The sequence below is a fragment of the Ceratotherium simum genome, chromosome 8, assembly GCF_057802395.1.
Source record: "Ceratotherium simum simum isolate JZ-2026a chromosome 8, ASM5780239v1, whole genome shotgun sequence".
Classification (NCBI taxonomy): Eukaryota; Metazoa; Chordata; class Mammalia; order Perissodactyla; family Rhinocerotidae; genus Ceratotherium; species Ceratotherium simum.
This window is the reverse complement of record NC_141907.1, coordinates 82475605-82619783: the sequence shown is the minus strand read 5'-3', so window position 1 is coordinate 82619783 and position 144179 is coordinate 82475605. Positions and strand designations below refer to the sequence as shown.

Below are 144179 nucleotides of genomic sequence, written 5' to 3'. Positions count from 1 at the left end.
TGTTTACAATTCATGATGCATATGAAATATATGAAGAAGTAAACGAGCATGTGTAATTGTCCTTCAATTTACACAGTTTATATATTTCTGAGAAGTTGTGGGTATACTACAAACAAATCAAATTTCAACAGGAATTGGAAATCTCTAAGAGACAAAAATTGCAAACTAAGTGTCACATGCTGTGTAGATCATAATATCGGTGCTTAACAGTGCATGGCACATAGTAGATGCTCCATAAAGGTTCACTGAATTCACAAATAATGGATTATGTTAACCAAGCACTTTTACACAAATTATCTCATTTGATCCCGACAAATCTGTGAAGTAGGTGTTGTTATCTTTGTTTTATAGAAGAGAAAACAGAAGTTCAAAAAGGTTAACTGACTTAAGTGCTCAAGGTCACACAGCCAATAAATGGTGTACCTGGGACATGAATTGAGATCTTTTTATTCTTTCCACCACTCGACAGCTGTTTGTAAAAGCTTTGGTCTGCATACTTCTGATTTAAAGGAACCTACTGAGGAATCCTCTTGTAAAGAAGAAAACCATGCCTAATATATATTTTGTAAGTCATTTTGGGGGTATTATTTTGGATTTTCCTAGAGTGGGGCTCTCATCTTGTAGATGCATAATTCCCCGGTTTACACTCATTTTGAGGATGGAGTAACTGAAGCACATAAAGGATACACAAATGGCTGGTAGCCACAAAATAGGAAAAGCAAAAAAGCAGAATTCAAAAAAAGAAAAAGGATTAGACTTCTTAGCTTCCCCTCTTTTTCCTGTCTATTAGAATCTACTTCTCTCATATTTAGCTAGCATTATATAATCTTTTATTTCTTTTTTTTGACTGATTCAAGACTAAAAGATTTGTTTTCCAAAATTGGGACCCTAATTTGTTGGGTTTACTTGATAAACTAATGAAGTAGAAATTGGTCTGTAAAGGAATGTAAAACCTCCCCCCAAAGTCATAGGTGTTGACAACCATAGATGGAGGGAGTCATGAGTCACAGGGGCGCCAAGATTTCTTCTATGTAAAAACTGAAGTAGTTGAGCCCAGTGGTGAAGGCAGCTGGTCTCGGGAAGTGTCCCCTCTTAGACGTACCACAGAGAGTGGGTTCTGCCCATGTGTGGGTGTTCAGATTTCCATGTCTCTCCCACCTGCACGGGGGCCTCGTGGGCCATGTCAGCTTGAAACTTCACATCCTCCCGTGGTGATCCCCTGGCTCCCACTGGAGATCATGTTCTTGGCTCCTGTCCCAAACCATTGTTGAGCTTCGCATACTTGGTGTGCTTTCTCTCTTCATCTGTTTTAGGTGAGGGTGAAAAGCAGCCCGGAGGATCAGGTGCTGGCTACAGAACAGAGATGTGGAGCTTTCAACAGCGTTAAAGGCGAACATCAACCAAAACTGAGGACAGCACCTTCACCATCAAGGGCTTTCAGACAGTACAACACAATGTGTTTTTGTAGTTGTATCAGCAGACACTGCTCAGAAGGGTTTGTCTAGAGCAGTGCATTGTCTTAACTTGATTGACTCTGTCCTTGTTTGCCTGGTGGAAGTGCCACGTCATGGACACAGGGCAGTAGACCTCAGTAGCCTGGCCTACAGTGGTATTTTCAAGAATTTCAGAGCCCTCACCCTTGTCTATGGTTAAACTTCATTCAGTCAACATTCCCTGACGCAGAACCCTTTTCCTCGAGTTAACTTATCTAAAGCACTGAGCAGAAACTGATTGAATGTCAAATTTTCAAATAAAAAGGGAATTTGCTTACTTATTTTAGTTGATAAAAGAGGGTCTAATAAGATCTAAATACATATATGCATGCATAAAATTTAGATGGAGGTGGCAATGCATTGCCCAGCAAGCAGACTGCAGATTCACAGTGGTGTTTACTGAAGTGCACTATATTTAGAACAGGCAAGTCTGATGGAGCTTGGCATCAAGAGAGCCGTTTGATCCTCTGAGTCATCGCTACGTGGTGGAGAGGACCTTGGCGAGCTGGGGTTGGGAGAAATCACCCCCAGGGCTTCCACCGAAGGAACCCTGGCTCTTGTGACCAAACACAGCGCTGCTGCTTCAGGAAAGTTTGCATAAAAGGGATGGATTTTGATTTGATTCCACAAATGGATTCACTGAGCAAGCCTGGCAGAAAGGAAGAGAATAAGAAGGAGAAAGATTCTTAAGCAGTTCTGGCCAGCTTCCAAATGCTTCAAGCTGACAGCACAACTGCTTTAATCTGCTTCTTTAGAGCTGAAGACATGCTTAACTTTCAAGGCCAGAAACTTGGGACCTAATAAGTCATCTCTTGAAATTCTGATTTTTTTTCTCAAAAAAACAAAACCAAAAATAACCAAGCTATTATAATAGCTTTACTTAAAAAATCATAAAGATGCATGACTTCTGTAAGAAACAATTATTTTGCATCTGTTTAAGACAAAAAGATATTTCTCTTTAAAATGAAATTAATTGAGCTGGATCTAAAATAATTGTTATTTATCTATTTGCTGACCATTTACCATGGGCAGGCATTAATCTTGGTTTAGTTACAAAGATAAAGACCAGTAAAACATGTTCAGTGTTCTCAGGGGGCTCACAATCTAGCAGTGGAAGTACAAATTCATGACTATATGAAGATATGTACTCTAATTTTCAAACAGTGTGATGAGTATTATATAAAAGGTCTGGGCAAGATGTTGTGGAAACAAGGAGAAGGAGCAATGAATTCGGCCTGGGGTGGGGCAGGAGTTTGTAGGGCTTCACAAGGATATTAACTCGCTAACAGGGAGGCCAGCTCTGTTCAGACGAGGTGACTTGGCCAGAACCAGGATAACTCAGCTCCTACCACCTAGTGCAAACCCCATCAGCTCTCACCTCAACGGCAACGCTAGGCTCCTAACTGGTCTTCCTGCTTCCCCTCTCACCCTTCTGTAGAAGTCTTCTCTCCACAGAGCATCAAGACCTATTCCTTCAATGTGTAAATCATTAATTTCTTTAACATATATTATAGAGCACCTGCTTCATGTCAAGCTCTCTGCTAGACACTCAGAATATGTGGGTAAACAAACCCCTGCCCTTGTTGAGCTTGTTTCTAGCAGTGGAAACAGTCACACAATGAAAAACATAATAGATAGTATACTTAAGTAAATTTTATCATATATTAGAAAGTAGTAAGTCCTATTTAAAAATTTGACCACTACATCAGGAGTGTGGAGTTGGGAGCAGGTTGACATTTTCAATAGGGTGGCCAGGGGAGACATCACTGAGAAATTGACATTTGAGCAAAAATTTAAAGAAGGGGAGGGAATTAGTCATGTGGGTAACTGAGGAAGAGTGTCACAGGCAGAAACATACATAGCAAACGTGGAACAGTACCGCGTGTTTTCAAAAACAGTGAAGAGGCCATTGAGGCTAGAGCAGAGAGCAAGAGGGAGAACAGTAAGGATGAGTCAGAGAAGTAATGAGGGGTCATCTCATGAAGGCTGTGTTGGGTATTATAAGGAATCTGGCTTTTCTCTGTGGGAAATGGGTTTTGAGCAGAGGAATGACATGCTCTGACTTATACTTGAAAAAGACACAATCTGCCTTCTGTGTTGGGAATAGGCTGTAGGGGAAAATGTTGAGACAGGACAAATGCTTGGGAGACTGCTTCAGTAACCCCAGAGGGAGAAGACAGAGGCTGACAGCAGGGAAATGAGTGGAGGCAGTGGTGAGAAGAGATGGAGGTCTGCATATATTCTGAGGGCAGAGCCAATAGGATTTGCTGATGGATCAGCCGTGAGGTGAGAGAATGAGAGGATTCAAAGATGACACCAAAGATTTTGGCCTGAGCACCTGGGAGGATGGAGTTCCCATCTGCTGAAATGGGAAAGGCTGCAAATAAAACAGATTTGGGCATAGGATAACAAGTTCAGTTTTGGACATAAGAAGTCTGAAATGTCTGTTAGACACCCCAGCAGAGACATGAATCTGCTATTCATGACAGAGGTTAGGATGGAGATATTAATTTGGAAATCATTGATGTATAAATTGTACTGACAGTACTAAATTGTACTGGGTGAAATCTCAAAGTGAGTATGTAGATATGGAGAAGAAAAGAAGACCACATACTGAGGAAAAAAAGGAACAAGCACCAAAGACTAAGGAAGAGCCATCAATGAGGTAGAAGAATCACCAGGCAACATAGTATTTGGAAGCCAGATAAAGAAAGTTATAATAAAGGAAGAAAGAATGGTCAACTGTGTCCAATGCTGCTGGAAAAAAGTAGAGAACTGACTTTTATATTCAACAATGTGAAGCTTATTGTTAAATCCAAGGACTCACTGGTAACTCTTACAAGAGCAGTTTTGATGGAGCGGTGAGGCAAAGCTTGATTGGAGTGAATCATTTCCAGTCTCTGTTTCAGAACCGTGTTCCCTACGCTATTCCTCTTTCTGCCCTCTCTCTTATCCTCCTGGTTATTTGCCTTGCTGTTTTCTTATCTCTGTCTTCATATCTGGTTTGGATTTGGTGTTTGACCCCATTTCCATGATTATAACTTTGATTCCTTTAAAAAATGACTATGTGTCCCAGCCACCGTGCCTCCAGATGCCTCATATACAAATCTCTCCCAGCTCTCTCTGACCCTGACCCATTCTACTTTGATATTAACCTCATGGTTTATTGCTACTGGATTTGTCCTGGCTTTATAGGGGACCAGATATAAGTGTCAAAGAGCTTACCACAGATTGGGTTGTTGGCAAAGCTTTCCTGGTGCACAGATCGCACCAAATTTCTTTCTTCTCTTCAACTTATTCTGGTTCATTTTTCCTGAGGCAGACCCACCCACCTGGAGGGAACAGTGGGCTCAACCCTTCCATGAGGTTGGGACCCTCCATGTCTTCAGCTGGTCACAAGGCCTAGTTTCTCTTAGTGGCCTTGTGGCTTCCAGGGAGAGTTCTATATCCCTAGTAGCCTGTCTTCCTCTGAATTCCTTTAAAGCTACTTTTGGAACTTTATCTTTCAAAGATCATCCTGTATAGGAACTTCTACTAAATTCTTGTCACCAAGAACAGCTCTAATATTCATCTTATTTGCATCACTAATACCAGACCCTGCTGAATGCTAGGGACACACAGATGAAGAGAAGGTCAGAAGGATTCCTAACAGATATTTGTCATCCAAAGAAATATGATAAGAGGGACTTATGTTGGTCCTTATGTTTGATACGGCTCCATTGGCCTATGATTAGGCCAATATGATGATGGTAGATCCCAGGATCTAAATTTCCTTGAAAAATAAAGGAATGATGGGGTAAGAATGGAAAGTTGTCGAATAATAACTGCTAAAAGATACTATCCAGAGAAAATTTGAATTAATTGTCTTTGTCCATGTTCTTTAGTCCAAACATTTTATGAACATTTCCTGAAAACAAACACAATAATACCTTGGAATGGCCATGGTGATTAGGTTAGGCATCCTAACGGAAACTCTGTGTAAAATTCACCATTTACTTAAATTAACAATGATGGAAAATTTTGGAAGGTGTCTGTGGCAGCCACTCTCCAAGATGGCCCCCATTGATCTGTCCCTTCTAGTATTCACACTCTTGTGTCATCCCCTCCCAATTGTGATCATTGGAATGAGGCAGAAGTGATGGTATGTGACTTCCAAAGCTAGGTTGTAAAAGGCATCCTGGTTTCTGTCTTATTCTCTCTCTCTTGGATCACTCGCTCTGGGAAGCCATATGCCACGTTAGGAGGACACTCAAGCAGCCCTGTGGAGAGGTCCACATCATCAGAAACTGAGGCCTCCTACCAACTGCCAGTAAGGAACTGAATTCTCTTGCCAGTGTCTGAGGAAGCCACTTTGGAAGTGGATTCTCCAGCACTAGCCAAGCCTTCATATATCTTCAGCCCTCTCCAACATCTTCACTGCAACCTCATGAGAGATCTGGAGCCAGAACTCTTCAGCTAAGCAGCTTCTAAATTTCTGACCCACAGAAATTGTGTGAGGCAATAATCATTTGTTGTTTTAAGCCACCACATTGTGGCATAATTTGTTATGTAGCAATTGATAACAAATATGGTGTCATGTGGAACTTTTTGAAGATACTACCTCCCTCAAATCCTAAAGTGCTAATAAAATCATCAACTTTATTTATCTGGTCTATGTACAATTTCATTTCCATTTTAAAATGTTTTCAGAGTTCTGGACATTACCCTTTTTCTTGATATTTACCAAATTTTAGCAATATACCTTAGTGATTCAGAAGTTGAGCTTTGGGGTTAACAGGCTTTAGTTATAGATATATATTATAATCATTGTTTAATTTAATTTTGAAACATGTCTATTTTTCTAGCTTCTTTACTCCCTTTTCAATAGCCCACAACACAGCAAGCATGTTGCACGTACTCCCGTGATACAAGTACATACTGGTTAATTAAGGCACAATTTTAGCAACAAATCTAATTTTTATGATTACTTATATGCCTATTGATTACTTTTTTTTGCAAGTTGGTGACCTATTATTAAATAGATAATGAAATGCATTAATTGTTCAACTATTCCACTCTTTTTGGAGATGTATAACTATAGCTTTAGCCAAGTATCTGAAAACTTTGTGGGGGTAGTTAAATCTCCATAGTAGGATTAATTTTAAAAGTTACATGAAGTTCCTTTTCTTTAAAGAAGATTGGGCTGAGTTTTAATTTTAAGGTTAAACTTGATTTTGGTCTTCTTTTCTACATGGAATTTGACAAATGAGGAGAAAAGACCTACTTGTAGTACAGACCTACTGACAGTAACAAGTATCTGTTACATTGGTGCCTCTTTTGTTCTCAATTTTATTGGTTTACAGTAAGTAGGTTGAACTAAATGACCTATAGAGTCATTCTTCTTCCAGATTTATACTCATTCTCCAACAGGGAAATCACAAGCCCACTTCTTTTCCCCCAAAGGCTATAAAAGATGAAAGGCTTGGCTGAATCTTTGTTTCTAAATGAATATCCAGTATTAATGGTGAACTCTACCTGCCTTTTATATATCTTTGGGGAGCATCTTGGGTCAGTAAGTTATGAAAATTTCATGAGATGGTTCCAAAAAGATCTAAATTCATTCCCAGAATGCCTGTTGTCATGAGACCAGCAATAGAAACAATAACAACAACAATGGAGGACTCCCTGTATGCTGGGCAGCATTTTAAGCACTTCATGTGTTTTACCTCCTTTAATTCTCACCCTGACCCTATTAGCTATTGTTATCCCCAGTTGACAGAGTTGCCTGGTGTCTCATTAAGAGTGTTATAGCTTCTCCACTCACCAGACACAGGGAAGAACATTCTTCCTCTCTCCATGGTCATCAGCACGGTTTTCTTCATGCCAGTAACAGTGCGAGCTGGACTTTAAAAAGAGCAGCTTTGCAAAGTGAGTACTGAGTAAGACAAGTCCATTTATAGCAAAAGGGTGAATATATGGTACAGAAGTCCATTCTGAGACTGTGACACTTTGCTTAGAAGTTGTAAAATCCTGTCCTCCCCAACCCCCCACTCCCACCACACATGCAAATACACACAAACATGAAACACTCACTTCAGCCACTTCAAATAATTTAAATTTGGTTGCATACAACATTAGAAATCAAACATATTTTACATTTAATGGCTTTTTAAAAAATTCAAGTACTACACCAAAAGTCAATCAGATCAATGAATCATTTTATAGAAGAATGGCAGCAAATAACAGATAGGAATTTGGAAAGATCAGTGCTCTGGCTGAGAAAGAGAAACCTGCCTGCCTTTCTACATAATGAGATGGAGCAGTGCTGCCCAGATATGGGTTTCTTGTGACTATTTGATTTGTCCAATTAAGGTCTTTGATATTTATTAAAGTTTTTCCATGGAATAAACTCTAAGGTACACAACTGGTTCCAAATGGCTTGTTTCAAGTATAGAACGGAAGCAAGGCTTCAAGACAGAACTCAGCGGCCAAAAGGCATCTCTATCCTCTGAAGTAGAGAAGCTTTCTGAATTCAAGTGCATTTGATTTATGCAAATTCAACCACTCTGTTTGTAGGGGTGGAAGGCTGGGACATAAAATGTTATAAAATGTTATTTTGTGTGTATATCCTTTATTATATACTGAATAAATATGTGTGCTTATACATTATATATTGTACATAGTTTTGCACATTCCCATACTATATTATGCAGGGTTGTGCACTCAAAGCCCTGAAGTCAGACTTTATGGACAATTTAAGGGATATCCATGGGTAATTTTTACCTTACTTGCCTTTTACCTTGAGAACGGTCTTAGAAGCCCAACCAGCCTATGACTCTGGTGTAAATGAAAATGACCCTTCAGTGAGCAAGAAGGCCCATGGGGTGGATGCCCCCTGGTCCCAAGTACTAATCCAGATCTGACTGTTTTTAAGGTGGGTCTCTCTCTGTGTCTGGAATTCACCAGGAATAGAGAAGGAAATGAAGTCAGAGTGACTAAAGAATGTTTCTGACCAGTCTGTTAGGTCTTATCCAGAGTTGTACAGAGGTTTCTTTAGTCACACTATGACAATTGGTAGAAAACTCAGGTAAGAAGACCTTTCAAAACCAGGTCAGTGAGAGGGTGTTTTATGAGCTGTCATATTAAAAGTGTGTTGTGTTGAGCTGGAAATGGTTTTCTTGCCCATGAATTTGCTTCTCTAGCTGGCTAAGGACACACAGGGAGGACAGTTCACCAGAGTTTGCCAGAAAAATCCTCTGCACTATTATCTATTCTTGGAGGCTGTGTGCATAGTAACTACACAGAGACCAGCTCGAGTCTTATGGAAGAGAGTATATGTTTACAGGGACGAAAATAGTAGCACATTAAAGTCAAGCAGGTGCTTGACTGGGGAATGCAAAACCATCTTTTCAAAAGGGGCCCTGGAAGTTTTTATTCAAATGTTTTCAGCAAAATAAACTGTTACTAGGAAAACATGTTGTTATAAATATAAGAAGGGTCTGCAGGCCTGAAATGCATCTGGCTGATTCCTCCTTTCTCTGTAATCCCGCTAAGCCTAGATGCTCAGCAGTGAAAGTTGGATCTCCTTGCACCCTTCATCACCCTGTGGCTGTTGGGAGAATATGGTCAGCTTTCTGAGCTTAAAGTAAACACTCTTTCTTGATTAATGACCCCTGACCTTTTAAAGACTATGTATTCAGAAATCTCTTTTGACCCAGGAGGCTCTTGCATGATCTAATGGGCCAATCTACAGACAGCAAGTTTTGTTTGAGGCAGTGACTGGTTTAACGAGGAGTGATGGTGTGCTCCAAAGAGGCCTGTTCTGAATCATCTCATCGACTGCTGTGTTGAATTATAAACAAAAGTCATTATTTCAGGATTTATTCATTCTGAATTTGTGTTATTTGATAACAATGTATTTGGAAGTTTATCTTTCCTTTATTTCAAAATTTTTTTTACTGAGCGAATTTACAAGGTAAACAAGATAACAATGGAATTTTTTGCTAAGATTTGAGTATTAAGTGTTTCTAAGGACTTTGGATGCAACCATTTATAAACAATGTATTAGTAATACCCTTAGGGGGTTGGTGTCAAGATGGGGGCATAGGCGAACTCTGAACTCAACTTTTCCCACAAACACAACAAATTCAAAGCTACTTTTGGAAAAATTACCCCTGAGAGAAAACTGAAAACTAGATAAAAAGAACCCCCGCAACAACAGACAGTCCTGACTGAGGTGGGAGAGGCAGAAACTCCTTTTTGGAGAGAAAAAAAGCCACCTTCACAAGCTTCAGCACTTCATGGCCGCCTGGGAGCAGTCCAAGGGTACGCAGCCCTCCCTGGAAGAGTGGGGACCTGAGCCAGGGAGTGCTTCTGCTATAAGCATCTTTTGGTCCCAGCATAACTGAGACAAATGCCATGATATCTGGCTTTGCTGGCTACTAACAACAACGGGAAATACCCCCAGAAAAGCTATGGGACATAAGGAAACGAAAGCCAGCTCTTAAAGGGCCCATGCATAAATTCACCCACTTCAGAAAGCAACCTAAAATCACCAGAAAGAAAGGTGTACAGTCCTTTGGTGAAAAGAGACTCACCTGATAGGCTCTGGATGCATCTTGGTGAGATGTGAGACCTCTCCAGGGACTGAGACATTGGCGGCAGCCATTACTGTGACCTAGTACAGGCATACTGACACAGACGCTGGCAGAGGCCATTGGAAATCTTCCCCTGGCCTCTTAGCCCAGGGTCTGCCTCACCCACTAAAGCACCAATTTAATCCAGCTCAGCCAGGGCAGGCAGCCCACCATAGGGACTGGCCCTACCCAACAGCAGGCCCTCAGGCTACTTGTCAGCCTGCATAGGATGGGTGCCTGGATGCCCCACAGCCGGGCGAGTGGGTCCACCTCTCAGGGGCAGGGCATGCATGAGGAGCAGGTGGCGTGTGGGGGGCCTCTGCAGTGGGGCAACTGGGTCCACTTCAGGGGGTTGGGGCTCGCACACAGAGCAGGACAGTGTTGACGGGGTGTGTGGCCCTGTGGGCGGTGGGGCTTGGCAGCTGCAGAAGACTTGTGCTTCTCAAACAGTCACATAGGGGATCGGTCCCACCTTCCAAAGTCTGAAACAATTGGGTGCTCCCATGCTGTGGGTCAGCCCCACCCAGTTGCAATCCTGAGATAGCTGACAACAGCCTTGTAGACTGGAGGCCTACAGCAATTGTAAGCCCCTGAGCCTAACAATGAGCCACACTGAGGGCCTACTCACTTAACAGAAAAACCACAACAGGAATGTGCTATTAGACCTTGCAGCCAATTGTACTAGGGACCCCACACCCAATAAAGTGACTGAAGGGTCCATAGCAGCCACGTGCAGTTGAGCATTACAACCAGCTGGCCAGGGGGACAGCCCAGCCTCCCTGGGCACCTGCAGCAAGAGTAACCCTGCCACAACAGAAGGACACACGTAGCCCACACAGGGGTCACTCCTGGAACATTTGTAACTGGTAATGAGAGGGAACCACAGTGCCAGGCCTCATAAGGCATTTCTTAAATAAGGCCACCTCTTCAAGATCAGGAGACATAGCTGACCCACCTAATACATAGATATAAGCACAGAGAAAGAGGCAAAATGAGGAAGCAAAGGGACATGTTCCAAGTAAGGGACTAGGACAAAACCCCAGAAAAAGAACTAAACAAAACAGAAATGAACACTCTATCTGACAAAGAATTCAAACAAAAAGTCATAAGGATGCTCACTGATCTTGGGAGAAGAATGGATGAACTCAGTGAGAACATCAACAAAGAATTGGAAAATATAAAAAAGAACCAATCAGAAATGAAGAATACAATACTGGAAATGAAAAATTCACTAGAGGGACTCAAAACCAGAGTAGATGATACAGAACAGATCAGGGAGCTGGACAAAAGACTAGAGGAAATCACCCAAGCTGAACAGATAAAAGAATTAAAAAGAATGAGGACAGTCTAAGGGATCTCTAGGACAATATCAAGTGCACTAACATCTGTGTCATAGGTATCCCAGAAGAAGAAGAGAGAGACAAACGGGCAGAGAACATATTTGAAGAAATAATAGCTGAAAACTTTCCTAACCTAAGGAAGGAAACAGACACCCAGGTAAGGGAAGCACAGAGAGCACCAAAAAAGATAAACCCAAAGAGACCCACACCAAGACACATCATAATTAAAATGTCCAAAATTAAAGATAAAGAGAGAATCCTAAAAGCTGCAAGAAAAAGGCAACAAATTACATAAAGGAAACCCCAAAAGGCTATCAGTTGACTTCTCAGCAGAAACCTTACAGTCTAGAAGAGAGCGGCACAATATACTTAAAGTAGTAAAAGGAAAAACCTACAGCCAAGAATACTCTGCCCAGCAATGTTATCATTCAGAATGGAAGGAGAGAGAAAGATGTTCCTAGACAAGCAAAAATTAAAGGAGTTTATCACCAAGAAACCAATCCTCCAAGAAATGCTAGAGGGACTTATTTAAGGGGGAAAGAGAAGACCACAAGTAGGAAAAAATTATCTATTTCCATCATGAGAGGGTAAAGGATACAAACGCACAAAGAAGAGGTTAGATATGATATCAAAAATATAAAATGTGGGAGGAGGGGAGTAAAAGAGTAGAGCTTTTAGAAAGAGGTCAAACTAAAAAGACCATCAACTTAATATAGATTGCTCTATACATAGGTTATTATATATGAACCTCGTGGTAATCACAAACCAGAAACCTATAATAAATACACAAAAAATTAAGAGAAAGGAACCCAAACATAAACTAAAGAAAGTCATCAAACCACCAGGGAAGAGAGCAAGAGAAGAAGAAAGGAACAGAGAAGAACTACTAAAATACCCAGAAAAAAGTAACAAAATGGTAATAAGTACATACTTATCAATAGCTACTTTAAACGTCAATGGACTAAATGCTCCAATCAAAAGGCACGGAATGGCTGACTGGATTAAAAAAACAAAACCCATATATATGCTGGATACAAGAGAGACACTTCAGACCTAAAGACACTCACAAACTGAAAGTGAAGGAATGAAAAAAGATACTCCACGCAAATGGCAATGAAAACAAATTTGGGGTAGCAATACTTATATCAGATAAAATAGACTTTAAAACAAAAACTGGGGGCCAGCCTGGTGGAGTAGCGGTTAAGTTCATGCACTCTGCTTTGGTGGCCTGGGGTACAAAGGTTTGGATTCCCGGCGCGGACATATGCACCACTTATCAAGTCATTCTGTGGCAGCATTTCCCAAATAAAAGTAGAGGGAGATGGGCATGGATGTTAGCCCAGGGCCAATCTTTCTCAGTCAAAAAAAAAAAAAAGAGGAGATTGGCAATAGATGTTAGCTCAGGGCTAATCGTCCTCAAAAAAATTAAAAAACTGTAACAGAGACAAAGAAGGGCACTACATAATTATCAAGGGAACAATCCAACAAGAGGGTATAACACTTGTAAATATCTAAGCACCCAACATAGAATCACCTAAATAAATAAATCAAATATTAACAGATATAAAAGGAGAAATAGGGGCTGGCCCAGTGGCATAGTGGTTGGGTTTGTGCACTCCACTTTGGCAGCCCAGGGTTTGTGAGTGCGGATCCCAGGTGCGGACCTGCACACTGCTCATTGGGCCATGCTGTGGTGGCATTCCATATGCAAAGTGGAGGAATATTGACACAGATGTTAGCTCAGCGACAATCTTCCTCACCAAAAAGCAAAAAAAAAAGGAGAAATAGACTGTAACACAATAACAGTAGGGGACTTTAACACTCAAATTATACCAATGGATAGATCACCCAAACAGAAGATCAATAAGGAAACCTTGGCCTTAAATGACACACTAGAACAGACAGACTTAGTAGATATGTACAGAACATTCCATCCAAAAATCAAAGAATACACATTCTTTTCAAATGCACATGGAACCTTCTCCAGGATAAATCACATATTAGGCCACAAAACAAGTGTCAATAAATTTAAGAAGATTGAAATAATACCAAGCATCTTTTTGGACCACAATGGTATGAAACTAGAGATCAACTGCAGGAAGAAAATCAGAAAAGCCACAAATATGTGATTAAACAAAATGCTACTGAACAACGATTGGGTCAATGAAGAAATCAAAGGAGAAATCAAAAATACCTGGAGACAAATGAAAATGAAAATACAGCATGCCAGAATTTATGGGATACAGCAAAAGTGATTCTAAGAGGGAAGTTTATAGCAATACAGGCCTACCTCAACAAACAAGAAAAATCTCAAATAAACAATCTAACAGTGCACCTAAAGGAACTGGAGAAAGAAGAAAAAACAAAGCCCAAAATCAGTAGAAGGAGGGAAATAATAAAAATCAGAGCAGAATTAAATGAAATAGAGACTAAAAAAAAAATAGAAAAAATCAATGAAACCGAGAGCTGGTTCTTCAAAAAGGTAAACAAAATTGACAAACCTTTAGCTAGACTAACCAAGAAAAAGAGAAAAGACTCAAATACATAAAATCAGAAATGAAAGAGGAGAAATTATAATGGATACCTCAGAAATGCAAAAGATTATAAGAGAATACTAAGAAAAGCTATATGCCAACAAATTGGGTAATCTAGAAGTGGATAAATTCTTAGACTCATACAACCTTCCAAAATTGAATCAAGAAGAAACAGAGGGGGGGCGGAGTCAAGATGGCGGCATAGGTAGACTCTGAACTCATCTCCTCCCGTGGACACAGCCAATTTACAACTACTCGTGGAAAAATTACCCCTGAGACAGAACTGAAAACTGGATGAGAGGAACTCCTGCAACAACGGACAATCCTAACTGGGGTAGAAGAGGCAGAGACTCCCTTCTGGAGAGGAAAAACGCCGCCTGCACAAGCGGCCAGCTTCACGGCTGCCGGGAGCAGCGCACAGGTACGCACCCTCCCTGGAGGCACGGGGCCCTGAGCCGGGGAGCGCCCCCGCTGTGGGCATTTTGTGGACCCAGCACAATCGAGACCAGCGGCATAATATCTGACTGTGCCTGCTACTAAAGCATTGGGGAGCACCCCCAGAAAACCCGGTTCACAAAGAAACTAAAACTGGCTCTTAAAGGGCCCACGCACAAACTCACTCATTCCAGAAAGCATCCTAAAATCACCAGAAAGAAAGGTGCAGAGTGCTTTGGTGACAAGAGACTCACCTAATAGGCCCTGAGTGCATCTCGGTGAGGGGTGAGACCTCTCCAGGGACTGGGACATTGGCGGCGGCCATTGTTGTGGCCTGGTGTGAGCGTGCTGACACAGACGCCATTGGAGTTCTCCCTGAGGCCTGCTAGCCCAGGGTCTGCTCCACCCGCTAGAGCACCGATTTAATCCAGCTCAGCCAGGGCAGGCAGCCCACCCTAGAGACTGGCCCCACCCAACAACAAGCCCTCAGGCAACTTGTGGGCCTGCATAGATTGGTGACTGGATTCTCTGCAGCCTGGCAACTGAGCCGACTTGAGCGGGGCAGGGTGTGCACAAGGAGCGGGTGGAGAGTGTGGGGCGGTGGCGGAGTGTGTGGGGCTCCCGCCGTGGAGAGACTGGGTCCACTTGGGGAGGTCGGGGTGCTCACATGGGGCAGGACTGTGTTGACTGTGTGTGTGGACCTGTGGGCAACAGGGCTTGTCAGCTGCAGAAGACTTGTGCTTCTCAAAGACCCACATAGGAGGTTTGCCCCACCTTCCAAACCCTGAAACAATTGGGTGCTCCTGTGCCTGAGGCCAGCCCCACCCAGCTGCAATCCTCAGAGAGCTGACAAGAGACCTAATAGGCTAGAGGCTTACAGCAATTGTAAGGCCCTGAGCCTAACAACCTGCCACACTGGGTGCCTACTCAGTTAAAAGAAATACTGCAACATAAATGTGGTATTAGAACTTGCAGCCAACTGTGCTGGGGCTCCCCACACCTGATAAAGAGACTGAAGGGCCCAGAAAAACTACAAGCAGCTGAGCATTACAACAGCTGGCCAGGAGCATAACTCAGCCTCCCTGGGTGCCTACAGGGAGAGCAAACAGGCCACAATAGAAGGACACACGTAGCCCACATAGGGGCCACCCCTGGAACATTGAGAACTGAGGGAAGCACACTGGAAGCCTCCTAAGGCATCACTTACATAAGGTCACCTATCCAAGAGCAGGAGACACAGCTGACCTACCTAATACATAGACACAAGCACAGGGAAAGAGGCAAAATGAGGAGGCAAAAGAATACATTCCAAGTAAGGGAACAGGACAAAACCCCAGAAAAGGAACTAAGTGAAACAGAAATGAGCAACCTAGCCGACAGAGAGTTCAAACTAAGAGTGTTAAGGATGCTCACTGATCTGGGGAGAAGAATAGATGAACTCAGTGAGAATGTCAACAAAGAAATGGAAGATATAAAAAAGAACCAATCAGAAATGACGAATACAATACTGGAAATGAAAAATTCATTAGAGGGACTCAAAAGCAGAGTAGAGGATACAGAAGAATGGATCTGTGAGCTGGAAGAAAGACTAGAAGAAATTACCCGAGGTGAACAGGTAAAAGAGAAAAGAATTAAAAAGAGTGAGGACAGTCTAAGGGACCTCTGGGACAACATCAAGCGCACTAACATCCATGTTATAGGTGTCCTGGAAGGAGAAGAGCGAGACAAGGGGGCAGAGAATCTATTTCAAGAAATAATAGATGAAAACTTCCCTAACCTAAGGAAGGAAACAGACATCCAGGTACAGGAGGCACAGAGAGCCCCAAACAAGATAAACCCAAAGAGGCCCACACCAAGACACATCATAATCAAAATGTCCAGAATTAAAGATAAAGAGAGAATCCTAAAAGCCGCAAGAGAATGTCAAGTTACATACAAAGGAAACCCCATAAGGCTATCAGCTGACTTCTCAGCAGAAACCTTACAGGCTAGAAGAGAATTGCACGATATATTTAAAGTGCTAAAAGGAAAAAACTTACAGCCAAGAATACTCTACCCAGCAAAGTTATCATTCAAAATGGAAGGAGAGATCAAAAGTTTCCCAGACAAGCAAAAATTAAAGGAGTTTGTCACCAAGAAACCAGTGCTACAAGAAATGTTAAAGGGACTGATTTAAGGGGAAAAGAGAAGACCACAAATAGGAAAAATTATCTATTTCCATGATAAGAGGGAAATGAATACAAATGCACAAAAAAAGAGGTTAGATATGATATCAAAAACATAAAAGGAGGGAGGAGGGGAGTTAAAGAGTACAGCTTTCAGACAGAGGTCAAACTAAAGTGACCATCAATTCTGTATAGAAGAAGAAAGGAACAGAGAAGGACTACTAAAACACCGAGAAAAAAAAAAAAAGTTAAAAAATGGCAGTAAGTACATACTTATCAATAGTTACTTTAAACGTCAATGGACTAAATGCTCCAATTAAAAGGCATAGGGTGGCTGACTGGATAAAAAAACAAGACCCATATATATGCTGCATACAAGAGACACACTTCAGACCTAAAGACACTCACAAACTGAAAGTGAAGGGATGGAAAAAGATACTCCACGCAAATGGCAATGAAAAGAAAGCTGGGGTAGCAGTACTCATATCAGACAAAATAGACTTTTAAACAAAAACTGTAAAAAGAGACAAAGAAGGGCATTACATAATGATCAAGGGAACAATCCAACAAGAGGATATAACACTTGTAAATATCTACGCACCCAATGTAGGTACACCTAAATATATAAAGCAATTATTAACAGACATAAAAAGAGAAATAGACAGTAACACAATAATAGTAGGGGACTTTAACACTCCCCTTACACCAACGGATAGATCATCCAAACAGAAGATCAATAAGGAAACATTGGCCTTAAACGACACACTAGAACAGATGGACCTAGTAGATATATACAGAGCATTCCATCCAAAAACCGAAGAATACACATTCTTTTCAAATGCACATGGAACATTCTCCAGGATTGATCACATATTAGGCCACAAAACAAGACTCCATAAATTTAAGAAGATTGAAATAATACCAAGCATCTTTTCTGACCACAACGGTATGAAACTAGAAATCAACTATAGGAAGAAAATCAGAAAAGCCACAAATACATGGAGATTAAACAAAATGCTACTGAACAACGACTGGGTTAACGAAGAAATCAAAGAAGAAATCAAAAAATACCTGGAGACAAATGAAAATGAAAATACGACATGCCAGAATTTATGGGATACAGCAAAAACGGTTCTAAGAGGGAAGTTTATAGCGATACAGGCCTATCTCAACAAACAAGAAAAATCTCAAATAAACAATCTAACAATGCACCTAAAGGAACTAGAAAAAGAAGAACAAACCAAGCCCCAAATCAGTAGAAGAAGGGAAATAATAAAAATCAGAGCAGAAATAAATGAAATAGAGACCAAAAAATCAATAGAAAAAATTAATAAAACCAAGAGCTGGTTCTTTGAAAAGATCAACAAAATAGACAAACCTTTAGCTAGACTCACCAAGAAAAAAAGAGAGAAGGCACAAATAAGTAAAATGAGAAATGAAAGAGAAGAGGTTACAACAGACACCTCAGAAATACAAAAGATTATAAGAGAATACTATGAAAAGCTATACGCCAACCAATTCGACAATCTGGAAGAAATGAATAAATTCTTAGAATCATACAACGTTCCAAAACTGGATCAAGAAGAAGTAGAGAATTTGAATAGACCAATCACCAGTAAGGAGATCGAAACAGTAATCACAAACCTCCCCAAAAATAAAAGTCCAGGACCAGACGGCTTCCCTGGTGAATTCTACGAAACATTCAAAGAAGACTTAATACCTATCCTTCTCAAACTCTTCCAAAAAATTGAGGAGGGGGGGAAGCTCCCTAACTCATTCTACGAAGCTGACATTACCCTGATACCAAAACCAGACAAGGACAACACAAAAAAAGAAAATTACAGGCCAATATCACTGATGAACATCGATGCGAAAATCCTCAACAAAATACTAGCAAATCTCATACAACAATACGTTAAAAAGATTATACACCATGATCAAGTGGGATTTATTCCAGGTATGCAGGGATGGTTTAACATTCGCAAATCAATCAACGTAATACACCACATTAATAAAATGAAGAACAAAAATCACATGATCATCTCAATAGATGCAGAGAAAGCATTTGACAAGATACAGCATCCATTTATGATAAAAACTTCGAATAAAATGGGTATAGAAGGAAAGTACCTCAACATAATAAAGACCATATATGACAAACCCACAGCTAATATCATCCTCAATGGTGAAAAACTGAAAGCTATCCCTCTAAGAACAGGAACCAGACAAGGATGCCCACTGTCACCACTCCTATTTAACATAGTATTGGAAGTCCTAGCCAGAGCAATCAGGCAAGAGAAAGAAATAAAAGGGATCCAAATTGGAAAGGAAGAAGTGAAACTGTCACTATTTGCAGATGACATGATTTTATATATAGAAAACCCTAAAGAATCCACCAGAAAACTTTTAGAAGTAATAAACGAATATGGTAAAGTTGCAGGATACAAAATCAACATACAAAAATCAGTTGCATTTCTGTACACTAACAACGAAGTAGCAGAAAGAGAAATTCAGAATACCATCCCATTTACAATTGCAACAAAAAGAATAAAATACCTAGGAATAAACTTAACCAAAGAGGTGAAAGATCTGTACACCGAAAACTATAAAACATTTCTGAAAGAAATTGAAGAAGACACAAAGAAATGGAAAGATATTCCGTGCTCTTGGATTGGAAGAATTAACATAGTTAAGATGTCCATACTTCCTAAAGCCATCTATAGATTCAATGCAATCCCTATCAAAGTTCCAACAACATTTTTCACAGAAATAGAACAAAGAATCCTAAAATTTGTATGGAACAACAAAAGACCCTGAATAGCTAAAGGAATCCTGAGAAAAAAGAACAAAGCTGGAGGTATCACACTCCCTGATTTCAAAATATACTACAAAGCTATAGTAACCAAAACAGCATGGTACTGGCACAAAAACAGACACACAGATCAGTGGAATAGAATCGAAAGCCCAGAAATAAACCCACACATCTATGGACAGCTAATCTTTGACAAAGGAGCCAAGAACATACAACGGGGAAAAGAAAGTCTCTTCAACAAATGGTGTTGGGAAAACTGGATAGCCACATGCAAAAAAATGAAAGTAGACCCTTACCTTACACCATGCACAAAAATTAACTCCAAATGGATTAAAGACTTGAATGTAAGACCTGAAACTATGAAACTTCTAGAAGAAAACATAGGCAGTTCGCTCTTCCACATTGGTCTTAGCAACATCTTTTCAAACACCACATCTGACCAGGCAAGAGAAACAATAGAAAAAATAAACAAATGGAACTACATCAAACTAAAAAGCTTCTGCACAGCAAAGGAAACCATCAACAAAACGAAAAGACAACCTAACAATTGGGAGAAGATATTTGCAAACCATACATCTGATAAGGGCTTAATCTCCAAAATATATAAAGAACTCATGCATCTCAACAACAAAAAAACTAACAACCCAATTAAAAAATGGGCAAAAGACCTGAACAGACATTTCTCCAAAGAAGATATACAGATGGCCAACAGACACATGAAAAGATGTTCAAAATCACTAACTATCAGAGAAATGCAAATCAAAACTACAATGAGATATCACCTCACGCCCATCAGAATGGCTATAATTAACAAGACAGGAAACAATATGTGTTGGAGAGGATGTGGAGAAAAGGGAACTCTCATACACTGCTGGTGGGAGTGCAAACTGTTGCAGCCATTATGGAAAACAGTATGGAGATTCCTCAAAAAATCAAGGATAGAACTACCATATGATCCAGCTATTCCACTGCTGGGTATTTATCCAAAGAACTTGAAAACACCAATTTGCAAAGGTACATGCACCCCTGTGTTCATTGCGGCGTTATTCACAATAGCCAAAACTTGGAAGCAACCTAAGTGCCCATCAAGGGATGAATGGATAAAGAAGCTGTGGTATATATACACAATGGAATACTACTCAGCCATAAGAAATGATGAAATCCAGCCATTTGTGACAACATGGATGGACATTGAGGGTATAATGCAAAGTGAAATAAGTCAGAGGTAGAAGGTCAAATACCGTATGATTTCCTTCATTAAGTAGTAGATAATAACAACAATAAACAAACACATAGGGACAGAGAGTGGATTGGTGGTTACCAGAGGGGAAGGGGGCAGGGAGGAGGGTGAAAGGGATAATTTGGCACATGTGTGTGGTGATGAGTTGTAATTAATATTTTGGTGGTGAACATGATGTAGTCCATGCAGAAATAGAAGTACAATGATGTACACCTGAAATTTTTACAATGTTATAAACCAATGTTACTGCAATAAACAAAAAATTAAAAAAAAAAAAAAAAGAAGAAACAGAGAATTTGAATAGACCAATCACCAGTAAGGATATCGAAACAGTAATCAAAAACCTCCCCCAAAATAAAAGCCCAGGACCAGATGGCTTCCCTGGTGAATTCTACCAAACATTCAAAGAAGACTTAATACCTATCCTTCTCAAACTCTTCCAAAAAATTGAAGAGGAGGAGAAGCTTCCTAATTCATCCATGAAGCCAGCATTACCCTGATACCAAAACCAGACAAGGACAACACAAAAAAAGAAAATTATAGGCGAATATCACTGATGAACATCAATGCAAAAATCCTCAAGAAATACTAACAAATGGAATACAACAAGACATTCAAAAGATCATATACCATGATCAAGTGGGATTTATTTCAGGGATGTAGGGATGGTTCAACATCTGCAAATCAATCAACATGATACACCACATTGACAAAATGAGGAATAAAAAAATCACATGATCATCTCAATAGATGCAGAGAAAGCATTTGACAAGATACAGCATCCATTTATGATAAAAACTCTGAATAAAATGAGTATAGAACAAAAGTACCTCAATATAATAAAGGCCATATATGACAAACCCACAGCTAATATCATCCTCATTGGAGAAAAGCTCAAAGCTATCCCTCTAAGAACAGGAACCAGACAAGGGTGCCCACTTTCACTGCTCCTATTTAACATAGTATTGGAAGTCCTAGCCAGAGCAATTAGGCAAGAAAAAGAAAAAAAATTGATCCAAATTGGAAAGGAAGAAGTGAAACTGTCACTATTTGCAGATGACATGATTTTATATACAGAAAATCCTAAAAAATCCACCAGAAAACTATTAGAAATAATCAACAACTACAGCAAAGTTGCAGCATACAAAATCAACACACAAAAATCAGTTGTGTTTCTATACACTAACAACAAAGTAGCAGAAAGAGAAATTAAGAACACAATCCCATTTACGATTGCAACAAAAAGAATAAAATACCTAGGAATAAACTTAACCAAAGAGGTGAACATTCTGTACACTGAAAACTATAAAACATTGTTGAAAGAAATTGAAGAAGACACAAAGAAATGGGAAGATATTCCGTGCTCTTGGATTGGAAGAATTAACATAGTTAAAATGTCCATACTTCCTAAAGCAATCTATAGATTCAATGCAATCCCTATCAAAGTCCCAACAACATTTTTCACAGAAAAAGAACAAAGAATCCTAAAATTTGTCTGCAACAACAAAAGACTCCAAATAGCCAAAGGAATCCTGAGAAAAAAGAACAAAGTTGGAGGTATGAAACTTCCTGATTTCAAAATATACTATAAAGCTATAATAACCAAAACAGCATGGTACTGGCACAAAAGCAGACACGCAGATCAGTGGAACAGAATAGAGAGGCCAGAAATAAACCCACACATCTATGGACAGCTAATTTTTGACAAGAATATACAATGGAGAAAGGATAGTTTCTTCAGTAAATGGTGTTAGTGAAACTGGACAGCCACATGCAAAAGAATGAAAGTAGAACATTATCTTACACCCCACACACAAAATTAACTCAAAATGGATTAAAGACTTGAATGTAAGACCACAAACCATGAAACTTCTAGAAGAAAACATAGGCAGAACACTCTTTGATGTTGGTCTTAGCAACATATTTTTAAGTACCATGTCTGAGCAGGCAAGGGAAACAATAAAAAAATAAACAAATGGGACTATATCAAACTTAAAAGCTTCTGCACAGCAAAGGAAACCATCAACAAACCAAAAAGACAACCTAACAATTGGGAGAAGATATTTACAAACCATATATCTGATAAGGGGTTAATCTCCAAAATATATAAAGAACTCATACATCTCAACAACAAAAAAACTAACAACCCAATTAAAAAATGAGCAAAAGATCTGATCAGTCATTTCTCCAAAGAAGATATACAGATGGCCAACAGGCACATGAAAAGATGTTCAACATCATTAACTATCAGGGAAATGCAAATCAAAACTACAATGAGATATCACCTCACGCCCGTCAGAATGGCTATAATTAACAAGACAGGAAACAACAAGTGTCAGAGAGGATGTGGAGAGAAGGGAATTCTCATACACCACTGGTGGGAGTGCAAACTGGTGCAGCCACTATGGAAAACAGTATGGAGATTCCTCAAAAAATCAAGGATAGAACTACCGTACAATCCAGCTATTCCACTGCTGGGTATTTATCCAAAGAACTTGAAAACACCAATGCGTAAAGATACATGCACCCCTGTGTTCATTGCAGCGTTCTTCACAATAGCCAAGACTTGGAAGCAACCTAGGTGCCCATCAAAGGACGAATGGATAAAGAAGATATGGCATACATACATAATGGAATACTACTCAGCCATAAGAAACAATGAAATCCAGCCATTTGTGACAACACAGATGGACCTTGAGGGTATTATGCTAAGCACAATAAGTCAGAGGGAGAAAGTAAAATACTATATGATCTCACTCATAAGTAGAAGAAAAAAACAACAAACACATAGAGATAGAGATTCGTTTGGTGGTTACCAGAGGGGAAGAGGGGAGGACAGGAGGGTGAAAGGGATGATTAGGCACATGTGTGTGGTGATGGATTGTAATTAGTCTTTGGGTGGTGAAGATGATGTAATCTACACAGAAATCGAAATATAATGATGTACACCTGAAATTTATATAATGTTATAAATCAATGTTACCGCAATAAATAAATAAACAAATAAAGTAGTTATCAACATCCAAAAAAAATAATACCCATAGATCATAACACTTTGATGTGTTAGTTATAAATCGTTTTTAGCTATTCATTTAAGGAGGATTCTCCCTAAATAATTTTGCTGGCTTCTTTCCAGTTATCCAAAAGTAATAACTAAGTTACTTATTGATTGATTCAAGAATGCAGACAAAATAGCATTTACCGAGGCCCTACACTTCACTAAAAAGTCAACAAAGATGTGTGCCTATTATGTGGCAGGCTCTTTTTTAAGTACCAGGGACAATATCAGAGAACAAAAGTAGAAAAAAAGGAAAGAAAATCTCTGTCCTGGTAGAGCTTATATTTTCCTAGATGTTGGGATTAAAGCAATAAACAAGTCAGACATGACCTGCTTTCAGAGAGTTTATGTTCTGGTGGGAAAGATGGGCAATAGATCAGGAGAACAATTTTCTAGAGGTAATTGGGTTGGCATGGAATGGAATATCCAGAGTGATGGTCATTCTGAGGCTCACTTTAGAGCTAGTGGTCAAGGAAGATCTCCTGAGGATATGAAGATTAAGCTAAAACAGAAAGGATAGGAAGAAGCCAGGTATTTAAGAGCCAGGGAAAGCGAGGAAGAGTATCTCAGACAGATTGAGAGCCCAAAACACAGAGGAGTCTGCTGCTGGAGCAACACAGAGAGAGCTGCTGAGTCGGGAGCTGACTGTGAATAGCCCTGGAAACACGGGTGGGAGCTAGGTCATGAGTGGTTTGGACTTCATCCTAAGTGCCAAGGAAAGGATTTTAACAGAGGGAGTGGCAGCACTGATTTATATTTGTAAAAAATCATCCTGACAACTGGAGAACGGATTGCAGAGGGGCAAAGAGGGAGCAGGGCAGAGAGAGCAGTCTGGAGGCCATGTAAGAATGATGAGAGCTCGGGCCATGGTGGTGACTCTGGAGATGGAGAGTAGGGAATGGTTTTGGGATACATTTTGGAGGTTGATTTGAGAGGACTTATTAAAGAATGGGATGGGGATGAGCAGAGTAAAAGGGAGGCACCACGTCTCGATTGATGGAAGTGCCACAGATTGAGATGGAAAAGACTGGGATAGAAATAAGGTTGGTTAGGGAAAGGGAAGTGTGGCGTGAACAACCATGAATTCTCTTCTTGACATGTTACATCTGTGACGCCTACTGGACGCCTACATGAAAACACCAAGTAGCCTGTGGGATGTGCGAGTCTGGAATTGAGGGGCAATGCCCAGGCCGAAGGCGTAAGGTTGGCAGCCGTCAGCAAATGTTTACAATGATGGGCCAGGATGAGATCACCTGAGGAAAGAATATAGATGATAAGGGTACAGCTAGTCCACACATTTTCATGGTGGACTCATTTTGTACAAGGCATATGCCTAGTCATTGTGGGCAAACAAATGTATAAAGACAAAGCCTTTATCCTCAAGAAACTTACATTCTGGGTGTGAGAAAAAAACACATGAAAGTGAAAGTAAACGTCAAAAGAACGGACAATTTATTAGTCCAGAAAGGAATCACTATGGGCTTTGAGAATAAGAGTTACTTTGTGATGGTGATGGCAGTCTAAGGACCACAGATGGGGGCGGGGGCTGGATGGGGATTTGGGGATTGTAAAACCTCCCAACTGGGTGGTTTGTAAATATGTACATATTTTTTTCTGAGACAGAATTGTCAAATAATCAAAGGGTTTTGTGAATCAAAAAAGATTAGAAGCATTGCCGTGAGATCAATTTACTCTTGGTCTTAAAAGATTGGTTAAATTATAGAAGGTACAGAGAAGGAGGAAGGATATTTCAGGAAGAGGAGAGAGTGCAAGACATAAGCAAAGAAGCAGTCTACAAGAGAAAAAATGCAAGGCAGCTGTGGAAATGGTTTTAGACTGTGCAATTGGGATTTATGTAGAGCAGAGGAGAAACGGAAGCTGGAAAATAGGTGAGGACTGAAATGGGGACAACCTTCAATGAAAACTAACGAGATTGGATTTTCTCCTATAGACTGTGGCGAATCATTGGATTCAGTTCAATTTAAAAAAATGAGCATGTGATACGTATAAAGCAATGTGTGGTGTCCTGACTGGGGGTGTTGGTGGTGGGGATGAAAGATACTCATGTAGGGTGAGAAGGGTTAAAATTTCTGCACAACATAGCAGAGTTAGCGATAATTAACATTTATTCAGTGCTTACTAAGGGCCAGGCCCTGTGCTAAGTGCTTAAAATGGATTATCTAATTTAATCCTCACAACCCTATGGAGGTATACCCTAGTGGGGTAAGGGGCAGTTAAATTACTTGTGCTCAGTTACATGGCAGGAAAGGTAGAGTGAAACCCAGGCAGTGTAACTCCAGCGCCCAAGCTCTGGAACACGAAGGTGACTGGCCCGGACTATCCCAACTCACTGCAGCAGCCAGAGATGACCCCACACTTCTCCTCAATACCTGGGTACGGACCCCTCTGGAGACACCCTGGAGTCACCAAGTGGTAGGTGAAGTGACAAAATAATTATTGCATATATTTTTAGAAACTATGAACTTTATTTCAAGATTTGAAAAAATATATATGAAAATAGATATGGGTATTTTATGATTGTAAAAACCATAGGAGTTTTTTAATGAACGTTACATAACATATGTATAGTGCAGTGAACAATCACAAGCATGCAGCTCAATATTCTCTCACAGAGTTAATGTGTCCACGTGACCACTCCCAGATGGAGAGGCACGCCAGAGCGCCCTTCGCCACTTCTCTGACACCATCACCAAAGTAACCACTATCCTGACTTCCAGCACCAGTGATGACTTTGTCCTGTTTTAGATTTTTATATAAATAGAATCTTCAGTATGTTCTCTTTGCAGCTGGCTTCTTTTTCCTAACATTACATTTGTAAGATTCATCCATATTTTTGCATGTGGTGATAGTCTGTTTATTTAATTCACCTTAGTTTTTAAATAAAACATAATGCCACAATGAAATTATTTGCTTTTTTAGGGAACATATCCCAATTTTTTGAGAATGCAATTTAGTCTCTTGTTCCCTTTTGTCACTTTGATGACAAAGTTTGAGCAACACAGGAACAATCACTGAGTTTGGGGTCAGAAGAAACAGATTCTGGTCCTCCTCCTCTACTCATAGCTGTGTGACCTTGGGCAAGTCACTTAACTTCTCTGAACTTCATTTCCTACATTGATAAAATGAAGGAGTAAAGCTAAAAGGTCTCTTTGGTCTGGTATAAATTGTCTTTGCCTCAATTCTAAGCTGAATGGGCTTAATTTAAGGAAAGTTTATAAAGGAAACTAAATTTTTTCAATATAAAAATAGTTTTTCTATTATAGAAGAAACATATGTTTGTTGTAACAATTCAAACAACACTAAGCTGCATAAGGGAAAATTTAATAATAATTGTTCAATCTTACCTTCCCACATATACAAAAACAATGTTAGTTTGGTGTTTATACTTCTATATATTTTCTATGTTGATACAACTAAATGTTCACTTAATGAGTTTTACTCTTGTTATTGTTGAAATGGTATCATACTAATACATTTCATTCTGTAATCTTCTTTTCATGGAAATCCTTTCAATATTACAACATATGTTCCTGTTCATTTAATGTCTGCAGAATTAATGTCCTCACAATGTCACAGCGTGCATGTGCTGTAATCAATCAACCATTTCTCTGTTGATTGACATTGAGGGGGTTTCCAATTTTTTGCTATCACAACACGCTGCAATAAACATCCCTCTAAGTATATTGTTAAACCCTAATGTTCTTTTTCTGTATGATAGATAGAAACTGTCAGATTGTTTTCTAGACAGTTGCTCTAATTTGCATCAGAGTACTTTAGCCCCCAAAATGCAACATCAAGAATTAAAAAGCAAAAAAATAATTCCTTTCTAAAATCACAGAAATAAGTCATTACACGATTCTGTAGACAGGCTGCTGAGTTGACTGGTTATTTAAATTCTGTTTCAACACCAACCTGGAAAAACTTACAGTAACTCGTTAAAGCCTACCGAGGCATCTTCCCTGACCTGACATCTCTGACCGGGGAGGCACCCTTGGCAACTCCCCTCTCAGGCCCCTGCCTCCTACAGGCTAGGCTAACCGATAGCCGGCTCCGGTGAGACAGAGGAACGTTTAGAGTTAGGCTATTCAAAGTGATCAGGATTACACAGAGGAAGAGTTACTTGTTCTGTCAATGTTTCACTTTGAGGCTGTTCTGAAAAGGATAATATTCTTTTATCCGCTAAGACCTAAAACACGAAAACCTCCACAACTCCCTCAAGACAAAACCAGATGGAAACTATTGTCTGTTGTCCAGGATAACAAGTCGAGGGCCAAAAGGAAGAAGGGGAATGGTGGAGGGGACAGGGAGGGCAAAATGTCTATGAGGAGTGCAGGAGGGAGGGAGACAGAGACGAGAGTGATTCCTGGCTACACATCCTGACCCAAGGGGAAAAGTGAAGAACCTTTTGCACCACCCCTGCCCTCTGTGAGTTAAACTTGTATTTCTGGTGGTGAACTGTTCCTTCCTGTCCTTCCAGGTTTTAAGGGCATAGCTAAAGGTCCCAAGTGCAATGGGCATGGCACAACTCTACAATAACGTGCTCTTCTTTGCACAAGAAGACAGTGATACTTATTCATCCTCACGGTACATGCTATTTTCTATCCACAGGGATAGTTTTACACTAATCCTGTACTGGGTTTCCTTGGACTCCATGGTGACCAGCTGGTCCCTTGTGCAGGCAGCTGATTGAAGCTGTGGAACAGCTAATTGGCCAGAAGTGAGAATGAGCCTGTGACCTCCACCTCCTGGACTGAATGCTCCATCATCGACTGAGCGTGGACTTGGGTCCCTCAGAGCTGGGCAATCAGGGCTCCAGCACTTACTGGTTGTGAAAAGTCATGCAGGCTACATGGCTCCACTCAACCTCAATTTTTCATCCATAAAATGGGAATAATAATTGCTGTGTCATGGTGATTTTGAGAGGAACATACGAACTAAAGTAGGTAAAGCATATGCCTCAGTAACTAAATAGCCACTTTTTGGCACCCCCAGCAAATAAAAATAATATGGTGCCTTTCCTTCAGATGTAATTCTCATGTACCCTGGCCTGGGCCCGGAAGAGGAATAGCTGGCCACACTCTGGGATTTGAGCAGCAGCCGCAGAAAAGCCTCCTTCACATCAGTGTGTGCAAATGTGTGTGCAGGTGTTTATGGAAAGCCTTATACAAAATTTAAAGTAATCTTCTATGGCACCCAGAGAATCCTGAGAACGCCTGTGTTTGGTGAATCCTTTGTCTGACTCCTAGTTTGAGTCAGAGTTTAAACTTCTCTCTCCATTTCTGGTCTAGTAGTCTAGATCTCATAAACTGTTCTTCCTTTTGAATTATATATTTGTCTATCATATTATGCCACTGTCAGAGACCTGGACTATAACTATATCCTTTTACCAGTTGGTGGACAGTCTGGCCTTCATTCTTAATTCCTCTAATCATGTTAAAGTTTTCCGTACTGTGATACATCTCACAAGACTTTCAGGGAATGCTAGGAAACTTGCACTGCAGAGATAGAAATAACGACCCTGAGTCACTCCCTGCGTGCTCTTTGAGTCCCCTTATAAGGTGATCTGCCGGGTATACCTTGCCTGCTCTAGCAAGGGGGCCTGCTGAATGTGGGTTCATGCTGGTGACATTAGTCACTGTTAACTGCTCAAGAGCTGAGATCAGGGAGGCAACCACTGAGTTCATCTGTAAAAAAAATGATTGTAGTCATATTGAGGAATAAAAGGCTCTACGGGGACCCATGACTGCAAATTATTCCAACAGAGCTGGGAGTATTTCATAGTAATATTTACTGACTCCGAACTCTGAAAATGCTGGAAGGCAGGCAGTTTGGGGTTCTTAATTGTTTTACTTTACCTGAAAGTGGTCATTCTTTTTCATTTATGAGTTTCTTTTTTAAAAAATCTTTTAGTATAGTCTGTCTTACTCCAAATTCTCTGCTTGTTTGATTTTTAAATAGAATTTATGGTTTGAATTAAATCCTACTTTTTGGAAATTAACTTTATTTGAAAAAGATTTCCCTACAAATTTTTTCCTACACTGGCATTCATTTAGATAGAAAGGAGAAAAGAAGCCACACAGATATTTTGGAGGTAAGTACCTCTTTTAGGATAACCCTATCTCTTTGTCTCTTGGGGAGCTTTGGCTAGGGCTGTGCTCTCTGGAGGAAGCCAGACATTGGAAGTAGATTTCTAGAACTTCAGGCATTCAGCAATTATGCTTTAACCTACACCCAGGGCATCTGACCTTCCAATTTTGTACTTTGCCAACTGCAGGGAGAAGCTGCTGAAATCTGTGGAGTTGTCATGACAGACGGGGCCATATGGAAAGTGCTGGAAAAACTCCTCCTTAGACTGTAATTGCCTTGATGGGCAGAAACTCTGCCTTCTATTCAGCTATGGAGAGTGTATGGCCCACGGTGCTGGAGGCAGTGTTCATAGTTTACTGTCCAAGGCCTCAAAGCAAAATTAAAACGGGGCATTGAAAATACTCTGCCTGCCCAAAGGAGCCAATTACATTTCATTTCATTTTATTTATAGGGGCATGTTCCTCGATCCCTGAGTACACAATGTGTACACAGGGTGATGATATGAAAAAAACAACAAAATGAAAAAACAGTTATCTTGTTTATTTGTGATCATGCAGATGAAATTGCCTAGTGGATGTGTTGCTTTCTTCTAATTGAGCATCTGGGTGCCCGGAGAGAATTGGAGCATGGAAGTCAGCAAGGCTCTGAGCAGAATGGCTAAGGTTCAGGCTCTGGGCCAGAGTGCCTGGGTTTTAATTCTGCTCCGTTATTTCTTAACACCTCTGTGCCTCAGCTTTCCCATCTATAAATCACTACAATAATTGTACCTAACTCATCAGGTTGTTATGAGGATTAAAGAAATTAACATACACACGTTTATAAATCCTTCAAATAGTGCCTCGCACATAGTAAGTTCCATATAACTCTTAGTTGTAATTATTATTTTAAAATTTTTACTATCATTAAGAATCTAGGACTTTGTGTCATTAAGCGTGATTCTCGAAAATCAAAAAGTTGATAGCAAATTCTCTCTCTCCCTCTGCCTCTTCTGCCATCCTCTTCCTCTCCCTCTTTGTTTCTCTCTGTTTCCTTGTCTCTGTTACTCTCTTCACCTAGTGCTCTGGCTTTACATCCACACTGTGATACCTGATGTTTCCAGTCTTTCCTACGTCATCGTGTTTTTAACGGCAGTGATGTGGGCAGAAGTGAGCTATGGGGAGAATGGCAGGGCTGTGCCATCCACATCTCCAGTATGGGAAAGCAGAAGCTTCAGTTGTCAGGGGCTCCCACTCCATACTTCCCCCCAGGCTTATCCAGAGGAAGGAACATTTTTCTGTGTGGGGGTGGCATTCATGTTGGAAGGGGATGGTGTTATTTTTGTTCCCCACAAATGCGGATGTTTAAAATAGTGCTTTATTCAATCGGCATGAGTGACACATAGACTATGTATAGTGGTGGAACTGGGCCTGGCAGATGATGAGGGCCAGATCTCACCAAAACCAAGAGTCGTGGTTCTGCACTGACAGCCCCGAGGGCTCTGCTCTGAGGATGCCAGCACAGAACCCCCACTGTGTGCTGCCTGGCAAGTTCACTTGCACAACTACTGAATTGTCTGAAATGGATGTACCTCAGAGCCAGTGAACTGGGACTTGGGCTTCGTTTCCATGGGGCATGCCAGCGGGTCACATTTCCTCTCCGAACCGCCCTCCAAGCTGCACTGTACTCGTGGAGGGTAAGTGTATTCGTTGTTCTTCCGTGCCTTCTGACTCGGTGCCCTGCAGGTCTGGAATTCAGCCAGTGTAACCGAATCACGAGGCTGCAGCTCAAGCTATATTTAAGTGCAGGTTTCTTGTCTTGCCATTCTTTTAGAAGCTTAGGGAACTTTTGTGAGATTGAGTAGATATCACAGGGACTTGAAGTAGTGTCAATTTTGACTCCTCGTGCTCCTTTTTAGTGAGTACAATTAAAAGTTTATTTAAAGCATTATGTTTTCAGTCTTTGAAAATTGCCCTTTTATACTTCGAGTCAACACAGTAAGGATTCTAGAAGGGATTCTTTCTATTTTGAAAGAAATAGATTATGTTTCATAGAGTATAAGTTTGGGAAAGAGGGATGGAAGGTTTTATTCTTATGAAAAGTTTTATTACCACAACTCATCTGATCTGAGATGAAAGCGAAAGAAACTGCACAGATTTTGAGAAAAACAAAGTTTACCATATGTCCAAGGGAGATTTGAAATCTTTCTGGATTGTCCTTAATTGATTTGAAATGCAATGCAGAATTTGAATTTTATATAAGAACAAGGGAAAAAACAATTTAATCAGACTTGGGAATGAAAGATGGCAGTGAGTAAAGAATAATTTCATACTCGCTAGACGTCTCCATACTAGATCACAGAGAACATTTGGGTGATCTGAATTAGAATCCACACGCCTCCTCCACCCCCAACATTCTCTTTCCATCTTGAAGCCTCTTCTCTCTACCCTCAAGTGTGGTTTCAGTATGACCAGGGAACAGACACTAAAAATATTTCTGGAATGACGTGACCCACTCTCGCCCCATCCAGGAAAGGGACAAGGCTTCACAAGAAACAGCACATGCTTTCCTTTCATTTCTGGGAGTCCCGGGATCCACCTACAGATGCTGTTCCTTCCGTGGCCGATGGCGTTCAGACTCCTAGCTGCCGACGGTGCCAGGCAAACAACTGGACAGAACAGCTCAGCTACAGGAAGCTGGCCACAGTCTCGGCCAGAGCAGCAGCCCCCCAGCCACAGACCACCTCTGCCACCCCATCCAGGAGCCTTCTCACCTCTTGCAGGCTTGCCCCGGCCCCGCCACAGGGGCTGAAGAACTGGGAGGTGGTGGCAGCAGCCGCAGGGGTGCCTACAGCCTTGGGGCCAGTCCAGGCACGTGGGACCCTGCTTCGGGCAACTCTGCAGCCCCTCCAGGGACAGGGAGGGACCCAGGACAGCCCCAGAGCTCACCACTGTCTCTTCCTATCGCTGAAACCTAGGCGAGGGCTCAGAATGGAAGCCACCACTCCTGAGCTGAAACTGCAGGCCAGACTGCGGGAGGTGGGGGACAGGGTGAGTGGAGCTCAAGATAGCCAGGAGCTAAAGCAGCAGCTGCGGCCGCTGCCCAAGCCACCAGCCTCCTCCCAGCGCGAAGTGAAATATGTGGAGATGTGCGCTTCAGCCGGAGTCTGGAGCAGCAGTCGCCGCACGGGGAGTCTCACTCCAGAGCGCCGCCCCAGGGATCAGAGGGCCTCTAGGAGTCCCAAGGAGAGAGAGCAGGATGAAGCCAGCGGTCAGGAGTGCGAGGCTCCAACCTCCCGGAAGAATCTTGCTTCCTCCGGACTCCCCAGATCCCAGCTCCCCGACACTGACCAGGGTAGCCACTTCTCCTTCTCTTCCTCCCCGGTGGACAAAGGCGAAGAAGGTGGCCTTTCCAAGATGGATGATGACACCACATCAACAGGGGCTCTGGCCACCTCGTCCTCATCTTTAGGCTTTGAGAGTGACAGTGGTGAGCGCGCAGTGAGCTGCCAGCCCATGGTAGGAGGAGGAGGGGGAGCAAGAGGAGGAGGGGGTGGTGATGGGGGAGGAGTTGGAGCCGAGTGCAAGGACATTATTGCCAGGTCTCAGGGCAGCAGAGACCCCCCCAAAAGTGAGGAGGCTCACTACATCACTACCCACGAGATCCAGCTGAGTGAGGTGGAGCAGGACATGGACTTCGACGTGGGACTGGCCTCCCGCTTGGATTTCGAGGACAACAACGTCATCTACTCGTTTGTGGACTATGCTTCCTTTGGTGGCAGCGATGAGACCCCGGGGGACGTCACCACCGCGACCGAAGAGGACGACGACAACAGCTGCTACCTCAGCACCACTCCCAGCACCAACGCCACGCGGACGCCCAGCCCCACGAGCAGTGACCCCGCCCGCCCCAGCGCAGGCAGCAGCGGTCGCAACACCAGCAGCACGGAAGTGGGTAGCGGCCCCTCGGACAGTGACCCCACTCCCCCACCCACTGGGTCTGGCACTGCCACCCCGCGGGAGCCCTTGCCCGAGCCCCCGGAGGCAGCTTCAGGGGCAGCAGCCGCGGCAAGCAGCTGTGGGAGTGCAGCAAGCCAGATCCTCCTATCAATCAAACCAGCTTCCCGGGCTATAAATGAGCCTAGCAACGTGCGTGCAAAGCAAAACATTATTCACGCTGCCAAGCATGAAGGCGACATGAGCCTCCGCGTCTCTGCAGCTGCTGAACACAATTCAAGTTCACTGAAGCAAGACCCGGCTGCAGCCGTGGCTCAGGACCATGCAAAGAAATTCATCGCGGTCCCTGCTCGCCTGCAAACCCGGTGCGGGGCCATCCGCGCCAAGGAGCTGGTGGACTACTCCAGCGGGGCCTCCAGCGCCGTGAGCGAACTGGACGATGCGGACAAAGAGGTGCGCAACCTGACCTCCCGGGCCTTCCGGAGCCTCGCTTACCCCTACTTTGAGGCTCTGAACATCAGCTCCCGGGAGTCCTCCACGCTCTCCGAAGTCGGCTTTGGGCGTTGGTCGACCTTTCTGGACCTAAAATGTGGAGGTGTTGGAGCCAGGGTGGAACAGAGCCTCCTCAGGAGCAGCGCGGCCTCCGTGGCCGCGGGTCTGAGGAAGGGAGGTGGGGCCCGGACCACCGCAGACCAGCTCTACATCCAGTCCAAGAAGTCCCAGACCAAGGCCTTGGAGTTCGTCGTCAGCAAAGTCGAGGGTGAAATCAAACATGTGGAGACACCGCTGTGTTTCCAGAAGCAGGTCCAGACGGGCTCTCGCGTGGTCACCCTTCTCGAGCCTCTGAATTTACGCAGTGAGAGCAAAGCCACCTCAGCCACTGGGCCCTGCAGGGCCACCAAAGGCTCCAGCAAGGGCCCTGGATCGGCATACACAGACGATGGCTCCGAGACATCTGAGAGCAGCAAGCCGTCCCCCCGCGCCGACGGCCCCCAGAAGAAGTCCAAGTTTGCTTCCAGTCTGCTCAAAAATGTCATCTCCAAGAAGATGCAGCGGGAACATGAGTTCAAAATGGAGAGGGGAGAAGTCATTGACACTTCCTACCATCACCTCTCCAGCACCTCCAAGGAGACGGAGAGCCCACCCGGGGGTGAGAAGCAGCGGGAGAGGGGCCTGCAGAGGCAGAGTTCTCGCCACTCGGAGGCCGGCTCTGAGCACACGGTGGTCAGCGTGTCTGATGCAGGTGGGGAAGGGTCCATGGCTGGGTCTAAATCCCCCACTTTCAAAGCCAGTGCGCCTCGGGAGAGCAATGCAGGCGCTGGCAGAAATTTTGCTGATGGACACACTGAAGTGTGTGAAATCAAAAAGAGCGCATCAGAGACTGTCAGGAGCATCTTCCTCCGCAGTCAGAACAGCGCGTTCCGGTCGTGGAAGGAGAAAGAGGCCGAGAAGCGGGAAGAGAAAGCCCCCATCGGAAAGCTGAAACTCCCCAAAGGGGGCGACTGGAGGGCTGATCTCGGAGAGCTCTCTGCCGGCAAGTCCACCATCATGTCCCGCCTCTTTGTCCCCAACATCCAGCAGACACCCAAGGACAAGCAGCCGGGGAAGCAGGCCACCAAGCAGCCTGCCGCCCAAGCCACCTCCACGGCTGTGATCAGGCCCAAGGCTCCCGAAATCAAGATCAGGCTGGGGAGCGTGCAACAGCCAAGCTCGGATTTCAACATTGCCAAGCTGCTCACTCCCAAACTGGCCAGTGGCAGCACCTCGAACCTCTTTAAGACCATTGAGGACAACAGCAGAGCGCAGCAGAAACTCTTCCGGGGGGACAACCTGGAAAAAGTGCCCCAGTTCCAGGTGAGAGATGTCAGAGACAAGTCCAAGGCCCAAGGCCCCCTCCACCAGGTGAGAGATGTCAGGAAACTAATCAAAGGGTCAGGGGACAGTAGTGACAAGGGCAGTGTTACCCCAGAGCAGGGGCTGACTGGGCCAAAACCCAGGCAGCTGGCTGCTGCAGCTGGCGGATCCGGATCCCTGTCCCCCGTGGTGATTACGTGCCAGGCTGTGGTGAACCAGAGAGGAGACAGTGCAGACCGAGAGCCGAGGGAGAACGCGGGCAGAGGCGGAAGCAGCAGGCGCTTGGATTCCTCCTCCCCTGAAGGGACAGTCTTGGTTCACAGGGCGTCTGGCAGGCTGCCCGTGGCCACCATTGCCCCCAATAAGCCTGAGCAGGGCTCCTACCTGCCTGTGCTCAAGATCGTCTCCAAGGCTTCTGCCCAGAAGACCCCAGAGAAGGCCAAGGAGGAGGAGGCCAAGGAGGAGGGGAAAGGCCCGAAGCCGTCCCGGAATGCCCTGGAGAAGCTGACCGCCGCCGTGAGGTCCATGGAGGAGCTGTACAGCTTCAACAGGAACGAGTGGAAGCGTAAAAGTGACCCCCTGCCCATGATGACCGACAGCCACGTCCTGTCGCTCATCGCGAGTGAGGAGAGGGAAGGGGCCGGGGGGGCCGAAGGGGACCCCAACAAGCTGGCCAGACGTCTGGGTGAGGTGGAAGAGCGGGGCACAGGAAACAGAGGCGGAGTGGTCCTGCGAGGGGGTCCCGTAGAGCGTCTGCAGCGGAGAAACTCCAACCCGAGCGCTGAGAGCGTGTCTGCCCGGGCAGCGGCCTTCGAGAACCTGGCCAGGGAGAGGCCCCGATCCCTCTATATTCCCCCAGTGCACAAGGATGTGGAGAGGACCCAACCCCTGCAGCCCCTCCCACCACTCCCCAGCAACCGGAACGTGCTCACCGTGAGTGCCAGCAGCACCCAGAAAACTGGGGGTGTCGCTGGCAAGTTCCCCCAAGGACCTTCTCCAGAGAGTCCTTCAACCGCAAAGGGCATCAAATCGCAGGGACTCCGGTCCCTCAAGATCTCTCCGGCCACCCGGGCACCTCTCGATGAGGTGACCAACAGCAAAAATGGCAGCAATTTGGAAAAGAGCAACAGTGACTGTGAGAATTACCTGACCATCCCGCTTAAAGGAAGCTCTGCAGCTGGGGAGCTTCCGGGCAGGCCTGGGCCTGGGAGGGAGGGGCTCCCAGTCTCCTCCGCGGCCACTCTCTGCAGCTTGCCCCCTCTGAGTGCCCGCAGTCAGGTCCCCAGTAGCCCCAAAGGCTCTCAGGTCAGTGGAACCAGCCGGCCAGCTTGGCGTACCAAACTGGACAACACCCGGGAGACAGTAGCTGCCCCCACAGGGCCACAGAGCCCCGAGCGCCCCCCTCCCACCATCTACCACCAGCAGCTGCTGCCCTTCACCCTGCAGGGGGCCCAGCCCCAGGTCCTCTGTTTCTCCCCACCTGGCATGCCTGCCCCCACACCTGCAGGCCCAGCTCCGGTCCCCACAGACCCCTTCCAGCAGCCACAGCCTCAGCAGACCCAGCGTAAGATGCTCCTGGATGTGACGACTGGCCAGTACTATCTGGTGGACACACCAGTACAGCCCATGACCCGGAGACTCTTTGACCCCGAGACAGGGCAGTATGTGGACGTGCCCATGACCACCCAGCAGCAGGCTGTGGCTCCCATGTCCCTCCCTGTGCCTCCCTTGGCCCTGAGTCCCGGGGCCTATGGCCCCACCTACATGATCTACCCTGGGTTTCTGCCCACAGTGCTGCCCACCACCACCCTGCAGCCCACGCCAATTGCTCACACTCCAGGAGGCAGTGAGCTCTCCCCCATGGCGGCAGAGCATCCTGGCAAAGAGGCAGCTGCGACCTTCACCGAGGCCCCATACTTCATGGCCTCTGGTCAGGCTCCTGCCTCCTCTTCCTCCTCAGCCGCAGCAGCCACATCCCAGCTGGTGGGGGCCAAGGGCTTCGCCCAGCTGCATGGCAAGCCTGTCATCAGCATCACTTCACAGCCCCTGGGGCCACGGATCATTGCCCCCCCTTCCTTTGACGGCACCACCATGAGCTTTGTGGTGGAGCATCGATGATGAGCAGTCACCAGAAAGCAGAGTGGAGCAGCTGCTGGTGAGTGAATGTTACGTTGATAATCAGGTTTAAAAGATTAAGACTAATCTTATTTCTTTGTGTTTGAAGTGGCAGATTTACAGCAGAGGAGGCTGTCTAGAAATGGGCACTTTGGAAGAATAGAACACAACCCCACCAAATTATTAAGGAGCTAATTTTCTTGCCAAGCTTCCTCCTCTCCCCACTCCTTACCCTTTGTGGCTGGCCTTTCCCCTTTGACCTTTTCAAATTGCCTGAGTATTTTTCCCACCTTGAGTAGGAGGGGAGTGAACCCTGGATCTGTCTGGTTAGCCTTTAGTGAAGGTTGGCAGCAGAAAGAAACAAAAACCCAGTCCAGATTTCACGGAGTGAACTTCACTCTTGTTCCTGGCAGCCCAGTGACAGACAGCCGGCAGGAACGTCCTGAGAGATCATTGGGAACGCTCTTATCTGGCTGCTCCTCAGAAGTAAGGAGAGTCAAAGACTGACGTTTTCTTGTTAGGAAGTTTTCTAAAATCTGCAGAAAGGCTTGTCGCCTTCCACCACATCTCCCTCTTGGTTTCTTATACAAAAAGCCTGTATTTTTAAGGTCTGGTTTGTCTGTTTTCAGACGATCAGAATACTTTTTCAAGTCTTTGAGGTATCCTACACACACACACAGACACACACACACACAGGGTGTTACCTCTACGAGAGGGGGATTCTGGAGCTGCAGTGGCTCCTGGGACATGCTGCTGTGTTTGATCCAGTCTGTTCAGACGGAGCTCATTTTCATGTATGCATTCTCTCCAGGGAGAAAAGAGTCAGTTCCCACTTGCCCCCAGTAAAGGAAATCAGATAAAGTAGATTCCTGACACCAGAGTTAACCCAAATTCACAGGCAGGAATCCTTGCTGTAAATACAGTCCATGGAACTTGATAGGAAAAGTGAGCTTGGCTTGTGTGAACCAGGACCCTTCAGGTCAAACATGTAAGACCGGGGCGACCTTCAGATACGAGCATAAAGGTGTCAGCACTGTGGGGGCTAATTTGCCCCCTCGTTCTCCTGTTCTCTTCAGATTAGGGTTGACATCATAAATGCTTCTAGGACTTTCACTCCTTAGTAAGATCGTACTGAACCAAGAAAGGAGATGGGGAGGAGAGAAACCCTTTCTATGCTTATATGAAAGAAAGAAGCCATTTCTCTCTTTTCTGAACTGGAAAGGAACAGAGGAACATTGTTTCTTTGTGCAGTGAAAGAGCCTTAAGTTAGGGAGTAGGGTCATTGGATGAGACTTGCAGCTTCTTCTGGCCAGCTGTGTGTCCCCAGGCCCGCACACTCCCCAGCATTCAGGACACTCAGGTGTCAATAGTATCTGCTCCTCACAATTTATCTGAATGTTGGATGATAGTACAGCGTATTGCAAGGTATAAAACTTTTTTTAAATTAAAGGATTGTTACTGTGTATTACATTGATTGAACTACAAGGCAGCATTAGGCCACTGTTCAAAAATCCTTGGGTCTTTCTCTAAGAATTTGGTGAAAGCACCAACCTCATTTTTCTTGCAATCCAGAAATAAATGGTTTTATTTCTTCCTCTCCAAGAGTTTGCAACAGGCAGTGTTGAGGATCACAAAGAAAGAGCAGAGGGGGTGATTAAGGATAAATAGTGCATCTTTTGTCTGATGTAGAAAATAAAGAAAAAAATCAATACGCATGTGGAAGAGACTCAGAATTAGAGAATTAATTTTGCAGAAGGAAAAGAGTAGCCTCTAGACAAAAGCGTTGTAATCATCTGGACAGGGGGTATGTTTACCTACGACTGTTTTGGAGCAGCTAATCCTTTGAGGTCTTTGTGTGAGCTGTGGAGGTGCAGAAGCGAGGGGAGGGAGGGCAGGGCGCAGGGGAGGGAGGGCCGTGTGCAAGCAGGCTTGCACAGTGTCCCCTCGGCAGCCGCCTCAGGCCTTTCTCCTATCCACGGAGTCTGGAGAGATTAGGCCTGGAGTTATTTCCATTAGACACAAATATAAATCACAGTTTTTAGTATTTGAGATTTGAACTGTGATTAATTTGCAAGTTTCTCTCTTTTTGAAAGTACAACCTTTATTTTAGTCCACAGCCCTAAAGATGGAAAAACAAAAACTGGCTTCATGATTTAACCACACTAGTCAGAGACTAACGATTAGTTTTTTGTGTACAGGCAAAAATCTAATTATCCTAACTCAGATAACTAACTAAAATCCTTAAAAACTTACCTTCTTGAAAGTTCTATGCCACTTTCCAAAGAAAAGTCAGATACATAAAAAGGAAGTGTGTAATTCTTTACCTTGTGTGAAAAAATTTTTAACACTGTTCAGATATATCAAAAAGTTACATTGTACACACTCCTCCATCAACCGGTGCTCGAACGGATGGTCAGGGTGAGAAGTCTTGGAAGCTGGTTTCAGTTCAAGGTTTCCTTTGAAAACCAGAGTTATCCCAGAGATTTTCCTTGAGGTGGGGTAGGGTTTTATGTGCTCCTTTCAACTAAGAAGTCACATAAATGATTTGATCCAATCACATTTCACAGAGAAGAAAATGGGGACTTAGAAAGAAATGGTTTTGCTGCAGTCCCCAGACAGTGAGAGAGCCAGGACCTGTGCACTGGCTCTTAGCTCCTGGGCCACACCAGGCTCCCGGTGGGCCGCTCTGTATGTTCCTCAGTAGGAGGCGTGGAGTAAAGGAAGGATGGCAGAGGGGCCTCAAGAGTTCTAAACTGGCAGCCAGGACACCTGGGATCTACTCTCTGCCTCTGGGCATTTGTAAAATGAATGTTTGAACGAAACACACTAATTCCCTCATTCATTCAACAAACGTGAATTACGTGTTTACACTCTACCGGCCACAGTATACTCTGCCAAGGCTATAAACCCACATGTGACCTGGTACTGTCCCACAAGCCAGGAGCCTTCACTCCAGCAGGAGGACACACCCATACACACAGAACTGCAAACCTGTTGTTCAAGTCCTGTCTTAACCTTTAAGATTCCTTCCAGCTCAAATAATAAGTATTTCATCCTCTATTTTTAGCTGCACATTGTAACAGGGAGATTTGCTTTCTCCTCCTCTATGTATGTGAGCATAACCAGCTGCTCTCTCTCTTTCTCTGATTGTTCTGCGATGAATTCCCTTCAGTTTTGCTCTCGTGGGCGTCTTTCCCTCCTCTCTCCTCCCTGTGGTCAATATTGTAGTACTCCTCAAGCTTTGCCATGTCACAGCCATCTAAGAAGATAAGTAGTGATGTTATTTATTTTACCGTTCTTTCATGATGACGTTGCACGCTGTGATAAATGGATGAGGCTGTCAGCCTGGCTCCTGGTGGCCCTGTGGACGGACAGTCACAGTGGGACCGTTTGTGACCCGCCGGTGTGCTGGGACACCAGCTGCGAGACCTCATTGCCATCTCCCTTCTTGTCAGGGCTTTACTGTTCGAGGCCTTTGTTGTCGGTTGGTTTTATTTTGAAAGTCCCTTCTCAATGTTATAAACCAATGTTACTGCAATAAACAAAAAATTAAAAAAAAAAAAAGAAAGTCCCTTCTCCACAGGACCTTGGATGCCTTTTCTGGTGAGGTTATTTTGGTTTTAGTTTTCTGTCGTTCGGGCGTGTAGCTGTATTTCTCCTTCCCTGACATATTCACTCTCATACTTTCTCCTGCTCACTTGCTCAGATGCCATATTTTGTTTTAAAGTTTTAATTGAGACTAAACGCCATTTGCAAGGGCATAAAGATAAAATATGTAATAATCACAACGGGAAACTTGTCTTGGCGCCAGACCCGCTGCTCAGTGGGCGTTGCCATAATTTTGTTTCCTTTGAATGTCTTTCTTTTTCTGTGAGACTTTATCCTGTTTTGTCTTCATTTTCTGAGTGTACTTTATGTTGCTCCTATGTCGTTGGTCTTTCTTTTCTCCTTACTTCCTCAGAGTCATTCTCCCTGCTGAGTGGAGCCCCACAGGTCAGCAGCTGAAGTGGAAAGACAGGGGCTGGAGTCAGGGGCAGCTGTCTTTGCAGGGAGTTCTAGGGGACCCAGCAGGGCCCTTAGATCATCAAACCCTGTCCCCTGTGTTCAAATTGCAGGAGAAAAGGGGGGCTCAGAGAGGTCAAGTGACCCTTCCTAAGTCACAGTGTCCCTTTGGGGCAGAGTTGGACTCAAAACCTGAATTGTTCCAAACCAGAGTCTCTTTTCCCCTTGCTCTCCAGGCCCCTCTCTTCTTCCCCAGGGCCACTCTGTGGAGGGCCTCCTTCCTGGGGTCTGTCCCACTCGTTTTCTACCCCTCCTTTCTTCCTTGGCCATTTGTTGGAGAATTTACTTTCTGTTCTTTGCTCTTTTTTCCGGCTATTTTATTTCTTAGTGTGATTTCTTCTTTCGCATTCACTTCAAGTTGATGTAGTTAATGCCCCACCTTGCTTCTTCCCTTCTCCTCACTTCATTGTTTGTAGTTTGTTTTTATCGCAGACTGGACAGCTCAAAGGGCAGGGCCCCCGCCGGCTCCCTCACCTGCACATTCTTTGCAGCATTGTGCACAAGGCCGGGTGGCTGGGCTGCAGGCTGCAGCCTCGAATTGCATTTTCAGTTCATTCCACAATTGCATTCCTGCATCAGCTCATTTATTTCTTTTTTTTTTCCTAGCTTTTTTTTTTTTTTTTTACCTTTTCTTTTCTCCCTTTCTTTTTTCTTGGGTTGTAGTTTTCCTCTGGCTTATTATTTTGTGCCTTTTGCCATAATTTTATTGCCTTTATATTTTCCTCTTTACCCTCTATAAATTAATAAAAAATGAAAAGTAACAGCGAAGGTGTTTTAATCATTTATTCTATACCAAGACTTAACATCATGCCATTTGATTCTTTAACCCAGTAGGTACTATTTTTATTCCTATTTGACAAATGGAAAACTACTTGTCCCAGATCAACAGGTCAGCTAACCCAGGCCTGTCGAGCTCCAGGCTGGTGCTCCTACAGATGACCCCTTGTTTGCCCCTTTCTCTGCTCTCTGCCCTCCACGGCTCCATTCCTTGTTGTGACTTGTCCCTCTTCTCTTAACTGGAAAAAGGGGAAGGGAATAAGGTAAGAAGTTGACCCCGAATCTGAAAATGTCTAGCATAGTCTAAGCCTCTATGTGTGTTTTTCTTTTGATTAAAAAATTAGCTATCCTTAGTCATCATTAGAACACTGTATGCCCCAAAGAGAGACAGTTTCAGCACTTCTAGCAGCTGTGGCTCCCAGTGGTGGGGTAATTGTGTGTGCAGGTGGAGAGGGGCAGGTGTGGGATACCCACCTGAGAGTGGGATCCCTCCTGGATGCCAATGGGTTCATGCACTTTAGTTGAAGGGGAGTGTGTGGCTTTGCCTAAAGCTCAAGTATGTGCATCTTGAAGTGAGGCTGCCCCCACGCAAATTCTAATACTCTTATTACTCTGGACAAGTGACTTGCCCTCTCTGGGCGTCAGTTTCCTCTACTGTAAAACAGGGATACTCTGGCAGGTGTGTTGTGAAAATTGAATTATAAGACCATTACAAAGGACATAGCACCTAGTCCATGGCAGGTGGTAAGAGTTCAGTCTCCCTTGGGGACTAGAACCTCATAAATGCCTCAGAGCCCTCTCACCTCAGGCTTCATCAGTGGCCTTCACCAGGACAGAAAATCAGCCCTTGTCCTTGCAGATGCTCAGGCAGCATCAGGGGCCCACACCCAAGATTGCTTTGCATTTCCCCAAACTGGAGGCAATGCCCACAGCTCTGTGGTCCCCTTTGAGCTGGCTGATCCCTTGGGGCAGACCAGCTGGCGGTGGTCAGGGTACTCTAGTATCCCCCAAGGCTTTCCAGAAGGTTATACAACCCTGGGCATGGAGTGCCAGCTGCATGTGGTGATTTTCCTCTCTGTCTGGGTGCAGGCCTGTGTGGAGCAAGGGAAATCTGACCCAGCATCCCTGCTGAACTCTGTCGTGTGTTCTGGTCCTAAAATCATGGGAAGTCATCCAGGCCCAACTGCATGGTGACAGTGTAGTCGCCCCTCATCTTTACTGACTTCTTCATGATCCTCTGATAGGTCAAACTGGTGATTTTTATTATTTTTTTCTTAAGAGGAATTGGAGCAACTTTATTACTTTCAAGATTTCAAACAAAATTCCTCTGCAATTAATATAAGCAGAAGCGATATCCTGTGAATGAAGAAAAAGGCAATATCTAGACTTTGGATCCCTGAAAACAATGCCAGTAGATGATGTAAACAGATTTCTCCTGCTTTTCTCAGACTTCTCTCCCCGTCCTGTATTCTCTCTCTCTCTGTCTCCCCTCTGTGTTAGAGTGAGAGTCCTTACAAACCTTGATTCATGATGGGACTCAGCCTGAGTTGTTGTCAGATCCTTGGATCCGCACTGAAATGAGTCTTCTTGGTCTTGTATTTTCTTCTCCTCCCCTTGTAATTACATTTTCTTTTCCTGATGCTCCTCTATATGTCCTAAGGTACAAACACTTAAATTTATATTAAGGTGAGAAGTTTCCAAACCCACAACAGTCCCTTTCATCTTGAAGGTCATTCCTCAATATATAATACAAAAGAATAAAATAAACAAACATGAAATATATACATGTGAGCTATAAAACCATAATTATTTTCATAGACTTCTTTTTTCTTAAGCATATATTTAACACAAGTCAGTTCTAGGTGACAGGATTTAAAATCTCCTTGGCTGCACTACTCCGATAGCATATAATTGATTAGATAGCTGTTATTTGATACTTCTTAGGGGTTATTTTTCACATGATAGAGTCTTCTTAATCCCTAACAAATATTACCTGTGCACCACTCTATTTCTGTCTTCATAACATTATGTTCAAATATCAACTCTCAAATGTTAAAAAAAAAACGTTCTTTAGGCAAAGTTCTGACCAATATACTATATAGAGAGAGATTGACAGAAAGAAAGGGCCAATTTTCAGTAAGCTTTTGAACATGTCAATGCTTAAATTAGAATGGACTTAACTAAGTCATAGGCTCTAACCAGTATATCTCATTTTAAGCAAAATGCACTATACGGAATTCCACATAATTTAGGTAGTGATCATTCACTTCACAAGAATTCTCAGTATAGAGTTCACTCATTTAACTACATTAATAACTCATGGTAAATTTCAAATGTTTCAATTTAATTTAAATATCATTTCTGCATGATATTTTAGGAACATATCTCTTACACTATTTTATCCCTGTTTTGAATGATTTCAATGAAACTAAACATTTAACTCTATAATCATTTTTGAATAGTTAATTGTGTTTAGTTCAAGCTTCAAAGAGAGGTTCCACTTGGAGCACTTTCTTGAAGTCAGTATAATGTCTGGAGGTTCAGAAACACATTTGCCAAACACATTATAAACATGAACTTCAGCATTACTGATATTGACATTAACCAAATAGTTAAATAAAATGTATTTTGACATTTTTCTTGCTTATTTAAAAGTGAGATTTACTTTTAGAGCTAACAATCTTTTCTTTGACTATGTTTGTTTATAGGAGCAAGAAAGAAAGATGGACGGTTCTTCTTTAATCTGAAGGTTACATTGTAACAGCACTAAGAATTCATCTGAAAAACTTCCTCTACATGTGTTATTCTTAGTTTTTGCTTCTTATAAACCAAGTGTGTAAGTTTCTATATTTTCCTGAACAATGCTGTTAAGACAGTTTGTGTTATTTTAGTTTTACTAAGCTGATTGAATGGTTGCATTTTTCCTGTGTAAAACTTTCTTTTTATACTTTAATACAGGATATAAGCTTCCTATTCATCTTTCCCTCCTGCATTTGTGACTAGGCAAACAATCTCTTAAGTGTTCTCATGGTTCAATCAAAACACACAACACAACAGGATTGGTTCTGTTGTAAACCAAGCCAGCAAACTAATATTTGGATCACAAATCTCCTTATAGGTTCTTGGAATGTATCAGGACTAGCTGGCATAGTTGTAGCACCAGTCTGCATTTTAAATATGAGGGGTCTGCATTTTGAATCAATACCAGCCAAGCCTAGTCATTCTCTTGGTTATGTTTTACATGTTCTTTTATTGGGTTTAGCATGATTTCAAATGTGATTGTGAAAAACAGTGGTTTTAACTTTTGTGCTTTGCTTAAATTTTCCCATTTGTACAATGCCATGACACTCTTTGTTGCCTTAAAATGGAATGGCTTGAAATACTGGAGAGGCAGTGATTGCAATTAAAATTAAGTTTTTAGTCTCAGAAAGGTATAAAATATCTGTTTCCCGCTCGGAATCCAACCTTTGTTATGAGTGTATAGCATTATTTTTCTTCCTCAATGATTCCCTCCATAGTTGCACACTCCTGTCTCTCACGGATTGTTTGGAGTCTGAAGAGTGACTTGTTGGGGCAGTAGAATAGAACGTAAACTCTGATTCAGTGGCTCTGATTCTCTCCAGCCCTACACACACCAATAGCAGTGACCCAGGATTACACCACTTGCTCCTTATGGTTTTAAGAGACGTTGAGAATCCAAATCACGGAATCTTTCATCAATATTCAATACTGCCTCAGTTATAACCCAGTTCTGAAGGTTATTTTAGTGAGTGTTCACAATGAGTCTTGAAGAGTTGATTGAACAGATAAATATTTAGCTTGTCATAATTAATGTGTGTCAATATATATATTCCACAAATGTTACATTGGAATATTTCTTACTTTTTAAAAGAATAACTTGAAGGTTCTCCCAGACTTTCTTTAAGGAATCTCCTCTTTTTTACTTATTGTTTGAAGATAAAGCATTCTGGTAATTTTTTTAAAGCCCTTATTTTGATTTTAATGATCATTAATATTGTTTTCTGCTTGAAATAGCTTCCTGAAGCCACAGAGTTTTATGCTATTCCTGACTGAGGGTGTGAGTAAAAACTCTGAGACTGATTTTTGTCTGATTTATGTCATCTCATGAGTTCGTGGCTATGCCTCCCATCTCAGTTAGACTCTTTTTAAAAAAATAACTCAATTTCACTTTCAGGGCCTTCCTTAAAGGAATTTTGCCCTAAAAAGAACTTCTGTGGGGTAAAAGGAAAGGTCTGAGGTAGAAATAGTCAGCTCTGGTCTCAATTCAATCAGTTACGGGGTGATGAGTTAGGAAATGAAGCGAGAGCCTCCGAGACATGAAACAGCTTCTGTGTGCGGAAGAGAGGCCCTTGTGCCATATTGGGGAAAGCGTCATTCCCCTGTCATAGAGGTCACCTTACGCAGGTCCATCAACAGAGTCACTCCAGAACTTACTTAACCTGTCACCATTGGGGAACTTCTCTTACAGCACCAGCCCATGTTCAGCAGAGACTGGCTGGGTATGAAGTCACTCCATATTGAAACAAGAAGGTAGAATCAATTGCAAAAAGCTCAAACCTATAGTGCTCAGAGCAGTGCCATGAAATCTTAAGTATTTGAACACATCTGGTGAACTAATATAGGTTTTGGGTGTATAGTACCAGAATTGATAAGACTGTTTGAAAACCACCTGTGACTTTTAGGAAAACCCAGTGGCCATGTTGAGTGTCAACTGTTTGCCAGGTCTTCAAAAAGAGGGACATCTCCTTCCCTAGAAAATATGGTCGAGTTCTTACCTACCCAGGGCTGGGGTCCTTATAAGCTCTTTATCATTATTTATCACCAGCAGATCTGAACCTTAAATTCTCACATTGAGGGGAAGTAGGATAGAAACTAGGAAAGAAAGGAGAACTTTTCATTTTTTGGTTCTATCAGAGAGGCCATGTCCTCTGAGAAGCTGCGAAGGATGTAGTCAGTGTCCAAGTGGTTAAACAGAACTTTAGCATAATGCTCAATGAATACCACGCCATCTATTGATAATGCTATGGTTCTCTAGTTCATCAAACCATAAAAAAACAAACCAAAGCTGCTAGGCCATTTACTACCTCAAGCGATAGAAAGGAACATGTTTAAAGACATGAGGTCAATCTAAATCCTCACTTTCATTGTTTATCATTTCTGGAGGTTGCATGATATTGGAATGAAGTGTTGTGCCCTTCCTTTTTCAACCAAAGTTAAGTGGAGTAAAACAAGAGTCTATGAAGCTTTCCAACCCGTAAAATTATTACCCTAACAATGTCCCTTTAGCTACTAAACTACCCTTTTATGTTTTATGTACACAAAACCATTAGTGAAGCATGCAGCATCTCCTAAATACTGCCTTGAGCTTGAATCTAATTAGAATTGCAGAGTCTGACTTTTCCCATTTCCTCTCACGGTTACCTGTGTGACTCAGTTTTCCAGAGAAACCACAGGGCATTGTGTATAGAAATCTTGACCCATTTCCTCTTTTTCTCTGTTGGTTAAATGATCAGGTTGAAATAGGCTCCATTTGAATTGTTGTTGGAAAACTGAACACATTTGTAACCAATATGAACATTTAATTCTCTAGTATATATTCTCTTAAAAGCAATCACTGAAATTGCCCTCAGGATTAAATGAAGCCCAGATATGCAGTTAGTGACTTAACATATAGGCTCTCTGTATGTCTCTATATGTCTATATGGCTCTCTATGTATCACTGAGTAAATAAGCTAAAACAAATTACCCTTTGACATCTTTATGATAAATCTCACAGGTTAACGCAAATTTCAAATTCATCCTTATATCTCTAGGAAATATCTGATGATATAAATTTCTTTTTTTTAATTTCAGATTTGACTTTATTATCCTTGCCATTAATGATTTAATGCATTTTAATTATTTTCATACTCCATGTGTTTGCTACAAATTGAATGCTCATGCTACCTGAAATAATCCTTTGGACTGCGGGACAGTATTGATTCCTAAGTAGATGGACTATAATCTCATGATAATTATATATATATATGTGCATGAGAAAACACATTCAGTAATAGTCTCTGTGTTTAAACTATCATGGTATACATTTTCCTATGTGGTGCTTGAGGAGTTTCATTCTACAGTTTACAAGGTGTAGATTTGCACCCCAAATTCTCAGGGTATGCTATTTTACCCAAATACTTGAAAGAAAAAGGTGCCCTGTATTTTATCAGTACTGTTGAGGGGAAAAATTATGTGTAAGTTTGCTTTAGAAAACTACTTATAAAAATCAAATTCATAAAATATGTTAGGCTTTTACATAATTTCTAAGGAGATATACATATAGATATGATATATATTTTCAAGAGACTGTTTCTATATTCTTAACTAACTTCTGGGTCCTAAGTAGACCTCACAGGTGCATAAAATCATTAACAAAGCATGTAGCATTTGCTAAATTGTACCTCGAGCTTGAATCTAATCAGGATTGCAGACTCTGGTCCTCTGGAAAAAAAAGCATGTCCATTCGTGGCACACATGGCTAGGAGGCCCAGAGGAGGATTCTGAAAATTGGACTCATTTATATGCCTCGTGTGTCAGAAGAGAACTGAATGTTCACAGCAGTATTTGTAAGCTGTTAACATTCTTGTCTCGTCTTGCAGCTAGAGCATGTTATTAGATTTATTCCTATTTAATTCATAATGGTGCAGAATAAAACACACACACAACACATCTAATTTGATTTCTTTTTTTTAAGTTTCATAATTGCTTTTTATAAGCTAGTGTTAATGGCAAAAAGTCCTTTCTAGTGCTCCCTGGAATTACCTGTCATACCTGTATCTATCTTCTAGCAGGTGGTTCTTTCTTTTTCCCTCCCTTTGAAGATGTAGGTTTCTATATTTACATTTAAAGCATATTATTGTACAGTAAAGACAGTGGTGGTTGAAAAGAATGTGAAGACTGAGCACGTTATGTCCCAAACAGAGGAGAGTAAATTGTGTGGTAAACGAAGAAAGACATTGGATAATGCTGACTTATACCCCTGACTATTAAAAAAGCCAGTGGTAAATGGAAAGAATGTGAAAATTTAAACTGCTCTCAAGATTGAAATCTCGGTGGAAGAGTGCCTACCTGAGGTTTGATGTGACTCAATTACAGAATGCAGTGAGCTTGGCCAATGAAACTGTGAACCCAGCCCAGCAGCTCTGAGAATTACATTCTCAGTGTGCTGCAGATGAAGAAAGCGTCTTAGTCAAGGACTATGAGACTAGCCTACTTACCTTTCATTGCCAGCATTCGTCAGTGATTGTGCAATCTTGTGTAATGGTCTTCTATTTTGACTCTTGAAAAAAAAGTTTTGTTGTTGTTGTTTTTCCAGTAAAAGTAACTACAACGAAAACATGCATTGTTCGTCTTTATTTTAACTCAAAAAATAAGCTTTGGACATTTTCATTTTCTTCTAACTTGAATCCTTCATTTAATTAAAATACTTTATTATAACGTTTCACATCCAGATTGTATTAGTTTTCTATTGCTGTGGTAGCCACAAACTTAGTGACTTAAGATAACACAATTTATTATCTTACAGTTCCGGAGGTCAGAAGTCTGGTATAAGTCTTTCCCTGTACACAGAGTATTTCCCCTGACCAATTCAAGGAGTCTAACTGCTTGCATCATTAAGTAGCGTAGTGAGGGGCATCTACCAAGGTGTGTGATGCTCTACTGGCACCAAAGAGCAACCTAGACAACAAGTGTCCCTGTGGGCCCATACTGAGGCTCAGGAGAGTCGTTGTGGTTATCCCCTTCAAAACCGAAATGTAAGAGGCACACAATTTGGAGACTTACTGCACAATGAGTATCCACGCTGTAGCATGTCCCTTAAGTCAAGCACTAGTCAACTAAAGTCACTATAAACCTTAAGACTGAAGCCCAAAAAAGACTTGAACCCACATTTCACAAAGAGGGACATCCAGTATTCCTTACATATGTCCAGGGGTTGTGGGTTATAGGGTGAAAAAGAAAGTTGAAGGCATTTCCAGGCCTTATATTTTCCTGAGTCACCTCTGGCTTCCAGCTCTTATTTCCTGTGGATTCTCAAACTCCATTTTCCATCTTGCCTCAAGTGTGCACTGTTTTACACTGCATTGCATCAACCCTCCAGACTTCATTGCCGTACACCCATCCAATCCTGAGTATTCCAGACTCGAGACAGTATGTGTGGATTTTGCTGAAGGTTTAGGGTACATGGGATGGAAATTAGCAGGTGCTGCATCTTCTGGCCACCAGCTGCATGAGCAAACACCTTAAACCTGAACCACTGACATACTTGTGCTTAAATAGCCCCATGCCATCTCTGGCACTAGATAATTTTCACTGGTTGTTGAGTTCATTTGTGCTTCAGTTAGAGCCCTCTCCCTTCCTTCATCCTCTCCTCGTTAGCTTGCTGGCTCAGAGTCCTCTAATTTCCTGTTATTTCTTACGGGTTGTAAAGAGAGCAATTTGACCACCTAATGAAGCCCTACTAATACAGACCAACTGTACTACGTCCAGAATACCTCATCTTCATAACCAAACAGGCCCATTGTTCTAGTTATGTGTTGCTGTGTAACAATCCACCCCAAAACTTAGTGGCTTATACACCACGAAAATCATTTGTTTAGCTCATGAATCTGCAATCTGGGCAAGGCTTGGCATGGAAGGTTTGGCTCTGCTTCACACAGCACGTCTACTAGGGACTAGAGAATCTACTTCCAAGATGGCTCACTCACATGACTGGAAAACTGATGCTAGCTATGAGCTGGGAATGCAGCTGGGGCCAACCAGGGGCCTCAGTTCCTCTTCAGCTGGGCCTCTCCATGGGCTGCTTGGGCTTCCTCAAAACATGGTGGCTGTATTCCAACAATCAGTATCCCAGAAGACAGCAAGCAGGTGCTGCCAGTTTCTTAAGGCCGAGTTCAGAAAGTGACACAGCATCACTTTCACCATACCCTATTTGAAAAGCAATCACAGAACCCAGATTCAATGGGCAGGAACACAGATCCCACCTCTCAATGGGAAGAGTGTCAAACAATTTGGGAACATGTTTTAAAATCAGCATCCTCATTAAGGGATGTTTTTAAACAGATACATTTTTTAAAGAAATTTTAAAGTTAATTCTTAGATTAGTGTAGGCTCGATTGAAGATTGTAGAAAACTCTAATGAGAGTGTCTATACAAGGTTTGGTGGGCATGCTTTTTTTTGTGTTAGCCATATATTAGAGTCTCACAGGGCAGAAATCATTGTTGTATTTCCAGTGCAGAGGGAATCAATGTTCTTTAGGAATGAATGAATGCCTACTATATGCCAGGTGCTCCGATTCATGAAGAGGATTTCAGGAAGCCTTTAAATATGGTGAGAATGCCTGATATGCTGACGAAGCCATCTAGTCCAAGCCTTATCAAAGGCATGGAAATTGAAAGAGGAAACTGGCCAACAGCCACAAAGAAGAGATCCATGCCAACGACCCAGCATGGGGCAGGCAGGGAGCAAAGAGGGCTAGGTGTGAAGAGGGAAACCAGAGCAATAACAAGAGACTTAGTCATGCAGGTGGCAGGGAGCTACTGAAAGGCAGTAAGGGGAGGAGTGCAGGGAGCAGTAGCATGGCTGGAGCCCTTTGATAGGAAGCTCATCCAACAGAAGTGGTGGGAAAAGATAGTCATAGAAGACACCCCAAAAACTAATCTTTGTTTTTCTGTCCCTTAGGCTACAACCCGATCAACAGGTTGTCCGTTGAGTGCAGTCTTCTCTGAAGACTTATATACCTTCAGTACTACTGGATAGAAAGTAAGAACAGGTTTTATTATATATACATATAAATATGTATATACACACACCTACACAAACACACACTAGATAGAGTATTGCAGAATAACATTATCATATTATATTATTATAATGTGAGAATTGTAAAGAGATAATATAAATTACACCTAGCCTGTAGTTAGCATTCAAGAAATGTTAACCACTACAAAATACCCCTCTCTCATAGCATTTCTGCTTCTGAAAAATTCAAACTCACTTCTATACAGGTTGCTTAAAAATACCCAAACCGTTTATTGGGATATCTTCTATTTATAAAAATAATGCATGTTCTTTGAAGGAAATTTAGAAAATATTAAAATATTCTAAAAACTGGAAAGTAGGGAAAATTCTTAATCACTCAGGGGGACCCACTATACAAATTGCCTCTAGAAATAAACACTTGTAAGTATATTTTATGCTTTACATGTTATTTTTGTAGTCTAATTTTTTGTTTCATAAGATTATAAACCTACCTCCTTATCTTCCAATATTCTTAGAAGAATGGTTTTTAACAGCTGTATCTTATTTCCTCATATGGTTGTATCATAATATTTTTAATCAATCTCATATTTTTAAGTACTTAGTTTTTATAGTTTTCAGCACTGAAAATAATGATGCAACAAACACCTTTGAACACAAGTCTTTCCAAGCATCTCTGATGATTTCCTTGAGATAAAGTCCCCTAAGTATTATTACTGAATAAAAGGGCATGAACATTCTTAAAACTTTTGACACATGGGATTTTGAGATGTCTCCCTACCTCCTATATCCCAACTTTGCCACCCACAAACATTTAGAAACTTCATATTTTAGCACTTCACTTGCTTAAAATTATCCTGAAGATGGAGGGATGAGAGGCTCCTTGTGATTTTCTGAAATACGTATTTCACTGCAGAAAGTACAAACTCTTACTTGCACAACCCTCACCCCCACCCCCACCAGTTTACAAACATCAAGAAAGACCAATGATCTTATGATTTTAAGTGTCTCCTTTCTTCGCTGGGTCAAATTTCTTTAGAGCAAGGCTCTCAAAATGTGGTGTCGTCCGCATACCGACAGCATGGGCTTCACCTGGGAAACTACCGTTGTTTTCAATGTAAATCCTCAGCCCACCTCAGGACAGCTGAATCCAAACGAGGGGGGAGGAGGGGAGGGCTTCTGGTTTCACAGGGCCTGCAGGTGATTCTCATGCACACCATTTTGAGAACCGCTGCTCCAGACCACAGGGCACAGGCAACCACAGGCTGACCACTTTCTTGGAGGGAAGCGAGAAGGCTGATATTCCTGAGCAGAACACTCTGCTCTTGACCCATCATGCCAGTGTACTAGTCCCCAGGGAGATATTCTCTTTCTGATCCTCATTTTCCTCAAGGACTTTTTTTAAATGAAGACAATAAATGCCTGTTTCAGGGTTTTTGTGAACCTTTTAAAAAGATAGTGCTTAAGAAATATTTCTTTCCTTCTTTTTTGGCAAAGTTAATCTAGCCTTTATTTTTTTATCCTTTATTTTTTTATTTTTTTAAAATTATTTTATTGAGGTCATATTGGCTTATAACATTGTGTAAATATCAGGTGTACATTAATAGATATCAGTTTCTATATAGACTGCGTCATGTTCACCACTGATAGTCTACTTTTTGTCTGTTACCATGTATACGTGCCCCTTTACCCCTTTCGCCCTCCCCCCACCCCTTTCCCCTCTGGTAACCACTAATCTGTTCTCCTTATCCATGTATTTGTTTATCTTCCACATATAAGTGAAATCATAAGGTGTTTGCCTTTCTCTGTCTGGCTTATTTCACTTAGCATGATACCCTCAAGATCCATCAATGTTGTCACAAATGGCACAATTTTGTCTTTTTCTATGGCTGAGTAGTATTCCATTGTGTATATATACCACATCTTCTTTATCCACTCATCTGTTGATGGGCACTTGGGTTGCTTCCTCATCTTGGCTATTGTGAATAATGCTGCAATGAACATAGGGATGTATAAATCTCTTTGTATTGTTGATGTCATGTTCTTGGGATAAATACCTGGTAGTGGGATAGCTGGATAATATGGTATTTCTAGTTTTAATTTTTTGAGAAATCTCTATACTGTTTTGCATAGTGGCTACACCAGTTTGCATTTCCACCAGCAGTGTATGAGGGTTCCCGTTTCTCCACAGCCTCTCCAACGTTTGTTATTTCTTGTCTTGTTATTATAGCCATTCCGACAGGGGTAAGGTGATGTCTCATTGTAGTTTCTATTTAATTAGGAATGTTGAACATCTTTTCATGTGCCTATTGGCTGTCTGTATGTCTTCTTTGGAAAAATGTCTATTCATATCCTCTGCCCATTTTTTGATTGGGTTGTTTGTTTCTTTGTTGTTGATTTGTGTGAGTTCTTTATATATTTTGGGGATTAATCCCTTGTCGGATATATGATTTGCAAATATTTTCTCCCAGTTGGTGGGTTGTCTTTTCATTTTGTTCATGATTTCCTTTGCCTTGCAGAAGCTTTTTAGTCTGATATAGTCCCATTTGTTTGTTTTTTCTTCTTTTTCCCTTGCCTGAGTAGACATGGTATTTGAAAAGATACTGCTAAGACTGATGTCAAAGAGTGTATGTACTGCCTATATTTTCTTCTAGGAGTTTTATGGTTTCAGGTCTTACATTGAAGTCTTTAATCCATTTTGAGTTAATTTTTGTGTGTGGTGTAAGCTAATGGTCTACTTTCATTCTTTTGCATGTGACTGTACAGTTTTACCAACATCATTTATAAAAGAGACTTTCTTTTCTCCATTGTATGTTCTTGGCTCCTTTGTTGAAGATTAGCTGTCCATAGATGTGGTTTTATTTCTGGGCTTTCAATTCTATTCCATTGATCTGTGTGTCTGTTTTTGTGCCAGTACCATGCTGTTTTGATTACTACAGCTTTGAGGTATATTTTGAAGTCAGGGATTGATACTTCCAGCCTTGCTCTTTTTTCTCAGGATTGCTTTGGTCTTCAGGGTCTTTTGTTGTTCCAAATAAATTTTAGGATTCTTTGTTCTATTTCTGTGAAGAATATCATTGGGATTCTGATTGGGATTGCATTGAATCTGTAGATTGTTTTAGGTAATATGGACATTTTAACTATGCTTATTCTTCCAATCCATGTGCATGGAATATCTTTCCATTTCTTTATGTCTTCTTTGATTTCTTTCAATAATGTCTTATAATTTTCAGTGTATAGGGCTTTCGCCTCCTTGGTTAAGTTTATTTCTAGATATTTTATTCTTTTTGTTGCAACTGTAAATGGAGTGGTATTCTTGATTTCTCTTTCTGCTAGTTCATTAACAGTGTATAGAAATGCGACTGACTTTTGTATGTTGATTTTGTACCCTGCAACTTTGCTGTAGTTGTTGATTATTTCTAATAGTTTTCTGGTGGATTCTTTAGGGTTTTCTACATATAGAATCATGTCATCCATAAACAGTGAGAGTTTCACATCTTCCTTTCCAATTTGCATGCCTTTTTTTTCTTTTTCTTGCCTAATTGCTCTGGTTAAAACTTCCAGTACTAAGTTAAATAACAGTGGTGACAGTGGGCATCCTGTCTTGTTCCTGTTCTCGGAGGGATGGCTTTCAGTTTTGCACCCTTAAGTATGATGTTGGCTGTGGGTTTATCATATACGGTCTTTATTAATTTGAGGTGCTTTCCTTAGTCTATACCCATTTTATTGAGAGTTCTTATGATAAACTGATGTTGGATCTTGTCAAATGCTTTCTCTGCATCTATTGAGATGATCATGTGATTTTTATTCCTCATTTTCTTAATGTGGTGTATCACATTGATTGATTTGCAGATGTTGAGCCATCCCTCCATCCCTGGAATAAATCCCACTTGATCATGGTGTATGATCCTTTTAACGTATTGCTGTATTTGATTTGCTAATATTTTGTTGAGGATTTTTGCATCTATGTTCATCAGCAATATTGGCTTGTAATTTTCCTTTTTGTTCTTATTTGGTTTTTGTATCAGGGTAATGTTGGCCTTGTAGAATGAGTTAGGAAGTGTCTCATCTTCTTCAATATTTCAGAATAGTTTGAGAAAGATAAGTATTTAATCTTCTTTGAATGTTTGGTAGAATTCACCAGAGAAGACATCTGGTCCTGACTTTTGTTTGGGGGGAGGTTTTGGATTACTGTTTCAATCTCTTTTCTTGTGATTGGTCTATTCAGATTCTCTATTTTGTCTTGATTCAGTTTTGGGAGGTCGTATGGTTCTAAGAATTTATCCATTTCTTCTACGTTATCCAATTTGTTGGCATATAGCTTCTCATAGTATTCTTTTATAATTCTTTGTATTTCTGTGGTATCTGTTGTAATTTCCCGTCTTTCACTTCTAATTTTATTTATTTGAGTTTTCTCTTTTTTTCTTAGTGAGTCTCACTAGGGGTTTGTCAATTTTGTATATTTTCTCAAAGAACCAGCTCTCAGTTTCATTGATCCTTTCTACTGTTTTTTTAGTCTCTGTTTCATTTATTTCTGCTCTGATTTTTATTATTTCCCTCCTTTTACTGACTTTGGGCTTTGTTCTTCTTTTCCTAGTTGTTTTAGGTATAGTTTAGGGTTACTTATTTGAGATTTTTCTTGTTTGTTGAGGTAGGACTGTATCACTATAAATTTCCATCTTAGTAGCACTTTTGCTGCATCCCATAAGACTTAGTATGTTGTGTTTTCATTTTCAACTGTCTTTACCTATTTTCTGATTTCTCCTTTGATTTCTTCGTTGATCCAATGGTTGTTCAGTAGCATGTTGTTTCGTCTCCACATATTTGTGACTTTCCCAGCTTTTTTCTTGTAGTTGATTTCTAGTTTCATAGTATTGTGGTAGGAAAAGATGCTTAATATGATTTCAATCTTCTTAAGTCTATTGAGGCTTGCCTTGTTTCCCAACATATGGTCTGTCTTTGAGAATGTTCCATGTGCACTTGAGAAGAATGTGTATTCTGCTGGTTTTGGATGGAATACTCTATATATATCTATTAAGTCCATCCGGTCCAGGGTTTCATTTAAGGCCACTGTTTCCTTGTTGACTTTCTGTCTGGATAATCTATCCATTGATGTAAGTGGGGTGTTGAGGTCCCCTACTATTATTGTGTTGCTGTCAATTTCTCCCTTGAGGTCTGTTAATAGTTGCTTTTTATACTTTGACACTCCTGTGTTAGATGCATGTATATTAATAAGTGTTATGTCTTCTTGGTGGAATGTCCCTTTTATCATTATATAATGCCCATCTTTGTCTCTCATTATCTTTTTTATCTTGAAGTCTACTTTGTCCGATATAAATATGGCTACACCCAGTTTCTTTTGCTTGCCATTTGCTTGGAGCATCATTTTCCATCCCCTCACTCTGAGCCTATGTTTGTCTTTAGAGCTGAGATGTGTTTCCTGGAGGCAGCATATTGTTGGATCTTACTGTTTAATCCATCCAGCCACTCTGTGTCTTTTGATTGGTAGATTTAGTCCATTTACATTTAGAGAGATTATTGATATATGAGGGCTTAATACTACCATTTTATCTCTTGTTTTCTGGTTGTTCTATATTTCCACTGTTTCTTTTCTCTTGTATTTCTGATGGCTATTTCAGTTTGATGGTTTTCTGTGATGGTTTTCTCAATTTTCTCTTTATTTATGATTTGTGACTCTGCTCTGATTTTTTTGTGTTGTGGTTACCATGAGGTTTGTACAAAAGGTCTTGTAGATGAGATAGTCTATTTTCTGAGAGCTTCTTATCTCTATTAGCCTAAGCAGGTTCTATCCCATTCCTCTTCCCCTTCTATGTTTTTGTTGTCACAAATTATTCTTTTTTGTGTTGTGAGTTTGTGACGAAATTGAAGTGTTTATAGTTATTTTTGATGCTTTCTTTCTCTTTATCTTTTATGTTGTAATTAAGTGTTTGCTAACTTATTCTGATAGAAAGCTGCAATTTCCTCATTTTGTCTGTTTATTTATCTCCCTGCTCAAAGGTTTGTAAACCTTCGCCTTTTTGTTTCAGGTAGGAGGGCTCTCTTCAACATTTCTTGTAATACAGGTATAATGGCAGTGAACTGCTTCAGCTTTTGTTCATCTGGGAAAGCTTTTATTTCTCTGTCATATCTGAAGGATAATTTCACTGGATAGAGTATTCTTGGCTGATAGTTTTTGTCTTTCAGTATGTTGAATATTTCATTCCATTCTCTCCTAGTCTGTAAGGTTTCTGCTGAGAAATCTGCTGAAAGCCGATGGGGGTTCCATTGTAGGTTATTTTCTTCTCTCTTGCTGCCCTTAATATTTTTTCTTCATCACTGACTTTTGACAGTTTTAATATTATATTCCTTGGAGAAGGTCTTTTGCATTGATGTAATTAGGAGTTCTATTGGCTTCATGTACTCGTATGTCCAGTTCCTTCCCCAGGTTTGGGAAGTTCTTAGCTATTATTTCTTTGAACAAGCTCTTTGCTCCTTTGTCCCTCTCTTCTCCTTCTGAATACCTATAATCCTTATGTAACTTTTCCTAATTGAGTTGGATATTACTCGAAGAATTTCTTCATGTTTTTAACATCTTAGTTCTTTCTCCTCCACCTGAAACATTTCTAGGCTTCTATCTTCAAAGTCACTAATTCTCTGCTCCATAGGTTCTACCCTATTTTTCATGATTTCTCCATTATTTTTGTCTCATTAATTGTGTTCTAATTGTGTTCTTCATATCCAGAATTTTTATTTGGTTTTTTTTTTTTTTTTTTTTGGAGCTTCAATCTCTTTGGTGAAGTATTCCTTCTGTTCATTAATTTTATTCCTGAGCTCATTGAACTGTTTTTCTGAGTTATCTTGTAACTCGTCAAGTTTCTTTATAACAGTTATTTTGAATTCTCTGTCAGTTAGATTGTCGTCTTCTCTGACTTCAGGTTTGCTTTCTGGAGAGTTGTCATTTTCCTTGTATTCTGCAGTGTTGCTGTAGTTCCTCATGGTGTCTGATGAAGTGATCCTCTGCCAGTCCATTTGTGGTTGTAATCACCTGTTCTTATTTGGGTACAGCTTTGGTTACTTTGGTTCTGGTCACCTTGGTCTCGTGTTCCTCCAGTGGCTCTCTGTGAGCTCAGATGCTGCTGTCCCCTGTACCACCTGCACTGCTGTTCCTGGGTTGTCTTAGAGTGCTGATTGCACCACTGGCAGAGGTGCTGGGTTCACAGGTGTCACTGTTGCTGGGGGGGCCTGGGGACCCAGGGACTTGTATACAGCCCCTGCTGCTGGTGGAGCTGGTGTTGGTGTTGCCACCAGTGGGGGCTGGGTCACCAGTTCTGCTGTGGTTTCTGTTGCTTTTGGTAGCAGATTCCCCCTGGCACCACTGGGGGAAAAACAGCAGGAGCTGTTTTTTCTGTTCCTGCCCCATCTGCTTGTAGTCGTGCCCGTTGACTGCTCTGCATTTGTGCTGGCCAGGCCGCAGCCACTTGGCAGGGTGCCTTCGCACAAGCCAGGCCACCATGCTCGGTGGGCGAGTGGCACTTGCATGGGCAGTGCCACTACTCAGGCGGGGCGCCATCATGTGGGCTGAGCTGCTGCCAGTTGGAGGAAAGTGTTCTCGTGGACGAAGCCACTGAGGCATGGTGGATGATCCCATGGGCCAGACTACTGCTGCTCCACAAGCATTTGTGAGGGGGGGCGAGGCTGCCCCTGCCTCCACTCATAGTAGTGCTAGCTGCTGTGTGAGGATCCTGGATCACTGCCACTGGGGAAGGGGATGCTACTCCCCTAGTTCCACTGCTTGCCTTGGGGTCCAGTCCACCCACCTTCGAATGTATGACTGAATGGATCTCTTAGGCATCCTGTTGTGCTATGTAGGGAATCCTCTGTTGGTTAATGGATGTCTGTTTAGTTGTAACTTAGAGGGGAGAGACAAAGGGAACAGCTTACTCTGCCATGATGCTGATGTCACCTTGATCCTTTATTTTTTTCTTTTGAGGGAAGTGTAAGAGCATTGGGCCATGAAGGGAGAGTAAATTGCTTTGTTATGGAGAAATCTTTGCTCTGAAAGAAATCTTTCTGCTTCAAATGTCACCTTGGCCTTCTTGAAGGCATTGAGCATCCTGAAAGTTATGAAGGCACTGACATCCACAGGGAATAGCTCAGCTGTTACTGAACACCAGCTACATGCTGCATGGAGGATAGTAAGGACTAAATACATTAACCTGAGCTTGAGAAGCTCACACTTTATTTGGGAAGATAAGATATTTCCATAATAAAAGTAATTTTTTGTTAATGACACGAGGCAACAGAGAAGGATAGACACCCCAGTAGGTATGATTAATTCCCAAGTAGTTGGTATATATAATACGTGCACCTGAGAAGCAGGTGTCTCAGTAGCTGGCAGTTTCTATGCACAGGAAGTATAATGGGAGCTGGGTTTGGTAAGATTCGTTTGGGCAGAAAGTCAGGGTAAAGGGTGAGAACAGAGGAATTGAAACAGCCCAATGTTGGTGTGTTTGGAGCACACGTTGCAGGTTCAAGAGGGGTGTTGTTCGTGAAGAGTAGTGCATGTGAGGCTGGAGTGAAATGTTGAACCTGAGTGTAGAGAGAGAATTGACTCCCAGGTTTAGGAGCTCAGACAGGATCTTGGGTAGGTAGCAGAGTACAATGGTTACATGCTTGAACTCTAGAGGGATACCCCTGGGTTAAATCCTTACTCAGCCCTTCACCAGGTATAAGATCTTGAACAAGTCATTGAATCTCTCTGTGCTTCGGTTCTCCATAGACAAAGGGTGTGTAATCATAGTTCCTACCTTATAGGGTTGTTATGAGAACGAAATGATTGGAACCTATGAAGTGCTTAGAACAGTGCATGGCACCCAATGAGTGCAATATAAAATGTTTGAATTTATGTTGGAAGACTTTGGCTAGGCATAAATAATTTTAATTCTTGAGAATTGTCTTCTCATCCAATTTGTATTCACCATTTCCCCCTCAGATGTCATTAAAGAGCTAATATCTTCTTTCCTAATTGAGGAATATGTTATAACATCTCCACCTTCAAGCATCTCTGTGTATCTCAACAACTTGAAAGATTCATGTCACACTGAAATCTTACTCCATGACTGTGTTTACATCGTTAATTCAGGCAAATTGAATGAGAGAAGCATAAAAGAAAGTGGGAGTAGGTGCCCCAAAACAGAACGGAGGTGACTCACTTTCACTAACAAAAAGAATCAGGTCATTTAAACCTAAAGCCTATTCTGGAAAGAGAACGTCCAAACTTTTACATGTAATCCTAGAAGATTATGGCAGGAATCTTTCTAGTAAAAATAGAAGGATGAAAATAGCTTACAGGTTTATATGATGTTCCAAGTCAACTGTGAATAAATTAAACTTTTATTAATAGGACGGCAGCAAAGGATTACTACTTCCTTCTGGATTAACTGTGATCCCATGATGGAAGGTAAATGATTAGGTAATACACCTCCAATGGTGGGCTTTTTATTGACCTAAATTTTTATATTCTTTTCTAATCTTATCAAATAGAAAACGAAATTGTACAGTAGGATCTCTGAGCATTGACAATTGTTTGTCTGCACACTCAAGCTGAAGACAAACAGACCGTACTCCATTTGGGGGTTTTGGATGTCTTGGATAGTAAAGGAACCTATGAACAGCCCAAGGAAGAGAACAATTCTGGTTAAGTAGTAGCTGGGGCAGAGGTAAGAAATCATATGGCATAGCTCAAATTTAACCTCCTTGATGATGTTTTCTTCATCTTTCTCCCCTTTATGCTCTCTTAGGATTTTGAATACATTTCTTTTATAACATTTATACCATTGTACTAAAATTATTTTTAGTTATATTGCTTCACTCACTTCACTGAATTTCTTGAGGAGGCAACCTATCTTTTTTTTTTTTTTTAACCTAGTACATTTCTTGATCCTAATAGACCCTCCATATTGTGTGAGATGACTGATTAAGTAAATTAATAATTTGTAGGGAAGGACTCATCATATAAACTTGCACTGGATTTCTTCCATTTTCCCCTCCAAACCCCACTCTACCTTTCCACCTTTGTGGATAGTCTGGATTAATAGGCACTCTTATCCTCTGGCTTCTGATTGGTTTCAGCCAATGGGTACAATAGGCAGGAGATGAGAGGGACGAAAGAACCCTGGTTCCCTGGTTCCCTCCAGCCGAGGTGGTGAGGGCTGCTTGCAACCTTTAATTTAAGGCCATTGCTCCACACACCTCATGCTCTCTGGGTTCCAGTGACCATTCCCTCCCTTAATCTTTCAGGCTCCCTAGTGTTATGAGCCTCAGGGTGCTGCACCATCCCTTGTGGTTTCCCTGTTTCCTGCTCATACCTTGATAAAGTTTATTGAGTTCTTCTCAAATTACCCAGTTTGGATGTACCATCAGTTTCATGCAGCAACCCTGTTCCTTCAGGGACCCTGACAAAGAAAGAGAACTTGACGGTAAGGGAGATGGTGACTAAGAATAGGCAGAAGTTTACACACAGATATGACATTCTACTCGAGTCCTGAAGAAGGACAATGACTGAGCTGGGATGCAGTCTTCTTCCAGTATTTTCTTCCCTCTGAAAAATGCTATCCATTTCACTTACGATGTGGAGAACTCTTACTATTTTTTCCAAGAACTCTACTGGAACTTTCCAATTTTGTGGCAATTTTAGACTCATTTTATACTTCCTCATGAAAACACTTACTCTTTCCTCATGGTAATTATCACGTTCAGAGAACACAGGCAAAGGAATTTGGTAAAAACGGAATCGGTGAAATCTGAAGTCAACTTGGGCATGTGGATAAATGGATATAAGTCATGTTCTTACAAAATATGAGAATAATTTTTATAATGTGAAAGTAGTATTTTCATTATAAGCAAATAAACAAGCCTGGTAATCTTCCTAAGACCCATGGTGCTCATGGGTGAAAGTCCAGAAAATAGATTCACTCCAGGGAATCAGAACATAAGATGCTGCTTTATTCAGGAGTTCCATAGGACCATATATTAAAAGTTAATGTTAGTGAATACCTATTAAGTGCTTGCTATGTGCCAGGCACTGGCCCACTACCTTACGTCATCCTCACAACCTATGAGGGGCTGCTCATCCCACAGTTGTAGAAGCTGAAAGGCTTGGAGATTTCTAAAGCAGGATTCTGTGGAAAAGGTGAGATTTCACATATGCAGGATTATCTTACTCCAAATTACCCTCACTGCTTCCACCTTCCTGGATGCCGCAAGTGAGAGGTTCCAATGTCCAAGTCATCCCACACCAAGCCCTGAGAGTTAGAGAGGAAATGACTACTGTGCTCCCTAGCTAGTTGCAAGGTAGAGGTAGAAGTAAAGTGCAAACAAACCTCTTTTTATTAAAGCTGATTATTGATAAATAAGAACATTGCTCACTACATCTCTAATATTAAAAACAGTATTAATGATAGCAGAAAACATTTATCAAATGCCTGTGCTTGGCACTGTACTTGTGTTATCTCAACGAATCCTTAAAACAACCCAGGGAAATAGAAATTGTCACACCCATTTTAGAGATGACAATTGTTTGAGTCACAGGCCCAAGATCATTCAACCAGTAGCTAGTGGAACTGGAGTTCCAAGGCAGGCCCCCCTGTCCCACTCCCCTGCTACCCCTACTGCTTCTTAGTCAACAACTAAATTGACGAGGAGCAGTGAAGCTTCAATCAGTCCGAATCCAGAACAGATTATTAATGCTGGGAAAGACACCTCGAGTTCTGTTTCCCCTCCCTGTGCAGGAGGGCATTTAGACTATTTAAACATGTTTTAAGCTTTCAAATACAATCTTGTGAATTTTCAAGTATATTACTTAGTGAAAATAGAGCTAGAGCCATTGTTAGATGAGACTTCCTTTCACGTTCTGTGGTCATTACTGTCTGTCACTGCTGTTGCCCCCCACCATCTTCACCAGCACCATCATCTTTGCCATGTCCCCTCTCACTACTTCTATGCAACATTGTCCTGGAGGTTCTAGCCAAGGCAATTAAGCCATAAAATGAAATTAAAGACATTCAGATTGGAAAGGAAGAAGTAAAACAATCTCTATTTATAGATGACATGATCTTTTACACAGAAAATCTTAAGGAAGCTACCAAAAGATAGTGGAACGAATAAATGACTTCAGCAGATTTGCAACATACATGATCAATACACAAAAATCAATTGTATTTATATACACTTGCAATGATCAATCTAAAATGAAAGTAAGAAAACAAATCAATTTAAAGTAGCATCAAAAATAATAAAACACTTGGAATAAATTTAACAAAAAAATTGTAAAACTTATACTCTGAAAATTACAAAACATTGTTGAAAGAAATTAAAGAAGATTTAAGTAAGCGGAAAGATGCCCCACGTCCATGGATCAAGAGACTTAATATTATGATGGCAATATTCCTCAAACTGATGCACGGGTTCAACACACGCCCAGCTGGCTTTGTAAAAATTGACAAGCTGATCCTAAAATTCATATGGAAACTTAAGGGACTCAGAATAGCCAAAACAATCTTGAAAAAGAACAAATTAGATGGACTCACATTTCCCAATTTCAACACTTATTACAAAGCAACAGTAATCAAGACACTGTGGTACTGGCATAAGGATAGATATACAGATTAATGGAATAGAACTGACAATCCAGAAATGAACCTTTACATTTAGTCCATTGCTTTTCAACAAGAGTGCCGAAACAATTCAATGGGGAAAGAATCATTTTTCAACAAATGGTGTTGGGACATTTGGATATCTGTACACAAAGGAATGAATTTGGGCCCCCTACTGCACACAATATACAAAAATTAATGCAAAATGAATCAAATACCTAAATTTAAAGCTAAAACTATAAAACTCTTAGAAGAAAACATAAGGGTAAATCTTTATGATGTTGGATTTGGCAATGGTTTCTTAGATATGACCAAAAGTACAAGCAACAACAACAAAAAATAGATAAATTGGATTTCACCAAAATTAAAAGTTTTTGTGCTTCCAAAGACACTATCAAGAAAATGAGAAGACATCTCACAGAATGGGAGAAAATATTTGCAAATCACGTATCTGATAAGGGACTTATACCTGAAATATATAAAAAACTCTTATAACTCAATAATAAAAAGAAAAATAACCCAATTGAAAAAAAAAAAAGGATGAAGGATCTGAATGAACATTTATCCAAAGAAGATGTAATAATATGTAATGGCTAATAAGTACATTGAAAGATGCTCAACATCAACAGTCATTAGGGAAATGTAAATCAAAGTCATAATGAAATACCTCTTCACACCCACTAGGATGGCTATAATCAAAAAGAAAGATAAGTGTTGTATAAGAAGTGGAGATATCAGCACCCTCCTACGCTGCTGGTGGGAATGTAAAATGGTGTAGCCACTTTGGAAAACAATCTGGCAATTCTTAAAAAGTTAAACATAGAGTTACCATTTGATCCAGCAATTTTACTCCTAAGTATATATCCAGGAGAAATGAAAATGTATGCCCACACAAAAATTTGTACACAAAATTTCATAGCAGAATGATTCATAAAAGCAAAGATGAAAACAATCCAAATGTCCATCAACTGATGAATGGCATATCTACATAATGAGATATTTTTCAACCTTAAAAAAGAATGAAGTACTGATACATGCTACAGCATGGATGAACCTTGAAAGCATAATGCTAAGTGACAAAGCCTGTCACAAAAGACCACGTATTATATGATTCCATTTATATGAATAAATCTATAGAGACAGAAAGTAGATTTGTTATTGCCTTGGGCTGGGAGATGAGGAGATTGGGGGTAATAGCTAAAGGGTATGGGTTTCTTTTTGGAATGATGAAAATGTTCCAAAATAGATTGTGGTGATAGTCGTACAAGTCTGTGAATGTACTATATTTATATACAATATAAAAATAGAATTCTATACTATAAATGTGTGAATGGTATGATATGTGAATTATATCTCAATAAAGCTGAATTCAAAAAACTGCACATTCATTAGTGCACATTCAGACCTGCCTCCAAGGATGAAGTACCCTTCATGGAGGAAGGGACACTTGGCAAAGAAAAAAACAGAGGCCTACAAGTGGACAAAGACTTCTGATACTGCCAGAGAAAGAGACACAAGAACCACAGAGAAAGGGCGCTGACTCCCAGAACTCTGTAATACAGCCTAAAGCTTTGTAGCTGCTGTCCCACATTTGTCACTTTCATAACTACTGTCTATATTCTTTTAGCAGCAAATTTTTAAAACGAAAACGACCTGGGAAATATAGTATAGTGGATTCAGAGAGCAGATTCTGGGGTGAGATGATTTATACTTGAATCCTAGTTTTGCCATTTTCTAGCTGAGACAATGTCTTCTGTGGGGTGAGTTAAACGTCTTTTGTGTCCCAGTTTCTCTGTCCATAACTGTATTGTCCATTTCAGTAACTGCTAGCCACATGTGGCTGCTGAGCGCTTGAAATGGGGCGAATCCCAAAGGAGATGTGCTATGTATGCAAATTATATGTCACATTTCAAAGACCTAATCCTCCCCCCAAAATAAAATATCCCATTAATCATTTGATATTAATTACATGTTGATATGATAATACTTTGGATATATTGGGTTAAAATATATTATTAAAATTCATTTTATCTGCTTCTGTTTATTTTTTTTAATGAGGCTACTAGAAATTTAAAAGTACTTATGTGGCTCACACTATATTTCTATTGGACAGTGCCAATCTAGAACACGGAAATAATAATGCTGCCTGTTAAACACAGTTATTGTGAGAATTAAATGATTTAATATATGTAAAATGCTTAAAAATACCTAGCCCATGATAAGCACTAAATAAGTGTTAGATGATTAAAAAATATTTTTGGAGGTAGTCAGATTCAGAGAAGCAAAGAGCAACTTGTCACGGGCAGAAGGCCAACGAGAGGCAGGAAATGGCAGGAGCACTTTGCAGAGGAAATCAGCCAGGCTAAACGCTCAAGGTCTGCAGGAAGAAGCTGACTGGGCAGAGGCCCATGTCAGAGGGCTGCGCAGTTCCCAGACGGACCTCTTTGCAGAGGACAAAGCCATCTGGACACTGATGTTTGAGCCAGTGAAGTGGTCAGAACTAGAAGACAGCAAGTGAGGTTTACAGTTATATTCCTGGCTCTAACACATCATTTCAAAATGCGGACTATCACTCCATTCTTCTTAAACTTCTATCTAATTTGTCTAGAAAGAAGTTAATGTTTGTTTTATGCTTCAGGTTTCTTGTTGCTTTGGAGCGTGTTAGAGTTGCTAAGTACTATCCATTCTCTAAACGGGGGGCTGTATTTGACTCAGCCAGGCAGATGAGCAGTTGGGAAGTAGCATAGCACTAACATCTAGGACACGGCAGCCATCACTCTTAAGTAAATTATTATTTTACATTTCACAGAAGCAGCCGTGAATTGTTGAACATGACATGGCTGAGGTTCCTTAGCCCATGAAATCTTCGGCCTAGTGCTCTAGCTCAACTTGCTTTTGCTGCAGCGTGAGTATCTTTAGAGAGGGCTTCCCCCAAGGCCAATGCCACCAATGACACACCCCCCACTTCAGTTTTTGATTCCTTTCTCTTTTCTCAATAACATAACAATAAGGGAGCCGGTCCACCTTTTATGAAAACTGGGCTTAGAAGCTTGTTTTCAAGTTTACAGGGCCTTAAGCGGTTCTGAGTGCTGCAATTTTCAGTGGCCCATTTTCCAAAAGGCTTTGACCTCCCTTTACAGAATCTGGCCTCTTCTACAGAGCCGCAGAGGTTTATTTGTATATATATCTGGGCTCAGAAAGTGTCAAGAATAGAGAAATACAGTGTTTGTAGTAATGAAAGACAAAAGCAATTCAGTAGGATTTCCACATATTTATTTCATCATGCATCATTTTAAATTTACAACCAGTGGTGGGCTAGCCAAACTTCCATTGTGTGTGTGTTTAATGGAAAAATGAGCACCTGTTATCTGTTTGGGTTTATGACTATACACACATGTATCTGTTTTATTAATAAATATTTTAAAATGTTTAACATGGCTCTTTTAATTTACACAAATAAAGATGATCTTTTCTTGATTTCATATTTTAGAAGTCCAAATCCATCAGTTTCTCAAAGCAGTATTCTCTTTGGCTGAAATTCTCTCAGCCATTCTGGCTTTTGCATGATTGTGGTCAAACAGACTGGAATTTCTACCACAAAACAATTGAATGAAAGCTAAAATGATGACTACATGAAGATGTCCCTTATAAAGGACAGTGTACTACATTACAGTCTCAAAGAGACACAGCACAAGAAAAATCAAACAGAGTTTCTGAAATTGATATTTCTGATTCCCATGTGCCAAGTCCAATACTTTGTGGGGCAGAGGGCTGAAGACTGAAGGGCTTTTTTCTAGCAATCTGACAACGTGGTCAGCAGCAAGATGAGATGGTTTGTTTTAATCTGTGTGCCTTCTACCTCAAGGCTTAGTAAAACCAGCAACAGAAGAGATAAATATTAATTCTCGAAGTTGGCTGACAAAAGTCTTTAAAAAGTCTTGTACCCTCCCCCTACCCCCCAAAAAGAAGAAAAAAAGGTCCATTTTTCTCCTGATTGGGCAACATGTTTGGTAGAAACAATCTATGTTTAAGGTTCTATCAAGGGCTTCACATGCACAGATTGAAAATTGTTGAAACAAAGTTGGGTTCTCTGAGTATGTGAGTGTTTTGTTTTGTTTTGTTTTTTTATAAACAATAGTTTCTTCTTAGAGCAGAACTATTCTCAGTGTATCAAATGGGATTTGAGAGAGGTACAAGAAAACTTAGATTGTTGCTAAAACTGTCACATATGTTGGCTCAAAATTGACACTGTAGGTAGTATACTGAATAGGCCCAAATTTAACCATTTGAGGTTTCTCATAGCTTTTTACAAAAATCTTAAATACAGGTAAATATGTAAACACTGTGCTCTCAAAGAGCAAGTACTTTGGCATGTCACATTCTACCCCTTCTGGGGAGACAGAGTCAAGTGAAACATTACTCATCAGTTTCAAAACCAACTGCTGGAATTACTCTCAGGCTGAGGGGCAAAAACCACCTTGCACATCTCAGAGTTCTCTTGGTGGAGTGGGAATTCAGACCCTGCTACCAGCCTTTCTTTTCTTCTCCGAGAGACGTAACCTCTGCCTGTGGACAGCCTTTCATACTTTGTCTCAAATTGCCTGCATAACAACAACAACAATAACAAAATCACACACATATTGAAGTCACCTCAGACTCGTCAGAGCCAAGTTACTGAGTGTACACTTGAAGCTTCCGTTTCAAAGCAATTTGAGAAGGGACACGAGTGCCAAAGACACCCAGCTTTCATTCCCATGAACGGGGCGATCTTTATCTTCCCCTTTCTTTTTACACCAACAGATACACTACACGCTTCAAATGCCTGGGAATGCGAGTCCTGCCATACATTTTTTTTGTAATTAAGGACTAAATTCCTTTCAGCTTTTTGGAGATGCTGTTAAGCTTTGCAGGCCTTGCTATGGCTCCCACCCCTCATTCCAGGAGCCCCACCTTGGGAGCACTCCCCTTTGAGTAAGTAGCAAGTCCAGCTGGACTTAAGCTGAGAATGCTGACAGGGAAACATTCCCAGAGCTCTGGCCTGAGTGAAATGTGGAACCAAACCAGTTAGCCATATGCTTGGGCTGGTGGTCACTGCATTTTGACCATTAGCAGGTTGATTTTTTTTAGTACACTAATGGAGGTTTATTCTAGATATGAGTTAGTATAAGTTAGTGATTGCTTAATATTCTTATTATAATCCACTATCTTTTCTTCTGTAAAAATATAACCTATTCATGTTTGTACTTATATCATTTATATATTCCTTAGATGGATCATGAAATGTCAATAAAATAAAGAAAGGTACTCAACTCTGGCCTACTTATCAAAGGAGATATGTAGGATATGGCTTGCTGTTTTAAGTATACAAATTGCCTCCATGGTTAGTAGTGCATGCCAAGGAGACCTCTACAACTAACAAGAGTCAGTGCTACCTAGACCCAAAGCATTCTACTTCCACGTGATAGTATTTTTATAAATATGCTTACAAGATGCAAAGGACACAGTATAAATGAGAAGCTCTGTAGTGGAAGAGGTGTTGGGAAAATTACATGGACAATTAAATTATATATATATTTGGTTTTTGAGACTCTAAAAATTCTACTGAAAGCATTTTTTTTTAATTTCAAAATCTCAAACTCTCAAGCTTGAGCCAAAACTTAAACAAGGTCAAGTTGTTGTTGTATGGATTACCTAAAATTTGTGACTTCACTTGGGCTCTTAAACCATGGTAAATGATTGCCAGGTGTTTTGTTTTGAACTTTCTGTCCAGGAGACAATTGTGAAGATAGCCAATAATACATGTGTCCATTATTTTTGCTGAAACTACATGGCAACTCTTACAGTAAATCAAATCCCTTTGTTTCCTTGATAAATTATTTCTGGATTAGAATATATCTCCAGAATCAAAGTAATTAGTCACTACAGTTTCTTGATATCCTACAAACTGACTTTTTTTTTTTAGCCTTATCAATTATTCTTTTACTCATTTAAAGAAAATTCATGTTTCATTGGATTTTTACCATTTTCTTTAAATTTCTGAAACTAAATGCTCAAACTGGGTGCAAGGTCCTGGTAAACTGGGGATGGCCCTGGAACATTCCATGAGCACTGCTTCTTACCTGAATGGCGCTCCATCCTTGTCCATCTGCATGCAAACTAAGAATGGGTACTGAGAAAACTGCACTGTGGAGATAAACTCCATGGCTGCTTCTGTTTCTGCATTGACCTCCAGGCCAACTTTCACAAAAGAGGAGTCCACAGTGATATCACCAGTTATTACCAGAGCCACCCTAAGGATTTGGGCAAAAAAAACTGTTAACATCACATTTAACTGAGCTGCACTAACAGCTGTCGTTTCACAGGGTCTGAACTTGTGACACTGATGACTGGAAAGAAACACTTAAGTAACTAATATGTGACCTAAATGCACTTAGAGTTCTGTTGGTAACCAGGGCCTGGTGAAGGTTTGCCCTTCCCCTGTGCCCTCACCCAGCCTTCAGTCCTAGATGTGGGAATGAAGCGTTTATCAGGTACTACTATTTGGTATGGGCATACCAAGGGCCAAGATGAAAACATGCCTGGAACCTGGTCCTCTTAGGAAGTTAGAAATACCTGAGTTATCTCAAAACAAAGTCTAACATCACTGAGAAGACAGCTGGTGTTTGTAACAATTTTCTTGGTAACTATCTCTCTGTTGGCTTTTATGTAACTATTTCCACTCCATTTCATTACTTTCTCCAAAGAGTCTCTAGAGACATAAGTCTATGGTTGCAAAGATCTTTGAAAAAATATTGTGTCACAAAGAACCATTCCCACAGTGGGGCATGTACAATGGGTGCCCCAGGAAGGACAGATATGGTGAGTTCTCCAACAATCACCTACAGAACTGGACAGATAGATGGAATTGACTAGGGAATGTGGCTTGGATGAAGAGGATAAAGAATCCCAGTGGAAGGCTTATCTCTAGAACCACTCTCGTTTAATTGTAGACTTTAAGAGAATTTGTGGGAAATTACTCCCACGATTAAATCCGAGCTGTCTGTCCATGCTTTTTTGATAGGGATACTAATCATTGCTGTGCAACTTAGAACACTTGCTGACATTGTTGTCAGTGCAAAAGTAGGTCAGAGGTGGTATCATTTAAATCCCTGAATCCCTTGACATACTTTCTAATATCTTACTCTCAACAAAGGCTTAAGAGATATTGTTTAAATTGAACAAATGAAAAATTGAAGATAGACTGGCTACAATGTGGATACTGATAGAATTTTAGGGGTACTGTGTCCTCTTTAAAAATCTAAATGTTTTTTGTTGTTGCTGTTGTTGATTTCTTTCTGCAAAGAATTCAATTCAGTTTAATTTGGGGAAACTTCCACCTAGAAAATACTTCAGAAAGAGAAGAAAGATGACTGATTCAGTGGGAAGCCCTAAATTATGTTGCTGATCCCTCTGATGGCCTGTTCCATTTCTCATTCTTTGGCTCCTTTTAGTAACACTGTGGGTCACCTTTCACGTTATATGTGCCACCTTTTGATTGTTTTCAATTCCTTAATCCATAGTTTAAAATAAATCAAAAATTTAATTTTATCACTCCTATCTCACTTCTGCCCCACCATATTTTTAAATATCCAAAAAAGTAAAAATTAATTGCATTTTCCATTTCTTTTTCTTCAATTCTGTAACAAACAGAAGAATAATTTCTTGGATTATCACACTGGCTTGGAGAAACTGTTCTATATTCAAAGTAAAATACTTCAATTTGAAGTGAGAGGTAGATTAGAAAAAACTAAATGAGCTGAAAACATTTTGTTTAGAAAAATGAATGCTAACAAAAAAACTCAAAGACTCCTAATGTTTAAGTCTTAGATTCTACACAAAAATGATCATCTTTTTATTTTTATCCACTGAAGACAGCAAAAGAGGAAAGATTCTAAACCCCAACAAGAGGGATAAGCTAAAAAGTTTGCTTCAAAGTAAAATCTCCCGACAGCATTGTCAACTACTGAAGTGGAATACCAAGAGAAGATGAACCTCTCATCCATGGGGCATGCTGTCTACGGATGTTTTTAAAAACAGGAAGATTCTTGGCTGAGTTGTATTAGGTATCGAGCTGCTCATAAGCAGCTACGGAAAGAACGACTTCCCATGGTTACTTCCTACTCTGTGATCTAATGGTTACAAATAGAAAGCATAGATTTTGAAAACTCAGAGGGTTAAACAATTCCAAAAACATATCTCTGCAGTTCTTTGCATAGAATATTATACACATGCTTACCGATTTCTCACTCGGGTTTTAGACTCACGATACCACAGACTAAACTCCATTGCCCCTGAAATATCAATAGCTAGACCACCCTGGACCTCCATATTGGCCTTCAGTCCAGATTGCAACTGAAGCTCCTAGAAACAAAAATATACAATAGTAGTAATAACAATAATAAGCACAATTTAGCCAACCCCTTCCCAAAGGCACATTCAACCTCCTGCTGTAGATAATACCATCTGAGTTGTGTTAATGTTAGAGTATTTCTCTAGGCTTGGAAATATGTTGTTCTAATCTTGATCACTAGAAGTAGACTGCTGATTTGTTAAATTAGTTAGTCAACTAAAATTCTAGAGAAGCGAAGCGCCAATTGAGAAGGGTGTTTTCTTTCAACCATTGCCTCATTTTGGGAGAGGCAAAGTTTCTCAAAGTGTGGTCCCCTGAGGAACAACAACAGGGTACTGGGAACTTGGTAGAAATGTTGAGTCCCACACCTACTGAATTAGAAACTGAGGGTGGGGCCCAGCAACCTGTGTGTTTTTTGCTGTTGTTGTTGTTTTTCGTGAGGAAGACTGGTCCTGAGCTAACATCCGTTGCCAATCCTCCTCTTTTTGCTGAGGAAGATTAGCCCTGAGCTAACATCTGTGCCCATCTTCCTCTATTCTGTATGTGGGATGTCACCATAGTATGGCTTGATGAGCAGTGCATAGGTCCACACTGGGGATTCAAAGGTGCGAACCCCGGGCTGCTGAAGCAGAGTGCACGAACTTAACCACTACGCCACCAGGCCAGCCCCAGCAATTTGTGTTTTAAAAAGCCCTCACATGATTCTGATGCACCTAAATTTGAGAACCATCAGACTGGGGAAAATGAAGGCATCTCCATCAGAAATCCAGCCATGGCTTTGGCGTTAGGGTGAGGGGTCAAGCTAGACGATCTCTTGAGGTCCTTCAGCACTTCTCTGGCTATGTGCTATGTGAAATATAGACAACTGCATCCTGCTGGCAAATGAAAGGCAGGATAAAAACTGCTGGTCCCTGTACAAGTTCCAGCAATCACCTAGATCGAGCTAGGAAAGGAAGGCAAGGCGATTTAACTAAGCCTTAATGTCTGTTGTTTGACGTTTGGAATGACATCAATTTAACAGACAAGCCCAACATGAACTCAAGAGCATATTCCAGAGGGACAGTACTCATTTGCAAACATAGTCCATCCCGAGCAATTCTGTAGTTGTCTGAAACCCATTGTTTTGTGCTGTTTGCCAGCATTTAGCCTTTAAGTCTTGCATTTACAATGTACATCAGGTGGAGTGACATTGGCTGAAAATATCTTCAGCTAGATTGCAATCAGATTGCCTGGGGACAGTATTGGAAATGATAATGGTTCTGGAAAAAAGGCTCAGTATCCTTAATTTTGATATCCCTCCAAAGACCGTGGTTCACGGCAAGTGGCAGCGTGACTAACTTCTTTATGTAACTGCCCTGCTCAGACCAAACAAGCTGTGCTTTTGCCAGCTACAAATGCTGTGATTTTGCTTTCTAGAAAGGATCATGTTGATCTCCCCGAATTCTCTCCACTTTCTGAAAAAGGTGGCCAGTAATCTCAGTCAGAGGACTTGCTTTATAACCAGGTATACTGGAAAAGTCTGATTGTGGCATGAAGCTACTTTCAGTCTGAAAGATGCTTTGTTGAAAGCGTGAGACCCAACACAGAGCTCAGGACACTTTAGGAGAGAGCCCTCAGGTTACTTATAGCTACATTCAGTCTAGAATAAAATATGGCTGTGGTAGGATACAGGGGTTGTCTCAACTAATATGAAAGAATACAAATTATCCAGAGAAAACCACAATAACCATGCCCAAATTTTAACCTATGTCTATGAACTGCAGAACCAAGATATCAGAGTTCTGCATTTGCACCGTAATTGTGATTGTTCCCAAATGAGCCCTACTGTGTGCCCTGCCTCAGAAGCATTTCTTTTTTTGGATCTTGTCCTCTCTTGCCAATTTGAAAATTATAATCTTGTTAGTCCGTGCAACCCAGAAAAGGTCTGTGATGAGGACTTTGACCTTCCCACTGACTGTATATTAGGTGCATGTCAAAATATACCAAGTGCCGTGGAAAAGAACATTTCACGGCTATTAGACAATGTGCCTCTTCTGGAGAGAGAGCTTTTCCATTGCAGTATGGGTTTTGAGGAGTGCCTTGGCTTTCTGGGAAGATTCCATTTCTCTCATGCAAAGAGATCATGGAAGAACTCTGACATGTAGTCACAGAGGAATTTTCTTGGACCCCCATAAAAGGACTAACCACTGATCCCTGTGGAAGGACAAACCACTCTTTCTTTGTGATAGGGACTAAATCACATAGTACAGTGGTTCTAACTTGTGAGGGGTATAAAATAGGTGGAACTAACAGTTTTTAAGCACCCACTGTGTCCCTACTGTGTCTATGTTTGATGTCTCATTTAATTCTCATACTAATCTCCCATGGTAGGTGTTATATCTGAAGATTGAAAAGAAAAATCAGGCTTGGTGGCCATACATGGAGCCTGAATGAATACCCAGACTGTCTCTAGGGTGGAGACTTTTCTACCACCAGACATGGCTATCACGAAATCAGAACTCTCTTGTGTCTCCTGGCGTGCAGGAGGCCTCTTCTGAGAAATGTTGCACAAAAGAGCATAGGCTTATATCTTTGTTTGACCCAGAAAGCATGTTTGTTTAAATTATTGCCCATGAACTACAGGAACAAGATCCAGGAGCTCTGTATTTGTAGCTAATGTGACCCCTTTGAACTTTTACCTTTGGTCCCAAAGGTGTTTTTTACAGTTCAGACACTGACATTTTGACAACTCATTCCATTGCTTCCATTCAGGAAAACATGTTCTTTCCCGGCTAAAGAAGATCCCCTTATTAAGCTGACTTTATCAGACATCCTTCTCTGAAGAGTAATCCAATTAGCCGAAAAAAGAGAGAGAGTGAGCACAGAGTAATTCCATCTGCCCTAGTGGCTGTGACAGGCTACCCATTGCCAAACTTTCCTTCAATGTCAGCACTTGACCTAGAGTGGTATGTGCCTCTGAAGCTGGGATGGCATTACTGGAGTGCTCTGTGGAGCCAGGGAGCCTTAAACAGCTTATTTGTATAGTAACCCCCGATCTGCCAAATACTCCACCCTGAAATACTCAGACACTGGCTTATGTTTAATAGTGAGGGGACGATCTTTTTCTTAGACTATGCCTTACGTGCCCTCACTTAATGAACAGAAAAATCTTACAAGATAACCTAGATCAGGAGTTGGCAAACTATGACCTGCAGGCAAATCTGGCCCCTTGCTGCTTTTGTAAATAAAATTTTATTGGAACACTTCCATACTCATTTGTTAATATATTACTTGATGGCTGTTTTCACTTTACAACGGCAGAGTTGAATAGTTGCAACAGAGATCATGTGTCCCATAAAGTCTAAAATGTTTACTTTCTGCCCTTTACATGAAAAGTTTGCTGACCCTGATCTAGATTACTACCTATGTTTATGTGGGAGATCAGAATTGGCCACCTCAAAATATGTCTCTCTACCTTGATTAGTTTCTCTGAAGAACATTTGACCTCCCCACAAACTGCCAAAAGCAATAGATTGGGAGGGTCCTTGCTAAGCCGATTCTTATCAAAGTTCTGTTTTAGGGAAATGTCCATCTGTAAAGGTATCTCCCTCTCTGTACCAGGAAGAAGGAGGGATGACCTTATCTCCAGAAACTCTTATCAGTGTGGAAAGAAGGTGAGGACTTAAATCTGCATACTCTTGATTATTGTGCTTTCTGGTAATCTCTCATAGCTGACTCTTCCACCCCCAACATCCTCCTTCGTCTACCTGAATATTTGCCCAGAAACTAAGTTTCCCTGGTTTCTCCCATGTATACACATTACAAAGTTTTCTTTGATTTTCTCCTGCTATTCAGTCTCATGTCAATTTAATTTGTAGCCCAGAGAGAAAGGACCCAGAGTGGGTGGAGGATAGTCTTCCTCCCCTGAATTTGCATCAAGTTTTACACCTGATTCAGACCATCAGGCATTGTTGACGGGTAGCTGAGCACATACAGATGGTGTTGAACTGTTATTATTCCTGTGTCTTTCATTAAGAATGCATCTCCCCAGGGACAACGCTGCAATGGAAATGTGTGGTGTAAAATTCTGATAGAATCTGAGAACCGCTTCTCATGTGTGCCCTTGAGGATTAAGGGACATGAGAGGCACTACTGGTTGTCCTTCTTCTTTTCATTCATATTAACAGAAATACAGTTTTGTGTAGAGCGACAATGCACCCATTGAAAAACCATATTTACCAGCCTGCCTTGCAGCTGGAGACATCATATGACACAGTTTTGGTCAATAACAAAAGGGCTTCCTTTTGTAGACGCTTATCTCTTATAGGAACAGATGGAGCTTCCAAGAAAGTTCTTGAAAAAGACTCAGACTCCGCTGCCCCTTACCCTTTCCTTCCTTCCTCCTGGAATGAGGAGGTAGTGCTGGTAGTACAGCCGTCAGCTGATAATCACGAGGGGACAAGCATGAGGGACAAGCCACTAGTAAACATGGCTAATCTAAGGGAAGAAGAGTTTGGATCCTGATAATATCTTAGGGTTTCCATAGTAATCCTGGACTGCCTACTTCCAAATATTTGTTACATGGTAAAAATCGAACTATTTGCTTAAGCCACCCTAAATTGGCTTTTTTGTTATATACAGCATCCTGAACTGTTGTGAAGAATAATAAAGATGGGGAATTGACATTTAGTTCCAACTAACAATGTTTGGGAGGAGTTTTAGTAAAATCTGATATTTAAGGTCTCTCTCAGGTCTTAAAATCCACCATTTCATAATCAGAACCCAACAAATCAGAATCCTCAAATTATCTGGCAAAGAATGGAGATAGTATAAACTTTGGATCATCTGTTCCAAATGCCTCACTTTGCAGTAGTACCCTCTTATCTGTGGGGGATATTTTCCAAGACCCGTGGATGCCTGAAACCATGGACAGTACCAAACCCTGTATATACTATGTTTTTTCCTATACATACATACCTATTATAAAGGTTAATTTATAAATTAGGCACAGTAAGAGATTAACAACAATAACTAATAACAAAATAGAACAATTATAACAATATACTGCAATAAAAGTTACCACATGTGAATGTGGTCTCTATCAAAATATCTTATTGTACTGAACTCACCCTTCTTCACGTGATGGGACGAGATGATACAATGCCTATGTGATGAGATGAAGTGAGGTGAATGATGTAGGCATTGTGACCTAGTTTTATTTTCCAGACTGGGTTTGACCGTGGGTAACTGAATCCACGGAAAGCAAACCGCGAATAAGGGGAGAACTACTGTATTAGTATGAAATCCTAGTTTAAAGCTATTAACCAACTGCCCAAGAGAATACAGAAAGTAACTAGTGAAGGCAAAATTCAAACCTAGGCTATTACCTGTGAATTTATTAAACCACAAAAGCAAATTTCCCAAGCAAATCCTACTGTCTGTAAATTTTAATCCAATCGCCTCATATATCTTCAATATCCTAAGGATGAATTAGAGTTCATAGTGATCACTTTAAGGATTTCCCATAAGATCCTTATTTAGCAAATATTCCATTTTTTACATTGCTATGCTTAGTAAGGCAGGAAATAAGTCAAGCCATTAAAGAAAAAAATTTTAAGCATCAAACATTCAAACTCAAAGGTTATTCAGATTAATCCTCTTCTATTTCTCAGAAAATCCAATGAGGCAGACCACTCCCATTCCATAGTATCTTGGTCAACCAACTCTTACTGCACAGAAGATAGTATTGCCATCCTTTAATACAGTAATGTAACAGTTGGGGTGAGAAAAATTGAAAACCATTCTGAAGAATGCAGTTCAAGTGAATGAAAGTACTCCTATTCTCTGATAATGAATGAACCTCTGTAAGATTCTGTGAACATGAGAATTTGGGGCAAAGAATCTCCATGAAACACGTGGTTGGTGTCAGTGGTTGTACCTCTACTAATTTGGCAGGGTCAAAATAACACACTCTATGGATCTTCATCACTGTTGTCATGATAAATGTCATCAGTCACATGGGAAGCCATGCAGCTCAGCGCCAGCCTTCACAATCAATATCATCTACGCACTCGAGCCCAGAAAAGCCAAGTGAAGACGTAATGCCATCTCTGCTCTGTTGTATCCTAGGTTATTTTCTCCATAAGTTCTTGTTTCTGTTAGCATAAGCATTTTCTCTTTTTTTCCTTTCAGTTTTATTGAATTGACATTGAGTATTTTCTCTTTTGCCTCAACAGTGAAATTTCTAAATCAGTTAATAAAGGCCAAAAAAAAACCCCTAAAAAACAAACAAAACCCCTGCTTACCTACAGCAAAGGAGAAAAGTAGAAAGGGCACCAATAGAAAAAGGGCTGAATGCTTAGAATGTGAGCTCCAGGATGAGTGGAAATTTGTCCTGTATCCTCCAAGCATAGAGCACACTGAAAACGTGCCGGGTACATTTTAAGGATTCAACAAATACTTGCAGAATGAATGAATTACCTGGGAATGATCTATTAGCAGAATAAGTCCTTTCACCACACTGATAGGGTCACTAGATGCTGACAGCATTTTGGACATCAAATCACCGTATCCATTGAAAAAAGTGACAGGTCTGAGCTGAACATCAAAGAGGATGGCTGACATGCCAGCGTAGGAGTCAAGGTTCTCCTCCCCCTCATCGGGAGTGGCTGCAATTAGGGCCTCCAGTCCTTGTGCTTCAATGACTACCTAGGGGAAAATGGATATAACAGTCATGATATGAGCTTCCCACCTATTAAGTAAGTGATGGTGAAGCTTCTGAGCTACAGCTAGAATTTTTCTAGGGGTCAAAAATTCAAATATCGGCAGCAGCTAGGCAAAAAGTAAATAAATAAACAAAAACAAAACAACAACTCTATGCCTGAATATAAGGAAAGTTAGTTTTCTTCATTTGATCCTCACAGCCACCCTCTGAGGTACATATGATTTTATCCATTTTGTAGATGAAGCAAAAAAAATGCTCAAATGGCAGAGGCAGGATTCAACCCTCTCTGTCTGACTACAAAGGCCATGAGCTCTCCATTTTATGCGTCATCCTAGAGACTCTTAGTCTCTCCAGGACTGTCGAACATAACAGCTGGGCTATCCTGTAGAGCCCCTAACAGGGGATGGAGAGGTGTTGGGGCAGTCGACCTCAGGCTTCTGCTATGAGAGGGTGTGGAACTCTCTAAGTCATGACTCACAACTTTCTGTGTCAAGCTTTTCTCTCTAGCCAAAGGAAAAGATGATGGGCTCACATCCTGATCTCCGCCATACATAGGAATCCTGCATCTTCTTTGTCCTCCATACCCAGCCCCTTAACCATCGGGTGTTTGGCATTTCAGAGCTCATGTCAGAAAACAGATGGCAATTCCTCAGGACAGAAGGGCATAGTATTCTGACTAGAGTCCTATCAAAGGGTGTGGTAATATAATATTGATACAAACTCAAGTTTATATAGCACTGGATAATTTTTAAATCTTAAATGAGCTTATTTAGAAGGTCATAATTTGATATGCATAAAAACTAAAAGGAAAATATATTTCATAGTTAGGAAGCCTTTATAGATTGTCACAAAACCAAACAGATGGAAGTCAACTAGCTGTCAAAAGCTGACACTTGATTCTTTTCTCTCCTAGCAGTATTGAAAAATATAGACTGGCTCTTTAGAAAGCCATATGCTATTATGAAAGTTTTTATTATGGGGAATCAGTCTCTTCACAGAAACACCTAGATAAAGGTGTTTCTTTATCTAGAATATCTAGAATTCTTAATTCTAGAATTAAATATATGATTCTAAGAAATACGTCTGTGAATAAAAACAAAATATTTTAAAAAGAATATGTGAGAAATACTGGCGTGATTTCAATTTTGTGAATATGTATACCTTTGAAATGACAAATGGATGTTTGGCAAATCCAGTGAGTCAACTTACTTAGGTTTCAAGTTCATGTCTGAAACTCTCTCTGGGATTATAAACCATACAGCCTCTTGTAGATGACGGAATCGTGAGTGACTTACAGCAGAAGCCACAATTAACTTATGCATTCTATAGTGTTACCATCAGTATATATTTTATTTTACCTCAGCCTCATTTCTTACATACTTTATTAAGCAAAATTAACGGAAAATGAGTTACCTGGCTACTGTGAAGATGAGCCTTCCCAAGGCACTGAAAGATATTCAGGTTACTTCTCCTTAGAATGCCAGAACCAGAGTAAAGAATGTCAAGGCTGTAAGTAGCTGCCGAGTGGGGACTACCTAATGACAAAAAAGCCCTGTCATTTAATAAGAGTTCCAGCAATAGCAAGTTGGGGAAGGGCATGGAGGGAGAACCCTTCTTTGGGTTACATACGTGCCATGTAGCCAGTATAGGCAGAAGACGATCCACTCTTGGAGAAACGGTCATAATTATGAGCAACCATTTCCTTCAGAACTCGACGGACCATTTTGCTGCAACACAGGAAAGGGAAAAGCTGCACACTCATTGTAACGGCTGTTTTCCAAGTCAGATTTGGAAAACATCCAAACCTCAGTGGAAAAAAGAGGGGGGGCCAAATTTTCCTCGTGCCACTCCAAGACTGGAGAGGTGCTGGCTGAAGTGCCAGCGTTGGGATTAGGGCTTTCCCCTTCATTCCTCAGATATTTGAAATTCAGTGTGGTATCAAAATGACAGAAGGCGAGGACGCCTAGCTATGAGACGGCTTGAAGTGACCGACGGACACACCTCAGGAGTAGACAACACGTGTTCTTTGAATCACCATGGTTCTGTTGTTCAATGTTGTAGTGACATATAACAGCAAATTTCCAAGAATTTCTTCTACTTATGTAGTTTTCAATTAAAGAGACATCTCAGTAACCATTGTCTTCTCTAAAGTAAGTCTTAAGCCTTACCCCATGTTCTTCTATCCTGTCTACCTATCTAAATAGTGTTGCAATCTTTCCATTCCTGACTACTTAACACTAATTATATCAGTAATAATAAAATATGACAACACAGCAAAAAACATTAATATAATCAACTACAGACATCTGGATCTAGATCTGAGGTAGAAAATAATTGCAAGGAGGGAATGGTAACCTTATATGTTTTCCCCACAATAACACTCGTTTATAAGATTTTAACCTGGAGAAGAAAACATGAGGAAGGTCAAGATAGCCGTCCCCAATTATTCAAAGGGCCTGCAAGTGGATGAATGATTAGCCCTGCTCTGCTTTACTCCAGGGATAAAACCAGGGCCAACAGGGAGATTTCTTTTATACAAAGAAGCGACGGCAACGGTGCGAGTCTCTGAACAATGATACAAGCTCCTCAGAGCACTCCTGCCACTGGAGAGGCACAAGCAAAGTCTGGACGCCACTTGCCAGGAGACTAGATGCCCACGCTGGAGAGAGACACCAAGTGAGCTGGCCTTTCGTGTCCCTCCAACTCTAGCATCTTCAGTTCTGAGAACCTGACCTGCAGTGTTCGCGATGGCTTCCTCACCTTTCCCAGGCTGTTTTCTACCCTGCAGCCTCCTCATCACTGTCCCTAAATCACTGGGTTCACCAGACAAAGGCAGCAAACACACCCAGGATCCCCTCCACAGAGTCCCTTAAAAGTAAACGAAGACACAGAAGTCTACTCGGTCCCCCAGGAGTCCCTGAGAAATTGCTTCTTTCTCCCTCACTCATCTGTTCTGCCCATCTTCCTTATTGTCCTGCTCTTTTCTCCTTTCCACTCACTCCCCCTGTTTCTTGTTCCTTCAGTCTTCTCCTTATTTCTCTTTCCTTCAATCTTTACTGCCTTTTTAAAAACTTTCCTTTCTCTTTACCTATTTTCCACCCTCCCCTATGTCTGTTTTCCTTTTCATCTGGGAATGCTCAAATTTGACTCTTTCTGGGGCTAGTGCTCTGCATGTGACTCAGGGGAAACGGAAATTCCTTCTCCAGCCCTCTGATGTAGTGAGGAGGTGTAGAGAGCTTTGGGGGAGCAGCTTTGAAGAGGGACATCAGTGAATTCAGGAGGAGACAGGAACTGGAAGGAAGATGAATCCAGTAAAAGTGCAACGCAGGCTGTTGATCCCTGCTTCACACCTTGGTCCTAAAACATGCGCCATGTCTAAGGTTTTAAACTTAAATGGTAAATTAATTTGATCTGTAATAAATGAGGCTTCAAAGATCCTTAACATTTGGAAAGTTGAGATGAAAGACCATTTGGCGAGAACTTACATCATTTTGTTGTGTTATTTATAAAAATAGTCCTATTAAAAATGTAGTTGAATTTTAAACCATTGCAAACATTTGGCAATATGTATTTACCAGACTGAACAGGAACCCCAGAGTGAAAATCATACCCAGAGTTCCAAAGCATAGTGCCAAAATGAAGTTCTTTTATTTGGCTCACTAAATAGCTCTCATATGGGAAATTTGGCGAACTCTTTGGTTTTATGCAACATAACCCAGCATAATGATCACACCATTCTTATTAGCCACATGTGTACCACACCAATACACAAATAAGCTTGAACAAGCAGAGACAGGTGCACTGTACCATACCTTGCAGGCATTTCAAAACGTAGAATGTCTTGAACAATGGACAGCATGTATTTATTCATTTCGTTGGGCAGCTCCCCAATAGAGAGCAGGATGTTCTTCACTTCCATGTACGATGGATTGTTATTTAAAATGATAGCAGCTGCAGTAGTGCGCACAGTCTTCTCATGAACTTTACGATTCTGGTGGTATATCCTGTTTAAAGTCTTCTTCACCTGTTCATAAGATGTTCAAGTTTAGTTAGTGCACATCTAGATTTTTAAAATTGATACTGTGGCAGGAATAGTTAGTGCTCTTAAAGATGTACATCTGTTCCTACATTTCCCAGGTTTCTTTGCACTTAGGTTGGGGCCACAGTTCTGACTAATGGACAGTGAACAGAATTGCTGTGGGTAACTTCTGGGATGAGGCAGTGAAGAGCTGGTGTGCCTTCTCCCTTTCTTTCTTCTACTACTGTAGCGAACTTAGGGCCACATTTTCACTTACTTACATTAGGCAGAGCATAAATGAGAAATAAACTTTTGATAAGCTGAGATTTTGAGGCTCGTTTATTATTGTAGCATATTAGTTAGATGTTACTGAACTAATATAGATTTTTAAAGATACTACTGCTATGTGCAATGGGGCTCTGGGGAGAGATGGCTATATGAACCGATATTTCCTTGCAATGAAGTACTTCAGAATTTTCCCTTCTCCTTTCTTTTTTCTGATTAATAGACTTCATTTTTTAGAGCAATTTTAGGTTCACAGCAAAATTGAGCTGAAACTGCAGAGAGTTCCTATATATCCCCTACTTCCCATCTCCCCTCCTCCAACACACACACACAACCTCCTCAACATCCTGCACCACAGTGGTACATTTGTTACATTCGATGAATCTATATTGACACATCACTATCACTCAAAGTTCACAGGTTACATTAGGGGGCTTTTCTTTTTCTTTAACAAAACATTAACACCAAAGAAAATCTGCCAAAATAACTGCATTTTGTGGCAATAAATAATTTAGTTGGTTACTAGCATTGCCTAACAATATGTGGTGTGTTGGGTTCTGTACTAGGCATTTGTAAATATTTCTTTCAGTTCTTCTTCCCTCTGCCTTTTTCTATCTCCCCAACATGTTGTTGGCCTTGTTCTCACACATATAGGCGCTAAATAACTTAACTAAGCACATACAACTAGGAAGGGACAGAGCCAGAATATATATGTAGGTCTGTCTGTCTCAAAAGCCCATCATGCTTGGCAGCATACCAACTCTGACACAAAACTGGCAGGGAGGTGCTTAGCTGCAAACTGGAAAGATCATGCTCAGTAGACCGTTTATCTTGAGGTTTATAAACATGCTCTGCCCTAACAAAAATTTAATTTAGATGGCTTCCTGAAAATGTAGCTATAGGAACCAACATGGTAATACTTAAGCCAGGATATTTCAGTGTCAAAAAGTTTAACAGCACCTTAAAATTTATGGAAGTAAAGATATTTTTGAAAAGAACTTGTTTCTTAAAATAAGAGAATGTGCTTCAATATTTATGCTTCAGGATATAGAATATTATCTATTCAAAATGTGAGGCTGCTTCAGAATAGCCTGAAATCCAATTTAAGAGTTATTCCTAAACAGGAAAGAGAGATTGTTAGTATGGAAAAAAATAGGGTGACAGCATTTGACTCATGTTTAGGCATGTTTTTTCCTTTTGTGAATGTTGCAAATATTCTTGGGGAATTTACCTCATCAGTTATGAAAGCGACATCGAATCTCTGGAGAGCAGTGGTAGCAAGGTGGCTGATGGGTCCTTCCCCTGCCTCTGCGTACTTCAGAAGCAGTGGGATGCCTTCCGCAAGCAGGGCATTCTTCAGAGCCAGCAGGTACATCATGGTGTCCTCTTTTTTCTCTGCTTTTTCAAGTCCTCTCAGGATTAACTTCTTTGCTTCTACCACTGCCTAAAAAAATCACATACTACCTCAGACATATGCCTAGCCATTCATTACACAAGGCTTGGGCAAGACTGGCTTCACTCTCAGGTCCAAAAAAACAACATAAAGTTTTAAAAAGCTTTGCATTGGTTGCCTGACTTAGGCACAGAATGAAAACAAACAACTAAAGCTTGGTAAGGGTGTTGTGTGTTTTTAAAAAGTACATACATCAACACATTCTTAAGCAAAGAGTATAATAAATAATGGACATATTTACCTTTTGAGCACATTCTGAATGTATAAAATCATTTTTAAAATTCCCGTGTGATTGATTATTCATAAAACTGCCCATTCATTGAAATTCTAAAGCAACAGTCAGATGGCGCCTAAGCGGTGCCACACGCTTTCTCTTAAGTAACGATTTGGTGCAAGTGCTTAGAACTCCACCAGGTCTTGTTCTAAATGTTTAATAGGTGCTTATTTCCACTTGAAGCCAAATTTGCTTAATACTACCATACAGTTCAAGAAATATTTCTTGAATGTGGCAGGTATTTTGCTAGGTACTTTTCAAATATGTTCTTTAATCAGCAAAGGCCTTGTTTCCTGGCCTAGAAGAAAAGGAACTGAATACAAGTTAATAGTTTAATGGAAAAGCAAATTAGAAATAGGGACATCTGGGTTCTGGTCTTTGTCACTACATATGTTTTAGGATCTTCAATTTCATCTTTAAAATAAAGATTCCTAAGATCTAATTCATCTATAGAATTTGTCAAACTCTGAAATTAGGCTGCAGATACACACACATACAAACACACACACACGGGGGGGTGAGAGAGAGAGAGTTGAGGAATGAGGGGAGATATAAAAGGCTCCCAAATAGAAGGAAAGATGCTAACTTCATGTGTAATCAGAGAAATGCCATTTCTCAACTATCAAATTGATAAAAAAAACTCAAAAGTTTGATAACATACTTTGTTATAGAGGCTGTGGGGAAATAGGCATTTTCATACGTTGCTGGTGGAAGCATAAAATGGTATAATTTCTGTGGAAGATAATTTGGCAAAAGCTAACAAATCTGAATTTTGATCCAGCAACCCTAACCCTGAAGTTACATCTCCAACAATAAGAAAAAAATATGCCTAAGATTATTCATTTCAGCATCGTTTGTAATAGCAAAATTGTGGAAACCACTTAATGACCATATATAGGAGATGTGAATGAACTGTGGTGCATCGACTTCTAGACTGTTGTAAAAAGGAATGAGAAAAATCTCTGCGAACCAGGATGGGAGATTTCCAGGGTGTACTTTAAATGTAAAAAATAAGATACGAGAGAGTGTATATAAAATGCTATATCTTGTGCAAGAAAAAGAAGTAAGAATGTGTGTGTACATCTGCTTACTGTCACAAAAAGAAACACAGGAAGGGGAAATCAAAAACTAATGACCCTGTTTCCAGAAAGGAGGTAGGTGAGAATGAGGTGAAGGGGTAGAAAACGGAAGGAGACCTCTTTGAGAATATTTTCAGAATAAAGTTTTGCCTTTCGAACCATGTTAATTTTTCACATACTCAAGAAATAAAATTAAATCAACAAGGATTGAAGATTGTTAAAATAGAATTCAAACAGAAACAAATGAACTGAAGTGTATATCAAACTGATACCATAACTAAACAGAAGAGAAGAAAAAGAATCCGAGAGACTTTTGAATATAGAACTCTGTACACCTTTAGTGAGATATATTCTAAGGACAAAGAGAACTGTGATGAAGTCTTGAACTTTATTTAGTCAGTTTGTTTTTTGAAGTGATATTGACTTAGCAATTCCAAAACTATTTTTGTGTGTGTTCTAAGACTGACCAAATGAATCAATATATTGATGTTCTTGAAAACTAGTGTTCTCACTGTGGAAGAAGGAAGATATAATTATGGAATGGGGGAAGGGGAGAAAGAACCTTGTCGTATTGGATTGGAATTAAAGGTAGCAGTATGAACTCACCATATAATAAACATAAAAATATGTATTTTGTCCATCGTTAGAGCCTACACGCAACAGCACTCAAGTAATAAGAAATAAATGTATTCAGGGGTAAAATGTCAGATGTCAGATGTCTGCAACTCACTCTCAAATGGTTCAACCAAAATGAAATAAAACGGAATGAGATCATGGAAATATAGCAATATGTAAACAATTGGCAAATATAGATGAAGTGTATACAAAAATGTTCATGGAATTATACTATTTTTACAACTTTTTTGTAGGTTTGAATTTTTTCAAACACAAATTCAAGGAAAAAAGGAAATTAGGATGCAGGGAGGTCAAAATGTAAGCAAAAAACAAATAGAACAAAGAAATAGGGGGCTTAGTACTCTGTGAATTTGTCTAGCTGTCATTCAGACAGTCATAGGGCAGTAGCTTTCATGCCAGTAACTGCTGAAAAGCTATAGCACTCAATAGGATGGCAGGTACCTTTTAGGTAGTGTAAGTATTGTGCACTCAGTAGACACGTTAAATTCATACTTAGAATACATCTTTTTCTTTCTATTCATGTGTCTTTCACTTGGGCAAAAGGTAGATAAGTATTCTATAGCAGAAAGTTCAAAAGAAAATGTGAATTTACTACAATCCCTCTGGTGGCCAAGTTTAATCATCTTCCAAGATGCATTTTTAAAAAAATTGCTCAAAAACATTTAAAAAATTGAATGATAGTGATAGTGGATAGTTTACAGCTACCTACAAGGTAACTTTAAAGATGTGATGAGAACTAGGCTGTTCCATTATCAGCAGGACTTTAAATGTAATCCTTGGTTCAGTTTCCTTCTCACGCTATATTCTATTCTCTCCCAAGGTTTCATCCATTGTCTATTCCTGGCCCTGACTCCTCTTCTGGGCTGCAGACGGGTGTGGCCATCTGCCTGTTGGACAACTCAACTTGGTGGCCCAAAGGATTTCAAACTTAACATGGCCAAAACAAATTAACAGTTCTACCCTCCTCCCACTCCCAAACCAGGTTCTACAAACTTTGCTTAAGTGGTTGACATCACCATACATCTAGTATCCTAACCTGGAAGCCTAATAGTCACCTAGATTCTTACGTCTTTCCCATTCCCCACACTCCTTCAGTAACTAAATACTATTAACTCTATCTCATAAATGGCTCTTGAATCTGTCTCCTTCTTTCACCCTACTGCCCCTACATTAATCCAGACCTTTACTAATTCGTGCCCAGGTTGTTGCAAATGTTTGCGACCAGATCCCACTGGCTCTAATCCAGCCAACACCCAGTCCATATACCGTCGTGCTTCCTTCCAAATAGAAAATCTGAGCTTGTCATTCTCTTGCCTAAAAACTGCATTGTTCTCCCTTGTCTCTGTTGAATGAAGGCCAGACTCCTTAGCCTGTTATTAATAAAGACCCAGCCGACCTCTCTTCTCTCTTCCCCTTTTCTGCATCTCCACTCTCACCTATCTCTCCTACAAACATAGATATTTTGTGCTCCAGCCTCACAGAATTTCTCACTATTCCCAAGCATACCAGGCCCATTTTGACTTTGGGCTTTTCCATACATTGTATTTCTCCTAGAATGTCCTTCATTCTGTACTACTGTCTCTTCACCTGTCTCTTCTAGACTAAACTCAAATATTACCATTTTGGTGAAACCTTCCCCCCAAACAGAATAGTTTGCTACATCTCTGTATTCTCAGAGCATTCTGTTTATATTTCAATATTATTATTTATATGTTGGTGGTTGATAGACTAGGAGTTCTCTGAGGATGGTAGAATATTTTGTGCATTTTTATATTACAGGATTAGCATCACGCCTAGCACAGAGTAAACGTTCATTAAATACTGCTGAATGGATGTTTTTATATTTGAGTCTTCTTTTTAGCCAAGATGTTTGATATATGATTGCTAAAGTAAACCAGCTACTCAAATAATTGCAGAAATTAAAAAATTTAAGAAGTCATAACTCTTTGATGTCATAAAAATTATGCAAATTTGATTTCTGCCAGAACTTAATAAGCTGATATCAAATATTTTCAATGCCATTGTTTTTAGTGATCTTTTTCATACTTAGTTTTCATTCTAGTTATAAGTTGCCTCTTTTGGAATTATTTGGTTTCAAAAACACTCTCTCTCTTGTTTTTAATAGCAAGCACTCAGTAAGCAAAATAATATAGTGATGATTTTGGAGATAGAATAAAAATGCTGACTGGAAGCTGGCTGTATAATAAATGTGGACAGAAAAAAAGACTATGTTTTTGTATGTTCAGCATCTTTTTTTTTTTTTTTTTGTGAGGAAAATCAGCCCTGAGCTAACATCCATGCTAATCCTCCTCTTTTTGCTGAGGAAGACCGGCTCTGAGCTAACATGTATTGCCAATCCTCCTCCTTTTTTTCCCCAAAGCCCCAGTAGATAGTTGTATGTCGTAGTTGCACATCCTTCTAGTTGCTGTATGTGGGACATGGCCTCAGCGTGGCCGGACAAGTGGTGCGTCGGTGCGCGCCCAGGATCCGAACTCGGGCCGCCAGTAGCGGAGCGCATGCACTTAACCGCTAAGCCACGGGGCCGGCCCTGTTCAGTATCATTAATCTATTTGCATTATAGAAAGATAGGCTGTGTTGGATATTAATCCATTTGGATTTTCCATATTTAGTTATGCTCATGGAGGGTTTTGTTTTATTTTAATGAGAAAGATGTTAAAAATGATAGTCCCTTCAGGCAAGTGGAGAAGGTTTGAGCAAATGAAATTAAAAATAAAATGTAAAATTCTAAGTAATTAGAAGTAACTAAATTCCCACCATCAAAACTCAAAACTGCAAACCACACCTACTATAGATAAAGTTCTGCTCTAGGAGGTAGCCCTAGAGTAGATATTTTTCTAAAAACAAGAACTATACCATACATAGCATTCAAAGCTGATATATAGTGGACACTCAATATATATTGATGGGGGATTAATGGACTATTTGCTTGTATTCATTGAACATTTTCTATGTACCAGGCACCACTTTAAGCAATTGGTGTTGAACAAAGATCTATTTCTGCATAGAGCTTACATTTCAGTGGGAGAGAGAAATAAACAATAAACATAATAACTGAATTATAAAGTATGTTAGATGGCAATAATTGCTAAGCAAATATTGAAAATAGAGTAGGGTAAGGGGGATTAGGGGTGCCAGTGGTGGGCAACACAGTGAGTAGGACATAGAATGGTCTGGAACTATACATATAAGACTTGAGATCAGATTTGCACTCACTTTGAGTTTGCAGTCTTCGTTCTGACACAGCTTCCTGACGAGGGCCCCAATGATGATCATAACAGTTTCTCTGATGTCATCGCTCCCAAAGGAACCTTTGAACTTACTCTGTAGCCAAACAGGGATAAAATGGGTTACCAAAACATTTAAATATTTCCAAAGGACATTTTTAGTTAAGAGACAAAGTAACCAATGCCTGAGGAAATGTTTTTATATTTCTAGATTGCAAACTAAGAATTTTGCTTTGAGAACACTTAGACATTCACTGTCTAACTTTGAATTGAAGAGTTAATAGAATCTCCCCGTTCCAGATATTCTTAACATGGGTCTATGAACTCCCCAGAGGTTTATGGATTGGGTTCATTGGGTGAGTGAACCAAGAAAATGGTCTGTAAAACTCTATATATGTGTGAAAAGGGGCTTCATTGCTTTAACAGATTCTCAAATGGGCCCATTTTCCAAAAAGATTATGAACTCTTCCACTAGATCACAAGTGGGTAAGTATACTTTTTGTTTTTAAATTTTGGACCCAAGAGAAGTCTAGCTTTTATTTCTAATATAAATTTTTTAATATCTAAAGAACTGTATCTCTTCAATGTACTGTGCATTAAATACAATGAAGACTTTTGAAATCAAAACAAATCCTTTAAAATCAATTTTTGAAGCATAACCAAGACTTCTCCCATCTGAAATTTTGTCCTGTCACATTATATGACAGGTGAACACAATCTTTAAATTTCCATAAAGTATAGTTATGTTGTTTAGAGGAATTGTGAAGAGGACATTATCTGAAATAATTTACTATACAGTTAATGATTAATGGATAAAAAAAGAGCCCAATAGAATTTGAATGTAAATAGAAGGCTCTAGTTTCATCCTTCATTCTGATCCAGCAACTTTTACTTACTGGTTAGATTCTTATGAGCTTTTTAGCAGCTAGGAGCCTTTATTTCCCCAGCGTCCATTTGACTTACAATGAGGACTCGCAGGAGTTCTTCATTGGGGTGGGAGGCAAATCCACAGGCATAGAGAAATCTCTCCTGGAGGATAACACTACTGTCACTTTTGAAATCCAAAAAGTCCAAAATGGCATCTAATGAGTCTGGAGTCTGAGCAGACGTGACAGCATCCACCAGCTGAGGACTAGGAAAAAGGCACAGTGATGGATATCAATGTTTATGGTGCTTAAGAAATTATTTAAAGTCTCTACCATTCACAGACTCTCCATTGGTTTGAGTTTCCTAAAGAAGTGAAATGTTTTTATTTGAACAAAAAAAAAGTGAATGACCTTGAAAAAAAACCCATTTTATTTTAAACCTCTCCCTTAACTCTTTTCTCCCTAACTCAATGTTAATTCAGAATATACAAACTAACTTTACTATATTAGCCTCAGCCAAATATAATTTGGAGACTTGTAAATAAAAATTATATAAATATGGGGCCAGCCCGGTGGTGTAGTGATTAAGTGCGCACGCTCCACTTCGGCGGCCAGAGGGTTTGCAGGTTCGGATCCCCAGCGTGCACTGATGCACCACTTGTCAAGCCATGCTGTGGCAGTGTCCCATATAAAGTAGAGGAAGATGGGTACGGATGCTATTAGCCCAGGGCCGGTCTTCCTCGGCAAAAAGAGGAGGATTGGCACGGATGTTAGCTCAGGGCTGATCTTCCTCACACACACACACACACACACACACACACACAAATTATATAAATAAAGTTACAAATTAGGTTCTACTTCTTTTCTACATGAGTAATACATAAAAGCCATGGTCCCCAACATGGATTCTCATTCTCTAATTAGCTTTGCAAATATACACATTTCCCAAATGCCTTATTTACTGAGGTAGGATTATTTAATGGAAAGATGGAAAATTCTTTTAACTTTAATTTGTACTAAAGGAGAAGTTTTGCATATTTTTTAAAAAATAAAAAGCACCATGGTATAGTTCAACCACAATGATTATGTGTGGGCAGAGCAGAAGTCCTATCAGAAAGTTCTAATTACATATTCTGGTCATCAAGAATCTTTGATTGGTTGAGTCTGGTATCATGAAATTTCTGAAACTACTTGTCATACTAATGAACATATTATGTATGTAAATATTATATTCCACATCCAGATAAGCACACCATGCATGTGGTTAGTGCTTTATACTTAAAAAAAAATGATATACTTGCACTATATCATTTTGATCCTAACAAAAACCTGGTGAATAAAGCAAAGATTGAGAGATAATACTTATTAAGTGACTATTATGCCAGCACTGCACTAGAAAGTTTAGGTGGGCAACTTCTCTTTTGCTTTAAATTCTTTATCTATAAGATGGGGCTAAAAACAGTAGTTACCTTAGGATTGTTGGGAGGATTAAATTACAAAATCTTTGTAAAACACTTAGAATAGTGCTTGGCACATTGTAATTGCTCAATAAATATATGCTGTTATTACTACAATCACCTCATTTAATCCACTGAACATCTCTGCCAGTTTAATACTAATATGCCTCCTTACCCATGAGGAAACAGATTCAGAGGTAGTGAGTCATTTGTTGAAAGGCCCATAGCTGGCAAGTGTACAGCTGGACTGGAACTCAGGTTTTTCTGACTCTGGAATCCATGATCTTTTAATGACATCACTGTTTCCCAAAGTGTTTCCTGTGCAACTCTAGCCCTACAAAATGCTTTAAGAAGAGGGGTTCTCAAGGTCATGTAAGTTTAGACGATATTTAAGGAAACTTATACATAATACTATCTGATTAAACATGCTGAAAATTTCTGTAGCAAAGAGAACTATTTGACTTGGTTTTACCCAGTGTTTTTCAAACCCAGTTGCTCCTCACAGAATCCTTTTCTTTTGGCATGCTGGTTAATATTCTGCAAATTACAGGATATGCACAATAGACACTTTGGGAAATGTTACGTTCCACAACCCTGCCTTTCACTATCTTACAATAAATAGAAGGAATTATTCTCCGTATTTTACAGATCTTGAAAGTGAGGCTCAGAGAGGCTTAATGTAAATGACTTGCTTTAAAGGTTATATGCTGTTGGAGATCAGAATTTAATAGTAGGTCTTCTGATTTTAGTTCATCTTAGTATCCTTTCTACTACACTATGCCACATGTGTGTTTTTTTTTTTTTAATTTTATTTATTTATTTTTCCCCCAAAGCCCCAGTAGATAGTTGTATGTCACAGTTGCACGTCCTTCTAGTTGCTGTATGTGGGACGCGGCCTCAGCATGGCCGGAGAAGCAGTGCGTCGGGGATCCGAACCCGGGCCGCCAGCAGCGGAGCTTGCGCACTTAACCGCTAAGCCAGGGGGTTGGCCCGCCACATGTGTGTTAAAGATGATATGATACAATATTTTGAAAATAATCTGATTTATCAAACACATAAAGTTATCCAAATTATTGCTGCCTTAAGATTTCTAGCATACAAACCAGGTTAAGGTTTAGTGTAATTTCTATTCTAAATTAATAGCTAATTTTTGCACTTTCTTGTCAGTATTTTCGTCTTTGATATAAAGACAAATCACCCTACAAATATACTTTACAGTTCTATGATTATAACAGGGTCTGAGAATTTATGAGTTTGTATATCTTTCAACTTCTGGCTTAAATATTTATTTTTGAAGAGAGCAACCAACTGTGGTTAGTCATATGGAATTCCTATCAATTTTTTTAACGTCCTCAAGGCAAGTAAATAACAAAGACAATCAAGAACAAACAGACTTCTCAGAGAAAAAGCTAAATTCTCTTCTTCTTAGAGAATGAAGTCCTTTGAACTCAGTGACTACTGCTGCTGTGTGTGTGTGCATGCGTGTGACTTGGCCAATTACCACTTTTGATTACGTTAATGGCTAGTTTCGACTTTGTCAAATGAATTGAGCCATGTTCTATATCATTTGGATAATTGATATCATACAGCTGAACTTGCACTTACAAATTCTATATTACAGACGAAAAACATTTGTATTTACAGGTAAAGTAAATTTGAGAATTAAGTCAACTCTATTAGGCATGTACAATGAATCACACTTTCACCAAATATTCAAATAATGCACAGGTTTTTTTCTAGATTCTTTTGGCTGTTTACCTCAGTTCTCAGTTTTCTATATAAAACACAGCTTCAATGGGGGTGATCATTGAATCTTTAATGAAATCACATTTTTCAATGGAAAAAGTCATACTCTTGGGGCCGGCCCTGTGGCTGAGTGGTTCAAGTTCCACGCGCTCCACTTTGATGGCCTGGGTTTGCAGGTTCGGATCCCGGGCGTGGACCTACACCACTCGTCAAGCCATGCTGTGGCGGCGTCCCACATACAAAATAGAGGAAGACTGGCACAGATGTTAGCTCAGGGCCAATCTTCCTCAAACAAAAAAAGGGGAAGATTGGCGACAGAGGTTAGCGAGTCTTCCTCACCAAAAAAAACCCCCAAAAAACCAATGACCCAGAAATGCTTTCCTACAGACAACTCCACACAATGTTCAGGGTACTTACAGTACTTCCTTGCTTTCAGCCTTTAGGATCTGGAGAATCTCTTCTTTCTTTGCAGTCCTGAGGTGCTGAATGAAGGCCAGGAAGCTCCTGACAGCCTCAGCTTTGGAGAGGCTGTCGGGCTGCAGGTGGTTTCTGGTGGCCTGCCAGTGCTCTGAGAGCTGCAAAACATGGCTGAGGCTTGTACCGCACTCAGAATTCTAAATATCCGCCTTTACAAGGGATGTTCTCCCCAGAAATAAATTTTTCCTCCTACCTGACAAGCAAAGGAAGCTTTTTGCATCTTACCTCATTATACCTGATTGCCCCCTGCTCATATCACCCTTGTGTGACTCTCAGAGGCAAATACAGAGGCCTGTTGACCCTGGGGGCAATTCCTTTGCAGAAGGATCATTTTTGTCTATTAGTATTTAGCTCAAAGGAGTTTGGGCTTTGGGCATATAGATCATTCCATGGTTACACCCAGGGAGTTATATCTGAGGCCAGGCTTTGACTACCACAGTGAAATTGTACAGAATATTAATTAATGGCATTGGAGGGGGAAAAACGATATTGGAGGGCTAAAAAAATCAGAATTGCTAAAGAATTGTGTCAGGTTTCTCATTTACTGAGACCTCACTGAAAATCAGTCTTTGTACTAATTTGAGCTCCCTATTCTATCTCTTCATTTTATTGTTTGAATGAAATCAATGCTTAACTATCGCTGAGGTCTGAACTATTCATTACTTATACGTTAGAGTAGTATCTACACAAAGGTAATTCTCATACACACTATTGTTATTCCACTGTGGTTTTAAAAATAGTAAACAGTTCCAATTAATAACATCTTTTGGCTTTGAAATAAGCTAAAGCACTTATTTTTCATAGTTGACCACTTTTCGCCTAGTGGTAAAAAAGGCGTTAAATCCCATTAGTGAACTCCAACTCCCTAACTCTGGGGTAATCATCATGCTACTAGTTTTTAAATTATTAATTCCTTCTAATAAGCAAGAGACACATATTTTGCTCTTTTTCAAATCCCTTTTGGTTATCTAATCTTAAGAGGATATTCCAAAGCAAAATTCCAGCTGTACTTAGCTAAAGATTTAATGGGTCATTTCTGAGGGCAGAGAGCACATCAGTGTGAATTTAGATGTTTTTTTCTTTAAAGGGTTGCAATGGTGACGTTATACTGCAGGTGGAAAAGGAAATTCCTCGGAGACATAAACCCTTCCTACAATAATGATGAAATAATTATCAAAAATCTTAGATGGCTCATAATGTTTAATAACTATGGGGGGAGAAATTAATAGTTCACAGCATAAAAAGATTATCTCTTTCATTAGTCACTTTCCTAAATAATTTCCATCTCATATGACATTAAAAAATTATACTGCAACGTTAAATGATACATGGAAGAAAAAACAAATAAAAGAAAAAAATTTGAGAATGATGATTTTCTATTTTATTTTATATTCCCCTTAATTCAATTTTGATAAAATTGAGAAACTAACAAGGAATTAGCGCCTCATACTTTAAGCAAATTATGGTATTAGTTCTTGATGATTCTACTTCTCTGAACACCAATAATAACCAAGGGACGAGCATCTTCTGGTAGCTATGAACAGAGCATGAAGCCAAAGGTTTGCTCCCTTGACAAGAGGTTAAGAATTGGGAAATGCTGGACCATAACGTCATTTCTGTGGCCATATATCATTATTGATGCAATAAATGAACTTTCTCTTTGCTGGATTAAAAATGTAATAAGATGATCTACACTTTGCCTTGGGGATGTGCTATCTCGTTTCTGGCTGTCACTGGAGGGCAGTTTGGGGTGTGGTAAAGATGTGTTTCCTAATTTAGGCAGAGAGCTTGGTATCCTTTTTTAGTTCTCACAGCATTACTCAGAACACTGAGCTCAGTAAAATATTTCACCTGTGAACACATCTCTACTAAAATGGCAGAACTTTCAGGATTTGGATCCCTGTGCATGGTCTTGACACCACATGGTTCCCCCTAACTTCATTAGGCCCTTATTCCTCCTGCTTTCTAGGTGCTACTCTTAAGAAGTTGCCCTTAAATCATAACATTTTTGATCTGAGATGAATGGATGGTAGTTATTTTTAATTCTTGTTATATTATTCACCATTGCAGGTGCCATTCTAACTCAGTTATGTCTGGTGGTTCTTTATCAACTTTCTTAGAATTAACTGAAGCTTCCAGTGGAGACAAAAGGAAAATAGAATTTTAAGCCATGATTATTTCCACATTTGGCCACACAAAGCAGTTCTTTGCACTTACAGAAAGGCATCCTTTGCACTCGCTCTGGAAGACCTGTCCCACAATGGGAAGGGCCACATACTTGGAATCAACTGCTTTAATTACGGCTGCAACTTGCTTTCCAGGCATTAGTCTTGGGCCTTCTTCAGTCGTCCTCAGCTCTAATTTCTGCCTGCATACCGAGCAAGAGAAATATCACATTACCAGCATTCTTTTAAGTGAACAAGCTACTAACTGCCATTCTTTTGGCAAATAGGATACTAATACATTCAAATTGTGTAAGACCATGTCTTTCAAACTGTAGTATCTCCAGCGATTACAGAAATCTCAAGATAATTATGAAATCTTTCTGGAGCAATAATTTTATTCAAAGATTTGAAAATTTAAGTCTGAATTTTCAAAATATTATGACAAGAGAATACAGGGAAAAAAAATTTGCCTGGATGCTGAACAAGATATGTGATGTCACCTCTTTCGAATTTAGCCCAGCTTTCTGAAAATGCTATCTTCAATACAACCACATGCCACTTATTACCCCAGATAACTAGGAAATATTATTTTCCAAAAATGGCCTCAATAATATTTTTGTCTGATATGCTCTTTCAGAACTTTGTCTCTCTCTCATCAAGAGGTAGCATCTACATCCATCTTCTTGAAACTGGGCAGGACTCTGTGACTGCCCCGACTAATAGAGGATGGTGGAAGTGACACGATGTGACTTCTGAGACTAAGTCATAAATGGGAACTCAGCTCTCATCTGGCATGCCAGTAGCACAGGTACCTTTGGAGACTTGAGCTGCCACCTAAGAGGTCTGTCTAGCTGAAGCTGCTGTGTTGAGAAGCACATGGAGATAAAGAGAGATGCATGAGGACCCTCAGTAGTTTAAGTCTTCCCAGCCCAGGCACCAGATAGGTGAGAGAGCAACCATTGAATGATTCCAGCTATGGCCAGTGACTGTCTGCTACTGTATAACAGATGCCAAGCAAGGCATGCCTAGCTGGGCGAAGGCAAGCCCCAGAATTATGAGAGAGAAAGATAAAATGATTGTTGCTTTTTACACCACTAAATTTGGGATGGTCTGTTATATACCAATGGAAACCTGATAGACTTGATAAGCAGTTGGAAATATTTAGTTTATATGAAAATAATATAGATATAGTATAAAGTAGAATGCAAAATTATACTCCAGCTAAGACTTCAATAAAATTTCAAAGCATTTATAGTTTGAGGCACTTCTCCTAAGATTTTGCATCCATTCACCTCTGAGATTAGGGCCACTTCAGAAGAAACATTTGAGAAGCAATGGCATAAGGTATATTACATTTAATGCTAGAAAATATTCTTTTCTGAATTAAAATCTGAAAATAACACATATTCTTAGATTTAGAATTCCCGTTTTTAATCCTGTGAGATCTATTCCTACCAGAGGAATTTCCTCAAATTGAAGAAACAGGCTTGAATATTTAAGTGTTATAAATCACCTCAAAAATTCTGTGACTTGCTTTTCTATGGAACTTTTTACGTGTTTCTTAACAATAATAACAAAAAAACTCTCAAGGGGAAAACACGCAAATGCCACCACTTTTTAACCTGAATATTAAAAACATTTGACAGAGAAATCAGAAAATTAACTAGAATGAATCAAATAGCTTATCTTTTTAAAATTCAAATTCTTTTCAATAAACAAGTGATTTTTCATGAAATTTTGTTGAAAAATAGAAGTTTTATTACATGCCATATATTATTGTAGATGATGTGAAAAATAAAGATGAGCAAGATATAACGACTGTTTTTGAGGAGCTCATAGTCAAAATAAGGGTGCACTATATACACACACACACATATGTATCCACCTATTAAAAACCAAGTATAATAATATATCAAATAACAGAAAAGAAAATAAAAATTATCCTACTTTGATACTATTTTGCCTGCAATAGTTTGTAGACTGTTCAGCCCAAAAGCATGTGTCTCTTCTGCGAGCACAGCTACAACAAAGCTGTCTTCTATCTTATAGGTAGTGACAGATGTGGCTTTCGAAGTGACACCCAAGACCTAAATAATAAATAAATATTTGTAGAAGTCACAAGTAATCCACTTTTTATCTTTGAATCAAGTCAAATAGACAACTCCCTTTTAATCTTTAAAAGAGCTTCCCTTTCACACCCTCCCTCCATCACCCACACTTATAATATAATAAAATAAGTGATTCATTTGATGTGTGAAACTATACTCTGAACTGAAAATTGTAAATATTCCCAAATTATATTGTTACCTTATTTTTCTATTATTTTAATCTCTAAAAAATGTGATTATTTGAATGCCTCAAAGAAAGTGATATCTATCATACCTGATTTGGGGTTGTAAATCCAGACCTCTCTATTTTGCATGAATCCAAGGCCTTAGTTTTGGTCACTTTGTCTTGATGAGCCTGGTAGGTCACTTTGCAATCCCCGGAAATATCTACCTAAAAAGAAAAGTGAAAATATAATGTTGGGATTCTCTTATAGACCATTTGAATCTTAGTGGGAAGTGGCTTGGAAATTGGGGTCCCTAATAAACCATTGGGAACTGCCTTTTGTCCAGGCTCACAAGATAGCAAGACAGGAGGAACTCAGCGTTTCCTGCAGCATGTGGAGTCTTTTCCATCCTCTTTTGTCGAGACCTTCTAGTGCCTTCTTATTGCCCCAGAAATAATAAAGGATTTCCTACTTCTCTTTAATGTCTAATAAGAATTAGACAAATTGCCGGTCATAACCAAAACCTCTGGTAAATGGGTAATTATATGGCAAGGGGAGTTGACTTTTAATGCTGCATCTAGGCTGTGTATGTGAATGTGTGCATGTGTGTGCGTGTATTTTGACTAGCTGAATATGATTAGAAATTCTTAAAATCCTGTGGGATTAATTCAACTCATTATGAATGACAACAACTTTAGTGTAGGCAAATCTATCCCAATACAGACTCTGTTTAGCTTCTCTGAGCCTTCCCTCGGGCCTCTGCCAGCACCACACTCAGCCTCTATTCTAGCAAACTAACCAACAATTCCCTTGGTCCAGCCCTACCATCAGATTTTCTCACCCACTCATGGGTGGCTGAATTCAGAGCAGGAAACTTGGACTCGGCTTTACCTTTGACTCCAGGTGTGATACTGGGGGAGCCACTTAACTTCTCTAGTTTAACTTCAATTTCTTTGTCTATAAAATGAAAGGGGTTGGTATAGACCAGTGGTTCCCTAAACTGACAATGCATCCAAATTATATGAGAAAACTGTTAAGATACAGATGCTCAGGTCCTTCCTAATCTATTGAATAAGAATCTCTACAGTGAATCCAGAGAATCTATATTTTTATCAAGCTCCTTGTGGGATAGCGATGCACAGTGATGTCACTGGAATGCTCCCCAAGGTTTTCTGCATCTCCAACATTTAGTCATTCAATAGGTCTCCTTAAGTATAACTGATTCTAATTTCCTTTACCATGTATTTGAGTAACAAAATGTTGGGGTAAATGGCAATTTGTTTCACATGTAAATGAGACTTGACTATCCAACTCACCTTTTCTGAGCATTACCACAGTAGTAACTTTTTTACTGAATTTCTACCAATAGAAATCCATATAAACAATTTTGGTAACTCTATTGACAAATAAGATTCTGTATCTTCGATATTAGTAAGTACCTCACTGGTGGTTCCAGAGCTTAACTGCGTCTGAAATAGGCTAGCCAGGCCTCTCTTAATATTTTCTATGGCCACCGGCTCATTTTGATATGAGTAGAACTCTTTGACCTAAGGGAGAAAAAGGATAAACATAAATGAGGCAAAAATGCATCATTTATCAGATTTGGTTAAATAACTGGCAGGAAGGGTCAGATTCTCACCCGGATCAATAATGGGAGAAAGAGGTTTGTTACTCCAAAGCTGGGATTTCTTTTTCTGTGAAAAGAAGCTATTTACATTTCTAAGAAGCTAAACCATCAGAATATGAAATTTCAGGAGAATAATAATGAAGGCTCTGAACATGATGGGCACAGCATAGGGAAGGGAAGAGAACACTGATATAGGCTGGGATTTCTGTGAAAACAAGCAAGATCGCCTAAGGAAGAGAAATCAGGAGCATTCTCTTTGAACATGTCAGCATGTTCTTTACCTGTCACCCTGCTTGAAACAAAAACTAACCAAGGTTTAAAATAACAGCAGAGAAATAGGTTCTTGGAAGAGAATGGCAATCACCACCCTTGAGACTCCTGAGACAGCACAGCCTCTACGGGCTGTGACAAGGGCCAGACATCACCATAAAGCCCATCGACAAAATTCCACAGAGCTGACTTTCTCCGGCCCTCCAGATCATTCATGTTGGCCATGGGTAAAGGAGATCTAGCGGTTGGAAGAGTTGAGGCTGAGAATGCTACCACTGCCTGGCCTGCCCCAGGCACTGCTTTGAGTTTCCCTTGAGAAGGAAGGGAAAGGAAGTTGAAATGAGGAGGGTGACCGATTTGGCTGACATAATAAATGGCTTACCTTAGCTTTGTTTCATCCTTGATATGTACAGGCACAAGGGTCATAACAATGTCTCACACTATGTTGATAATTTAGCTCATGTTTAAGAAACAAGGATAAAAATATGATGAGAATTTTCTGGAAAGCAGTCTGCCATTTTTCACCCAGTATTAACCCCAAAGACTTCACACAATTACAAATAGAGGATGGATATAGCTTCCCTATAAAAATTCCCAAGGCATATGATAATTATAGCTGAGCTTTTCTAACAGAAATACCCAGAATGCCTTCCCATTGCTCTTCAAAACCAGCCACGGCTTCTCAAGGAAAGCAGACAGCTCAGTAATTACGCAACGAATTAACATCAGTCTGAACAATTCAGCCTACAGGAAAACTCTCTCCTACCTTAGAAGAAGAGAATATTTTGTTTGAATTATCCAAACAAGTGCCAAAATCTCTATTTTTATTTTCTACATGTACTCTGCCTAGTGACAGATTTATAGGTACTTTATTCAGCAGTCAATTTTAGTCGTTACACTAGACAAACCTATAAATGTTGGAATTGTGTTTGTCCAGGTTAAAAAGGAACTAGAATAGTGACCTCAGCGTCTGAAAATCCATGCTATCATATTCTCAAACAAATCAATGGCAATCTCTCAGAGCCAAGGCTGAGTTTTTGATGTTCTATTTTGTAAAGTGGGTCTTCTTTCCTTTTAAAAATTACAGTGTAATTTCCTTTTCAAATACTTGGGAGTATGGTATCTCCAGATATCATGACTATTAGAGGTTCATAACTGGACCCCTTGAGCCCAGACGCAGTCAGAAGTGCTCGCTCAGTGGCAAAACACACATGCCTACGGCCTATGACTTTTCTGGCCTGAGTCTTAAATACTTCAGAAAGCAAGAGGATCATTAAGTGAGAAAAATACTTGTACTATCATCAGTATCCTCACTTTCTTCCAGGCTACAAAATGTGCCTGAACTACTTATAAAGTTTTACCTAAAATTTTAGGAAACCCAGTGGTCAGATTTTTTCATCTTTGGACTACGCATAAGGTTAAATGCTCTTCTATTACTGGCCATTTCTATGGATCAAGTTTTGATCTTGACTGCTAGGTCCCTAAGAAAATGGTGTTAGATACTTTTTTTTTTCCTAGCAGGCTGAACAATGTAAACTGTGAGACAGAAAGAGAATTTTTTTTTCATTCCTTCTATTAGTTTTTATTACTTCCCCAGAACTAGAAAAGTGGACAAGTCTCTTTTTCCTTTGTATGACTGCTACATTTGGGGCCTAAATTCTGTTCCTTTAGTGCAGACCAACAAGATCTAAAATGAAGACAGCACTGGTATCCATATTAGCTAAATGTCAAACTGTTAGAATTGGGCAGGCTTTAGATAATTACAAAAATAATAATAAAGTCAGAACTTTGCAGTTCAATCCATGTGGTCATCACAGCAATAACTTAAATTCATTATGTCTCAACAGGAACTGAGTAAGTTTTATTATATTCAGGCCATAAAGCTGATTACTTCATTCAGTTCTGAAATGAGCTCTGAACATCTGAGAACACAGGACTCTCATCTAAATTCACAGTCCCCAGAGCCTCCTGAGAGCAGCAGTGGCACAACCTCGTTACAAACTAAGCCTTTATCCCAAGGAACCAAGCACAGAGGGAGATGGGTGGGTTGTGGGGAAGGAGATACAGTGCCTGTTCTGGCCAAATTTTGAGGGCCAATTTCCCTTTGCAATCAGTAGGGATTATTCATATTTTTTCCTTAGGAAAAAAATGCTTCTATAAATTCCCTTAATTCGTACATTCTTTAAGGATAAGAGAAAGCAAAATTCCATTAACTGGCCAAACAGCAAAAATAAATAAAAAGAATCTCAGCAAACAGAGATTAGTCATTTTTTTTGGTCTACTTAGTAGGAGCTATGTCTCTAAACATATCTTTGATATGTGTCTAAGACAGAGCATAGCTAGGAAATGGAGCATTGGGAAACAGACAAGTGGAGAAATACATGAAGAATTAGAAGGTTTTCAAGGTGTCACATTTCTTTTAGAGGTTCAGTGTGTGTACAGCAGTCACACTGCCAGATTCAGAGAGCAAACCAATGCCTAGATATGACACCAAATAAAGAGCTGACTCAGCAGCCACATAGTTAATTTAATGGATATTGACAGTGAAAATCAGAAATGGAAAGCTGGTAATTATCCAGTTAACTGGATTAGCATTTCAGGCCAAAAATTTGAGGCTGTAACTTGTTACATTTCGGGCTGTAACTTGAGGCATCTTTTGCTTGTCAGTGTTAATCAACTTAACCAAAAAACTGTCATGTTTCCAACTTCATTTATGATTTGTAGACAAAACTAGAGTCATACCCAGACACTTACATAGGGGAGATAAGTGGGCATGGAAAAACAGAATATATGCAATAAATATGCATCGAAGTATTTTAATGGGCTCTCTTTTATAATGTAAATATGGGAGCTTAGAACATGGGGCTCTGGAAGGACAAAAAATACATGCTGATGAGCATCCTTGAAATCACAGAAATTTCAGGGAGTAAAACTTAATTTGAGCCTGGGGTAGAAAGCACTATTTAAGAAAATTGCCAATCAACAGTTCAGCCTTTCCTTTCATAATTTCTCTCATAGTAAGCTGAAGTGATAGTCCAAATAATAATCTTTCTGACCGTGATGCGGCTGAAAATTCCACATGGCTTCTTAGTCCCCAGGGTCATGTTTTTCCCAGCAAGAATTTTATTGTATAACTGAAAGATATCACAGTGCACTTTAACCTGTGGCTGCAGTAAAGGGACTTACATCACATGTCACAGCTCCTCTAGAACTGGCATGCTGGAGGGACTGAAATAATGATGTGGCAGCTCCATCTCAGCCTTTGCACAGTGAGGACAGTGAGTCCTTTTGTGTGTGTAACAAAAGACTTTGTACTCAACTGCTACCCAAGGGGCTATAAAATGATTGATTGTCATTAAGACTATAAATGCAATTAATATTTTATGGGCTCAAGTGTCTTGGCACATTGGAAGGCCAGAGAAGAAAATAACAGGATTTCATGTTGTTAACAAAGTTTTGCCATATGAAAATCAGGTGAGTTAACAGATTCGGTGAACAATGAAATAGGAATACTACAAGTCAACCAAAGAGGTGGTATTTTCCCAAATACTTTCCACCTAGAAGGCAGTATACATAGAAGGTTTCCTGCCTAGACTCTAAAATTAGACCTTCCCAGCTCCACCACTTGCCAGTTGTGTGACCCTAGGCAAGTTTCTTTACTTCTCTCAAGCTTGGTTTCCTCATCTATTACAAGAGGATGATGAAGCAGCACCTGCTTCCTGGGGCTGTCGTGAAGATAAAAGAGAGAATTCATGTAATGCCTTCAGTCAGCTTCTGGGGCACAGTTAAGTGCTCAGTACATTTTAGCTATTATTAAGCAAACAATAAGCAAAGCCTTTCTCAAAGTTCAATTCATTTTAGTCCCATATAACCTTATTTGTTCATTCCTCTAGTTTACAAACATTTATTGAGTTCCCACTACAAGCAAGGTGGTAATATACAGAGATAAAGACACAATTGCTGCCCATGAGAAGCTTACTCTGAATCTGGACAGTGTACAAATAAAGAGAGAATCACAATACATCGTGATAAATGCTTAGACAGAAATAAACCCAGGGGAGTAAGGGGTTTGGGAGAACATTGGGAAAGGCTTCCTGGAACACCAAGTCAGTCAGTGCACGCTTCTGGGTGGTTTGGGGAGGAAGGGAGTGGAAGGGCCTGAGGGTGAGGAGGAGGGCCTGGAATACAAAGAGGAATGGGAATTTTCTCTGCCAAAACCCATAATCCACCATGAACACAAATGACCAAGAGGAAAGTAATAAGGGCCATGCATGAGCTACAAAATTCTAAGAGGGTTCTAAAAAGGGATGGTTATTTCCAGATGGCTGGAAGGGTGTGAACTTTACAAAAGAAAGGGCCTGTGAGCAAAGCCTGAAACATGGTATTTTGACAAGTAGAGAAGGAAGAGAAGCGTTCTTGAGATGGTGATTCATAGATGGTTGTAGGAGAGGTGACGACACAAGAATCCTTTTGTGAGTCCCTTTATAGTACTTTATATAAAAATGTGCATTGTGATTAGCAATATAGTACATGCCTGAAATTTATATTTTAAACTATTTTTTTTATTTTTATTTTGAATCTGGAGAAATTTTAGAAATGTGTAGACTTTTAACTATAAGGGTCCCTTTCTGTTTTTCTACTATAATTCCTAAAATTGAGCTTTAATCTTTACTGATACCTTTTTATCCATGTCAATATAATATCTACACTTTTCATAAACCCACATGTGTAATGCCTAATAATTCACTGATCACAATTCTTCTCAATTCCAAACATATTAAGACCATTTTAATAGACTAGAATCAAACCATAAGTAATGCACACAAAGAATTTTCTGAGCAAATTTCCAAATGAATATTATGGTGTTCATTAATAACTTTGTATATAAAATGCTTTTCGAAGTCATAGCCTTTAAATAATCTCTAAGTGCTTTTTTAAAAAAATCAACTCTACCTTAAGAGTTCCATGTTCTTTCAAAAGCTTCAATTTTATACTTTAGCCAGATATTCATATTCTCATAACAAGTTAATATCACTTATCTGAGTTAGATCATTTCATTCTCATAATTTGTCAACTTTCTTGAATTTATCTAATCGTGTGTGATGGCCTGTTGTGTTACAATATCTTTTTAATCCTTCATAATTTAATAAGATATGCACCTTTTAATAATGCCTCTCATCAATAAACAAATACTTGATTCTACTATAAAGATTTTCATAAAAATAGATAACATAAATGGCTAGTGAATGCAATGCCTTGATTTACTTCTGAAACATTAATTTGCAACCTCTGTTTATTAATTCTTGAAAAAATTCCATTTACCATAAAAGTAGTGACACCATGATCACCTTAAAATAATATCTACTAAAAGGAAGAAAAATATGATATTCGAGAAAAAAGATGTGGGAACCCAAAAATCACTTTTACCTTTCCATGGATTAGATGAAGGAGGACAGGTCTTTGTAAAGCTTTCAAGTTTCCCTTTCTTATGATGCTGGGTGGACTTTTTCCTTTGAAAATGTTCTTCTCTCCTCTCTGCTGATTCACATTTTCAACATTTACATCCTTCATCTGGAATCATGGAAAGAAACCTATTAGAAAATCTTCCTATGTCTGTTTCCATCAGAGTCTCTTAGAAAATAAAATGGTAAAGCAATAAATGGAGTTGGCCATAATTTCTTCTGTTGTTTCTCAACTTATGATTCATAGGACCTAGCCATTAACTTTGAAAGAATGGAGAAGATATTACAAAATTAGTTTTTTAATTAGGTAAAAATACTGATACTTAAACTTCAGGTTTACAGTAATTGTGACTGGAAGATGGCTCTTTTATGTCACTGTCACTCTCGTCATTCGTTTTGACCTGTTGCTGTCTGTCTGATCTCTTCACTTTCTGCACCATTTTGTTGAAAGGAATCCTGCCCCATTGCACTTTATCTGTATATACAAAATTAAAGATGAACAGTCTGATTGCTGAACAAGGAGGTACACAATGTTTTCTGCAGGACACTTTACTGTTCTATTGAGAAATAGCTCAGAGAGGTGGATGACAAAGTTTTGATCCAACTTGGAAAACACAACAGCTATTAGAGACATCCAAAGAAGCAAAGGTCACTTGATAAATGTATTGCAATGACACTTCATTATAGAGTCTATCAGCCACTACTTATCTGTCACAGTGAAACAAATCTTGATCCTGCATACCTGTTTCACACTAATATGTAGAATAACAACCGACTTTACTAAAGAAATCTATTGCCTTTAGGTCCTTGAAAAGCAAATACAGAATCACCATATATTAAAACTAGCAGAGGCCCTAGAGGCCATTTGATTTGACCTCCTTTCTCAACACATAAATCTAAACCATCGTAAGTGACCAAATACTGCCATGCAGGGGAGCACCTGGTTCTTTCCCTAGGAAGAACACAGAATAGATTTACTCTATCATTAGCAATTCTATCTATTGTATGAAGGAACTCAGGAAAATTGGGAGGTCCCAATTTACTCCTCTTTCAGTTAGCATGGTCTCAATTGTTTTTCATATGACATGGATTCTAGACTCCTCACTCTCAGAACATTTCAAATGGATTCTAGTTTAACGTGCCTATTAATACAACATATAGAACTGGACTTCATACTCCAGTTACTCACCAGTATATGCCTTCTTTTGCCTGCTTCAACAATTTAGAAAGATCAGATCACTTTTGATTAGCAAAAACTTCAAAACTGTAGTCTACTTATTTTAGTGATAGATAACAAACTAAATGGATATAAAACCAACAGCACAAAACAAGTTCTGTCAGATGGCACAGTTCTTAAACACTTTGCTGACATCTAATCTTTGCGTCTCTCTTGTAGAAAATGCCCACCGTGATTTGGATCAGTTGATCATCATCACCATCAGGATTCCTCCACAGTAAGACAACGTTCACGTTGGATGAAATTCGGTAGCCCACACTGTCTTGGAGTTTTCCTTTGTCCCGATCAAGAAAAACTTCAGTGGAGTATGTGAGTTTGTACAGCCGGTCATTATTTAATGAGAGACCAGTTGTGTGACCTGCATAAAGATGGTGACACAAGTCAAGTCTTACTTGTAAGGCACCCATCAGGCAAGGACTGTGTTATCTTGTCATCAACACATTCCTCATCTAGCACAGTGATGCCCAGTGGAAGCTTAGCAAATATTTGCTGAATGAAATATGGTTCTACTTCTCCATCTGCTAAAATCATTGGCTTGAAAAAAACAAACAAAAAAAACTAACAAACAAACAAATAAGCTTCCATTTCAGAAAACCTTAGTTTGTATTCCTAATCATAATTAGACTATCTAAATATTGCCCTGGTTGAGCCATAGACTATTTTTTTAAAGACATGTCATTGTATTGCTTTTAGTTATATGAATATAATTTATTTTCCCCCCAGCTTTATTGAGATATAATGAATATGATTTCAAGTACAAGTTCAGCCAGGGATTGCTTTATAAAATTAATAAAAAACCTTGTGTAATTAATATATCATTTAAATGCAATGAATCAATGCCAAAGTAATTTTAGGGGTTAGAAGGCAATTCCTTAAATTGGATATTTTGGAATTCAAGGAATATCCCTCCAATGTAATTTATTCTATTAATTTAACTTGTAAACTTTTAGTACAAAGGCACATTTCAAGGCTACACACGTGAATTTAAATTAGCTGCTCCTGAATAAAATGATGTTTTACTACATAAAATCTTAGCACAGGCTTTAATTTGGCAGGGGCAATTTCATGTCAAATAGTATACAAGTCAGTATTGTGAGCCAAAAAAATTGATATATGGAGGAGTTCACACACTCTCCAATTCAGTTGAATTTAACCCAAAGACATGTAAAGGAGTAGGATCAAGTCTTCCTGGAGATGACTTGAAGTTTAGGGTCATACAAACTATTTGTATATTTTCTATCTATGGCTCTCAGGAGATAGTCAGAAAAGATTTTACTACACATTTTTCCTCAGTGCTAATGGGGTTGCACAGCCTAGTTAACTACAATAGTCAACCACAGCTTTTTTCCCCTCAGGAAATATGTATATGGGGGGAGGGACAAGAAAGGGTGTTGAGATGACTAGGACAGAAGTGAGGCAGCTGAGAAAGGAAGTAAAATTACTTTGCAAGGCCAAAAAATTAAGAAAACCTCTGAAAAGTCTTTCCCATCTACAGTCTTCATCACCTACTACAGCACCTACTGCCCAGAGGAAAAATGATCAAAATACATTCTCTGTAATCAAGTGTCCTAAGTGTTTTTTGTGTACTAACTTACTTAAACCACACAAAAACCTAACGGGGTAGGTACCATTATTAGTCTCATTTTTCAGATAAGGAAACTGAGGGGCACAGAGATTATACATTTTACCTGAGATTATCCAGACAGCTGGCGGTGGAGCAAGGATTTGAACCCAGGCTGTCTACTCCAGAGACCATGCTCTTATCTGTACTATGCACATCTAAATCTTTAGGCTGAATTCTTTTCCATTCCTAGGGAGTGAGTTAGGAATTCATTCATTCACTCATTCAATCAACAAGGATGTGCTGAGCACCTACTGGGTGGCAGGTGCTTTTCTAGGCTCTGGGGCTATACCAGTTAACAAGCAGACAAAATGTCTACCTGTGCGGAGTTTACATTTAAATGAGGAGGAGATAGGCAATAAAAAAATAAGTATATAAGCAAATTATAAAGTATGTTAGAAGTACTAATGAAAAAAAAATGAAACAGGAAAGGGAATGGGGATGTTGAGAGAAAGACCTTGGTGAGGAGGTAATATTCTTGACAGAGGCTTTAGAATAGCCACATCTACATCTGTGGGAAGAGCACCTCCCTCACCTCCATCCCCACACTCCTACCTCCCCAACCCCCACAGAGGGAACAGCAAGTGCAAAGGCCCTTGAGGAGGGCTTACGCAAGTATAATGGAGGAACAGCAAAGAGGCCAAAGAGGCTGGAATTGAGTAAGTGAAAGACACAGCAGAAGGAGATGAGGTCAAATAGGTACCTATGGGCAGCAGGGAGACTTGGGGGGACATTTGCATAGGCTTAGAATTTGACTCTGAGAGAGAAGGGTAGCCACTAGAGAGTTTTGGGTGGTGAAGTTACATGATCTGATAAATCTTCAAAGAAAGGGGATAAGGAGGCAAGAAATAAGAATCTAGAAAAGCCCAGAGAAGGAAGCATGGGAGTGGGTATCCAAGTGTATAAACACAAAAACAGACTGTGTCCAAGCACTAAGTCAGGCAGAACCTCAGGTGTGAGATAGGGGAGGCAAGAAAAGTCAGGAAAAACTTGAAGGAGTTGAACTCTGTGACTCCCTTTAGCCTCCCTGGCCTCCACCTCTTCTACATTTTAACTGGGGGCACTGCTGCAGGTTCAAACATTGGCTTCCTGGCCAGAAAAGATATTTTGGCCAGAGAGGCCTTCTTTTTATGGCACCCATCAAATGCCACGTAGAGTATAAAGGAAATGCATGTCATCTTATCTAATCCTCAGAGCTATTCTGAAAGGTAAGCATTATATGACAGCTGAGAAAAGCTGACTCTGAGTTCAACACAACATAGAGGATAGAATGCAGAATTTGATGTTTAAATTTACCGAGATCCAAGTTTTGTGGACTACACAAAGGTGTCTTCTGATTAAAATAAGTATGAAAAGTTTGTAGGAAGGTAGCCTTTCTTAAATTCCAAAGATTTCCAAACTATCATGTTGATTATTTTTTTCTTACTTTTCCTTTACTAGTCTAAAGAATGTGAAAAGGGACAATACATCATAGATCAGTTCTTGACTATGACTTGGAAGTTATAAAGCACAGGAAAGAATGGGCCTTGTTCATGTAGAACTTTTTCCTACCTCTTTCAACAGTAGATAAAGCCTAACAGTTCAAATAAGCGGATTGTGCTGTAGTGTGTCTCTGTTATCCTCTCCTCTTTGATAAGTACTTCTCTGTTTATGTTATTTAGAGATCTAGCAACACTGGGCAATGGGAGATGTTCTATTTATATTGTTGACTTAATTTCTTTCTTAGGGTGTTGCTCTTCAGAGTATGCAGAATGGCATTTTTTGGAACTGATGTTGGTAAAAACAGAAGATAAATTCATTTTAGCCCAAAAAGGAGTCAGTATCTCTTCACTGTGCCTCTTCGAGTGCATTTAGAATTTTTAAGTGGCTTAAAAGCAACAAAATTCTTAGTTTTGAACCTTTTAAGAAATATCTTAAAATACTCATTTGTCAAACAGTTGAATACAACAGCACAGTTAATTGGCTTAAACAAGAAGACAAAGTAGAGACAAATTAGTCAGGTTTGAAGAGACAGGCAGTAGTGATAAAGATGGTAGGCAATGGGATTTAGGATTTCAACAGAAAACTATAAGGCCAGAAGTAAAAGAGTAGGATGAAAGACAAGGAAAAAAAATTGGAAGATGATTAATGGGAATGGACTGACAAGTATGGGTAGGGCCAGGGACTGAGAGAAAGACTGGAAGTGAGGGAGTAGTTCAGACCTTAGATGTGACAAGATTAAGTAGAAAGCTTATGTGTGGGTTATGGAAAGTAAAGTACTATAAAGAAAACCCGAAGAAGGCACTAAGAATAGACTCACCATTACAAAATATGATTCAGAAAAAGTAGGGAAAACCTGAGTCTTTAGAATGTTCACACTCAGCGTATCTTTTCTAAAGAGACTCTCTTCCACATCCATTCTAACCCCTCCTCCACTCTCTTCACCACCCAACCTGCACGCAACATCCATCCAGATCTGGGGATTTGCTAAACAGTTACATTGATAATTAATTTTGAGATGAGTTTTGAGATGATGCATGGGATCCCAAACTTATAATGGCCTGATTTTAAAGTAGACTCTTCACAAGTAGTTTGCTTATTAAATGTCAATCATTATGGAGGGCAAGGAACCATAATCAAATCATGGTACTATAATACAAAAGGTTATCGCATCTAGGTAGAGAGACAGCTGCCAAGTCCTGTACTTTTTATTCATAATATTTGGTATAAAAAGCTGGTACCAGGAGGCTAATGACACTTAGGCTTTGGGGCCCTCACTTGCCCGGGCTCCTTCCAAGATCTTGGAGGGGGACCTAGCAATGTGTACACATGCCATATCATTTTTTCAGTAACATTTGCAAAGTAAGATATTTTTGTAATTTTTTCTCAAAGACGACCCCTAATTGCATAAGCTTCAGGGTCTAAAAATCCGGATTTGCCACTGAGCTTGTACACAACAAACTATAACTATTTGTCATGTTCTAAACCACAGTTCCCTGTATGTCGTTGTGTGTGTGTGTGTGTGTGTGTGTGTGTGTGTGTGTGTGTGTGTACCTTTAAATCTTTATAACTGCATGTATTTGAAAATATCAAGTTACTCAAATTTCTCATTTATAGGGCAGGAGAAAAGAGAAGCCAAAAATAACTACTATATCTCAATTATTTTTCTCAAAATAATTATAATATTAGGTTTGATATTATGGTGTATATATTGCTCATATTTCAAATACTCAACAGTTTATTTGACAGATAAAATAGTAAGCTCTCTATAACAATCCTCAGACATAACTTAGAAACCTTTACTTTTTTCTCATTAAAATATTTTCATCCTAGTAAGGACCATATCTTTAAATACTACACATTTTAGAAACTAGTGAAAAATATTGTCTTTAGTTCAAGAATCTAAAGTGTGATTTGCTTAGGTGAAATAATCTATATTTAGCTCTCCATTTATTGTTCCAATAACAAAGATTTTCCCTTTTCTTCACGTGGAAATTTTCCACACAAAAAAATCTTAAGACAAACTTCACTTTATGATCAAAAAGTCACAGTTTTCCCACAAGGGTTTTAGAAGTTTACAAGTGAATTGTTTTATATGAAATACTTTGAGTACACAGTTATTAAAATTGGACCCTATTGTGCTAAGTTCTGTGTTAGATCAATTGGTTTTGACAGTGCATCCTCTTAAGAGACTCTAAAAAGTGATAATTTTACAGGTGCAACATTTAGAAATCCAAAGAGTGCATAAATCAGCTGATTTAAAACAAGATTCCATATTAATACATGTCATACAGCTTTTTGAAACCATTACTCATAAACTGTTTGTTTTCTGTGAAGTGTATAAATTCATATGTGTTTTCTTAAATAAATTTTAACTTAGAAAAATAGCAACACTATTTTTCCAAAGATAATGTCTTCTTTCTTAAATCTATATCATGTAGTTTTATTTTCTGTAATTCTCCAACTAAAATAGTTCTATCAGTTTTGAATGGTAATGGAATTAAATACACACTTTAGCATTTCATTCATAATTCTTTGGCAAATGGAAGGCCTTTTTCATTGGGTCCAATTGTTCTTGATGTCACATCGCTAAGCAACTAGAGGGAAATTTAGGAACTGGTTTTTTAAAATCCTCTTTTACAATTCAAATGAAGGAGCTGCATTCAGTGAGTGACCAACTGAAGCATGTAACAATAGCTGGCATCTTTTTTCTCCCTTTTAAAACTAGACCATGAATGAGAAAATGAAGCAAGAAGCACACCAGTCTGAGGGACTGAAACTAAAAGGAACCTCTGTTTTCTTAATATATGTAGGAATTTGAATTTGGTTTGCATTCCAACCCAGTACCTTCACAAACATTCCAAAGTTACATGGCTCCGAAGATAGTTTAGTTAGGAACTCTTCCACTATTCACACACACATATTTTCCCTCAAAGATTAAAATTAAAATTTAGCAACAGGTAACACAAACTTACCTTTAACAGAAGCTGAATATGAGGAAATGAAGCAGAGAAAAAGCACAGCAAGAAGAATCATATTGACTGGCTGCCCTCTAACGCATCCAGTTCCCAGCGAGAAGTCACGGAGAAGTGGGCGCTTTCACTGGCAGCGAGGGAGTGACCCTCCTCAGAACCTGCAACAATAATGTTTATCTTTGGGGAAAGGTCAGATTCCAAACTCCAAAATCAGGACCTAGGTTCACCAAACGGCTCCCGATTAATGATTAAACTTAGGGGGACTGTAGTTTTCAGTCTTTCACCCTTTTAATTTTTTTTACTCAATAAGGAAACATCAAAACACTTTTCACTTTTGAGAGCTAAACCAGACCAGTTTACCTTCCTATAAATTCAGAAATACTGAGGGACATTTGAGGAACACTGGTGGTGATATTTTTCTGCTCAATCTATAATCACAATGCCTATAATATTAAATGCCTGTCTTCACATTTTACCACTTTATGTGGGAGAGTGGTGAAGATTCTCAAACTCACCTAAACTTACTTAAATTTTATTAGGTCTTGTATGGTCATCTTTGAATTTTTTTATTTTATTTTTTTATTATTTTTTTGTGTGTGTGAGGAGATCAGCCCTGTGCTAACATCTGCCAATCCTCCTCCTTTTTTGCTGAGGAAGACTGGCCCTGGGCTAACATCCGTGCCCATCTTCCTCCACTTTATGTGGGATGCCACCACAGCATGGCTTGACAAGCAGTGCGTGGGTGCGCGCCTGGGATCCGAACTGGAGGACCCTGGGCCGCCGCAGCGGAGCGCGTGCACTTGAGCGCGTGCACTTAACCGCTTGCGCCACCGGGCCGGCCCCTGAATTTTTTTATACTATGTGTATGCTATTATAAAAATTAACTCTGAATTTTAGGCTTTAAATTTAAAATTTTTAAGTTGTACCACCCCCAATTATTTCAAAATGTTCGAGTAGATAGAACTTTCATTTCCAAAACCTAGATGATTCTCCTTATGTGTGAAACTATACGGGGGTTGGAGCAAATCAGCATTGTCTACCATTAACGTGCTAGCAAGCTGACTGAGTATATCGTACTAGACCCCTAGCCATGTCCTTGATGAGAAACACCTGTGTAAGTCCCCACATTGGCTGGAGAGAGTCCCCTGTGCTTTCTGAATCCCACTTCTAGGAAAAGATTCAAAGGGGGAATTTCAGCTCTTAGCACTTTTGCTATAGAAAATTAATTTAGGAAGCTTCTCTAGAATTAAAGCGAATACTCTAGTATGCCTAAGGCCACGCTGACTAAACCAACTCTTGTCCTTGAGAACTCCCCCAAGACAGACTTGATATGAACAAAACCTACTAAAATGAGGTGGTTTGGGGGGCATGTAAGGAGGTTTTGGCAAAGGAGGGAATAAGTGCTGGTGAAGGGCTATTTGAATGAACTTGAAAATACTTACAGCCATGTTTATGTATAAAACGAGTTCTTAAATCCAGCCTCATCTTTCTCAAAACCTTTTTCTAGAATCCTAATCTTAAGCTTAAATCTTCTAGACAACCTAGGTAAAAGACAGCCAACTTGACAGACAGGGCCACAAAATGAAATATAAAATTTAAAAATCTCCAAAGTCAAGCATATTTTCTCTTGAAATATATTTTTATACACAGAACTGAAAGAGGAAAACTGTTTGTCTTTATTGTCTCTTGAGTTTAGAACTTCATTTGCTATCATGAGTTTTGTATACGAATCATGGCTAAAGTACCTATACAAAAATAAAATATTTGGTTGTGACTATCATCTTGAAGTCATAAATAATAAGTTTTCCTGGGGCAAACAGAAAAGGCCATCCTTAGAAAAATACCTTTGTTGAAGAAATATAAGTTTTTATGAATAGTAAGTATTATAAATACAAGGTAATGTGAAAATGCTTTATTGCTTTACATTTGAATAGATTTCTATGTGTTCCCACAATTTCTGCAATACACACATAGTGATATGAAGCCATTATAGTCACTTAAACTGTACAACTTTATTTAAATTAAAGACTATTTTGAATATTATGTGATTCTATGAGAACTGTTTTTTATATTTCCACTTAAGGCTCACAGTTACACAGACCTTTAACGCTGGCGGTTACACTACATGGTACATGATACGTGTCTCTTTGGGTAAAGTACCATTCGTTGCCAGGTGTTTGCCAGAGTCCAGCCAATAAAAGGCATATCACTATTGCCTAACAAAATAAATGCTGTTTCATTTGAGCATTTGCTTTCTACTAGAAAGCTCCTATGAGTCACTGCATTAAATGGCCATTTCAACATAGGATGTTCAAATAAGATTTTCTGTTGGTAATAAATAATACCATCCTTTTATATTTTGCTTATAACTTTTTCTTTTTACAAAGACATTTGAAAGACTTCTTAAAATTGTTTCACCAGAGATGAAATAAAAATGCCAAACTCTTTTCATAGTCAGTCAATTCTATGTACCAAAGAAGAGGCGTTCTCCTTCGTTGCTCTGTTGATCAAGCAGAGCAGACATCATACTGTACAATGTATGTGGGAGATCCCTCCCAAAACTCATCAGCTATTTTACATGGCATGTGAAGCAGGACAGGTGCACAGCCCGGTATGAAACTAACAAGAGCTGCCATCTGTGGAACCATTACTATGTACATACACTATGCTAAGCACTTTACATTTTTTATAGTATATTGTTACAGTAATCATTTTACATATTAGAAAAATGTGGCTCAGATTAATTTAGTAAAATGACTTAAGGAATATAGAAAAACAAACCTTGAAACCTAGATCCAATATTCCCCTTTACTTAAAAAATATTAGAGCTAGGAAGTGGAAAAAATTATTTCTTATGTATAGAATTATTGAGACTGTCCTTTAATAAGTCCATCACAACTTTTTATGGAGGCCAACAGAGCACTTGATTGTTATGGTTAGATGCTCCAGGCTGAACATACAGGGGAAAAAAATTGATCTGTGCTAGCCAGGTCAAAATCAAATAGTAGATTTTCAAACAATGCTATTGCAATGAAATTCCACTGGTAGTACAGGACACTGTGGAATATTTGCTATCCTGCTATTTTGCCATGATAAATAAGAGACTATGAAATAAAGATGGATGACTAATTCCAAAGTACAGCTGTATTTCTGTTGAGTATCAGAGGTTGTCAGGAGTTAACTCATTTTCCTAGATTAGAAGATAAATGAACTTCAACCCACTAAAGGTTGGAAGGAAATGTGTTACCCTACTAGATATATAGATATAGTAAGTCAGGATGTATGATAGCTATAGAGAAAAAAAAGTCTTTATAACATCAGAACACTTTACTCTGTTCTTAGAAGCATGACATTAATAAAAAAATTTTTTTTAGGGCCAGCCCGGTGGCGTAGCAGTTGAGTTCTTGTGCTCTGCTTCAACGGCCCAGGGTTCACAGGTTCAGATCCCAGGCACGGACCAACACACCATTTGTCAAGCCATGCTGTGGCGGTGTCCCATATAAAGGAGAGGAAGATGGGCACAGATGTTAGCCCAGGGCCAATCTTCCTCGGCAAAAGGAGGAGGATTGGCAACAGTTGTTAGCTCAGGGCTAATCTTCCTCAAAAAAACAAACAAAAAAAACAACAACAAAAAACTTTTTTAGGGGGACACTTCAAGTTATCCCTAAGTGGTCATAATAAAGGCTAATAATATTTTCAATTCAGTGGTAAAATTAGCATTTTCAAGGAATCTTGCAAAAAATATTTTTGTTAGGTTAAGAATATTCTTATGATGTGATGATCTCTTTTATACCAAGGCAGAATTATAAGAGAATACATATACTGTTTTAAAAGGTATTAAGAATTCTCTTTGAGAAAATAAAAACCCACTGAATGCCTTTCATTAACAAAAGTAAACTTGAGACTTGGGTTTGAAACATTTGGAATATAAGACTCTCCAAAAAAAATAGTTATTTTTCCAAGTTGGATTTTATTAACTAAACTTTACCCCTACCTTTCACCTCCCCCCAAGCACACATATTTGACAACAACCAAAAAATCTTTATGAGTCAACAACAGTCACCTTAAAAGGAGTCTAACATTACGTTATCTTTGGCCACACAAAACTGAATTTCTAGCATTTAAAAGCGAGAATTGATGGCTTTCTTTCAGTAGACAATTGTAAAGAAAACAAAATTTAAATTTTGATCAAAATAACTTTATTTACTAAGACAGTCCAGAAATTTCCCATATAGCCTGCACCAAGTTGCCCCTATTATTAATATCTTACATTAGTGTGGTAGATTTATTAATATTAATAAACCATATTGATATAATTATTATTAACTAAAATCTATACTTTATTTAGATTTCCTTAGTTTTGATCTAATGCTTTTTTTTTCTGTCCCAAGATCCCATCCAGGATACAACATTACATTTAGTTGTCATGTACCTCTTGGCTATGACAGTTTCTCTGATTTTCCTTATTTTTGATGACCTTGACAGCTTTGAAGTGTTTGGTAGGATCAGGTCAGGTGTTTTGCAGGATGCTCCTCTACTGGAATTTGTGGGATGTTTTTCTTGTGATTTGACCGGGCTTACAGGTTTGGGGGAGGAAGACCACAGAGGTGCCATTTTCATCATATTACATTAAAGGCACATACTATCAACACGATTTATCACTGTTGATGTCGACCTTGACCTCCTGGCTGAGCAGTGTTGTCAGGTTTCCACACTGTGAAAGTTACTCTTTCTTCACCTTCCTTTCCATACTCGACTCTTCGGAAGGAAGTACTATGTGTAGCCCATACTTGAGTAGTAGGGAGTTATGTTCCTCCTCCTTGAGGGTGGAGTACCTACATAAATTATTTGAAATTCCTCCATATGAGTTATCTCTTCTCCCCCAATTATTTATCATTTATATCATTATGCACTCACGAATATTTATTTTATATTTTGGGGTATAATCCAATACTACTTTATTTGTTTCTACAATTGCTCCAGCTTTAGCCATTGGGAGCTCTTTCAGTTGGCTCCTGTGTTCCTTTGACATATCCCATCCTTGTGCATGTGTGTGTGTAAGTATTTCCTTAACTTCTGGCACTACAAGATGCTCCAGGATCATCTCGTATACCTTGACCCCAATCCTAGAATCAGTCATTTCTCCAAGGAGGTCTCATTCCTTTTATTAAAGAATGGTATTAGAAACCAAGATCTGGGCACAACGTGTGCTCATTTCTACAATATTGAGTCTTCCAATCCATGAACGTAGAAAATCTCTACATTTATTTAGATCTTTATTTCTTTCATCAGAGTTTTGTAGTTTCCCTCATAAAGATCCTATATATATTTTGTTAGATTTATACTTAAATGTTTCTCTTGTTTTTAGTGCTATTGCTTTTTTAACTTCAAGTTTCAATTGTTCATTGCTGGTAGATAGGAAATCAATTGACTTTTGTATGTTAACTTTGTATCCTGTAACCTTGGACTATCATCACTTACTAGTTCCATGAGGACTCTTTTTGTTGATGTTTTACATAGACAATCACGTCATCCCTTTGTTCTCACCCTCAATTACCGTCTTCCAGTTTTGCTGCTGATCTCATATTAGTCTCCCTTGCTTTTCAGTGAATACCTGTTGGCAGTTTGGAGGTCCTCCCATTCTCATGGCCTTCAGATGCTCTGTTGTCTTCCCACTCTTTCCTCCTACACAGATGCTGAAACTAAGTTGGTGGTTTGTTCCCACTTGCTCATATTATGAGCATTATAAGGATTCTTTTTCACTTAGTTATGTTATAGCCACAATCTGGGTTTGTTGCTATTATTGTTGTTTTGTTATCCTAGATGTTCTACCTGTTTTTATGAGGAAATTCAGACTACACTGCCTCCACAGTCATCTTCCTAGAGTCTTCAATATTCATATATTACTTGTGGCGAGAGGATAAGGTATTTTTAAAAAACATTTTAAACTTTTTATATATTTTTAAAGTCAATCAAAATGCAAGTGAAATGATTATAGATGACAGGCTGATTCTGCCTTTTAGATACCTTTCAAGTCATTTAAAAAAAAATTAGTTTCTTTTTTGCTTTCTTAGCCTGAAATTAATGTACTCACAAGTGTTACTCTATTCCCACACCTCCTCACTCCCAACCTGCTGAAGAATACTATCAGAATTAAGGAAATATCAGAAGTAGGCTTAAAATAATGGAATTTGTGATGACTGCCCGATGTTTTCATGGCAAACATTTGGAGGAGCTCATAATCATATTTATTACCATGGTTTTGAGTACTGAAATTCTGTTTCTATCTGTAGCCCCCTTCTCACTCCACAATCTACAGTCCAATTTAACAAACTGGCTGCCAACTGCCTGAATGTGGTCCACAGACATGTTTTGCTTTGCCTGCTCCGTATTTAAAAACAAACAAAATAGTTGTTAACACTTAAAAACAGATTTCACATAAAAATCCAGATTTCTAGCTGCTCTTAAAAAATTGAGATCTCTGTCATTAGGCCCACATTCCTACTTGGAACTTGTACCCTGATTAAACAGAGAATGTGCTCTCAGTTTGTGACACTTTTCTCCCAGATAGCTTCTATCATTTGTTACCTTCTAGTCCTCATAGACATTATAGGTTTGTAACCCGTGGACTAGCACCTCTTTGATTTCAATCTCTCATGTTGGCTTAAACTACAAATATGCGCTGATGATTTCTAAAGCTGTTTCTACTTAGATGTCCTGCAGACTCCCCAGAACCCACATATTCAAAACCAAACTATTTTTTTCAAAACCTAATTTTCTTCCACTATTCTCTAAATGACCCAGTTAACAGAGTGGGAGTCCTATAGTTGCCCAAATTAGAAAAACCTTTAGAGTTATTATTTCCTCCTTCTTCCTCATCCTACAGACAGCTTTTCAGTCATGTGCCAAACTATGACATATCTTTGCTTTCACTGTTCCCAATATTTTAAATATCTTTCCCTTCTTGATATCTGGAAAACTACTTACTTTCCAAGATACAGCAAAATTAATCAGTTTATGAAACTACATCCCCTGCCTCTAGGAGCATTTAGTTTGCTGCTTTCCAAGTAAAGGCATCTCAGGTACATTATATATTGTATGGTATGTATTTACTGCTGGCTCTCCCACTAGACTAGGGATTCCTTAAGGATAGAGATCATGATTTAGTTATCTTTGTATCAACAGTACTAAGACAGAAAACATGGAATTCAATAAATGTGTCAAATAAATAAACATATGAATTTCACAAATCAATGAAAGTAAGATTATTTCATATTATGATTTTACCTTACTACACTTTCTACATGCTTCAATCTTTGGTTAAATTGCCCTTTATTTATGGTACTTTTTTGGCGCTTGCTTTGGATTGATACTAGTATCATTTTAAATTTTGTACCATATGACTATAAAGTTAAATGGCTATGTCAAAAGAAAACTCATTGACTCCACTATTAAAAGATAGGGTTTTTAAAGTAACTTAAAATTAAAATTTTTGTTTCCAATATGTGAATCTAAGGATGCCAGGCATTAACTCTGAAAAAATATATAATTATTCATTAAACAGATCCCTAAGGGGCAACTGACAGCTGTTGAAAGATTTGGCACATCACTATGCCAGCCTGAGTTTAATGACCTACATGTGAAGGGCTACATATCCAATTACTAATCCTCCCTCAGCTACTCTTTGCCCTGATATGGAGGCAGCTGAAAAAAGATGCCCTACCAACAGATCAGACATGGATCCAGACTTCGTTGCCAATGCTCAGTTAAGAGATCTTTTAGATTTGAGATGAGGAAGAAACAGAGTGGCCCACAATAGTGTTACAGTAACATAATTTTTCAAGTAAAACTTGAGGGTTTAAAGCAAGAGTGACCAGGTTTATGCTAAATTTAAAGAAATTTCAATACTTTTAGAAAACTCAAATTCTGAACTTAATTTTCTACTCATTGAAACCTTTAAACATGTTCAAATGTTTTCAAATATCAAGAATAATTTACTTCAGAATTCTTTCCATACTGAGATGATAGTCTCATATTCATTGATTCAAACCTCATTCTTATGCTCAAATTCTGTGATACTTTTAGAAGTAGGACCAAATCAAAAACTAAACACAAAACGACAATCGACGGGATTATGTTTCAGTTCTCCCTCAGTTGACTTGGTCTATATATAGCAAAAAGATTATGTAAGGTCAAGTATTATAAACAATGAAATGTCACCTGATGTTTTGCAAAATAGCATAGAAAAAATAGCTCAAGGAATGAATGGGAGTAAGACTTATGGCTGTAAGCAAGAAAAAAGGCTTAAACATTCTAGATTTAAATGCAACTTATTGGGAATTTTACTCACTTTTTACATTTGATTTTCCATTCGAGTTGTGTAAAACTATGTGATACTGACAAGCTTCTACTGTATAAATTATTCCGTCTCATCTCCAACACAGAATTAAGAGCCCTTTGTCAGTTTCGCACTTTTCATTTTTAAGAGTAGGAATGTCTTAACACCCCGCCCCCATCCCCACAGGAATATATGAATGAATACGTGCCCGCAGGTACACACTAGCCTTGAAGTGTTAAAACAGGCACCACTGTAACTACCTCCCACTCCAAACTCCCTAACTCCAGACTCCACCCCACATAAGCTCCCTCCCCTTTCTCCCACTGCGGGTCCGGAGTTGGCGCAGCTAGATGACGCAAGGCGTAACCGCCGTAGCCGCCTACGTGTAGCTACTGTCTCTGCCTCTGGGAGTTGAAGTTTCCGAAGGGACTCGTGCGCGGGATCAAGACCACTCCAGAAAGGCTTTCTGCGTGCGCTCTCACGTTCCCCGACAACTACTTAGCTGGGTAAGTCTCCTGGCACTGAGGCTGCCGCTCGCCTACCCTTTGGTATCTTCCGGCCGCAAAAGGGGTGCGACCCGATGCCGCCCTCGACTAACAACAGGGGCTTCCGGGGAAAGGGGCGTGGGGCTGTGCAAGTGGCGGCGGCGACCCTGGTCCCGAAGGAAGTGACGTCAGACACCGCGCGTCCCCGCGGCCCGCCAAGCAGCTCCCTGATTCGCTGGCTGCTGCTTAGTCCCGCCTCTGGAGTGCCTTCGCCGGCAGGTGGCCTGGAGGCAGAGTGGGGCGAGGTTCCGCCGTCCGCGGTGGGGTACTTGCGGTCGACGTTTGTTTGGGGGTCGGGATCTGGTCCCTAGTGTGGGAAGAGTGTGAGTTTCCAAAGAATGAGGGAGAGGGAAATCTGCACTCTGAAGGGCCGGAAAACGAGCTGTGGGTGTGCTACTTGGTAGCTAGAGACCGTGGGCAAGTCGCTCTAACCTGTTCCTGCAGCGAGGGGCTGCGGCGGCCGAGCGCTCCGGGCTGTAGGGAGCCCGGGGCCGCGCTCTGCAGGGGCCGTCAGCCCCGCCGTGTGCGCCGAGGACGGTGCCGGAAGACCTCGCTGTTCCTTGACTTCAAATCGGGACTTTTTCTAGAGAGAGAGAGGATAGCGACAGATGACTTTCCCTCTTGCTGTTTGTTTTTGAAATCCCGCTGCTCTCCCCGCAGCCCTCCGCCCAGGGGCCTGACCGCTGACCCCAGCGCTCGCCCCTGCGCATGTGGCCGGCGCGTTATCAAAGGGTATTGCTTCTCTATCGCTGTCAGCTCATTTACCTCCGTTCTGCAGTTCATCCAACATTCGGTTGGATCTTTCTGGAAGGGAGGCTGTCATAAATTATGAAGACTGTTTATTTTAGCCCAGTCAATAAAATCCATGAAAGTTATTTTGCTTTGTTCCTGAACATTTCTTTTGGCCATTCACCGACTTATGTGGTGTTTCCCCTCTGCCAAAAGCTGTGCTAAGGGGCGGAGATACAACGAAGATTGAGATCGTTTTTACGTATTAGGCCCACACCAAATGGCCTTAGTCATCGTCATCCCGTTCTGTTTTGTAAGACCATCTGATAACCTATTTCTGTGACTAAATGAACCAGATTTTTTTTCTATGCTAAAGTAAACTAAATTTCACACAAATATTTTTATAACTGCTACAAAATGTCATTCTTAAATGTCGGTTGGACGTGGTTGAATGAATGAAAATGTACAGTGAGCGTCATTGTATGTGAGAGAGGAACGCAAAACTCTCTGCCACGGAGCTTATAAACTGTGGCCAAAACTAACATAAGAAGCAAGCATACCTAGTAAAATGCCGCATTTTGCTGAACAGGTGGCTGAACAAGCTAGTGCATAGTGAGATGCTTATTGTAGAAGCAGTGGGAGTTGGTACACATCTTTGTATATAAAGTGTGCGGTGAACAATAATTTATAGGATCTCAAGCCAGCATCATTTTTCTTGTATTCCGTACTTCAATGTATCTAGCTTATTCAAAGCTTAAAAAAGATTCACTGCATTTTCTTAATTGGGAATGGCTTCAAAAATAATAGTGATAATGATGTTGACTAGCTCATGACCTTTCCTTGTGTTTGATAGGCTGTTTAAAAAGATTAGTATGCAATGATAGGCCAAGTTAATTTAACTTAGACTTCTTAGATGGGAAAGGCAAAAGCTCCCCCTGGTGTACATGAGTAAAACATTGCTATACATTGCTTTTTAAAATTTTCACAGTATAGAGCCAATCAGCACTTGCAGTTTTGAACTTAATAGGGAACTAGCAAAAAACGATGCCAGTGATGAAAGGAAATGTTCGTTCTTAGAATATTAATCATTGTTTTGTGAAGGGAGCAATTTGTTTCCTGTGAATTTTAATTGTGCTTTTAAGTTTGCACATTTAATCTTAATAGATTAGCTTATGTTTTCTTCACCCTGTATTGTTTTGGATACATACATTGCTGACTTTTACTTAATGTACTATCTATGAAAAGGAAGTAAAATTTTATTTATTTATTTTTTTTTTAAAGATTTTATTTATTTATTTTTCCCCAAAGCCCCAGTACATAGTTGTCTGTCATAGCTGCACATCCTTCTAGTTGCTGTATGTGGGACGCGGCCTCAGCATGGCTGGAGGAGCGGTGCCTCGGTGCGCACCCGGGATCCGAACCCGGGCCGCCGGCAGCGGAGCGCACGCACTTAACCACTAAGCCACGGGGCCGGCCCTAAAATTTTATTTTAATATAATAAAATTAATAAATAATTTTAATTAATTTAATTTATTTTAATTGTAATCCTGGGGATCACAATATATGTTTTAAAATTTTCTTCCTCCTAATCTTTTCAGGCTTAATTGAGTTTCCCCTGCCTCCCATTTCTTAAGTTGAGTGCTTACCTCATCTTCCAGCTTTTTAAAAAAGAAATTTCATGAATGCACTCAAGGCTATATGTTTATCTCCAATTACCTTTTTGTGTGTATTTCTCTCATCCTCTTATTTACATTTTTTAACTGCTCCAACATAATGCTTTTTCATTCTCTTTCTCCGTCTGAATTCTGAGTCAGGTTGTCAGGATGTCTTCTAATTCGTCAGTTACTTCTTGAATGCCAGGCAATCTGGAGTTTGTCTCATCTGTTGAAATTTTTATATCTTCATTTCCTAGTTTCCAAATTGGTTCTTTTTCATGTATTCTTGTTTTGCCTGCTTTTGTGTCCTAATTTCTTGTTTTGTTTCTACGGTTCTTACTCCTTATGATCTCTGAAAGATTCCAACCAAACTTATTTTAAAGTCATTTTCACATTGCCCTATTATTTTCAATTTGTGTAGAGTGAATTTATCTCCTGATTGTTGATTTTGTTGGTTTTTTTCCCATCATTTCTGTCTTTTTGTAATTTTGCTTTGCAGACTCATCTTGAATGGAATTATCACTTCATCTTTCCAAGCTACCTTTCTATCTACAACTGATTTTATGGTTGCTCCCACACATGGTCCTGTTCAGTGCTTCAGTCCACAGCAGAGCTTATATGGGTGGTTCAGAATTCTAATCATGTAGTGTTTAAAGTTCATATTTCCCCCCCGGGCTGGGCCCAGATTATTGCTGAGAGGCTATGTCTGCTTACTTCAGGTTTCCCCCAAGTACTCAGCTCTGCATAAGCCATAGTCTAATTTTACCTGTTTTCAGTCTTTTTCATGGAAGAAAGAGCCCCACCATCAGCACTAGTTTAAGGGTTCATCTTATACTGTCTCCCATCTCTCTCCCATCCTCTGTTTTGTATTATTATTATTCTCCCTGCTTTAAAGCTAGGGAGACTCCCAGCTGCCTTTGCACAGCAGACCCAGCAGGAACAGTATCTATTCTAGTTCTTGGTTTTAGCTATACCTTTTTTTGTTTCCCTTTTTTATGTTTTATCTACTGTGTCATGTATTTCCAGAGTGGGAGACAAGGTGCCTCAAAACATGAACTTTTGGCAGCCGTCTCTGGGAAGTCTGTCCCCATTTTTGATGCAGTGGCATAGAGGTAGACCAGGAGCTGGTTTTTTCGCTTTGTCTTTCAGTGACACAAGTCTTCTCAGCGCCCTCCCACAGCAGGAGTGAAGCAACACAGCTCTTTTACATTCTTTGGAAACTTTCGTTTTCTAAATAAGGTTTTGGATTCCGGAGATAGTAGAGTTAGATCTGGGTTTGAATATTAGCTCCATCACTTCATTTGTCTAGTCATTCAAAAAGTATTTTGAGGACCTACTTTGTACTAGAATTGTTCTGGGTTGCCTTGTTTCTTAGGAATTATTTAGTAGCTTTGTAATTTGGGGCAAGTTATTTAACCTCACTGTGCCTTCTTTCTTTGTAAAGTAGGCATAATATTGTTTACCTCATAGGGTTGTTTTAAGGATTAAATTAGATAATAATTTTTTTATTAAGCACAGTAAAAATTAATAAATGTTTGCTGTTACAGTCATGTGCCACATAACGTTTCGGTCAATGATGGACCACATATACGACAGTAGTCCCCATAAGATTAGTGCCATTTAGCCAAGGTATGTAGTGGGCTTTATCATCTAAGTTTGTGTAAGTACACAGTGGTCCCCATAAGATTAGTGCCATTTAGCCAAGATGTGTAGTGGGCTTTAACATCTAAATTTGTGTAAGTACACTCTATGATGTTTGCATGACGACAAAAGTTGCCTAACGACGTATTTCTCAGACGTATTCCTGTCATTAAGCGACACATGACTGTTCTATTTTATTACTTTTTAAAATCTTTTGTAATATCATATTCACTCATTTATTTATTCCACCAATATATAATAAACATCTACTAAGTGCCAGGCACTGTGTTAGTACTGGCAATCTAATGTTGAGCAAATGCAGACATCATCCCTGCTCGGATGGAGTTTCCAGTGTAGAATAAATTTGAGTTATTTCTAGATGTTCCCCCAAACTAAAGTTACTGTTTGGTTAGTGGTATATGGAATACTTGTGAACTCTTACTTGGGTTACTAGATGATGCTTTCCCTATCCTAGTAATTTTGTGACCTAGTAAAATGCCACGGCTTTTGTTGTAGCTCCCAAAGCACACATATTAAAATTTCTTGTCTTTCAGTCAAAATTTGGTAAACTTTCTAAGTTTGCTTAGTTATCTCCATATGTCCTGTTACAACATTGTACTTTTAAAGAAAGCAAGAGCCATATAATAAAACTACTGCTTCAATTATGTTCTGCAAAGATTTCATCCTTCCATTATCTGAATTGTTGGGATTTTTCTTTTTTGTTTTAGATATCAGCTTCTCTGCACAGACTTGTTAGCTATCTCTGTAAGAAGGAAGAATCATGGAATTTTCTGTAAGGCCAATAAAACATTTGGAAGCTTCACGCTTATTTGATAGGGATGCGTAACACACATTTTTAAGCTTTGGTGTTGATAATTATTAAAGTGAAAAGAACTCTCAGTATTTCTAGCCCTTTGTCTAATCTGAAGGCAAGTTCACTTCTAGGCAATACATACAAAGATGTGGGTAGTTAAATCCAAATAAAAATGTTTGAGATGGCCCTAAGCATTCCATGACTGATTACAGAATCAACTTACATATTTTTGTTTTCAGCCATTACTAAAGTGGGATATTTACAATTACATGTTTACAATGAAATATATTTGTGGGGGCAACCAAATTTGTTTTCTACGCTATTTAAAATGTACAAATCTATAGCATATCTTTTGTCAAAAACCAATCGTAGGTATACACCTAGATAATGAAAGTAACATTTCTCTTTTGCATTAATTTTGTATTTCTGATTCATTTATAGAAATTTATTCTAAAGAAATAAATTATTAGGTCAAAGGGTATTAATATTTTAAAGCTCTTGAAGCATAGATTTGTGTGGCCTTCTGGAAAAATTATGCCGTGACCACTAAAAGTATGTGAAAACATCCCATTTCATCAAATGATCTTTGCCAGTAAATGACATTTAATTGTCTCAATTTGCATTTTTATTCATTACTGATATAGTTTAATTTTAATCACATCTATTGGGCGTTTGTTGTTTTACTTTTTTGTGTGTTTGTGAATCATGTTCATGTCAAAAGTTGCTTTTCAATTTTTCAGAGGCATCAAATAATGTCATCTGAAATGTTGCCAGCAGTTATTGAGACTTCTAATGCTGAAAGAAAGCAAGACTTAAGTGATCAAGAGGAGAGCCGGAAGCCAAGATTAGGGGAAGGGTTGGAACCAGTATCTAAACGACAAATGAAGAAGCTAATCAAACAGAAGCAGTGGGAAGAGCAACGAGAACTCCGAAAGTAGGTCTCGAGATGCGTGTGTGCTGCCCCGTTCAGACGTCCAGACGTGTGGAGTGTGGGACTGTGGATGGCCCTTGGACACGTTAAAAGTGATTGTGTTAACTAAACTTGGGGGTAGGCATATTGTTAGCTAACATTGTCAGTTGGCTGTTAAAACTGTATGTTTGAATTATTTTTTTAGCAGTGTTGATGAATTTACACTGTACACTTTTTCTCACCCAGAACCTATTGTGAGTAGCAGCACAATTTCTGAAACAGCTGACTTAGATAAGGGATGTAGTTAGTATCCATGTCCTAGATGTGGAACAAAAATAATCACCTCGGAAAGATCAAACTTGGGCCTAACATTGATTTTGCTAGAACTGTTGCAGGTTTTGGTGAGAGCAGTTAGGCTGCAGCTATTATTGTCCAATGCCAGAATTTACTGGGAGCAAATAAGCTATAGTTAATGTAGATCAGAGAAAAAGTATATGAGATTTTTTTTTATACAATTAATTTGACTTTCTTTTTTTCCCTATACCTTATAAATGTTGCTTGAAAATCATGTAGGGGAAGAATAAAAGAAAAATTCATCATAACTCTCAAATTCAGTATTTATAAAGTTTTCTTAGTAAGTGTGATGCCAATAATAAATGAAATTATTAGTAGTATTGTTTTTGCAAACTCATTTCCTTCCTATCAAAAGTTTTTAGATGGACTACATAAAATTGCTGATGTTTGACCATTTTTGATCCGCAGCAGTGGCAGTTTCATATGGTTCAGCCTGCTGATTCAAAAAAGTAATTGCTTCCTTATCTATTTAGAAGAGGTTTGTAAATATCTGAATATACAAATAACAACAAAAAGTTATTTTAATTACTAATTTTAGACAAAAGCGGAAGGAAAAACGCAAGAGAAAGCAATTAGAGCGGCAAGGTCAACTGGAATCAAACTTAGATGGAAATGACAGAAAACGTATTCGAAGAGGTGTTGTTCACAGTACGCTCCGCCTTATCATTGACTGCAGTTTTGACAGCCTGATGGTATTAAAGGTATGTGAATCATTGTCAGAAAGATCCTGTAGGTAAACTAGGGTGAATAATTCTTGCTTTAAATATGTAATATCACTTTCATATAAATTTGTACTAAAATGTATCTTAAATCATGTTTCTCAAAATCTGTGCCCCCTGAATTTAACTAGTAAATTGCTTTTGTGTATATGTATGTGTATAGACAGAGAGAGAGAGAGAGACCATAATTACATTATAAAACTCGATAACTGCATGTTAATCATAAAGATCTGTGTTTTCGTCATTTGTCCTAATCAAAAAGAAGATAATAAGGGGCCGGCCCGCTGGCGCAGCGGTTAAGTGTGTGCGCTCCGCTTCAGCGGCCCAGGGTTCTTGGGTTCGGATCCCGGGCTCACACTGACGCACCACTTGTCAAGCCATGCTGTGGCGGCGTCCCATGTAAAGTGGAGGAAGATGGGCACAGATGTTAGCCCAGGGCCGGTATTCCTCAGCAAAAAAAGAGGAGGATTGGCATCGGATGTTAGCTCAGGGCTAGTCTTCCTCACAAAAAAAGAAAAAATAGAAGATAAGAAATATGATTTGCTTAATAGAACTAGTTCTTATTTAATAGTTTGAGAAACCTGGTTGTTTGAACAATGCTAGTGAAGAGAACATGCTTTAATTACTTTCCAAACTTTTGGTAACTTACTAAAATAGTAATAGTATGGCTCTGAGAGGTTTTTTTTATCTCTTGTTGCCTCTTAAGAAGTGTACATGTTTGATGAACTAGCATTTTAAGTGGATACGAAATATGAAATAATAGATCACTTACAGAGTATTGATTTTACTTATGGTAATTATTCTGTTAATATATGAGGAAATTGAATGGAAATTATCAGAAAGGACTGTATTTCAAAAGAAAAAATGTACCTATCTAGTCATCCCTTCTGCTTTTTCTGTTCCACTGAGATTGTGGAATGGTCATGGATGAATTTGAAAATGCTGCTTTAAAAATTACACTCTTTTGTAGGACATTAAGAAGCTTCATAAGCAGATTCAGCGCTGTTATGCAGAAAATCGACGAGCACTGCATCCTGTGCAGGTGTGTTTGAGGAATTTAAAACAGACTCCAGTTTCCTCTTATATCTTTCTCAGAAGGTGGTGTAGATAATCATGACTGCCTTTACAAGAGTTTCCAGATAATGAGGAACAAAATGCATATTTGAAAAATGTTTTATTTTTCTACAAAAAAAAGTAAAATATTTTAAACATTTCTTCACATATGTCATTCTCAGACACACTCTGCCCAGTCATCATCAGTCTCGTGCACATTGACCTGCTCATTGGTGTCTTTTTATTAAGGGATATACACGTATTTTCATACCTGTTTGTCAGCTCTCAATTCCTTGCCTTCCGGGGAGTGAGGGAACTCTCCTGCCTAGTGTGTGCTATGGTACCTGTTGGGTAGATTTTTTCTACTTAGAGAATTTTGAGTCACAGATAATTTTGAAAGGTATTTCCTTAGCTAGAGTGAAGGAGTGATTTGTGAGACTAGTGGGCCACTATTACACTATTAAGAGTAGGGTCTTTTTTCTTCCAGAATTTGCTTGAATTCTAGGTGATCTAAAAATTAACACTGGCTCACCGATGTTAAGAACCAGAAACTCTTTTTTTTTTTTTTTGTGAGGAAGATCAGCCCTGTACTAACATCTGCCAATCCTCCTCTTTTTTTTTTTTTTTTTTTTTTTGCTGAGGAAGACCGGCCCTGGCTAACATCGGTGCCCATCTTCCTCCAATTTTATATGGGACGCCACCACAGCATGGCTTGCCAAGCGGTGCATCGGTGCTCGCCCGGGATCCGAACCAGCAAACCCCGGGCCGCCACAGTGGAGCACGCACTTAACCACTTGCACCACCAGGCCGGCCCCCAGAAACTCTTAATATATTTTTGGTTAGCTATATTCTTTTGATCAAGTGATAGTAATTTTATATTTTTACATTTTATATTTCTCTCACCCTTGATTAGACTTGAAATAGGTGTCAGGGTTTAGAATCAAAGAAAAATTAGGAAGACTGGACTGGTGAAAAAATAACATTGGTGGCAAAAGAAGGGGAATGGAAACCTGACATGGAGGCAGGGACTTTGTGATCATTAAGGGAGAGGCAGATGATAGGTGCTTGAAAAATGGGATGAAAATGTAGATGGAATATAGAAGTTGGTAGGTTATAAGATACACAAAACATCATTTCTACCACAAACTTATTCTTGTATGTTTAAGGCATATCACAAATTTATTTTTTTTCTAGAATGAAAATATTTTGTGTTTCATTGATGATCAGATGAGTGTATGAGGGAAGTAAAATATTGAACTTTAATAGTCATTTGCTGTCTCTTTTTATGCCTACTAATCTCTTTACAGTTTTACTTGACAAGCCATGGAGGCCAGTTGAAAAAGAACATGGATGAAAATGACAAAGGATGGGTCAACTGGAAGGTAATTAAAATAGATTAACTCTCACATAATTCCAAGTATTTTTATGCTTAAAAGTCTATATTTTTGACCTAAATTCTACATATTGCCAAAAATATAGGAGTCAGCAGTCTCCAAACCCTTTGTATCATGTACCTAAGTCTAAGGTTACAAGACTGGGAGAAGCTAGAGACTGAGATTTCTAGGCCAGCCCTGTGGCTTAGTGGTTAAGTGCGCACGCTCCACTACTGGTGGCCCGGGTTCGGATCCCGGGTGTGCACTGAGGCACCGCTTCTCCGGCCATGCTGAGGCCGCATCCCACATACAGCAACTAGAAGCATGTGCAACTGTGACATACAACTATCTACTGGGGCTTTGGGGGGAAAAAAAGGAGGAGGACTGGCAATAGATGTTAGCTCAGAGCTGGTCTGCCTCAGCAAAAAAGAGGAGGATTAGCATGGATGTTAGCTCAGGGCTGATCTTTCTCGCACAAAAAAAATAAATAAATAAAAATAAAAAGTTCAAAAGAAATATTCTAAAAAAAAAAAAAGAGACTGAGATTTCTATTAGTTTGTACTTGCTCTCATTAAATCTCACTTGCTATTTTACCACCAACCTTAAAACATATTTTTAAAAAAAGGAAAAATTTTAAAGATCTTAATACAATCTCTGCCTAGCAAACTGGCTATCCATTATTTATAAGAATGAAGTCACTCTAAAATTTGGAAATGTGCATGCATTCTGTTTCTTCCAAATCTGAGCTGTCCCATATGGTGTCCACATTCCACACATGGCTGTTGAACTCTTGAAATGTGACTGGTCTGAATTGAGATGTGCTGAAAATGTGAACTATACATTGGATTTCAAAGACTTAGTACCAAAAAAAAGACAGAATGTAACATCTCCTTGAAATTTTAAAAAATATTTATTATATGTTGAAATGATAACATTTTGGGTATATTGTGTTGAAGACAATGTATTATTAAAATTAATCTCACCTGTTTCTTTTTAATTTTACTAGAAGATTCAAAATTACATATGTGGCTCACATTTTTTTTCTGTTGGATGAAACCATTCTCAGTCATTTGCAAAGATGACTAATAGATTGGCTTTGGTACCAATCCCTGAGGGACCCTGTTCTGGTTAGAGAAGTCCTGGGTTATTCCCTTACTTTTTCTCTTTCTCAAAGCCAGTTCTCTTCATGACAAACTTTCCCTGTCACACTCACTAGTCCCGTAATGACTGCATTTATTTTATTAGTAGCCTATAGTGTGAAACATTTTCAAAGGTTTTTTTGAGTTTCAAAGTGCAGCATATTTACCAAGTTTTATGTTGGTGCCTGTTTTCCTGAGACATATTGTAATAAGTTGCAATAGGCATACTTTCAGTTATTTTGTGGCTTATTAAAATTTATTATGTATACCACCAGCTTTCCAGAGAGACATGAATTCACTGGTCTCTAATTACTCAGGTCCCTTTTGGGGCCTTTATTAAGCATAGGGGTCAAATTTTTAATATACCATTTTCCAGAAAAGTGCCTGTTTATTAATCAATAGGTTGTATATTTTAGGTGAGAGGTCTCCTTCATTTTTAATTTCCTTAAAAATTATTGGGTAAATGCCATCTGAGCCTGGTGACAGATCTTCCTTTATTGTGTCAATGTAGTCTGTAAAATTCTGACCGCCAACTGTTGTTCACCTGATCTGACAGTTTTGGTGAAGAGGATTTCAAATGTGTATCTTTGTAAAAGCGGATGCGTGGGATTTATTAAATCTATAAGCCACTTTCTTTTGCGTATTCATGTAGATGTAGAGGAAGTAATTGGAGAAGGCGTTCTTTGGTTGGAGAACAATGTGAGCAAATACATGACAAAAATGCATTTGTTTTGTTGGAACAGAGATAAAGTTAGAAAGGTAGGTTAGTGCCATATTCAGGAAAGAGTTACTAAGTTAAGGAGTTTGAATTTTATCCTACAGATAAAGATAAAACATTGAAAGTAGTGTTTTTAGAAAATGAGTCTGCCATCAGCATGTGGAAGCAAATTGGAGAGATCTGAGGCTAGAGACAAGGAAATAACACTAGGGGCTACTTAAATAATTGAGGTGTGAAGTGATAAGCAGTTGAAGTAGTAGGTTCTAAATAATATATTGTAATGATATTCTTTCAAACTTCCTTTCATATGTTTTTGGATGGGTTTGTCTAGGGAAAAGAATAATAATCATTTTTAGCCAATTTTCTCAAAATCCTTTTAATTAATAACATCTTTGCCCTTGTGTCTTAAAGGATATCCACATCAAACCAGATCATTATAGTGAATTCATAAAGAAAGAAGACCTGATTTATCTTACATCAGACTCACCTAATGTACTGAAGGAATTAGATGAATCAAAGGCCTATGTGATTGGAGGATTGGTAGATCACAACCATCACAAGGTACTATTAAGTTTTCATTTTGCTTTTGCTCATATTTAAAATTGATGTATCAACTTTCTTAATAGTAACAATAATACTAATGATAGCTGATCTTTGTTGAGTGCCTACATATTTCAGTCACCCTCCTAGCTAAGCACAGCATTTCCATCTGTTAGTTTGCTTAATCCTCACTACAGCCCAGTGCAATCAATGCTATTATCGTCTGCATTTTACAGATGAGGAACCAGAGGCACAGGGGAATTCAGTCTAGAATTAATAGTAGTAGGTGGTAAAGCAGATATTTGAAACCAGGCAGATTGTTCCAGAGCCCACATACTTAAATGATATCCTGTATTGATTGAAGATGATGCTGCTAATCGATATCTGGGCCACTGCTAAAATTTATACCACAACTGGTAAATTTATACCAGTTTTTAAATATGTGATTTTCATGGGATGTGTTTTCTATTCTTTTATATTCATACTTTTTCTCTTGCCACTTCCTCACCCTCGTTCTAATGAAAAATTACAGAAATGTACTTTCTAAAAGAAAACATCATTTTGTACTTTGCCAGCTATTTTGCAGCATGCTAAATTCAACCCAACTAAAGAAAAAACATGTTTACCAAGTGTCTGCGGAAGTATCGTCAGCAGAGTTCTGTGAAGTTATTCATTATTCTTGTACAGCACCACTGTGCGGTAGACTTTCTGCAGTGTTGGAAATGTTTACACCATCCTGTCCAGTACAGTAGCTGTGTGGCTGCTGAGCACATGACATGTGCGCAGAATGATTGAGAAACTGAATTTGTTTAAATTATCACTTTAAATTTAATTAGTCACATGTGGCTGCATTTGGACAGTGTAGCTCTATAGCATCATAAGGAATTTTATCAGAATAATCTTTAGCCTTTTTATTTTTTTCGTAGTGGAAAAATTATATTTTGTTATTTATGTAGAACCAAATTTTTTTCTCTCATGTTGTATATTTCTCTGAACTAAAACAATTTTGTTTTCAAGACCAGTTGCCTCAATCTATTATTAATTATTTGTCTCTAAAATATGCAAGCTACTGGTTGAGAAACTTAGCTCTTCCTCCTCTAGTCTGTCTTTTGGCTATTTCAGTTCTGGTTAGACCTAGGCTTTAAGGATTTTAATTTTAAGAAGAGAGAAAATTCATATTCAACATTCTTTTAATTGACAGAAAGAGAAAAATAAAATTTATAGGCAAGTTTTAAAATTTCTCAATTCAAGTTTTCATTTAATTTGTCTTTGTCATTTGTGCCTCTTAGTATTATGTAATGAGACAGAGTTTTATCTTTTACATTCGTGGAAAGAGTAATGGTACTTCTCTAGGAATTCAGTTTGAGTATTTTAAACTGAGAGAAAAGGCAATGTGGGATGGTGAAAAGGTATTTGAGTCAGGAGGCTTGAGCCAGGTTTTCCTATGGTTCTACCCCTGGGGAGCTTTGTGACAGGGCAGGAAGCATGTCTTTGGTTTCCTCATCGTAAACTGGTTAAAACAAATGCCCTAAGCATTCAGACTACTCGTTGTCAAGAGAACATTTCCAAATTAGCAGTTAAACACACACAAACACATGCGCACACTCACTTCTTCAGATAATATTCTCTGAACTAAAGTCTTTTCTAAAAATTGTTTATTCTGTCATAGACTAAGTTAAAATAATTTGATGTTCTAGTCCAAGTTACAGTGTCTTTGTTTTAGGGACTCACCTATAAGGAAGCATCAAATCATGGAATTGATCATGCACAGCTTCCCCTTGGAAATTTTGTGAAGATGAATAGTAGAAAAGTTTTGGCAGTTAATCATGGTAAGCTATAAGGGGATAAACTGAAAATATGCCTGAGTGAACATTGTGAAGAATAATATTATGTTTATGTTTTGGTAGAAAATATATACCTTGCTGGAGACAAAATTGTGAAATATAATCGTGTATAATTTGTTTGAATATAGAAATAATACATGCATATTTTAGAAAATTTTGAAAAGTATAAAGAAAAGTAAATAAGCTGTAATTTCACTACCCAGAGATACTTGGTATTAACTTTTTGGTGTACTTCCTTCCAGTTTTTTTCCTATGCATATATAGTATTTATTACATAATTAGATTTTTACTCTATTGCATAAAATGTTAAAAATCTGGGGTGTTTTTTCCCCATTTATAATTATATTTTTCCGTGTCATTGAATCATTGTTGATGACTATGTAGTGTTCATCATCTGAATATATAATAATTTAACCATTCTCCTGTTGATTTTTTTTCTTTTTACTATTATAAATAACATTTTAATAGGCATTCTTGGACCTAAGTCTTTGCCTAGAGTTTTGCTTTTTAAAAAGTTTTTAATAGAGATTTTTGTTAGAACACAACTTTTTTGGGCTCTTTTTATGTGCTACACACTTTAGCAGGCTCTAGGGAGTTATAGAAATGAACTTATTGATTCAGAGAATGAACTACTTCTAAGACCTTTGCTAGATAGTGGAAATTACTTTTCCATAAAGTAATCCAAATTAACCCTTTAGCAGTGTATTAAAGTGAGAGTACCTTGGAGACAATGTTAATATTCTTTACCTCTAACATAGGAAAAAAAAGCAGGCAAGACGCTTCTCAGAGTGAGTGGCTCTTTATAGGAAAGATAGAAGAAATTTAGATTAATGCTAACTTTTTTTTTCTGTTTTTTATGTTAACACATAAAGGATAAAAGAAGTGAAGGGCATGAAGAATAGGAAGGAAAGGAGAAAGGTCCTCTGTCTGTTGATTATAACTGACAAGGGTAATGGTAAACCTCTGAGTGCCTAAGAACTAGATTGAGGAGAAACTAGAGAAGAGAGAACAGACCTGAGAGCCTTGGGGCCAAATTGGCTCTGAGAGCCAGCAGGAGAAGGAAGTGGTAAGGACAAAGTAGTTACCAGATGTACTAGCACACTTAACACAAAAGCACTGTATTTTAAAATAGAGTATGCAACATTGTGATGAACTCAGCTAAGAAATGTATGGTGTTTGTCTTTGTTGCAGTGTTTGAAATTATTCTGGAATACCTGGAAACAAGAGACTGGCAAGAAGCATTTTTTACTATCTTACCCCAACGGAAAGGAGCTGTTCCCACAGACAAAGCCTGTGAAAGTTCTTCATGTAACAAGAAATCCGCCAGAGTTGAAGGTGGATTGGACAGTGATTCCAGTGAGGAGGAAGATAGCAGAAATGAACTAGATTCACCACGTGAGGAAAAAAAACAGGATGAAGAAAACAGCACTGAATCTGTAGTCAGCTCTGTACCACACTAATGTCATCTGGGGTTTTTTTTTTTTTTTTCTTTCAATTTAGGGAAAAATTAGGAGAAAATGAGGTGCTTCATAGAATATTCGAATTGGAAGAAAATTTCATTTTCTCTTATTTCTGCTGTGAATTTTTAAAACTTTTTTTTAGGGCCGGCCCTGTGGCTTGGTGGTTAAGTGCGCGCGCTGCGATGCTGGTGGCCCGGGTTCGGATCCCGGGTGCGCATCGAGGCACCACTTCTCCGTTCATCCTGAGGCCGAGTCCCACATACAGCAACTAGAAGGATGTGCAGCTACGACATACAACTATCCACTGGGGCTTTGGGGGGAAAAAATAAAATAAATAAAATCTTTAAAACTTTTTTTTATAAAAAGCCCTTATAAGAAATCATTTTTTGTTTTTGCATAAGATTTAAACATGTAAATTTTTTAATAGTTTTCTAAGCCTCTAATAAGAGTTTTTTGAGAATTTTATTTTATTAGTAAACCTTCATTCTCTTATTTACTGGATTTGTATTCTTTAGAATGTACCTTCTGACCTTTCAGTTTTATCATCTTATGTTTATCTCAATGTCTTTCTGACTTATTGTCTACTTATTTATGGAGGCGGATATTCATAAATCTCCTGTAAGTCTACCAAAATATTTTGTATGAGAGGTTACCTTCTATTTGCAGCTTTTATATTCAGTTTCGTTACTTCAGAGGAATATAGTGATTTTAGGAAGAAGTATCAGATTGATAAACTCACCAATTTATCCTTTGAACTGTGGAGCCCATCTCTGTTCCTCCTTTGTGAGGCCTTTTCACCATTCTAAAAGCAGTCGCTAAAGACTTAAGAACCTCTTTAAGATATTTTCTTAATTCCAATAGTGGTGATAAATTATTTCAATTACAAAATTTAATTTTTCAGGCTAGATTATTTTAAAAGGCTGTTGAAGGATCAATTTTGTCTTTACCTAAATTTAAAAACAGCTCTTAGCAGCTATCCTTTCCTTCCATATATACTTTTTTTAAATAAAATATCTGTTGGTTCTTAAAGTGTATAAAGTTAACTTGATATGTGCATCTGCCTACTATCATATAATAATATTCAAGCTAATGTAAATGTAATGTAAATAATATAAGCATGTGTGAAAATATGCATATAATTGTATATATATCTGTCCACAGTGTGTATGCTGCTCAGTTATTAACTGATGATAACAGGATTGAGTTGCCATATATCTGTTATTAGTGTGAATGACTGTGTTGAACAACACTAAGGAATTTGAATTTCATAAAGTGCAAAAATCCATAACTAAACATTTATATGAGGACATTAGCGAGGGGAGATGGGGCTAAAAGGAGATGTTTCAGTTTCCTGCCAGTAAATGTAGAGCAGTTATGTCTAAAGTGATTGTTCTTTGTCACAGCCAAAGTCAGATTTCAGAACCCTTCACTGAGTTTGGATAAATTAAGTTTCTATTCTTTTTACTAATTGACATCTCAAATTATATACACATTCTGTAGAAGGTTCACTAGGTTTAGTATGGATGTTCACTGTCTCTTACTTCTTGTTGCTTTATTCTTAGTAATCTATTATAGTTATCCATTTAAAGGAAGGTATGTAAGCAAGCTGTGCAAATAAAAAAAGCCCCTGCAATTCTAGAACAAAACTTATATCTTAAGTTGTATTTTTCAAAGTTTCAGGTTTTTCTGAGTATATATGGTTTAGTAGCATGAAATATTAGGCCTTTTAATTAATTTATTCCATATAGAATAAAGCTCAGTTTAATTTTGAAAGGTGGGAAGAATCATAGGCACTGTGTAGTTTAATTTTCACTGAGTGTAGAACTGCCATAACAATTACCACAAACTGGGTGGCTTAAAACAACAGAAATTTATTCTCTTACAGTTCTGGAGGCTGAAGGTCCAGGATCAAGGTGTTGGTAGGGTCGTGTTCCCTCAGAAGGCTCTAGGGAAGAACCCTTCCTTGTCTCTGCCTAGCTTTGGGTGGTTGCTGGCAATCCCTGGTGTTCCTTGGCCTGCAGCTGCAGCACTCTAGTCTCTTTTGTCATCACATGGCTTTCTACCCTCTGTCTTTCGTGCCTGTATCGGTGTCCCTCATATAACGATAGCAGTCATTGGATTAGGGTTCACCATAATCTAATATGGCCTCACGTTAACCTGATTACATTCAAAGACCCTATTTCCAAATAAGGTCACATCCATAGGTACCAGATAATAGGATTTGAACATGTCTTTTGGGTGGACACAATTCTATCCACTACAAGTCCGTATCTTGTTCAGGCTGTTGACAAGAAGACAAAGATTACAATTAGAAATAACTAATGTTGGAGGTATTCAAAAATTTGGTTTTTTAAAATAGTAATCTTTTTTTCTTGATGTATTCTTTTTCTCAACATTGTTTTGGTTTATTGAAGTGCCTTATTATTTAAAACTTCGGTAATATTAAAGACATTGGTATTGGAACTTAATGAAGGTAGGGAATTCAGTTAGTACTTAAATGCACCAAGAGGAGATATGTCTCCTGAAATAATAGGATTTTCTCATTTCATTTCTTTAAAAACCTGTGGTCTTCATAAAGGAGAAGGGGCACATTCATACGGGAAGGGGCATTCTTCAGACTGATTCTCCAGTGATCAGTGTGTTGCCTGTTGTCTTAGAGCGTTTGAAAATACTTAGAGTTGGAAGAGCAAAAAGGGAAACAGGAAGCAATTCTGAAAGAATGTCTTTTAGGAAGTGAATGAACAATTATGAAACCCACCAATTACTGACCATTACAAAATAAAGTGATATATCATTTCACTTTATAGATGGAAAGGGTTGCTGAGATGATACAGATAAAAGAGAAGAATTGTTCTGGGCCAGCCCCGTGGCTTAGCAGTTGAGTGCGCGCGCTCCGCTGCTGGCGGCCCGGGTTCGGATCCTGGGGGCGCACCAACGCACTGCTTCTCCGCCGATGCTGAGGCCGCGTCCTGCATACAGCAACTAGAAGGATGTGCAACTATGACATACAACTATCTACTGGGGCTTTGGGGGGAAAAATAAATAAATAAAATTAAAAAAACAAAAGGTTCTTAGAGCACTGAGAACATCTACAGACAACTGTTGTAAAAAAAAAAAAAAAAGAATGGCAGGGGTTAGAATTAATGACAGCAGTGGCCTATAGTGCTCTTTAAACTTTGGTCTCAATTAGCATAGAGATGTTTGTCTCTGTTTTCCTAGCTCCTTGCCAGACACACGGAGTGGGCACTTAATAAACGTGAAGGGGAGAACCAGAGACAGAATCGAGATAATACAGTTAGTGGAAAGAGGTGGCTTAAATCTCAGCACCGCTACTTGTTAGTTGTGTGACTTTGGGAAACTTATTCACCCTTTGTAATTCTCAGTGTCCTCATTGGTAAATGGGAATGTTATCCCGTTTATCCTGTTTCTCAGGTCAAGCAAGCAATTGGTTTGAAACCAAACAGCAGCTAGCTTGATAATGCTATATCTATTGACATTTCTTCATTTATTGCCTCATTTCCTCTGTTTCTCACTCTTCCTTTTTGATGTTGCCTGCCTGGAAAAAGTAGTAACATATAAATAAGCCTTTGTTTCAGGCTCTGCTTTCTAGGGAATCTAGGCTTAGATAAGATTTTAAAAATGCAAACTTTGTAAGTTGTCAGAATGAACACTCATTAAACAAAATATGGAAATCAGATCATTTAGTGAAACATTCAAAAAAGCAATAAAAACAGAATGCTAACGTAAAATGCGGTAACCACACAAGACCATATCTCTCTGTCCTATCAGCAAATATCCATGTTCTAAAATCACTCAAATTTGATTAAAAAAACTCAAGACTCAAATATATGCTGTATTTAAATAAAATTACTCAACAATGTTGAAAATAAAGGAATAGAGAAAAGCAGTCAGGCTAATAATAAAAAGAAAGAGAAGACAAAAGTCACAATTTTAACATTGGGTAAGGTTCAACACACTATAATTACACAAGGATAGGAGAGTATGTTGTAATGTTGAAGATCCTTGGTTCAGTCCTTAGTGAAGAGCTGACAGTTAAGAATATCTATGCACCGAGGGCGAAGGCAAGATGGCAGCGTAAGCAGACTCTGAACTCATCTCCTCCCACGGACACAGCCAATTTACAACTACTTGTGGAAAAATTACCCCTGAGAGAGAACTGAAAACTGGATAAAAGGAACTCCTGCAACAAAGGACAATCCTAGTTGAGGTGGAAGAGGCAGAAGCTCCCTTCTGGAGAGAAAAAATGCCGCCTTCACAAGCCGCAGTGCCTCACAGCCACCTGGGAGCAGCCAAAAGGTACGCAGCCCTCCCTGGAGGCGCGGGGCCCTGAGCCGGGGAGCGCCGCTGCTGGGGGCATTTTGTGGACCCAGCACAATCAAGACGAGTGGCATAATATCTGACTTTGCTGCTACTAAAACATTGGGGAGCACCCCCAGAAAAGCTGGTTCACAAAGAAACTAAAACCGGCTCTTAAAGGGCCCCCACGCAAACTCACCCAGTTCAGAAAGCAACCTAAAATCACCAGAAAGAAAGGTGCACAGTGCTTTGGTGAAAAGAGACTCACCTGATAGGCCCTGAGTGTATCTCGGTGAGAGGTGAGACCTCGCCAGGAACTGGGACATTGGTGGCGGCCATTGTTGTGGCCTGGTGTGGGCGTGCTGACACAGATGCCATTGGAGTTCTCCCTGGGGCCTGCTAGCCCAGGGTCTGCCCCACCCACTAGAGCACCAATTTAATCCAGCTCAGCCAGGGCAGGCAGCCCACCCTAGAGACCGGCCCCACCCAACAACAAGCCCTCGGGCAACTTGTGGGCCTGCATAGATTGGTGACTGGATTCTCTGCAGCCTGACAACTGAGGCCACTTCAGTGGGGCAGGGCATGCACAAGGAGCGGGTGGAGAGTGTGAGGTGGTGGTGGAGTGTGTGGGGCTCCCGCCGTGGGGAGACTGGGTCCACTTTAGGAGGTTGGGGCACACACACGGGGCAGGACTGTGTTGACTGTGTGTGTGGACCTGTGGGCAGCAGGGCTTGTCAGCTGCAGAAGACTTGTGCTTCTCAAAGACCCACATAGGGGGTTTGCCCCACCTTCCAAAGCCTGAAACAATTGGGTGCTCCTGTGCCTGAGGCCAGCACCACCCAGCTGCAATCCTCAGAGAGCTGACAAGAGACCTAAAGGCTGGAGGCTTATAGCAATTGTAAGACCCTGAGCCTAACAACCTGCCATGCTGGGGGCCTACTCACTTAAAAGAAATACTGAAACACAAATATGGTATTAGAACTTGCAGCCAACTGTGCTGGGGCTCCCCACACCTGATAAAGAAACTGAAGGGCCCACAACAACTACAAGCAGCTGAGCATTACAACAGCTGGCCAGGAGCATAACTCAGCCTCCCTGGGTGCAAACAGGGAGAGCAAACAGGCCTCAACAGAAGGGCACACGTAGCCCACATAGGGGTCACCCCTGGAACATTGAAAACTGAGGGAAGCACACTGCAGGACTCCTAAGCCATCACTTATATAAGGTCACCTATCCAAGAGCAGGAGACGTAGCTAACCTACCTAATATGTAGACATAAGC

The 144179-nt window shown here is 39.6% G+C and overlaps 3 protein-coding genes across 6 annotated transcripts; 2 read left to right on the top strand and 1 right to left on the bottom strand.

The window, feature by feature from the left end:
* Positions 1-31254: 31254 nt before the first annotated feature.
* On the top strand, positions 31255-37704 carry C8H4orf54 (chromosome 8 C4orf54 homolog). Its single transcript, XM_014787926.2, has 2 exons — positions 31255-31472; positions 32307-37704. The coding sequence occupies exons 1-2, from the start codon at positions 31405-31407 to the stop codon at positions 37702-37704; spliced, it is 5466 nt and encodes a 1821-aa protein (XP_014643412.1). The 5' UTR covers positions 31255-31404.
* A 30565-nt stretch (positions 37705-68269) lies between these two features.
* Positions 68270-123472, bottom strand: MTTP (microsomal triglyceride transfer protein). 2 transcript variants are annotated; one of them, XM_014787910.2, is made up of 19 exons: positions 123100-123472; positions 114750-114907; positions 108845-109032; positions 107403-107546; positions 101518-101625; positions 100189-100305; positions 99754-99893; positions 97859-98009; positions 95582-95739; positions 92059-92227; positions 91085-91192; positions 85640-85852; positions 83918-84129; positions 81735-81832; positions 81519-81640; positions 79862-80089; positions 73289-73413; positions 71133-71303; positions 68270-69614 (listed from the first exon to the last, which is right to left on the bottom strand). In XM_014787910.2, exons 2-19 carry the CDS (start codon positions 114808-114810, stop codon positions 69443-69445), a joined length of 2685 nt encoding a protein of 894 aa, XP_014643396.1. In that variant the 5' UTR covers positions 114811-114907; positions 123100-123472; the 3' UTR covers positions 68270-69442. The 2 variants fall into 2 exon arrangements, with proteins under 2 accessions (XP_014643396.1, XP_087290757.1); XM_087434631.1 differs by lacking the exon at positions 101518-101625.
* TRMT10A (tRNA methyltransferase 10A) lies at positions 123448-139793 on the top strand. 3 transcript variants are annotated; one of them, XM_087434633.1, is made up of 8 exons: positions 123448-123593; positions 129212-129405; positions 130274-130436; positions 131425-131496; positions 132815-132889; positions 135149-135298; positions 137001-137106; positions 138313-139793. In XM_087434633.1, the coding sequence occupies exons 2-8, from the start codon at positions 129224-129226 to the stop codon at positions 138579-138581; spliced, it is 1017 nt and encodes a 338-aa protein (XP_087290759.1). In that variant the 5' UTR covers positions 123448-123593; positions 129212-129223; the 3' UTR covers positions 138582-139793. The 3 variants fall into 3 exon arrangements, with proteins under 3 accessions (XP_087290759.1, XP_087290760.1, XP_087290758.1); XM_087434632.1 differs by lacking the exon at positions 123448-123593 and adding an exon at positions 126465-128450; XM_087434634.1 differs by lacking the exons at positions 123448-123593; positions 131425-131496 and adding an exon at positions 126463-128450.
* The last annotated feature ends 4386 nt before the right edge of the window (positions 139794-144179 follow it).

Bases quoted from the DNA above. Each gene is read 5' to 3' on its own strand.
- C8H4orf54 (XM_014787926.2), top strand. From the start codon at position 31,405: ATGGGGCATGCCAGCGGGTCACATTTCCTCTCCGAACCGCCCTCCAAG. The intron at 31,473-32,306 runs GTAAGTGTATTC...CGCCCCATCCAG, and splicing joins CTGCACTGTACTCGTGGAGG to GAAAGGGACAAGGCTTCACA.
- MTTP (XM_014787910.2), bottom strand. From the start codon at position 114,810: ATGATTCTTCTTGCTGTGCTTTTTCTCTGCTTCATTTCCTCATATTCA. The intron at 92,228-95,581 runs GTAAGTACCCTG...CCTTTTTCCTAG, and splicing joins GCTGAAAGCAAGGAAGTACT to TCCTCAGCTGGTGGATGCTG. The intron at 69,615-71,132 runs GTAAGAAGCAGT...GTTGTTATGCAG, and splicing joins AAGGATGGAGCGCCATTCAG to GCAATTTGAGACAAAGTATG.
- TRMT10A (XM_087434632.1), top strand. The intron at 131,497-132,814 runs GTGTGTTTGAGG...ATCTCTTTACAG, and splicing joins GAGCACTGCATCCTGTGCAG to TTTTACTTGACAAGCCATGG. The intron at 132,890-135,148 runs GTAATTAAAATA...TGTGTCTTAAAG, and splicing joins AAGGATGGGTCAACTGGAAG to GATATCCACATCAAACCAGA.